The 120,760-nt window shown below is 32.6% G+C and overlaps 9 protein-coding genes across 21 annotated transcripts; 4 read left to right on the top strand and 5 right to left on the bottom strand.

The window, feature by feature from the left end:
* Nucleotides 1–1,309: 1,309 nt before the first annotated feature.
* Nucleotides 1,310–6,827, top strand: LOC133315261 (small nuclear ribonucleoprotein SmD3b-like). Of its 2 annotated transcripts, none has more exons than XM_061516853.1 (5): nt 1,310–1,563; nt 2,866–2,918; nt 6,177–6,243; nt 6,329–6,379; nt 6,528–6,827. In XM_061516853.1, the coding sequence occupies exons 1-5, from the start codon at nt 1,405–1,407 to the stop codon at nt 6,585–6,587; spliced, it is 390 nt and encodes a 129-aa protein (XP_061372837.1). In that variant the 5' UTR covers nt 1,310–1,404; the 3' UTR covers nt 6,588–6,827. The 2 variants fall into 2 exon arrangements, with proteins under 2 accessions (XP_061372837.1, XP_061372836.1); XM_061516852.1 differs by having other exon boundaries at nt 1,312–1,563; nt 6,329–6,385; nt 6,528–6,823.
* Nucleotides 6,828–13,335: 6,508 nt separating this feature from the next.
* On the top strand, nt 13,336–113,131 carry LOC133315216 (catalase isozyme 1). Of its 4 annotated transcripts, XM_061516792.1 has the most exons (9): nt 13,336–13,462; nt 14,150–14,246; nt 14,830–15,107; nt 15,303–16,079; nt 16,285–16,374; nt 16,928–16,995; nt 17,098–17,191; nt 17,303–17,371; nt 113,122–113,131. In XM_061516792.1, exons 1-8 carry the CDS (start codon nt 13,448–13,450, stop codon nt 17,360–17,362), a joined length of 1,479 nt encoding a protein of 492 aa, XP_061372776.1. In that variant the 5' UTR covers nt 13,336–13,447; the 3' UTR covers nt 17,363–17,371; nt 113,122–113,131. The 4 variants fall into 4 exon arrangements, with proteins under 4 accessions (XP_061372776.1, XP_061372777.1, XP_061372778.1 ...); XM_061516793.1 differs by lacking the exon at nt 113,122–113,131 and having other exon boundaries at nt 16,928–17,004; nt 17,095–17,191; nt 17,303–17,599; XM_061516794.1 differs by lacking the exon at nt 113,122–113,131 and having other exon boundaries at nt 17,327–17,598.
* LOC133315226 (protein NLP4-like) lies at nt 24,496–29,111 on the top strand. Of its 4 annotated transcripts, XM_061516806.1 has the most exons (6): nt 24,496–24,570; nt 24,693–24,735; nt 24,929–25,982; nt 26,403–26,450; nt 26,531–27,443; nt 28,193–29,111. In XM_061516806.1, the coding sequence occupies exons 3-6, from the start codon at nt 25,104–25,106 to the stop codon at nt 29,062–29,064; spliced, it is 2,712 nt and encodes a 903-aa protein (XP_061372790.1). In that variant the 5' UTR covers nt 24,496–24,570; nt 24,693–24,735; nt 24,929–25,103; the 3' UTR covers nt 29,065–29,111. The 4 variants fall into 4 exon arrangements, with proteins under 4 accessions (XP_061372790.1, XP_061372791.1, XP_061372792.1 ...); XM_061516807.1 differs by lacking the exon at nt 24,693–24,735 and having other exon boundaries at nt 24,556–24,570; XM_061516808.1 differs by lacking the exon at nt 24,496–24,570 and having other exon boundaries at nt 24,583–24,735; nt 26,534–27,443.
* Nucleotides 30,823–33,307, bottom strand: LOC133315255 (uncharacterized). 3 transcript variants are annotated; one of them, XM_061516847.1, is made up of 7 exons: nt 33,162–33,293; nt 32,464–32,576; nt 32,358–32,384; nt 32,180–32,242; nt 31,419–31,497; nt 31,292–31,337; nt 30,823–31,203 (listed from the first exon to the last, which is right to left on the bottom strand). In XM_061516847.1, the coding sequence occupies exons 2-7, from the start codon at nt 32,503–32,505 to the stop codon at nt 31,194–31,196; spliced, it is 267 nt and encodes an 88-aa protein (XP_061372831.1). In that variant the 5' UTR covers nt 32,506–32,576; nt 33,162–33,293; the 3' UTR covers nt 30,823–31,193. The 3 variants fall into 3 exon arrangements, with proteins under 3 accessions (XP_061372831.1, XP_061372830.1, XP_061372829.1); XM_061516846.1 differs by having other exon boundaries at nt 32,464–32,592; nt 33,162–33,273; XM_061516845.1 differs by having other exon boundaries at nt 30,824–31,203; nt 32,464–32,627; nt 33,162–33,307.
* Nucleotides 36,004–54,864, bottom strand: LOC133315219 (uncharacterized). Its single transcript, XM_061516797.1, has 39 exons — nt 54,720–54,864; nt 54,180–54,259; nt 53,855–53,954; nt 53,507–53,614; nt 53,133–53,249; nt 52,534–52,684; nt 51,477–51,724; nt 51,168–51,356; nt 50,972–51,048; nt 50,777–50,894; nt 49,284–49,367; nt 48,691–48,786; nt 48,518–48,619; nt 48,153–48,221; nt 47,403–47,498; nt 47,212–47,319; nt 46,589–46,702; nt 46,295–46,378; nt 46,015–46,143; nt 43,518–43,716; nt 43,234–43,377; nt 42,992–43,035; nt 42,444–42,527; nt 42,242–42,310; nt 42,079–42,155; nt 41,374–41,443; nt 40,986–41,135; nt 40,042–40,107; nt 39,795–39,939; nt 39,552–39,616; nt 39,409–39,474; nt 39,081–39,174; nt 38,745–38,781; nt 38,540–38,597; nt 38,265–38,375; nt 37,986–38,053; nt 37,555–37,621; nt 37,394–37,462; nt 36,004–36,329 (listed from the first exon to the last, which is right to left on the bottom strand). Exons 1-39 carry the CDS (start codon nt 54,762–54,764, stop codon nt 36,249–36,251), a joined length of 3,879 nt encoding a protein of 1,292 aa, XP_061372781.1. The 5' UTR covers nt 54,765–54,864; the 3' UTR covers nt 36,004–36,248.
* On the bottom strand, nt 75,711–79,545 carry LOC133315243 (probable serine/threonine-protein kinase PBL11). 2 transcript variants are annotated; one of them, XM_061516824.1, is made up of 6 exons: nt 79,428–79,545; nt 78,824–79,107; nt 78,023–78,158; nt 77,789–77,925; nt 77,512–77,635; nt 75,711–76,337 (listed from the first exon to the last, which is right to left on the bottom strand). In XM_061516824.1, the coding sequence occupies exons 1-6, from the start codon at nt 79,507–79,509 to the stop codon at nt 75,877–75,879; spliced, it is 1,224 nt and encodes a 407-aa protein (XP_061372808.1). In that variant the 5' UTR covers nt 79,510–79,545; the 3' UTR covers nt 75,711–75,876. The 2 variants fall into 2 exon arrangements, with proteins under 2 accessions (XP_061372808.1, XP_061372809.1); XM_061516825.1 differs by having other exon boundaries at nt 75,711–76,274.
* LOC133315264 (probable serine/threonine-protein kinase PBL21) lies at nt 95,429–100,544 on the bottom strand. Of its 3 annotated transcripts, XM_061516857.1 has the most exons (6): nt 100,182–100,544; nt 100,053–100,085; nt 99,752–99,930; nt 99,427–99,616; nt 96,178–96,569; nt 95,430–95,905 (listed from the first exon to the last, which is right to left on the bottom strand). In XM_061516857.1, exons 1-6 carry the CDS (start codon nt 100,270–100,272, stop codon nt 95,645–95,647), a joined length of 1,146 nt encoding a protein of 381 aa, XP_061372841.1. In that variant the 5' UTR covers nt 100,273–100,544; the 3' UTR covers nt 95,430–95,644. The 3 variants fall into 3 exon arrangements, with proteins under 3 accessions (XP_061372842.1, XP_061372843.1, XP_061372841.1); XM_061516858.1 differs by lacking the exon at nt 100,053–100,085 and having other exon boundaries at nt 95,429–95,905; XM_061516859.1 differs by lacking the exon at nt 100,053–100,085 and having other exon boundaries at nt 95,429–95,905; nt 100,209–100,544.
* On the top strand, nt 107,107–108,877 carry LOC133315233 (glycosyltransferase family 92 protein RCOM_0530710). The gene is made up of 2 exons (XM_061516814.1): nt 107,107–107,243; nt 107,281–108,877. The coding sequence occupies exons 1-2, from the start codon at nt 107,107–107,109 to the stop codon at nt 108,875–108,877; spliced, it is 1,734 nt and encodes a 577-aa protein (XP_061372798.1).
* On the bottom strand, nt 112,990–117,263 carry LOC133315232 (uncharacterized). The gene is made up of 9 exons (XM_061516813.1): nt 116,893–117,263; nt 116,217–116,262; nt 116,054–116,132; nt 115,898–115,943; nt 115,702–115,800; nt 114,768–114,836; nt 114,331–114,676; nt 114,057–114,208; nt 112,990–113,832 (listed from the first exon to the last, which is right to left on the bottom strand). The coding sequence occupies exons 1-9, from the start codon at nt 117,205–117,207 to the stop codon at nt 112,990–112,992; spliced, it is 1,995 nt and encodes a 664-aa protein (XP_061372797.1). The 5' UTR covers nt 117,208–117,263.
* Between the last annotated feature and the right edge of the window lie 3,497 nt (nt 117,264–120,760).

The following is a 120,760-nucleotide window of genomic DNA, read 5'->3' as shown; positions in this document are numbered from 1 at the left end:
ACGCGGCCTGTTCATGCTAATATATCTTCCTTCAAATATTATATATTAAAAGAAAAGTGTAATAAGATCTGTAATCTTCACCCATTTGTAATCATTCACCTGAAATATAAAAAACACATACATAATTATTGATAAGCTTAGGAATCTATGGATGGTTCATATATGATTTATTAGGTTTAATTTACGATCATTAGATTGATAACTTTGAGCTTGGAATATTATTTTTCTAGGAGGCTGATTCTTCAAGCTCCTCAAGAAATTTACAAATTAGTATTTGAGCTAATGGATTAGGATATAGATTAGATAAATACCTGAATATTGAACCCTCATACTTACAGGGATAATTAACCTTGTTTGGGGACTTGATTGAGGTTATTTTCTTTGCGCCTTTGACCATCGATTGATTGAACGTGACACTTTCAAGATATTAGTATTATTTTCGGAATGCGAAAATATCTTTAGTATTATCAGAGTACTAAATATGAGTACATTTCTTACTAAATTTGGTAAAAAATAAGAGAATTAATTTTTCCTATTTTATTCACCCTTTATGGTATTGATATCTTCATTTCATGCTTTTATTTTATTTTTAATGAAGAAGTACATAATCTTATAATAGCAAAGATATATTCGAGAATACCTACTTATGGATTAGTAATCGTTGGTTGTGAGGAGATTAACTTATGTCATTCAGTAATTGGCCTACTGACCTATTTTATATTGTTAACAAAGTATTTTATGTGGGATTTCATTAAGACGCAACTTACGTATTAAATTTATTTATTTTTAAACATTTTTAGTTTATTTAATAGAAAAAATACAAGTTAATAGAATTGGTATAACGATAAGGGTTTGACTAGTTTATATTAAATTACATGTTCAATTTTTACTATTTTAATAAAAAAAAATAGAGAAAATATAGGTTGCTGGACTGAAATTGAGCGATTTACATTGTGCTGTAATTTATTTTAAATTGTTGACAGTTATGGAAATACGTACATAACTTATTGTTGACATGATTAAAAAAAAAAATTATTGCCTCGCAAAAGAAAAAATAACACGAAAAACATGCGATCTGCGATCTGATTGTATATATATTTTTTAAAATTATAATGAAATAAAAATACATAAAAATAGAATGAAAGTAATTTAATATGAATTTTAAAAAAGGTTAAAATTCATGCTATTTTTGAAAAGGAAAAGGCAAGGGTATTGATAGTTAGGCGGGTTCGGGTAGCGGATATCCATTTCGTTTGGTTTCCGTTTGATTAGACGCCGTCTTTGTCGTGTGATGGGGTATAAATACAGTTGACGGAGAAAAATCGCGGTGGGAGTATTAGTGTTAGGGTTTTGCAAAAACTTTTGAGTTTTGAGTTTGAGTTTGAGTTTGAGAAAGAGGGAAGAATGAGCAGGAGCTTGGGAATACCAGTGAAGCTACTCCACGAGGCTTCGGGTCACGTGGTGACAGTGGAGCTCAAGAGTGGAGAACTCTATAGAGGGAACATGATCGAGTGCGAGGACAATTGGAACTGTCAACTCGAGAGCATTACCTACACTGCCAAGGTAACCCTCTTACCCACTTTTCCATTTCTGATCTTTCGCTAATCTCGAACCAGCTTTTTATTTTTCTTCAGCCTTTTCTTTTTAACTAACCCCAAGGACTCTGTTTGTATGTATATTTTATTTCATAAGATCAAAGAGATATTCGTTGTTAAAGCTTTAGTTTTGATTTGAGGCAAGATGTATTCATATTTAAGCCATATCAACACGATTGAACTTGTAAAATTATACCCAGACATAAAAATGCCCCAATTAATTATAATCAAGGTTAATAGGGTTGGAAAATCCAAGTTTGAATAAGGTTGCTAGGAATTGATTTGGCTATTGCGCTAAGAGACAACGGAGCTGTGTGTTTGTCATTACATAGTCAGGATAAAGTTGCATTGGGTGTAGCAAGCCGGTTGTAAAAAAGAGCTATTTATATGAGATGAACTAATTCCCAACTAGTTTGGAATAGAGGTGATGTTAATGTTGATGTGTGTCATTACACATGAGTATTCTACACTTGAATATTTTATCACTAATAACTGCTATTCTTCAGAGTTCAGACAGCATTGTATGTTCACAGGTATTTTCATTTGCAAAATTTTAGCATCAAGAACAATGTTAATGCCTAACTTCAATCCTATTCTTAACATTTTAAATAAAAGGTGGAGTGTGGAGTCTTGAAGTGGCTTCCTAATATCATACTTGGAAAATTAACTGCTGGAGAATGTAACTGGCCAACATTATGAGGGTGAAGTATAAGGACCCCTTCAGGTCGATTTGGGTTGCACCACTGCTATTTATTATATCTTTTGGTGCTGTTACAAGCGCTTAATCTAACACTAACCAGCCAGAAACTTGTATTACGGTCTTATATCTTAAGTTATTGATTTCTTTGAAATTGAGATATGACTATCCACTAATAAAGATTGGGGCATGGATGTTGAGAATAAATAATAAGAGGATCTGTTTGTAGATGCTGACACTTATGGGACCTGGGGAGGCGACAGCTGCCAAATATATTATTTTTTAGTCTCTTGCATGTACATCACGTGGTTTCAGACATATGATTAATTCGGATATTGCCTAACTGTTAACCCTCAATTTGTATGCTTGTTGTCTTTCCATTTTTCTCTATAGATTTGATGGGATATAGTGGTTCTGGATACCGGAGCCTATGGGAGTGCACTTATTACTTTTTGGATGTCATAGTCTTGTAGAGATTTTTAATATATCCAATTTCAAGTATATTTGTTAAAATGCACACTGTAATTCATTTTAATTCATTTTAGTTGCTGATATTGGCTAAACCTTCCTCAGGATGGAAAAACATCGCAACTTGAGCATGTATTTATTCGAGGAAGCAAAGTCAGGTATTAATCATATGTTACCCGGAAACTTTATAATTTTATATTCCATACAGTGTTGTATATTGCAATCATGTTACTGATAGAGACTGGGTCAGATTACATAGAATTTAAGAGAAGAAACTATAGCATTCCACTGTGACTACTGGTATTATTAGTATGATGGCTGTAGCAGTATATGGTGTTTACTTGAAAATGGAAATAAGAAAACAAGATAACATTTGAGAGGCCCTGAGCCCTTCCAATTCCCTCCCAGTTCTTTGTCCCCTTTCCACAGTACTCTCCTCCCTTTTTTATATTTTCTGTTACAACAGAGTTTTCCCTCTTGATTCCCTTATGTCCCTCTAGTTAGTTATACCCAGTCACGCCCATTTTCTTGCTTCCTAGGGCTCTGATCCCCTATGGCTCCTCCTTGTGTACACCCACAAAATAGGAGACTTCCTAACAGTACTCCCCCCTAAAAGCTTTCACCTTGGCCTCAAGGTGAAATGCAGGGAACTGATCCCGTGAGGCAGTCATGGACTCCCAAGAGTTTTTAAAGTCAGGGAGGTCCTGCCATTGAACAAGGACTTGAGGAATTCCTTCTGGAATGGTCTTGTAGTTGAGTACGTCTGATGGTTGAACTGTTAGCTCCCAATCCCCAAAATTTGCCTTAATTTATCCTAATCCTTTACTCCTTTAAGCCAATCCAGCCCTAACTCCACATCAGCATCCACTAGTACAAATAGGAAAAAATCCTGTTGCACAGGGATACCTTGCACCATTGTAGTCACCCCCTTTGATAACTTGGCTACTGATTTTCCATCACCCACCTCCATGAAATGTTGAAGTGTTTCTGTTGCCAACAGTTTCAGCTCGCACTAGTCACTACCTCCTTAGCTACACAATTGTTGGAAGCCCTGCAGTTGATGAGAACCACCACTTTCTTCCCTGCTATTTCTTTCCGTAATTTCAATGTTTGGTTGGATTTCATTCCCATCATGCTGTGAACAGACAGTTGCAAGGCTTTCTCTTCTGGATCTTGTTCTTCTATCTGTTTTTCTTCCCCTTGAGCTCCTTCCTCATCCTCCTTAGTTTCTACCACTAATAGGTATAGTTGTTTGAATTTGCACATATGGCCAGGGTTGAATTTCTATCACACCTAGAGCATAATCCCTTCTTCATCTTCTCATGCAATTTTGCCTCAGACAATCTCCTAGATCCCCCTCTCATTATTATTGGAGCTTTTCACTGACTTAGTATCAGCAAGATTTCTATTATTGTAGTTAGGCCTTGAAGTGAAGGTCCCCTTCAAAGCCTCAGTCTGAATGTTAGTTCGAGGCCCACTGTCCACCATAGTGGATCTGGATTGCTGAGCCACTCTGGCCAGGGTACCTCCCCATGAGTTTACTCCCTTTCCCAGTCTAAATGTTAGTTCGAGGCTCAATGTCCAATGTAGTGAATTTGGATATCTATGCCTCTTTGACCTGGGTACCTCCCCATGATCTCTCCCAGTTCCCCCTTTTTACAGGTCCAGTTCTTGTCTTATAGCAATTGGGCCTGGTCCATCAGTCCAACCTGTGGAGTTTCAATTCTGCCCGTATATTATCATGGAGCCCATTCAGCCATACGTCACAGAGAATCTTCTCATCAGTGTGACGAAGGGGTCTCCTGCAATCTTCTCTAACTCTTCCCAGTAGTCACTTACTGGACCCATCTGATGCAATTCTAGAAGCCCCTCACATGGTTGAGCTATGGAAGGTTGAAAACATCATATCACTGCTGTATGGAACACTGCCCAAGTCGCGCGTTGTCAGTCCGTCCTTCCCACCATTGATACTATTTTAATGCTTGACGGATCAATGCTAGAATCACTGTCGGCAACCACTCGCTTCCCTCATTGTGTTCATGCGAAAGTATCGCTTAACCCGATTCACCCACCCATATGTATCACTGCTGGAGTCTCCAGCCTCCTTCCTCAATCATTCACTGGCTTTTGGTACATTCTAGCCGAGCCTCCACCATTCTCAACTGATCTTCATTGTTGTCGGCAGGTCCTCCACTGCTCTCTTCTCCCTTTGCTGCTCTTATGTCCGATCCCATAAATCACCTCCCCAAGGGTTGTAGGATCTCCTGGACATCATCTGTCTTTGATGGACCCTTGCAACATGTATATAGGCTTAGGAAGGCTGGGAAGGGGGTCCTGGCCCATCAGGTTGGAGGGGGGATTGGTGATGAGATGGAAACTTGCAAAGGTGATAATGGAATGAGGGTTGTTAGGGAGAGAGAGAGGAGGTTGGTTGGAAAAGGTGTTAGCTGGCAGGTTCTGAATGGAGAGCAAGAATTGGGGGGGTAGTGGATTGGGTGACTGGGTTGATATAAAGAAAAGAGGAGGAAGGAAAGAGGAAAAAAAGAGAGAGAGGGGGAGGGGGATGCAGAAAGGAGGCATATGAGAATTGAGTGGAACTTTGGCAATGGAATTGGGAACTCTAGGATTGGTTGTTTCTTGTAGAGGGAGCTAATTTTCTTCTTGTAGTTTTCATCTCTGTTATCTAGTCCATCTTTTTTCTTTGATCTTTCTGTCTGAATTTAGATATTGTATCTGTGACATTTGTCTGTAATTGAGATTCTGTTTCAATGAAGTATTGCTGTTGGGGGCTGATTCCCATTTAGTTACTTAGTACAAATTCTCTGGTACCATCAGTCTTCCTTGTACGCATACCATGAAGTTATATCCATTTTTCTAACCTCTACTCTAGAAGTTCTATCCATTGGTCAAACCTCCTCTTCCAGTGCTTCCATTCTTATAGAGTACACCATGGCTCCCCTCTGATACAATTTGATAGAGACTGGATCGGATCTCACATAATTTAAGAGAAGAAAGTATAGCATTCCTATGTGGACTACTGGAATTAGTATGATAGCAGTAGCAGTATATGGTGTTTAGATGAAAACAGAAATAAGATAACAGGGCATTCTAAAGGCCATGAGCTTTCCCTATTCCCTCTCAATTACTTCTTCCCCCTTCCCCTTACTCTCCTCTCTTTTTTATATTTTGTGGTACAACAGTTTTCCCTCATATCCCGCTACTTAGTTATAGCCAGTCACACCAACTTCCTTGCTTCTTAGGGCTCTAATTTGCTATGGCTCCTCTACATGTCCACCCTTGCAATATATGGCTTCATAACAGTTACTCAGCAACTATATAATTTTATATTCCAAATATGGTTGTATATTACATTTTCTGTGTAAGTACAGTGCTTTGAAGTGATAAGAATTTGACAGGTTTATGGTCATACCAGACATGCTGAAGAATGCTCCTATGTTTAAGCGTTTGGATGCCAGAATCAAGGTACCTTCTTATTTTCACTTGATTAAGTACCCCGTATTTGTTTTGTGTGCGCTTTTGTATTTTATACTTTCTGAATCTCTTGAAGGGCAAGGGTGCATCACTTGGTGTTGGTAGAGGCAGAGCAGTTGCAATGCGAGCTAAGGTATTTACTTTTTTGTTTTTCTCAGAAAAAATTCTTAGTTGATTACTGTAGATCCAGTCTTAAAAAATTTTGTTTAACGTTCCGCTAGTTGAAGGACCTATTAATATGACATGTGGTGTAACTCCAAATGTTGGTTGTGTAGGCTCAAGCTGCTGGCCGTGGAGCTGCACCTGGAAGGGGTGTACCGCCAGTGCGGAGGTGATCACCATAGTCTCAATTTTCCGTCTGTTGGACGTGATAATTAGGTTGTTGTAGAAGTTTATGAGAAAGAAATTCAAATTGAAATTGCTTATCAAGACTTCATAGATTACTCTCTTTATGGATGGTACTGAATGCCAAATTTATTCTCATCGCCCCTAATATTTTGATCTGGTATTCTGTACGTGGCCCTTGGAATTTTGTCCAAGGGATTGTTTGGTAACTATAAAAACTGATTGCTGTAGACCACGTCTGAAGTTTTGAAGTCATAACTAAATGTAAAATTTAAATATATAGAGAGAAACAAAAGTTAGATAAAGAAGCTTTTAATTCAAATAATAAGAGAAAGTAAAGAGATAATGTAAAAAAATGAAGAGAAAAAAATCAATTTTTTATGTAGTTATGATATTGTACTAATTTCTACTTTTCACCAGACTTTGTGTAGTACAATTTTCCCCCCTCAAAAAAAAATAGTACACAGCAAAGAATTTCTTAACCCAAGTCAAGCATCTTTAATTCAACTTCTGGATCTCTGTGAATCTGTCAGTGGACAAGTCGTTGCACTTTTCTTCAGAGATTGTTCTAAATGCTGTGGGAGGATAAGTAGAGTGAGAAACTCATGGTGAAATAGGAATCTACATGGCTGTATTACGTTCACTTATCCTGCCTTCAGCATTTGTCTTTTACGGCATCCTCCGTTCAGATGGAAAACGCACAATTGAGCTGCCAAAAACTTTTCAAAAAGAAATCGAAAGGATGAAATATCTCTTATACTTTAATAAAACGATAAAAAATTAAAAATTAAAATCATGGAACCAACAAGTCTGGAGAGTGGAGAGGACCTACATTGGATTGACCAATTTTATACATAATGTTTTTAGGTCATTTTAACCCGAATAGTGTCTTATTGACTGATATGGTATATTTTTTTTCCCCTTCTGCATCTACCCTCCAATGTATAAATAAATAAAAAAAGATAAAAATGGGAATTATTTAATATTCATGTTTTCTGAGTGATGGGATCGAAACTATATAAAAATAAATTAAAATAATAATTTTAGGTTTTTATTCTTGACAACGAAATGATGAAGTCGAATATCATCAGCAAGCAAATATAAACCTTAAAAATTAGTTAAATGAAAAAATATAATTGGCAACCACATAGAGAGAAGTAACATTTGATGATGCACCAGGGCCCATTGGGCAAGAGGAGGTGAAGAAATTCGGTGTTCCCTTTCGAAAAGTGTAGGATATAGATCTTCTTTTAAATGATATAACTTATATCATCTCATTCTCACAAAGAAATTGGATCCACGTCTTTATATTTTTTTGTCCATTCTCTTTCCTCCTTTATCTATCTCTTTCTCTCACTTAAAAGGGTAAAGTGTGTGTCATTTTAAAGGATGTAAAGTTGTGTCATTTTAAGAGAGAGAAAGAGATAGATAAAGGAGAAGATAGAGTTGACAAAAAAAATAAAGGTGTGGGTCCCACTTCTTTGTGAAACTGAAAGGATATAAGTTGTGTCATTTAAAAGGATAAATATTTTTTTCCACTTAAAATGACACAACTTTACATCCTTTTAAATGATACACATCTTTTTCTAGATAAAAAAAAAAAAACACAACACTTTTCAAAAGGGTGATCCCTGGAACATTTAAATTCTTTTCGTGGAGACGAGGCTATACCTCAGGGTGCATGGAATTTCTTAAAAATAAATAAGTTTATCTAAATACTGATTTTTATGTAAATACGTTTTAAAATAAATCTGGTTCTTAAAAAATATTTTAAAGTTGGATTTTTTTTTCTAGTGCATCTTTTTTATATTCTCTCTCTTTTTTAATTAGATCTAATGGTAATTGTTGTGTAAGTTTTTTATTAATTTAAAGAAGAGATTAATGTTTATCATATTGTAGGAAATAATTTTATCTCTTTCATATACATAAAAATACGTGGAGTTCTTGTTTTCATTTTCTCTCTCTTTTCCACGTGAGTTCCACATATTTTTATGTATATGTAAGAGATAAAATTATTTCTTACAATATGAAAAATATATTCTCTTTAAATAATTAAGATGCTAATCATGTTTATATGTTATGATGAAAATGATTTGCGATTTATGATTTAAGACATAAAACATATATTTTTAGATAAACTGTACATAAATATTTACCAAGGTGATATAATTTCAAAGAAAAAGAAAGTTTAAAAATTATTTGGGCCTTACAAACATAACAGGTGTCGTCCCTCATCACCGTATATTTGTGAAGTCCACATAATCAAAATTTAATATGTTTTAAACTATATTACATTGATTAATTAATTCTGTTTCCGCGGTCCATTTTAAGTTGTTATTTAAAAAGAATGTGGTTAATACTGAAGGGTTTTAGTTTGTCCTTTAACATGATAAGAAAAAATTTCCTACACATGTAATATTTTGTGGGATCCGTACTTTTTAAAACAACAACAACAAAACTAAAGCACGCAAAATGAATCTCTATAACATTACATAATTATTTTTTCTACAACATAACTCTTATAAAATTACTTTTTCTACAACATAACTCTTATAAAATCTTAATAGTTATGTTACACTCGCTTAAGTGAGTTTCTTCATAAAAAAAAGTTCACAACAAATAATATATTATTACATTATTAAATAATTAAATAACAATAATACTTTTTACTGACCAGATATCAAAAGGGGACAATGTTATCCTTTGTTTTTTGTGCATCGGATCATCTCATACCCTGAAAATCAGTGAATTTTTATTAACAAATTATAAAAAAAATGAAAGGCTCGAGCGTTAGCATAGATATGCACACATCAGCTAAAAAAATGACACTTTGGGTGCATCTAAGGATTGTTATACCATAAAATTTTGTGGAGGGCACACGTTTCAAAGATACATTAGCTTGCGTGTCAAGTTAGCAATGGTTCACTTCATATTCTAACAAATGGCTCTGGCCAGATTTAAAAGAAAACGCCAGAAACAAGATAAGGAACCATGAGTGCATGACGTTCTCAAATATTTTAATGATTTTTCAACGTAATCCGACTCTCTTATTTATCTATCTCTTTTTATTCCAACCAGGGAATACTAAATTATATATTAATTAATATAATTTTACATTCCAGAAAATATCGGCAAGTACAAAATCGAATATAATAAAAATCAAATTTCTTGACTGTCTCAAGTTAAAATAATCGAATTTATATCATTATTCATGGTTAATTCATGGCATTACAACATAAATAATTTTTTGTAATAAGAATGTTACGTGCCAACGTTCGAATTCTGTACGACATAAACCTAACAACTATATTGACCGTTAAAAAAAAAATTGATACACCTGTCAACTCATGATTTTTATTTTTAAAAAATAAATAATAATAACAATATTTGAAGTGAATTGAATTATATAACAAGAAATTGAAAAATAATTATAATTAGAGAATAAGAATTATTTACAACCTTTTCTTTAAATTTTCTTCCCACATTTAAATCTTTAAATGATTACTAAAGTGTATTACAATCTTATTACTTTTTTTATTCCTTTTTAGTAAATTAATTGAATAATTAATTAAATATTTAAATACCAAAATGATAATTTTTCTATATATAATCAAATAGATATATGTATAAAAAAAATCAAACAGATATAAATTATATTATTATGAAATTGAAACGTGGAGTTTGGATTTCTTTAGTTTCTCACTAAATAATTCCTTATTATAATATTAAAAAACATTTTTTTTATTATAAGAATATAATAGAATTTAGAAAACTATTAAATAATTTAAAAAATTAGTTTGAAAAATGGTAAATTTCAAACTTCTAGGAGAATTAAATGCTTAGGATTTCTTACTTTTTTTAAATGTAAAAATTTACTTTTTTTCCCTTAACAGACAAGATTGATATCATTTTAATTTATTAAAAAACAAGTGACATTAATTTAAGCATTTAATTGCAAAAAGTGATATCAAAATCATTTTTTAAATCTGCCCAAAAAACCATTTTTTAATGCAAGAGCCGTGAGATTAAAGAATTAATTAAGAGTAAACACTCTTTTTGGTCCCTAGCAATATTAACGAAATTCATTTTAGTCCCTGACAATAAAAAAGTACCAAATTGGTCCCTACAGTTATGAAAAAAGGGTCACGTTAGTCTTTCTGTCAACTCCTCTGTCACGGTCAAACTAACGGTGCCCATGTGGTACATTATCTGCTGACGCGGACTCCACGGTGGACACGGTGGAAAGCTGGACAACGACGTTTTGAATCAAAAGGAGTGCAAAGCTTTCAAAAGGACCAAACGACGTCGTTTTATTCTTGAGAAATCAAGAGGCACCAACACTGCAAGTAACCGTGGAGACTCGTTTTTTTCACTAAGTTATTGCATATGATTGGAAGACCATTGTTGACCTCCACTGGAAGCTTCATTGAACGGTGAGGGTTGTCGAAGACGGTGGTTGCAGGGAAGGCAATCGAGCGTGAACTTTGAAGGTTGTCGAAAGGCTGGTCCTGTGGTGGTGAAGGGAAGTTCGAGTCTGCTGGTTTTCTTACATGCAGTAAGGTAAGTGTTTTTTTAAAAAAATCTTCAATATTTGTGGTCCCCCCTCACCTCATGTTGTCTATTCTCTGTTGGAGGATGGTCCCCCATGTGCGCTCCATTGTGAGTTATCATGGTTAGGGTTTAAAAAAAAAATACTCATTTATGTATGTGGTCCCCTTCACTACCGGTTTGTAAAGTATATTGCCATTTTTTAGTGCATTGTGGTCACCAATTTTTTAGTGCATGCATAATTTGTAAAGGTGCAATTTTTTTCCACGTTATTGGCTTGTCCCCCTCTCAGCAGTGATGAGTTTGATGTATATAGTTATTGCCATTTTTTAAATTGGTTTGTGGACCCTGATGTTCGCATGAATTTATTGTAATTTACAGCCCTGTGTTGATTTTTTTTCCAGATGGATGAATATATAGTGATAAGGTATTATCATGGGGATGTGTTGAAGAGAGATGATAAAGGGGTCCTAACCTATGTAAATGGCAAAGTGGTTGACTTACCTGAGATGGATGCTGACTTCGTCAACCTGCGTGACCTTGATACTCTGTTCAAGGGTTATGGGTATGAGACGTGTAAGCAAATGTTGTGGCTCATGCCAAACGCAACGGATTTAGACGTAGGTTTCAGGCCTTTGAATACGGACGCTGATATTGTGGAGATGGTCAAGGCTGCATTGAGTAATGGCAAGCTCATAGAAATTTATTTTGAAGATTGCATTGCAACCCCTGTCTATGTTTCACCGGAAGAAGTTATTGCACATGCACATGAGGGTGGCAGTGGTGGGAAGGAGGATGAGGGTGGCAGTGGTGGAGAGGAGGATGAGGGTGGCAGTGGTGATGGATTGGAGGATGAGGGTGGTAGTGGTGATGGGTTGGAGGATGAGGGTGACAGTGATGGTGATGAGGATGATAGTGGCAGTGGTCATGGGTTTTCTACTGACTCAGAAGATAGTGTGGAGGATGAGGCATATAAACCTCCTCCACCTATGTATGATACAGAAACAGAGAGTGAAGAGGAGTGCAAGGGGAAGGGTAAAGCTGTCGAAAAAAAGGGTGTTTACTCATTAATTAATGTTAATTTTTTGTGATTAAGGGTCACGGGCGGGTGCATTGAGTTTCGGTATTGGAGAATTTGCTAGAGACAAGATTTGAAATTTGAATCCCTTACTTAAGCAAACCCTTGAAAGCTCAGTTGACAACTGAGTTACTCTTGAAGATTATTAGAGTTAATTTTTTAATATGACCAAATTGATATATCTCACAATCTTTCAAAGAATAAATTGACCCGAGTTATCTTTCAAAGACAAAATTAATATTAAGTAAATCTTTCAAAGACCAAAATAGAAATTACTCTCTTGTCAATATATAATATGATTATTAATTTAATTTTTAAAATGAATTTAATACATTTACAAATTTTCATTTGACTTATTTATGTTGTTAGGAAGTATTTTGTTAATTAAAAGTGTTTAAATTAAAAAATAACATGCACTATTAAATTAAAGAGATAAGATATTGTAACAACTAATTAGGGTTACTACCAATCAATTCATCGTTATATGGATTATGTTGATATAATGTTAATCTCTTTCTATAATGAATGTTATATTTAATTCTATCTTTGTATGATTATGATTCCCCATATTTAATGTGAAAGCATTAAATATGAGAAATCATAATCAATGTGAAAATAATATAAAGTATTAAATATAGAGAATCATAACTATACAAAGATAGAAATAAATATAACCGTTGGATAAACATAATTTATCTAATGACAAAATTAATTGGTAATAACATTGATAATAATCCTAATTGGTTGTTACAATATTCTTTCCCCTAAATTAAGAGTACAATAATAAAAAATTAAATTACTTTCAAATGAGTATAGTCTAATTTAATAAATAGGGTTGGATAAAATATTTTTTTGAGTGTCTACTTCAACAAATAAATTTAAAATTAAAAGGTTGGTATAAATAATTAACAATGCATAAACAATGAAAGAATGTAAGATAAATTCTAATGATTTTATTTTAAAAAAATTATTCATAACTATTTTTTGGATAAGATCTTTTAGTTTGGAGATTTGTTTATGGGTAGGAATTTAATGATAATTATTTAAAAAAAATAAAAATGAAGAGGACAGCAATTAATATTTGAAATATGGAAAGAGAGAGAAAGGACGGAGCCTTTATAAAGAGCTAAAGAGTCGCGATTGCCACACGAAATAGCTTTGCTTCTCTCTGTCTCATTCATATCTCATCGTCTCCTTTCATTTCTCACACTCTCTACCGTTACCATGGATCCCTACAAGGTACCAATTCCTATTACCTTCTTTTATTGCCTTCTGTCTCCGATTTTGCAATTCCTAAATTCCATTCATCTCCTTTTTCTTTTTTCTTTTCTAAATTTTTTTAATCTAAGGGAAAAAAAAAACTGTCTCTTAATCGTTCCTGCTTTCAGCGTTTCAATTTTTCTTGGTTTGTTCAAGTCTTGATTATGTTAGCTGGGTTTCTGATGGAAACATGACAACATAAAACATGAGAACTCTATTTTTTGTTATTATTTATATCATGTCTAAGGATAATATAAACATTAAAAGGTCCGCATAGTTAAATGATTATTTACATGATATAGCATTGGTATTACGAGGGTATTACGAGTTCGATCTTGTCTCTTATTTAATTAATAATTATTCAAGTCTTTGGAGTTTTTTAGTACAGATAAATGAGACCGTGGATTGTCTATTCTTTAAATCTAGTGACCTCTAGTCTAGTACGAGGGGCGTGACAGAGTATTATAAATATAGCTTTAAGCTTTAAGTTTTGGGATTAAAATAGTTCTTTACAAATAACAGCTTTAAACTTTTGGGCTTACATAATCATCTCGTGTGTCTCATCAATCGTGTGGGTTTGAAATTTGAGCTTTGTGGAGCTACTTCTACTGTGGTGTGAATCGATTATGAAACCCTGTTTGCTGACTAGTGTTATATGTTATACAGCACCGTCCATCTAGCGCCTTCAACTCTCCCTTCTGGACTACAAATTCTGGTGCTCCTGTTTGGAACAATAACTCTTCTCTAACTGTTGGATCTAGAGGTATCAACTTACTCCCTTCCCTGTGATTAACCATCACCGACTGGGTCTTGGGTCATGCTTGTTGCGCAGGAACACATTTGCATGGCTTCTTATTTGCTGAAATTGTTCAACTTTCTCTGGGGAAGGACTTTCTTTTTAACATAATTTGATTTCATGCCAGTGAAGTAGAACCGTCGTAAATAGTTGTCAAGTAATGTTAGTGCAGGATGTGGTTTCATGTTCATATAAAACACTAACCACATGTAATTGAGTATAGCAAACTCCTCGGTAATTTTGTCTTACTGAAGATCCAGAATGCAACAACACCTAGTGGCACAGATTGATTTTTTGTTTTATTCATACCATAGAAATTATATGTGTCCATGCATACATAGTTTAATATTTTCTTTCATGTTGCAGCATGCTAGCTATAACTATGCTGAAAAAAATTAATGAGCCTTTTTCTAAATTTTTGTTGGCGGAGGAATAACTATGCTAAATTATTGTTGGTGGGGAGGGGGCTTATCTATCTGTCTGTTGTAAAGTGAATTTGGCTGAATATTATTCAATCAGAAATTTTATATTGTTTTACCCCTTTTGGCAGGTCCAATTCTCCTGGAGGATTATCATCTTGTGGAAAAGCTTGCAAATTTTGATAGGGAACGGATCCCAGAACGTGTTGTCCATGCTAGGGGAGCTAGTGCAAAGGGTTTCTTTGAAGTCACACATGACATTTCTCACCTGACATGTGCAGACTTCCTTCGAGCCCCCGGAGTTCAAACTCCTGTCATCGTCCGTTTCTCAACTGTCATTCATGAGCGTGGTAGCCCTGAAACCTTGAGGGATCCCCGAGGATTTGCTGTCAAATTTTACACCAGAGAGGTAAAGATTTATAATTATATAGCGTGATTTAAAATTATCTTCCAGTGATTGAATACAACTATTGTATTAGTTTAATTTTCTCTTTATCTCTTTTAAAGCAATTCCCACAGTAACTGAGGGAGCTAATTTAGTTGCTGAAATGCTGTTGCAGTTTTGTACTATACATGATACTTTATTCTTACCTTGTGAACGCAGGGTAACTTTGACCTCGTTGGAAACAACTTTCCTGTCTTCTTCGTACGTGATGGTATGAAGTTTCCAGATATGGTCCATGCTCTTAAACCCAATCCCAAGTCCCACATCCAGGAGAATTGGAGGATCCTTGACTTCTTCTCCCACCATCCAGAAAGCCTTCACATGTTTACCTTTTTATTTGATGATTTGGGTGTCCCACAAGATTACAGGCATATGGATGGTTCTGGAGTTAACACATATACCCTGATCAACAAGGCTGGGAAAGCACACTATGTGAAATTTCATTGGAAACCCACGTGTGGCATAAAGTGTCTATTGGAGGAAGAGGCCATTAAGGTGGGAGGATCCAACCACAGCCATGCCACTAAAGATCTTTTTGATTCAATTGCTGCTGGTAACTATCCTGAGTGGAAGCTGTACGTTCAAACAATGGATCCTGATCATGAAGACAGATTTGACTTTGACCCACTTGATGTTACTAAGACTTGGCCGGAGGACATTTTACCCCTGCAGCCCGTTGGTCGCATGGTCTTGAATAAAAATATAGATAATTTCTTTGCAGAGAATGAACAACTTGCATTTTGCCCTGCCATTGTGGTACCTGGTGTATATTACTCAGATGACAAGTTGCTTCAAACCAGGATATTCTCTTATGCTGATACACAAAGGCACAGACTTGGACCAAACTATCTGCAACTTCCTGCTAATGCTCCCAAGTGTGCTCACCACAACAATCACCATGAGGGTTTCATGAATTTCATGCACAGGGATGAGGAGGTAAATTAATGTTTTCATTCTTATATTTTCTTATTTGTTTTCTATATATGAAGCCAGTTTCCTTGATAACTACCTAGTGCTGTTAAATGATTCATAATTTCATACACGCTTTGGTTGGGTCTTAACTCTTATTGTGATATAGCAACTTCTTCTTTAGTTGTATACATTTTTTTTTATCTAGTTACTGAGTGCTGCCAAATTATAGGTCAATTACTTCCCTTCAAGGTATGATTCTGTTCGTCATGCAGAGAGATTCCCCATTCCTCCTGCTATCTGCACTGGAAGGCGTGAAAAGGTTAGTTTTGATCAATTGCTTAATAGGAAATGTGGAACATCTGTTGGTGAATGAATCCACCAGCCAGCCATGGGTTTCAGTTTAGATTGCCTTCTTAGTTCATAAGTGTTTGTTTGTCTAAGAAACCACACATTTTTGAATTCTAACCAAAATTTCTGAAAAATTTCAATTAGAAAATTAGACAAAACATATCTTTCTTTGTTATCCTTTCCTGATTTAATTAGTAAGATGAAATAATGTTGTTGAGCATATGCAAATATGCAGTATGAAAAATTGATCTGACAAGTATAAGGAAGCAAAGAAATAGACCCGCTACAGTGGTTAAGTATTTCATAGTTGTTGATAAAGTTTGACGTCAAATAATACAAAGGTTACCTAGGGTTTATTTTTAGCATTACTTTGTGGATAGAAGAGATTGATTATTAGTTCTTTTATAAAATATATAATTAAGAATATAAGATCTTAAAAAACAATAAAATAGCACTCGTAAAACTGTTGAAATGCTGCCTATATTAGTGCAAGAATCTGTGAACAACTTTACTTCTTAACGCAGTGCATAATTGAGAAGGAGAACAACTTCAAGCAACCCGGAGAGAGATACAGATCTTGGGCACCTGACAGGTTCCTGTTATAAACTACTGATATGATCAACATGAAAAATGTTTAGTGATGTCTAACGTTGGTTTTGGTTCGGTTATATCTCTGCTGTTTTCTTATTTGCAGGCAAGATAGATTTATCCGCCGATGGGTTGAGGCTTTATCTGACCCACGTGTCACCCATGAAATCCGCAGCATCTGGATATCGTACTGGTCTCAGGTGAGATTTAAACATGCTAACTTTGTAACTGTAGGAAACTATAGAGTAGAGATTAAATAAATCTGCACTGGTTTGCTCACGGTGATGTTCTCTGTGGGCATTGCTTCGCAGGCTGACCGTTCTCTTGGTCAAAAGTTAGCGTCTCATCTGAACATGAGGCCAAGCATTTAAGGTTGTTGCAAACCCTGGGATTGTTGCAGGAGTTGCAGATATGCTTAATTGTATGATAAGGATTTGGATTTGGATAATTTCAAAGGACTAATCCTTTTCTTGCAGTATTATATCGTATATCAATAATTCCATGTATGCAACTCGGTTAACTTTCTCAATAAACGCCATTTGTATGTGTTAGTATTTATTTAATGGGAAATAATACTCTCATGCCACATGAGATTACATCATTTACTTACACAAATTCGTTTTTCGTGTTAATTTTTTTTTCTTTTTTAATATAAAATATGGGATCCGCATTTAACTTCTCTCTACTTTTTTTCTCTTCTACAATTCTACAGCATAAGAAAACTTAAACCCTTATTTAATTTCTTGATCGCTGTTTCCCTGTCTTCTGGTGGTTGTTTACTTATTTATTTATTTATTTATTTTAGAGTTAGGTCCTCGTAATTATTATCCTAATAAAGTATTAAATAGGGGATCTTTTTTATTAAAATAAATTGTTTTTTTCAAAAGCTTTCTTAAACAATGGTTAATTTTTGTTTTAAAATAAATTAATTCAAACGTGTATATGACGAAAAAATATATGTATTAATATTTTGGGAATATGAAAAAATATTTATACTTTTTGTTTAGTAATTAAGAGAATTATTAAAAAGATGATTAAGAAAGATAAAGAATTATTCAAATTTCCCGTCCTCTAACATTGCACGTCCCTTAGCCTTCCATGCTGAATCTTATTAGGCATATTCAGACATAATCGGCTGGAACTTTTGTTTAGAAGCCCAATGAATATTCCAGTAGTTTAGGTCCAACGAGTTATAGACTTATAGTTAAGCTTGGTACGGTCCAGTAGGTATCTTCTTTGAAGTTTGATCTATTTATCTCAATTGTTTTCTATAACCAAGTTGATTGCATTCATCAGCATTGTCTGGTTTGTGTTTAATAATAGCCAGGAGTAATGATCTCATCAACAAAGCATTACAATAGGAGGAAAATAACGGCAACAATGATAGGAGTAACCACTTTCAATGTCGCCTCTAGAGCTGTCAAAACGGGCCAGTCTGGCTCATTTAACCTTAGCCAAAGTGGGATAGCACCAAAAAGTTCACAGGGCCAAAAAGTCCACAAAATGATAAAGATCCACACGCGCCAAAGTCCTTTGGGTTAGGGTTAGGGTTAGTCCCCGGCCTTCTAAAAAATAATATGTATTTTTTAAAAAAATATTTATAATAAAATGGTGCATAGAAATTATTAGAAAAATAAAAATAAATAGTTTTTAGAAATTGTCACTTTTTAAAAAAAGTATTGCATAGAAATTTTTTCGTAAATTTTTTTGATAGAAAACGTTTCTGTGAAAAAATTGACGAAAAAAAAAATCGTCAAAATTCTTTATAGAATCTAAATTCCGTAAACAAATTTGACGAAAAAATTTCCTTTGAAATTTTTGAAGAAAAATTTCAGTCAAAATTCTTGACGAAAAATTTTCCGTTGAAATTTTTGACGATAAAAATTTATGTTGAAATTTTTGACGAAAAAAATTTCGGTCGAAATTTTTGACGAAAAAATTTCCGTCGAAATTTTTAATGAAAAAAGTTTTTGTCGAAATTTTTGAAGAAAAAAATTTCCGTCAAATTTTTTGACGAAACACATTTTTGTCAAAAAATTTTGACGGAAAATATTTCTGACAAAATTTTCGATAAAAAATATTTCTATCAAAATTTTAAACGGAACACATTTTCGTTAAAAAGTTTTCACGAAAATTATTTCTGTAAAAAAGTTTGAAAAAATATTTCTATAAAAAATTTCAACGAAAAAAATATTTTTTCAAAAATCTTTACGAAATCTAAATTCCGTTGAAAGTTTCACAGATACATTTCCCTCAAAAATTTTGAAAAAAAATATTTTCGTTGTAATTTTTATTGGGTCACATTTTCATCGAAGATTTTGGACGGAAAATATTCCGTCAAATTTTTTGAAGGAATTCTTTCTTCCGTCAAAACTTTTGATAAAAAATTTTTCGTTATAAATTGAGTTGAATATTGTAGCCCGCGGGCCAGCTCCAACCTAACCTTATAATGAGAGGACTTTAAAAAGATGAACTTAAAATGACCCTATTACATAGAGGGCTAAAATTTTATAAGGCTGACCCTAGGGCTTGATGGGCTGGCCCTAGGGCTCGAGCCCTTTTTGGCAACTCTAGTCACCTCCAAGTTGTAATGGTCTCGTTGCGTCCTAAAAATCACCAACACTACTTGTTCAAAGCAACGAACAATTCCTTGCTTCTACCCATTTTTTTTAGTAGACAGGGAGGGGATTAAACCCCAGAGAAACAAATTAGGTACTGCAAGAGTTAGGTACCTGGGCACCTTTGAGGTCTACATTCAAAATATTCATTAGACTCATTTTAGATAAATACTCATTAGACTGTTATGGTCATAGACAACAAGTTCTAGAATTTGGGTTTATCAAAGTAAAAGGTTTAGTATTCGTTGACTAAGTTAATGCAGTAATAAATTGTTAGAGATATATATAATTATTAATATAACTTCATTCGCCAGCTTAATTTGTTGGGTTGAAATGATTTTTAACATGATATCAGAGTTGATCAAATGGTTACGATTTTGATTCTCACTGTCCCATATTCAGTTAATAAATAATTAAGCATTAGGCCGGTCACCCTTCAAGCCCAATGGGCTCTCATGTGAGGGGTGTATTAGAGAAATATAAAACCAATAATATAGCTTCACCCAACACCTTAAGCTTTTGGATTGAATTGTTTCTAAAAATAAATATTATTAAGTAATTTTTTAGATAATTGTCTTCATATATTTTAAGGGAAAAACAAGTATAATGTTGTAGAAAATAGTACCTCTATTCTATAGACACACAAAAGCACATGGGTTTCACTTTTTTATTTTCTCTCATCACTCTTTTCTCTTAAAAAGATCATATTTTTTATTCAATTGCAACTTGTTTTACCACCTCTAGCCACAAGCTTCCCCTGGACTTGCTTGACATAAACACCTGGCTAGCCGGAGCAAAACCTGGTTCTGATACCCCTTTCAGACAGGTTTCGGGGAAGCACGTGGTGGGAGACCACCATCAATGAACTAAGACTACACTATCATATCAAGTGAGTTCATCCTACTTATATGAACTTTACTTAGCCTATTACCAATCAATGTAGGATTCAATTACACTTGAATATTCCAACAATCTCCCCTTTAAGTGTGAAACTCAATATTGGTATGCACCCCCTCAATCGAGTACTCAGACTCAAAGTACTCGACTCGCCTCTTAACCAAACATCTAGCTAGCTCAAGCTCAACCTGGCTCTGTACCACTGTCAGGTGGGTCCAGGGAAAGTCCATGGTGGGGGACTAACACCAATAGGCTAAGCTAGCCAACTATAATTACCAACTATGTGGTACTCATCCCACTTGAATACCCAATAATATCGTCCTCAAATGTGAAACCCAACATTGTTATGCTCCTCCTCAACTGAGTACCTCATGACCTAAGTACTCATCCCGCCTCCAGTTAAACACTCGGTTAGCCCAAGCCCAACTTGGTTGACTCTTATACCACTATCAGGCGGGTTTAGGGGGAGCTTATGGCGAGAGATTTTCATCAATGAGCTAAGGCTACACCAACTGTTGTAGTAAGTGGGGCTGACACCATGTCACAACCCAAAATATTAAGTCGTTCGTGAGTCCTCCCACTTATATGAACTTCACTTAACCCATTACTAACCAACCAATATATGACTCATCACATTTAAATAACTCAACACAAATAATATGCAGTATTATTTCCACGTCATTTTCCAGCATACAGAAAGAGACATTGCTTTTCATTGAGGATTCGGGTTGCCGTATGTGATTTGTGGTGGATCTCCTTCGTCAATGGCCTCATCACTATGTGGGGATCTCTTTGGCGACAAACGAGTTCATCAATTAAAAACAATTAGGTTGATGGATTTTATTCTTATTTTAGTATTATAAGTTTAATCTTTAAACAATTGGATTGGGAATCTCGCGGCGAGTTTTACGATTTTCGCTTATAAAAGCAAACTCAGTAACGTAATTTTGTATATGAAATTCTGAATAAATTAATGTTGGACATGGCAAGTTGAAAATAGACCACTTTTATTTTCATTCCCATTAAAAGAGAAAAGAGTTTATTTTATTATGTAAATATTCATCATTAGATTGTAATCTGTGAATCTCAAATCTCACGTGTACTCTCATTTCCCTATGTGTACATTTCAAGGGTATTGAATATGGTACGATATATATTTCCCACATGCGAAATAGTATTTAAATGTGAGTGATCCAATGAAGTTATGTTAATTGAGAACCAGAAATTTAATGGGGTCTGAGTATGGTAGAACCCATTATAAGCATATGAGTTTGAAAGGAAAGGTATGTGTTTATGGCAATGGAGAGACAGAATATCAGCTAGATTATCTACAGATTTGATGATCCCTCCCTCATATGGAGAGATTGTTTATATAAGAAACCAAAGGGATGGAAAAAGAGAGAGTGATTTCTTCTTTTAGGGATTCTTAAATGACTTGTTAGGAATTAAAGTCATGTTCGGTGGTCCCCCCGTAACATAAGGGCGTTGTACTCGTAATGATATGAGATACGTGTGTAAAAGGTTAGAATATCTTTCTTCTTTTCTTTTTTTTTTTTTTTTTTTTTTTTTCTTTGGTACATTAGATATACCGAATTCGGTATATATATATTTTTTAATTTGAAAAAATTGTAATATGATGAGAAACAAAAAATTCGAAAATGATAATTTTTTTTTTAATTTGAAAAAAAAAAATATACCGAATTTGGTACATCTAATGCACCAAAATATTTTGGCAAGAGGCATGGTGAATCAACCAATTCAGATTAATCTTAAGGAGCAGCCGATTAGCCAAAACAAATTTTAGCAACCGGTCCAAGATACGATGTCCAAAATAGTATGAAAAGCCAATATGCACGGTAGCGTTTGAAATTCATTCAAATCTACAGATATCCTCATCAATCCACTTGAATAAGTATTTATATTGTGGTAAAAAAAATGTTTATTTAACTCAGTTCAAATGAATTTTTGTAATAAATTAAAGATTATAAATATTTTTAATAAATTTAAATTCCAACTATCAAACTAGTAGACAAATCCTAACATAATATGATGCCGTATGTATGATGTATACCATAATACCAGTACTTTCTGATATATTATTTTAAAAGAATATAAATTATAAATTAAAGATGAATTTGAATAAAAAAAAAGATTCATGGCAAATAGTTGAGATCTTTGTATCTGGCAATAAAATAGAAGAAATTCTCCTAATCACACGTCATAATCTGCAAATCAAACATTTTTTTTATTTGTCGAGTTTCGTTCGACATGTATTGCATGACTGGGTCAATGTGGAGGTGCCCTCGCGTCATTGACAATGCGAAATTGCTATTAGTTTTGATTTGTTAATGATACAAAGAAAGGAACTTAATAAATAGCTTTAGTTTATTAACACATACATATTCATATTTTTTTTCTTTAGTTTATAAGTAGCTTCTAGTTTAAAAATAAAAAGATTCAACAGGCTCTGAGTATGCAAGTCTGCTAATTTGTGTAAAAGTAAATTTATTGATAAATTTAAAAAGTATAATTTATTAACTTACGTAGAAATTAGTCTGTTCAAATTATTAGGAGTGGTCTAATGAAATGGACTTGGATATGCACAAAATTATCCGTTCAAACCTAGAAAAAGAGAGAGAAAAGAGAGAGATTTGTGTGTTTATATATTGATCTTGATGCCAAATAAACTTCTCAAACAAGTTTTTTAGCATTTTCAAATTGAGGAGGGATATTCTTACTATCAATTTTTTTACTATCAACTCACTGTCTATCTAATCACCAGTTGATCAATATTTTTTTTTTTCAAAATTTTTTTAGCATTCTCTCTCTTTGATTCAATGATGATTAGATAAATAGTAAGTTAGTAGTAGAAAATAAATTTTGGTAGTAAGAATATTTTTCTTCAAATTAGATTGAATTTTTTTTATGTCAAATAACACATCAAACTTATAACTTATATGAAAACGAGTTAGATTGAAAAATAATTATTTCAAATAACACATCAATGTTATATTTAAAAACCATATGTAACCGTTTACCAAAAAAAAAAAAAAAACCATACGTAACCTAACTCGTTTTCATTAACTTGCATAGAGTGACGACTTGCGAATAACATGCATCTGCACCGTTCATTGAGAATTCGCCTTATCCAACGATCAGTGTTGTTGTGCCTGTACCGGTCTTAGTCACGAATGATATACCAGAACAAAATTGTGAAGAGGAGTTGAGGTGTCTTTCCTAATCAAAAGTCAAAAACAAAAACCCACAGTCCCATACGAGCGTGAGCCTGACGCTTTTTTTTTTTTTTTTTAAAAATAGGTTTGGTCCTTTCGACTAAACCGCCAAAAAAAAAAAAAAGGAATTGGCAAATTGCAAAGTAAAGCGTAGATTGTGGCGAATGTGGGACGAGCAACAGCAACATTTCTTTGACCCACTGCGAAGGATTCTGATTCCAACTAATATATTATCAAAATGAAAATAGGAACGTAAAAAAAAACATATATTATAAAAAGAATGGTATATGGATATGATTTGAGAGAGCGTTATCGATTACACAGACACAGGTTTGTGTCGATGTGTGGAATGTGGATAGTTTAGCTTAGTTTGGCTTCTGCATTGACTTTACCGCGCGAGAGAGAGCGCGTCTTCCAAGGACAAATGGCGGGTTGTGTGGGGGATAAGTTAAGAGTCCACATCAGCATCTTTTTGTCCTTCTTTGCTTAGAATCTTCACCATACCATACAGAAGTAGAACTACCTAGTCCAACATAAAGAGCTGCATTCTTGTTTCTTGTGGTGGGGCACGGTTTCCATTTTCACCACCAAGGTTTTTTTTTTTTTTTTTGCTACCCGCTCAAGTTAATTTTTGCCCTTTATTATTATTTTTTAAATGTTTGGGGGAGGTGGCATGAAGTGGAACATTATAAAACAGAACATTGCAAACAAAAAAATAATAATAAAATAGTAAAAACCCATAGTTGGGTGGGTATCTACAAGAATCTTTACATGGGTGAGAGTTATTCGTGTTCCTTTTCTGCTCAGCTTTACATCATCATTATTCACTAGGTTTGGTCCCTCTCTCTCTCTCTCTCTCTCTCTCTCTCTCTTTCTCCTTACAAAAAAGATTCGTTTCATTCTCAAGGCCTGGAATATTGTTTCCTGTAAAGTGTGTTTATTTGAGTTGACAGTGTTGGCAAGAGAATCTTCCTCAGCACGGCTTCCATATTTCTGGTTCAAATCTCTTTTCTTTTTCATTTTTGCTTTATGGATTTAGACTTTTTTTTTTTTTTTTTGAAATGAAAAAAGAAGAAGAAGAAGAAAGAATCACCTAATCTAATAATCATCATTTTGTCTCTCTGTTTCTTATTCCTCCCAAACTATTCGTTGGCAAGATTTCTGACATTATTGACAACTTTGGACACAGGACAACCTTTGAAGAAGACTGAAAGACAGATATTGCCTACGCTAAATCATACCCTCTTTTGACAAGACAAGATTTTTTAGATCTGTTTGGCGGTTGAAACTTTTCCATCAAGATTCTATCGACAGCAAGTGTGGTTTTTGGGAGAAAGAAGCAGAAGCAGAAGCAGCTATCCATCATGGGAGATGATGATGCTATGACATCTTCTGGTACCATGATGGAAGCTCCACCTGATGGAACAACCTCAATGGATTTTGATTACATGGGTGAACTTTTCTTAGATGGTTGCTGGGTGGAAACCTTTGCTGATGGATCTGATATGTTGATGCAAAGTCCTTCTTTTTCAAGCCCTCTCTTTGACTCTTCATTCTCTTGGCCTCCCTTGGAGACCAACGAGCCACCCCACAATGGTGAATCTCAGGAAGAAGCTTCTTTTGGCAACCAACCAGTTTGTCAGAACATAATTGATGTTGCTGGTAGTTGTAATCAGGAGTATCGGTCTGAAATTCATTCAGTTGAAAGTGCTTCTGAAGTGGTCAGAAGGTGGTGGATTGCACCCACACATAGTCCAAGACATGGATCTTCTGTAATGGAGAAGCTAATAAGGGCCCTCAAGGGGATAAAAGATTTCAATAGGAACAAAGATATGCTTATACAAATATGGGTTCCAGATAATAATAGATGGGGTGAACAGATTCTGATAGCTAATGAACTTCTCTTCTCGCTTGAAAGCAGGTCTGCTAATCTTGCAAAGTACCGAGAAATCTCTGTGAGATATCAGTTTTCAGCAGAGGAGGACTCGAAGAGGTTGGTGCCGGGATTGCCTGGACGAGTTTTTAGGGGTAAGGTTCCTGAGTGGACTCCTGATGTTCGATTCTTTAGGAGTGATGAGTACGCACGAGTTGACCATGCTCAAGAGTATGATGTGCGTGGAACATTGGCACTTCCAATCTTTGAACAAGGTAGCAGGACTTGCTTGGGTGTTGTTGAGGTTGTGATGACTACCCAGCAGATCAACTATGGCCCTGAACTTGAGAGTGTTTGCAAAGCACTTGAGGTTTTTCTCCTTGTTTATTTGCTTAAAATTCTGTTGTGTTTTCTGTACGTAAATATCCCAAGAAAACTTGAATCAGAGAACAATGATATTCAGTTGCTTTCAGCATGCCATTTGATGTTTCTGAAGGGATAAACTGCACTTGTTCTTTATTGCTCAATTTTTTTTTTCTTTCTATATCCCTTTTGTCCAATCAATAACACCCCCAGACCCCCCCAGGAAAACATATCCTGGTCTTGTTTGCAAACCCGTATTTGATCGGTAATCTCATGTTTTCTCTCTTGTGATTGAGTTGCTCTTCTTTACATGTTTCAGTATAAATGCTTATGGCAACGAATGTTAAATTAACATGCCACATATGAAAAGCTCATCCAAACTCATTAATATTAGTTTAATGATTGGAGGAAAGTTGTTAACTTGCAGGCTGTTGATCTTAGAAGCTCGATACATTCAAGTTTTCAGAATGTGAAGGTAAATTGAAAATCATTGCCGGGAAATATTTTAATGATCTCAAGGTCTCAATTTCCTTGTTACAACTGGTTTTATTTTAGCAGGCATGCAACAAGTCCTATGAAGCTGCACTACCCGAGATTCAAAAGGCGTTGAGATCTGCATGTGAAATGCACAAGTTACCTTTAGCTCAAACATGGGTCTCATGCATCCTACAAGCAAAAGGGGGGTGTAGGCACTCTGAAGATAATTATTTACACTGTATATCTCCTGTGGAGCATGCTTGTTATGTTGGTGATCCCTCTATCAGGTTTTTTCATGAGGCTTGCACCGAGCATCACTTGTTAAAAGGTCAAGGTGTTGCTGGGGGAGCTTTTATGACAAATCAACCACGCTTCTCAACTGACATAACTTCCTTAAGCAAGATAGACTATCCACTGTCTCATCATGCAAGGTTGTTTGGATTGCGGGCTGCGGCTGCCGTACGCCTCCGAAGCATCTATAGTAGTACAGATGACTTTGTTCTAGAGTTCTTCTTGCCTGTAAATTGCAATGACAGTGAAGAACAGAAAAAGATGCTTACTTCATTGTCCAAGATTATACAAGGAGTCTGCCATAGCTTGCGGGTTATAACAGATAAGGAATTAGAGGAGGAAACTAACTTACCAGTTGATAAAGTGATAGCCCTTCCAGACAATGGCTTTGCTAGGACTGAAATTTGGTCGGAACTCCAACACAGAGTGATGGTTTCCTCATTGGATACTGAAGAAAAATCAAGTGAAACAATGGGTACAAAATTCTCTGACCTGAGACAGCAACAAGAAAATCCTATTTTAAAAGGAAACCTTGACTGTGTTAGGGAATGTTCTACTTTTGTTGAGGGTAACTTATCAAGTGTGGGAATAAGTAAAACGGAAGAGAAAAGAAGGGCCAAAGCAGAGAAAACTATCACTTTGCAAGTTCTTAGGCAACATTTTGCTGGAAGCCTAAAAGATGCTGCGAAGAATATTGGTGGTAAGCCTTGTACACAGTCTGATATATTATTAATTTTAATTAGCTCTGCCTATAAGGGAAGAAAAGAAAAAGCTTTGATTACAGTCGCATTTAGTCATAAGTGTTCGAAAATCAAGTGTGAAGGAGTTTTGCATTGATTGGGAATGGGCTGAGTTAGGACCATATAACTGTTAGGCGGTTAGGATTAAACCCAAAGTGGGTGTGTTCAAGAGCACATCTTATCTCAAAACCTTAAGACATTAAGTCTATGGTTCTTTTCACTTATATGTTTCTTGCTTATTCCATTTCTACCCAATGCGAGACTTTATCACTCACACTTGAATTTTCAACAATCTCATCCTCAAGTGTGAGTTCTAATATCTATCAACTCCCCCTCAAACGGAAGCTTATTTGAGTATTCACGGGATTGTTAACCAAGTGGGTCAAGTCAAGCAAAAACTTCTTCGAGTATTCACTGAGTTATCAATCAAGAGGGTCAAAGTCAAGACTCTACAACATGGGTTTGGCAGCTATCAAACCTAAACACCAACCACTATCTCCAAAAACTTGGTCCAGCAAGCCAATTATCTAGCACAGACCAAATCATTGGCTCTCATATAACTATTATGTGCCAAGAATGTTGGGGGACTCTTGATTTTCCAATAATAAGTGCAGAGCGGCATATGCAAGTGTCTTAGCGGTTAGTTTTTCTTGTGTGCAATCTATTAGAAGTCTTTCATTAAAACCATGTTTTGAATTAAAATTTGCAGTTTGTACCACAACTTTGAAAAGGATCTGCCGGCAACATGGGATAAAGCGTTGGCCTTCTAGAAAGATAAAAAAGGTTGGTCACTCCTTACAGAAACTTCAACTTGTCATTGACTCAGTTCAAGGCACCTCTGGTTCATTTCAAATCGATTCCTTCTATTCAAAATTCCCGGATCTGGTAGCTTCTCCAAGTTTATCAGGAACCAACCCATTCTCAACTTTGAATCATAGTGATAATAATATGAACTCATTAAGCACACAGCCAGATCCTAGCTCGTTGAGCCCAGAAGGTGGTGCTTCAAAATCACCCTCTTCTTCGTGCAGTCAACATTCCATTTCAAGCCATTCCTGTTCCATCATGTCAGAGCAACAGCATCACACAAGTAATGCTGCTGGTAACACAGATCCCATGGTTGGTGAAGATTCTACTGTTGGGGTGTTGAAGAGGATCAGAAGTGAAGCAGAGCTTAAAAGCCTGAATCAAGATAGAGAAAAGCTCTTGCCAAGATCCCAAAGCCAGGAAACACTTGGTGAACATGCTAAAGCTGAGTATCACCGACCCTTATTAAAAACTCAAAAGGAGGATGCTCAGAGAGTAAAAGTTACATATGGAGATGAGAAAACCCGGTTTAGAATGCCAAAGAATTGGGGTTACGAGGATCTTTTGCAGGAAATTGCTAAGAGATTTAACGTTAGTGACATGAGCAAATTCGATATCAAATATTTGGACGATGACTCTGAGTGGGTATTACTAACCTGTGATGCTGATTTAGAGGAGTGCATTGATGTTTGTCAATCTTCTGAGACTAGTACAATCAAACTTTGTCTACAAGCTTCTAGTCATTGTATCAGAAGTTCTTTAAAATTTAGATAGCAGTTGCCTTTTCTGATTGTAAATTATAAGTTCCTTTGTCATGTATGTGAGTCTTAAAAGTTTCTAGTTTAAACTTTAAAGGCACCGATTCTTTTTTTGAAGAAATTTATTATTTCGCCATACTACGAGGATAAACTTTTGTTTGAGGGAAATAACGTTTCTCACGTTAGAAGAGATAAAATTATGTTTTATACATACATAAAAGTGTATGGGGTGTTCATGTAGGGTTATATAAAAAGAAAGAGACAAAAAAGAATGTGGATCTTACATATTTTTATGTATGTAAAAGATGAAATTATCTCCTACAATATGAGAAACATTAATTCTTATACTCGAAGCAATAAGTTGGTTCAACTTTTGTTTTCTTAGTATAATATTAGGAAAAAATGTTTATCCTTTTAAATGACACAACTTATATCATTTCACTCTCACAAAGAGGTGGGACCCACACCTTTATTTTTTTTGTCAACTCTCTCTCTTCCTTTATCTATCTCTTTCTCTCTCTTAAAATGACACAATTTTACATCCTTTAAAATGACACACACTTTGCCCATAATATTATTAGTAAGATTTGAATCTCAGTTTGAGTTTCTCTAGTTAGGGCTTGTGTAGTGGATTACCTGGACGGCTTAACTTATATCATTGTTTAGATGAAGGTTTGTTTAGGTCCGTCGCACTTTTGGATTTCTTTTGGGAGAAATAATCCGAAGGCAAAAAAGAATATATTGACATTTTCATGCACACATCATCATTTATTCATTTATTTTAACAGAAACTCCAAAGGATTCGTTAATTGTTGTTTCCAACGCGGCAATCATGTAGCTGTCGTATCCATTACTTGTCTCCATCACATTTCCACCGGATGATCTATGTCCATGACTCACTTGCAACCTTGGTATCTTACTTAACGAATTATTAGCTGCTTTCCGATTGGAAGTCAGTAATTCATACACGTGAGAAGACAGAGAAGAAGCAAGTGACAGTTTACGGTGTTTGCAAATTTTTTGATAAATATGCTTTATTGTTGAAAAATAAGGAGCTTAACTGCAACAAACAATAGAAAGGACAAGATGATTTTTTGACACATGACTTTAGTACAAGGAGCTAATGTATAATTTAGAGAAAAAATTAACAGAAACATTCAAATATTGGAGAATGTATTTTTTTATTGTAATCTCTAAAAGATATAAGATTAACTAATACTAATGTTCAATAATCAGATGGTTAATATTTTTAGAATAACTAAATTAATTAATATTTATAGATTTTTAAAATTGTATTTATAACAAGATTTGAATTTGGGGTTTATTTTATTTTTCCCCCCATTGTTGATAGTACTTGTTGTTCTGACAGTACTTATATAGAGATTAAAAGGCATAGCTAACTGTTACCCAAAAAAAAAGGCATAGGTAACAAGCTTCAAATCTGACTAATCTAAACTATATCTTAGCACTATAATATGTCATAAACATCTATAATATGTCATAAACATAATGCATCTGAGGAATGAAGGCTTAACTTATCAAGAAAAAGACCAAAAATCAGTTATTGGCGAAAAACAAAAATCTGGGAAGACTTGACCCAAAGGAAACATCAGCCACTACCAATGAGAACACTCACATACTTTATTTCGAGTTTTAAGAATATTATATTACTGTAAAATATGTTGATTACATTCTATATCTCAAATAAGAAGGGAAAAAATACTTTGCCAAAAAAAAAAGGAAAATAAATATAACATTGAATGAGTTACAATTGTGTCCATTCAATTCTGCTTCATTTCATCATTTCTAAAAAATTCAAACAATGAAAATGAATATCATTTCAATACCCCCATTTCATTCTATTCTATCACCCCATATCATAATATAGTTAGCCTCGATGCCAGAATCTGGATATTTATGCAGAGCAAAAGGAGGCAGAATTATGCGGACCATCAAACCATGCTGCTCAGCTAAGAATTTATCTAGTGCATGAAAAATCCATACTGTCATACATCATAATGTTTCTCACACATCATATTCAAAATGTTAACAAGAGAAATAGTAATAAAACTGAAGAGGGAAAGATAAATCTGCCTCCTAGTTGAATGTGACATACAGCTTACAACTGTCCGAGAGTGTTTACCATCATTTTCCCCTGGAATTTATAAGAGGAAATTATTTCACTTAAATTTAGAAAAAGAAAACTACTAAAAAGATGAGAGTACAATTTTCATTTCACTTACGTGTTCATCATTAAAGTTATGTTGTCTCCTTTAAGAAGGATCCTCCCTAATCAAAACAATAATATCACGAAATGCATGAGTATGTAGCAAGGGCAAAAAGAACAAAAATTGAGAAACTTTAGCATACCTAATGTCTTTCTACTCTTTTTCTTGACGTTCACTTCTTCAGCATCATCTAGAACTAAATTCATGTATTCATCAAAACCCTGATTAAGAAACAATAAAATAAAATGATCCTTAACCATCTGATCAAATATTCAACTTTTTAAATGAGGGTATGCTGTGTACAATGACAACAACTAAGCTTTTTCCTCCTCGATATGAGCTCATGAACCAAAAAGTTCACATAAAATCCTGAAGTCGACAAATTTTAGATCAGACTGTTATAGATATAGCTCACATCACACAAAGCAGGAGAACAATCCTAACTACTCGTACTCTGGTCCGGCCGGATGGTCCTACCCCGCTAGCTCAAATAGCTCCTCGGGCACATGGAGCACATAACTCCCTTACACACGTCCCCTCACGCTCCCCATGCACGCATGACCCTTTACAAGTCATAGGTCACGCAGTCTCACGCCTAATAGGGCCCACATGGCTGGAAACAATTATGGCATCACGCTTTGCGCACTTGGAGGGAATATCCAACCTCCTATATAAAGGAACCCTAGCTCCCTCACTATGGATCTTCTCCATTTGCTCTTCATAGTTGTTACTCTACTGAATTCTCACCTCAGACATAACACCTCCCCCCTTAGCACCCTCAGTTAGTCTGAGGCTAGTACGGTGGAACCATGAAGAGATGAATACTTTCCATCTCTTAGAGTCGACAAAACACAATTTTGATGAGTACCCATGTAACAAACAAGCATGTAAAATAAAACTTACAATGATTCGACCCTCAATCCTCAAATCCTTTTGCTCAAAGAGCCAAATCTGAATGCGCGCTTTCTGTGAAAATTACAATTACAGAAAGAATATCAAGTTAGACAAAGAATAAGGGAAAATAGGGGAAGTCCAGAACGAATCATCAACCGAAAGGAGTGTAGTGTAGGTAAGGACTTACGCTTTGAAGGAACCTGAAAATCAAGTTCTGAGGAAACCAGGAAAACAATGACGTTAGGTTAAAGCAAAATAAAAATCGAAAGAGAAAAAATGTTTGAGAGACATACAATGGGCTGGGTCATAACCCTCTGAACTTTGGTGCTCGCCATGGCTGCCAAAGTCAATGAACGAATTGCACGGAGAGTGGTTTAGTTCGCACTTGCAGAGACGGACCTAAACCCTAAATTGCACGGAGACTGGACAATGAAATTTTTCACTACCAGGTTTGATGCTGTAATTATATCATCAGAGGTTGTATAAGAAAAACCAGACACAAGTATATTCTAAATATACACCGAGTCAGATGTACCAATTGACATTTCTAAAGATGTTATTGTTATCTAAATTATACTCCCTATTTCTTGATATGTGAAAATATGAACTAAAAAGATTGCTTGACAGTGCTCTGTTTAATACTGTACATAGGTAAATGTGAAGAAGAACACACACACACACACAAACATTGGCTATGAGTCTATCAGACTATGACATTGGTACTAGAAAAGACACATCAACTTACTCAGAACTCAATCTAAAAACAAAGATCCAATATAAATTAACCCTCGTTTTAAAATCATATAAACTAAATCAGAACTCAATCTAAAAGGAAACAGCCCAATATATGAATAATACTGCACACAATGAAAATAACCAAAGAAGGAAGCCAACCCTAATAAGTGTAACAAAAAAGCATAGACTATGAGCTTTTTTTTCGAAAAAAAAAAAAGACAAAAAAAATGGCAGAGTTGAATTGAGAGAGGCAAACCAAGTTGTGGTTGGGTGGCCGGCGACGTGTTCGTGAACAGCTCCGGCGGTGCGCACAGCAGCGGAGACGGGGGAAAAGAGTATGTGTCGGCGGGGAAGAGAATGAAAAGAAAATAAGGGTGCGTTTTGGGCTTCTTTAGGCCACTGAACCACTTTTCATTCTTTATTTTTTTTTAATTCAAAACTTAAAAAAAAAAATGAATAAAAAAATGTATGTGACGAGACAATAAACTGATGCTTTATTATTGAGTTACACAAAAAACCCAACAACTGACGCACAAGATTGAACTATTAAATTATGGGAGATTATTCTCTTATTTTATATGAGATAACTATCTTATGTTATTCTTATATAAAAGGTTGTGTTACCACTTTTTTTTTTAATGAATGGTGGATCGATCAGATCATATTTCTATGATAAGAGATACTTATATCTAATAATATAAGAAAAATAAAGCTCTTAAATTAAGATTATAATCCATTTATTAATCTAATTTTTAAATCAGCCTATACCAGACTCTTAAGTAAAAAGGTTGGTTCAGGCTAGGCCAATAAAAGGCCAAACTGCAGGCTTTGTAAGTCGATCCAGCGCAATATCACCCCTAATTATTGTTAGCGCTAGTTTGAATTGCTTTATTAAAAAGGCAATTTTTATGCCTCGCTTCTTTTAGAATTGTTTTTTATAAAAGTTAGAGTTATTTAATATTTAATTTTTTAAAAATATATTTGACTTTTGACTTCTGCTTATTTTGAAAGTTAAAAATTTTTGACTTTTTTTGTGACTTCTGTTTTTTTGTTAAAGCAGACATCCAAACAGAATTTTTGTATAAGTTCTTTTTTAAAAAATAAAAAAAAAACACACACACACAGCTCTTGGCTTAAAAAAACTCATCCAAATAGGCACTTAAACTCTTTACACTATCTAATTTCAAAATAAAACATATATGTAAAATTTTTTGCAAACACCGTTAACTGTCACTTGCTTCTTCTATGTCTTCTCCATTAACTCTAATTATACACATAAATTTAATCATGTATTTTAAAATGGGAAAGGTTATATTTACAAATTTTTTATTTTAATCAAGAGTGTATAGCCGGTCATACTTAAGTGTAATCTGTAAAAAAAATTTGTAAACGGAGATAACTTTGTTTAATGTTCACCGAAACGATGTCGTTTTGCGGCAAAAATATGATGTATTTGTAATTTTAATTTATTTCAGGGTTATATTTTTTAATTTTTCAATCCCAAAACGATGTCGTTTCACTGATCATTAGAAAAAATTATCTAAAGTAATATTAGATACTTTTTTCCCTTAGTTAAAACCAATGCTTTTTATTTAAAATTTAACTTAAAAAAACACTCATTTTCTCTTTTTCATGATTTTTATTGTATATATCTTTCTCTCACTTAAAATGACAAAAAGAACAAACATCAATCCCAATAAAACTCTTTTATTAATATTAAATATTAAATAATTTTAAAGTGAAAATGAATTAAATTAATGTATATAAATTAATTTGTCACGTCTAATTAACTTTAACTATTGTAGTGCATGATTAAAGGAGCAAATAGCATTAAAAATGAAAAAATAAACGTTTGTCATTTTAAATAACACAATTTTATGTCATTTTTAATGAAATTATGTCATTTTGGTATGTTTTTGCATTCTCTCTCCTCCCTACCCCCGGATAATTTTATAAAAAAGAAAAATGTAAAAAAAATACTAAAAACACACAAAACAACATATTTTCATTAAAAATAACATAAAGTTATCATTTAAAATGACAAACACTTAACTCTTAGAAAATATTATTAAACTTTTATTTTATGAACGCATATATCACCTGAAAATTCGTGACTGCTGACCAGTATTACTAAAACATGCTCAACTCCGCCCGTCGAACCGGTTGAACCGAGACTTGAAATCCTAACCGATTCGGTTCAGTTAATTAACTGGTCATGCATGTAACCCGGTCAAAAATCAGTGAACCGGTAAAAACCCGAGTTCAACCGATGCGTATTGATTTTTTGGTTGAACAATTTTTAGAAAATTATGGCAAAATATTCAACCATAATTGTACTCCTAATGTTCAAACTAGACACCTAAGGAAAGTAAAGCGACATGCTAACATTGAGCCAAATTACTTTGGTTATTTTATTACTTCTATTGATATATTTATTATATATCTTTACATAAATTCAATTAAGCGGTTGAATCAGTTATCCAATATCCCGATTCGGGTTTAATAACATCGCTACTTACTAGTGTTGTTAATATTTGGAGTGTTTTCTTAATACATTATAGGGGTTCTATTTTCTCATGTTGCTAAAGATATATATCTTATGCTAACACATAATATGATGGAATCTACCACAAATTAAAAAACACAATGGCAAAATTTTTAATATGAGAAAAATAAGAGATAATTTTTTTGTGTAAAATAAGAAAATAGTTTCCATACATTATATCATAGGAAAATCATTTTCTCCTATTAGAGAAGAAAATAACCCCTATTATCTTGTGTCAGACGCAGAAGAGTAATTTTCTCGGTGAAAACTAAACCCCTATATCATATTAGCTAATTAAGTCGTCTCATATGCTCTTACGTCACGGACTGCAGTGCCCCTTTCTTGCTTTCAAAAGATGGAAAATGACTAGGGATTTTGCCGCATTTATTTCTGTCAACTTTCGAGCAGTTACACTACCGAAGAGACATTGCTGTTGGAATCTTTTTTAACTGAAGATTCAAAACATTATTTATTATCGAAGCGAAAGTGATCGTACTGATAATTATTTAGGTGTGCCATACTATAAGGTGAAAATGGAGAAAATTTTCCCAAATCGTTTTAATTATTTAGCTTTTTTCTCCCACAAACTATCATTTTGATTTGATTTTCATAAACTATCACCTTAGCTTTACATACAAGAGATCATTAAATGGATATATGAGTCACGGTACAGAAGTTGAGGGGCTGATAAGTCAAAATTGGTGTACTTCCTATCTTCTTTTTCGCCTAAAACATTATGCACTTTACAGAAATACTTGTGGACGATCTATCATCCAATGCCTGTAAGTTTATAACTAGCTACGAAGAAGCTGATGAACGATTTTCCCCTTGCTCAGTGATTGTACATCTTGAGGGTGGACCAAAGATGCTTAATACCACCTGGCAGCAGACAAAAAAAGAGAGCATGAGAATATGTTTTCGATTTCAAGAACAAATTTCAAAGATAGAAACCAACATGTATTAAACGTTTATTAGTTAGTTGGCTGTGTCAAACAAATTTGACACAAATAAATATCCTTGATAGGAAAAATAAAAAGCAGAAAGATACACATTAAGACTTTATCATTAAAAAAAGCTAATAGGAAGCAAAGTAGAACCACTCAAAAATCCGGTGATTCTTGACTACTGACAAACAATAGAATTTGTTTAAACTAAGACAATTAAGTCTAGGGAATAAAGTTTCGTTATGCACATTCTATCATCGATTTGCTGAGAGAATGTACATGGTCATTTTTTTAAGTACATGTATCTTGTCAATTGTAAACATTTATTGGTTGATAATTTTCAAACTAAATGCTTGGAGTCCATCAAGTATAAACAAACAGCGATTTAGTTACAGGTCCTTACAAAAAGGATTTGGATCTTCTAGAGTTATGGTGCACTTTAAAAAGTGAACAACAACACACAAGATAAGAAAATCGATGGTTTAGAATTTTATAAAATACAAGCACTTGGATAATCATGTATATGTGCAAATCTACTCCCTCAAATTTTTTCATCAGCAGTTACTATATGTACTTTAATTTCCACAAACCACAACCTACACTTGGATCGAAATTCTTATGGGGGAAAAGTATGAAAATCGGAGTGATCCCCAATATATAATTACAAAAAGTTCTAATTGGAGGTTGGTCAGTGACAGCAGGCAAAAGCATTGGACAGCTGGCATAATGTCCCAGGGGGATCACATGAATGATTATGGTCAGAGACTTGGCTAGTTCATATTACGAGTAATGTATATGTTTTAGTCAAGGAGTCGTGATTTTGAAAAACTTCATATTTTCAGTGTTAAGACAAGTGCTTGATGAAATAGTATCCCCACTCAATACAAAAAAAGTAGCCTAATGTAGTAGTGTAACTCAGTCACAGCTTTTCTGGCGCTTTATCCTCTCAATGCATTTTCATTAATCAAAAAGACAAATTAAGAAGGAAACAACACTAACCGGCAAGAAAACAAGTCCGTGCAGAAAACCAAGAAGTACTAATGACAAGTACATCTGAAAGTAATAAATCTGCAAAACGCAAAGGTTAGTTATCACAAAGTAATATAATATACACATATATATCACAGTCCGACCATAAACTAAGTGTGAACTTATAATACCACAAAAACTTCTGTTCTTGAGAAGCAAAGAACAATAACTCCGACCAGCTTTGTTAGTGTGATACCACTGCAATTGCATAAAAAGTGGAAGCTATTCAGAAAATATATCATACATAAATTCAAGACAAAACAATATATGAATGCAGATGTAGATGTGCACAGTGACCATGAAATTGGTGTCAAAAACAGTACAAAGTCTATCATGGAAATGTATTGAAAAGCAAACTGGAGGGAATAAATTCCTGATTTTGTAAAAAGTGATCACTAAGGGTCCTTCATAGCCAGGAATCTACTATTCACTATTTCCTATACAGAATTAGTAGCTGCACCAAAGAGCAGCATGAAGAATATTGACTTTTTCCCTTTGCTGTGCGCATACACGTGTGCAAGTCAAGAAATGGAACAATAAATTTCTGCTAGCACAAAATCACCTGAAGACTGAAGCACCCATCGTGCCCAGTGCCTCCTTAGTACGTTGTTCTTTATCTCCACTTGTTACCTGTAATAAGTTACGGAATTGGTAGAAACTAGTTCATAAAGAAAAAAATGATCAAGTTATGCAGTTCAAGAATTACAGAATTAGGTGATATTGCTAATATTTTTAGTTGAAAATATGCACCAAAATACAGGTATACTATACTAAGAAAAAAATAAAATAAAATATATATATATACAAAATCACACACACACACATGCAGTGTGCTACTAACCGTGAAAGCATGAGTCATATGCACACAAAACTCAACAGCAATTCCCACTGACATGACAAGGTTGACCACCGACACAGCATTCAACTGGATATTCAGAATGGCCATCACACCCTACAAAGCATAGTCTTGTAAGTAAAGAAATTAACTAGGTGATTTGAAATTCTAAATATCAAGCACCAAAAAAATATTAAACAATATGTAAAGAGAACTATATTGCATGTTTCAATTAGCGGCAAAGGGAGAAATCAAGTAACAGTTAAAAGAAGGAAACTTACCATAAGATCAACGACAATCATAGCCATCACCAACAAAATGATTGCTGAACTCCATAAACTACATAAAGGTTGAAAGCAAAGGAGGATCAAACCAAAATTTGACTCATTCATCAGACAATAACTCGTTGATACTTCTATTTAATTCAGGAAGATGGACAGAAAAAAAAAAAGCTTAAAACATATGCTAAATTAAGCTCATTGTCACCTGGATGTGATAACCAAGCACACAATAAATACTGCACCTGTTACACATCATTGTATGATTAAGTTAATATTTTACAGGCTCAACATCAACATCCATAATAAATAAATCGTAGACTGTAATCAATACGTAAGTAATTGTATAATCTAATTCCCCTCAAAATTTTCCCAAGATCCATCACCTCCCCCCAACACAAATGTTTTTTCCATGATGATCACACATATTTTTCCCATGAAAGTAACAATTAACAGCAATATGCACAGAATTCTGACCAGACCAGGTCAATGATGACATGAGAAAATCCACAAGAAGTCTCAAATTTTAAGTCATAATACTAACCAATAGCTATAGCAAGGTTGACAAGTGCAGTCTTCCATATATTAAGGTATTGCTCAAAAAACATATAAAACACTGAATATGGGAAGATCTCAATCTGCACCAGAAAAGGAATGTTAGATTGGACATAGTAAACGTGGAAAAGAGCTTAATCTCTACTTCATTCTTTTTTACTGCAGCAATTGCAAGAGACTGATATTCTCATGTACTGCAAGAAATGAACGAGTTAAGACTTTCACTCACTTTAATTAGTATTACATTTTATTTCTACATTATATTTCTACCTGCCAAAAAAATTTGATTCAGCAAGTAGAACTGATTGATATATTACCTTTAAAGAATCAGAAACTCTTGAACTGAACTCTCGAGCAGCCCTCATGGAATTAACATAGTCAATCTAAAACAGTTTAACTGTTAAACCTGGAGCCCTTTGAATTGACAATAATCATAAAACAAATAATATAAAAATACAACCTGCTTGTTGAGGGGGGTATGATATGTACGGAAGGATGATGCTTGGATAATGCCACTGTCATAGCCTGACAACCAAAACAGTCAAATAATCCATAACATAGTCAGATATTACATTCTCTGGAACTTACACTTGTTCAGGCTTCAGGGGAACCCCATGTCAGAAGTTGACTTAAAGGAGAGAATTTGAACAAGACTTAAAAGTGAATTTGAACACAAGAAAAGAGTGTCTTTAAATCAACGAACCTTTCAGTTCAACACTGCTGGTGTAAGCCCCATGACCACCTTTTGCACAATCAGCAGATGGCAGAGCACTAAGAAACCATGGTAGTTTCTCCCTAAATTGTGTTGTAGATGGTCTATCATTATGGAGATCTGAGTGACGGAAACACTGCATAATTGTGAAGTGTTTCATTAAGGCCTCAGAACAGAAACAAGAAACTATTCAAACAGGAGCACAGTAAGGAGTCTGAAAAAAGATTTTCCCAATTACCGTTGTGCAATCTTTACATGTTCCAACCGAAACACAAGACCCTTCCCCAGGAGCACAGCAAGGAGGCTGAAATGGAAAGTAACTTTAGTTTGTCAGCCACCACAAGATTATTTTAAGCTTTCAAGTTTCAATACAGCAGAAAACTCTTATTCTCTACATTTTTCCCCTCATAATTTTTTGATAGAAAATTAAATTTATTAAAGAAGAAGAGACTTTTCTTTCATAAATTTTATTAACCAATTAAGGAAAATCTCATCCTCCTGGAATTCATCCCATTTCTTTGCTCTGATACCATAGAATGTTGAGTTTTATTTGCAAGGTATGGGACTTGGAGTCCCACATTGGTTGTATGGGCAACTAATGTGGGGTTTATAAGGCCTTGGGCATTCTCACCTTTTGAGCTAGCTTTTGGAATAGTGCATCCCAAGGTCTCATCAAATGGTATCAGAGTATCCATCACGTGGAGTTGTGCGTGGGGGCACACACTAGGGAAGCATGGTGGAATGTTGGGTTCTATTTGCAAGGAATGGGAATTGGAGTCCCACACTGGTTGTACGAGCAACTAATGTGGGGTTTATAAGGCCTTCGACACTCTCACCTTTTGAGTTAGCTTTTGAGGTGATGCATCCCAAGGTCTCATCATTAATTAAGTCGTCTTTGAAAATATTCTAGATTATGCAGCTGATAATGAAGATAAATGAAGTAACAAAATTCAAAATCTTAGGTCCAACACATTAAGTAAATGGGTAAATCCATGATCATTGATCTTCTTGTACTATTGAGCACATTCCCCCGGATCATGACAAAATTTCTATTAAGTCACTATAAAAATATTGATATGTAAGAATCCTAACACAAAACATGAAGTCATGAACAAGCATATATTTATAACAGAATTGGAATTAATCATACAAATCACTGGCTTACTAAAGTGTGCACCAGACCTGATCATCGGGAGGGCAATAACTCCCATTTGTGAACTTCCTGCAGCACCCAAATGCTTCTGGAGATACCCACACAAGAAAATCATCAAGCCATGAGGCAGCTGGCTTGGAAATATAACTTTCATCTGGTACTAGGGCCGCTCTAGCAATCTACAAGGTAAAAAGACAACATCCATTACAAGGAGTATCCAGGTTATCATGGATCTGTAGGGAATAAAACAATTACCAACTAAGATAAACAAGTAGATGGATGGCATGGACTACCAGCTCAATATAACCAAAATAATATAAAAAGAAAACCAGATGTTTCATTAAGAAATGATGGATTTGTAAAGTTAAATGTCCCACAAACAACCAGAATCAAATAAGCCAGCTGCTAATGTTTTACCTCATTTAAAAGAGAGTCTGAATTGCATTGGCTAATGGAGCAAAGCTGATCTGTATGTGTTGATTCTGAGCTGAGGTGAGGAAATAACGTTAGAACCAATCATCCTCATCATTAAAAGTACAAAGACAAGGTTAATCCTTTCCCTTCAAAAAGATATATGCCCCAAATAAAGTTTTAAACTTAAGTGGCTGGAACACAAACAGATTTTTGGTCGGGTGAAACAATTTGTGATCAATCATCAATCCCACCTCATAACAAAGGATATGTACATAGTAAGACACAAGTTACTATGTTTCATACTAATGTCAACAGTAGTTTATTTTATATCCATATATATATGCCTATGAGCAAGAAATAAACATTGCAAAAATACTATGACTGAATATGGAAGTTCAACAAATAACATTATATTATGGTTTAAGAAATTTATTCATGCTGCCACCGACCCCATTCATAGTAGGACTGGACCATGAGTGGCATAGACACCAAAAAAAACACTTTATTGTCAAAAGATATCCATATTGGAGCAAATTATGTATATGCATGACTGGGCTAATCTGAAATGTCACTAAACTTCAAGATGCACTGATATTCCTATCACTAACACATGCATGCATGTATCCCAGAAAATTAACAAAATCAGTAAAAATTTATTCTCTAAACATAAAGGTGGATGCAGAACAAAACATTATATGACAAAAATACCTGTAATTATAGTTCTTTACAACAAAATACAAAGGTGGTCCAATTCTGAGATATTCTGAAACATTATTAAAATACCCCTGCAAGAAGACATATATACAGTTTGAACACATTGTCATGGATAAACAAAAACATGAATATATGAGGCTAAGCCAAAATGTTAAACCTGGAGATATGAGTTGCGGGGAAGAACAATCTCCTGCTCTAAACCAGGTTCAATTCTAGTGCTTAATGCCTATATGGTTCAGATAAAGACAAAAAAGTGAGAGAGAGAGAGAGAGGAAGCAATAAGAAAACAATGCATTAGAAGCACAAATAGGTATGGTTTAACTAATCTCACAGCTATAGAAACAAATCCAAAGACTTACTATGCTAGCCAATGCAAATCCCGTAAAAATAGCAATGACAACTATTTTTACTCCCCAAATACTAAGAATGGGAGCATGAACCTCCTGAAAGGGAAAATAAAACACCAGGATAAGAAACCAAGTAAAACAAAGGAAATAATGAAGTCAACACCAAAAGTTGGATAAAAGAAGTTATTGAATTCCAAAAGCATGAAAAAGTGACTAAACAAACTCAAAATGTTGACAGAAACACAAATAGAAAACCTTAAACTTTAAGGATAAGTTAATTGTCTGCTGATTGCTTGACAAAGTGTTGTAGCCTTCATTATTAGAAGATTACAGAAAAAAAGAAGATCTTTACATCAATACAAGTTCGAATCCCAACAACAGTATGAAGCTTAGCATACCCAATTACTCTCTTTACAATAATAAAATTTATAATTATGGCCAGATTAAAAATTAAATACTTCATACAAGGAGCTTCACAAAATTGTAACATTATCCATTAGGCTTAGTCCTCTATTACTAACCAATGAACAATTATTGCTAATAAAGATAATGCTAAATACCTTCATATATCGAGCCAATAAACCAGGCTTTCTTTGTCCAATACCTGAGAAGTTTTGAAAAGACAAACTTCAATAGAAGTAACCTAAGTTTCCAATCTTTTTTTGATTAAATGACAATTTTGGTCATACAAAGATATAGTTATTAAAGAGGAGAGGAGAGGGAAAGCTTACAATCAAATTGAAAAAAAAGATACAATAATAAAAAGCGGAAGTTTCATCTCCGGTTTAATTTTTTGCTATACCTTTGTCGTTGTCTGCATGCAAAGAATGCACTTTTATGCAAGGAAAACAATCAACTCTCTTATCCTCTGCTCGCAAAGAGTCAAGAACTATCAGAGCTACGAAAGCAGTAACTTGCAGGAGAAAGTCCAAAAGAACAGCCAGTGCTGCAAAAGAACACGGGAAGGGAAGCTAAGGATTAGCATTTGATGATATACAAAAAAAAAAAAAAAAGGATTAGCATTTGACACAAGAAACAACTGAGACTATTGCAAAGATATAAAATTCCAAGAGGATAAAAACTTACCTGCAAACATGGAGAACACACGACACGCAGGCATGGAAATAAAGCTTCCGACTGCAAAAGCTACTACCTCTGATAAACTAGCCAATGTTATTGATGGTCCAACTTCCACAAGTGCATTGCTTATCCTCACTTCTAAAGGCAACTCCAGCTGTTGCCTTTTCACCGCATGAACTAGTATACACATATTATCCACACCAACCTAATGCACAGAGATTCAGGAAGACAAAACAGGTTCAAAAGAATGGTAAACAAAAGTTGGAATTGGTGAATTGGAATATAATGTCTGAATTGAAAGGACCAATTACTAGCTAGCTAATATATTGTTCGACTACTACATAACTGTAGATATGTTATAATCCATTTCTATAGAAAGTTAAATTATGACACAAATAGTAGCGCAGCCAGTAACATGTTGGAGAGGTAGGAGAACAATCATCTGCAGAACAATTGCAGCTTCATTGATGTTATTCATCTGGCTTGAACAGAACAATTGTATATTATAGGATAAGATGCATTATTGATTATCTATATACTAATAAAGATAACTCTTTGTAGTAATTCATAATAGTTCATATGCTTATTTTGTCACAAGAATTCCAAAAACGACATTATCATGTTTTTATATTTGTATTTAAACAAAGTAATTAAAGTAAAGGTTATAAATGTAATCAAACAAATCAAATAAAATCCAATAATTTAGCATGTTATTTTTATCCTAAACTTTTTTACTTCTCTACTTCAGTTCTCCCTAAATTTTAACTATGGTGTTGTTTCACTTTTTATTTTTTAAATTAATATTTAAGTTGCACCAACATTTTCAAAGAAGAACAAGGAAACATTCTTAAATTGGTTCAATATTTTTGGATTCTAAAAGTATCTTGAACACAGGTCACACTAGAGATGTAAATGGTATGTACCACCCATTTGCCAAACCTATTTACCCTACTGTGGGATGGTATGGGTGAGAAAAACACACTTAAATGGATATAGATGCAGGTATAGTGGAAGGCTTTTTTTTGGGATATGGGTTGGTATATTTTACCATTTTACCCAAAGATCCACTCCTATATATCAAAATTAGTCTCTTGAGAATGACTTAATCTTTTAGTCTGTTAGAAATATAATATAAAAATCATTCATGTTCCTTCACGTAACAGCTTAACCTTTTGGAAGAGTTGATTGCGACATGGTATCAGAGCCTCTATGACCCAGTGGTCTAGATTTGATCCTTGTCGCCCGTATTCTTCTAATAAATATTGTGATATTTCTTAGCATATGTTTGGTGAGACTGTGCGTTATTTACCTATCAAGATCAAAGAGCTCTTGCCTGAAGGGACGTGTTAGAAATATAATATAAATAACATTCATGTGTCTTCACCTAACAGCTCGAACTTTTGGAAGAGTTGATTGCATGACCCAGTCTACCCCTTCAAACAATGACACGTCATTCTGAAATTGTTTTCTTTTAAATTTTAAATTCAAATCTTTTGAATTAATTATGCATATCTTCTTCATATTTTTTAACATTTTATCTCTTTTAATTTATATTTTTTAGATTCTTCCTAGATTAATTATGCATGTCTTCTTTATAATTTTAAACATTTTCTCTTAAATATTTTTTCTTTTTTTACCCGAATTTAAAAATACCCTTGATTAAAGGCCTATGTCCTGACCTGCATTAGGCAATCAGGCCTAGGCCTATTTACTATGTATAAATAAAATACAACCTTTAGATCATCCAAAAAGCCTTTTATGCCTAATGGGGCAGCCTATTTAAGTAAATACAAATAAAATATCGTTATTATTATTACCATAATTTCTTGGAAGCTCATACTTGTTGGCCTATTTATAAAGTTAGGTATAAAGGTTTAAGCCTATTAGCCTATGTAGAGATAGATATGCTAGCCTATTTAAAGGCCTTAATATAAAGTATTCCATTAAAAGGACCAGGCCAGGCCTTAAAAAGGTCTATGTAAGGTAAAAGGCCAGTCTCAGACTTTATGTTTGAGAAATAGGCAGACCCGCTTCCACCCCACATGCAATGCGCAGGATACTTGCTAGTATGTATAAAAATAAGTAAATGAATATTATTTTATTTCATGTCAACATAAAAACAATATTTGGGTGTTTTATGAAGCTATGGGTATAGGTATGGCTTATGGATAATGGATATTCATTCAGGTGTGTTTTTAGAATAAAACTCTATTTTTTTCTCCATTAATTTATTGTTATGCACAAACTCCTTTACAAATTTGAAGAACGTAGGATTTGAATTTCAAAATTCAAATAAGGAAAGCTCCATAGGTTTTTGTGAATGAAGATCGTGAAACATCATACCCAGGTAAATCAAACAGATCAAATTACAAGCAGATAAAGAACAGTTTCTCAAAAATAACACAACCACCAACCCAAACACCACAAACAGCAGCAATAATGAGAAATATATGTTTCACTGATAGCTATCATCTGATAACTTTATAAGCAAAAGAATACTTACAGCTAGAACAAGAAATGGGATAACTTCCATGATGATTAATGTAGATTTTACACCAACGGCACTAAAAATTCCAACTGATCCAAGGACAGACACCATAACAAGCATCACTCCTGAAAGACCAAGCAATACCTGTAATCCAAAATTTCACAATTAGATATTTAAGTACATTAAAAAAATCTATCTCCACATGTAAACTGCTTAAAATCAGAAATTCATTCCATAGTAGTAATGACGGAAGATAAAGAAAAAAGATGGTTTGATAATGTGGTTGGTACAGCACCTTAGATGAAATATAGAAAGACGAAGGATGAGGTGTATCCCCTAAAGTAAGAGATATATAAGCAAACATCACAAGATAGCTAACCTGCAATAAATGAGGTACAATACAAGGATTAAACAATTTACCCCCACAAACAGAAAATATTGCAAGATTTTGGAAATCCATGACATATAACTCATTCACATAATTCCATAATCATGCTTCAGACTAAAAACTTTGGTTTTTGCTTTTGTTTTTAAAAAAGTATTATTTAGGGCAAGCAAGCATCAACATAAAAAGGAAGGGGAATATTACCAATATAGTAATAGCATCTGCAGTACTTTCTCTTTTCAACTCTTCCTCAATGGAGCTTTCAGATGAAAAAGCAAGTGTCAAATTTCTGGATTGCACCATTGGTAACAGCTCATCCTACCACAAAGGACACAGTAAATACAGGAAATCAAGGAAAATAAGTTGAATGATAGGGATGGCAATGGGTCAGTTCCAGGATACAGAAAATCAAGGAAAATAGGTTGAATGATAGGGATGGCAATGGGTCAGTTCCAGGATACATGACCATGTAACATCACAAAGGACAAGCACGCAATCTACCAAACATTTTATGCATCTTTTTATTGTTCTTTCTACATGCAAGGCCCTATATGGGATGGGTAAATTTGACCTAACTGTGAGTACTAAGACTCACTAGGAATCAAACCCAGCACCAAGTATTTCCTAGAGATGGATGACATGGCAGCAACCTGGACCATGTTCCTTTCTGCGGAAGCAAATTCAGCACTATAGCTTAAAATATAGTTTACTAACTATGCAGGACAAGTGTCTAAGGGGCTGTGGGTCAACTACAGGTCAAATGACAGTGAAGATATGAGTTACTCAACAGTGAGAGGAAGAGAAAAGTATAAATACATGATACAAACCTTCACCAACTGAATAAAGGTCTTCTCCCAAGCAACTGCCTTTGAGGTTTCATTACCTTCTTCATCAATAGCATTATTTACCGGATAAGTTACAATAAACGCAGATGCCTGTCTTGAATAAATCACAGTACAGTTATCATATGCCCCATAAAATACAATTCATTCACATCCTAGAAGAATAGAGAAAGTACCCCAGAAAAATCATTCCTAGAAAAACCTCCTAATACAGTGCTTGGATCTAGAGGACCTTCAAATGCACTCATACATTGATCTGCTGATGAATAATGCTGAATGAACACAACATTAGAAAATGATTAGGTCATTTTGCTATTATATTGTATGCGCATGATAGTCACTGCATATGTCATGTATAAAGTTTCATATTGATGCCAACAGATAGTAAGAACGAGAAAATCATCGATATTAGGCAAAGACGCAAAGGTTTTTCCCCATAGCTATAAATTTAAAAATATCTTCAAAAAGATTTGATGTAATGTGCAAAATGAAGTACAAGTTAGAAACTCTAGTCACTACCATCCACGCCATGTCCCCAACTTTCCCAGGATAGAGAAAATCACACAAAATTCAAGATGATTTTGATCAAAATGATATTCTCCTAAATGCATTTAACATCCATTCGTATCTATCAAACACTGGATAAGTATGCTTTAAACAGAAAATTTTTGCTTATGATATTAGAATATAAAACAAATACACCCAAAAAGGCATTCCCTGTAGTAGGCCAGGCTCTAAATCTCTGATTGATTTGCTTAAGAAATTAAAAGCATGCATAAAATGACATAACTGATCGTTGGATATAAATGTATGGTACGGAAGGATATCTTGAGAATTATTTTTCATGCGAACTTGCCAAATGACAGCAGAATTAAGAACATCTACTTCTACAATCAACTTCAAGATGTAAAGTTAACATTTGGTACCTCGAAACAATAATTGAGATGTTCAACTCCCCCATAATCATCAAAATTTTTGGGGTCCATTTTGAAGTACTGTCAACCATGAGGGGGAAAAATTGCTAATCAAAAGAAGCTAAAATCATACAAATTTATTACAAGAATGAAAATGAAACATTAAAACCTTGGCACAACGGTTGGTGTTGTCACCATGTGACTCTGACGTCACAAGCTCAATTCATGTAATCAGCCTCTTGCAAATGCAAGGTAAGGCTGCCTACAATAGAGTATAGTACAATCCTTCCCTGGATTCTACGCATAGTGGGAGCTTTACAGCACAGGGCTTCCCTTAGTGAAAATAAAACTTCAAAATTCTCTATCAATAACTATACCTGCAGGACACTTTGAGTGGCACAATCTTTGTCTAGTGGCTTCATACAGATGTCTTGGAGAGATACCATCAAGCCAGAATAATTAGCACGAATTGTATCAACCTGACAGCAATGCCTTCAATCCAACATAATCATCAAAATATTTCAGTAGTACTACTAGAGGGAACACTTACCTTTTTTTGTATTTCAAACAGAAACCTAATGTTGTCCTCTGACACAATTCTTGGTGATGTACCATTCACCTGATCCGGAACTGTTGCTAGGATGAGCTGCAAAAGAAAAAAGACTGTCACTGCTCAAATAAATTAGCAATAAATCTTGCCTGAAGATGATTACATATTGCCTCATGTTACAGAATTCAGACTAGTGTTGACTTATCAGATCAAAGTAATATCAACATTAAGCTATGACAAGATTTCTTAGTATAAATTACAATTATACTATATACAGCTTCATCACTTCATGCATTTTGGCAAAGAATGTATCCTGGTGAAGCTTTGATAAAGAAAAGAGCAGTTTTTTCCACAAACATGTTTGTCTTTTGGTACATTTTATACCCTGAATATGAATCAAGGAAGCTAAAAGCAAAAGAAATAAGAAACATGCATCTTTTTTTACAGAAGAGGAGGGAAGAAGTCACTGAATAAAATAAAATTAGAAAAACATTGCTAAGGCGGAGTCATTGCAAATTGTACTGACAATGAACTTGATAAGTTGATTTATTATTATGGGGAGAAAACAAAAGAAAATCAGCCAATATAAGAACCTGTTCAATCCTGTAAAACGGAGCAAGATGGCTGTCAAAAAACTGCTTCTCTTGTGCTGCTTTACTCCCAGGTCCTACCCAGAGCTGAAAAGTGCAGGGAGTTATTTTCACAAACTCAGAACTAACGTAAAGAAAGATATAAAAAAATAAAAAATAAATGTTCAGAAACCAAGTAGCCTAGACACTTAACTACTAAACCATAATAACAGAATCTTAAAGCTATTTCTTCCAGGCCTATGAATTTTTTTATTCCATTTGAATTCAAAATTGCAATGGTTCATTACACTTCTTGATACTCTTGCCAGAATATTTTTCAACCAACAATTTCCCCCCATTAAAAACAATTCTCAAATAGTGTCACCAACCTTATTTTCATCCATAAAATGATAAAATAAAGAACCATGGGATGATCAAAACTAAAGCAAGCTTTGTGAAAATACTTCTGTATTGACTTGCTTAATCAACAATGGGAGGTTACAATATATACAAGTAACCTAAGTAAAAAAGGAAACAAGATAATTACAATATCAATACTACATAAGAAAAAATGGAAAATAATTCTATTTGATTCCTACAAAAATCAGGGATATGATATGCTCAATATATGGAAATATTTACAATTAATTAATTCTGATTTCCTACAAACTTCACTTTCAATTTATGTCCCCAAAAAAAAAGGTCAGCCTCTTGAAAGAAATTTGACCCATCTGTAGAAACTGAAAACAGCAATAAAGTGGGAACTCAAGTGGGTGCAGGTCTCAAGAGTGAAACAGACCAGCAAAAAAGTCAAGCTACAAATACAAAGAGCATTGAAATCAATGGAAAAAAAATATACACCAAAATTTTTTAAGCCAGAGATAAAGCGCCAATTGGTTTTTAAGCTTCAGAAGTGAGATGAAAATTCATTCATCAGACATGGAAATCAGATACAGCTGTGGTTGACCAGTACAATTTGTGTACCAATGCAAAAAAAAAAAAAAAAAAAAAAAAAGGAGAAGAAAGCCAAAACCCATCAGAGCAGAGATGGGGCAAAGGATCCACAAAGCAGTAACAGCAAAGGGAAGTTAGTTACAAGGGAGTCCAACTGACAAGCTGTGAATGGAGAAGGGGAATTAGGAGGTAGCGGAATTGGGGATTGAGTTGGTTATAGGGAGGAAGAGAGAGAGGGAAGAGGCATGGATTGTGTGATTATGGAATGGGGAATTGGGACCTCTTGAGCACCTGGGTTAAGGGTTCTTGGGAGTGAACTTAGATTAGAATTGTAGTCTTCCTTCTGCATTTGTATTTTACATTCACTGTAATTAAGGGATCACATGTGTTATGTGATCATCCTTATTGGTAGTTAATTGTTGTATTTACTGTTTCATTGTTGTTGAATCTCATTGTAGGAGCTTGTCTCCATTTTTATCGATATCAATATATAGAAGCATGTTCAGAAAGAAAATAGAATTAAACAAAGCATTTTAAACAATAGAGAAGCAACTATGTGATACCTTCTCAGGTCGTGTTTCGACCTTGAATCGGATCAGACCTAGACAAAGTAGAAGAACTATAGCCAGAGATGAAGCCAAGACCATAATTGGATTTCTGGCTACATATGATCCATATTTCCTGATCATATTTGCAAACATGGGGTCAGATATCATTTTATGGAAGTTGATATGCATATTGATAGCATAGGCAATGACCTGTAAAAATTTGACATGTATCCTTGAACGGCTGAGAGCCGGACTCCATTTCTATTTTGTGGAACATCTTCAATCATCTTATAATGATAAACATCAGTAAAAACAAAGTCAGAATTGGCCAGCCATGCACAAGTAAGAAAAGGGAAGACAATTCTCAAACATGTCTATCATGAAGAAATAGCATACTATCATGAACCTGCAAAGGGGGGTTCTCATCCTTCTCCATATTAAGAGAATACGGCATATCACCACTAATGACATTAGACCCCGATTTTGTTCTATATGTCGGCTTTCTTTCCCTTATCCGATGATACAATCCCCAACCCAAGAGCACACAAATCAGTATGATGTATAAGACTGCTAAAATCAAGTCGACACACTTCACCTACAGATAAAGTCATGTTAGTTAAGAACATGCAGCAGCCTTAAAGCACATCTTATTCATCATGAAGAGCAATTAAATGCACCTGGTAAATATCAAAATCATTATTATATGCTCCCTTACCATTAAAGTACCAACTTTCACGGAGCAGGAATCCTTCTTATGGGTGGAAGTTGCTGCTGAATTAGAGCATACTGAAGCTGAAGGACAGTCACCACACGAACAACCAAGAGAAATATCACTGCATGAATAAGTTGAAACATTCATAGGTTTCATGCCAGATGACTTGGTTGCATTTGGCTGGAACGTAATCGCATATGGTGAACCAAGACTGCTAGGGGCTGCTTTTCTACCGATGAAAGCAAACCACTCTGCCAAAAGCAATCGCAGTATAAGACTTTCAAGCAATACACTAAAAGAATAATTTTATGCAAGCAACCCCTATCGATATGGACCATTACATTTGTTATGTTGCTACTGTATCACGTGTAGTTAAATTTCCACAAGGATAGTCACAATAGTTTTTTCTGCATAGACAATACTATACAAGGGTATGGGCTTCTGTTAAATAGGGAAAGGATGGTATGTCTTACACGACAAAATGTAACCTACTCGAAATAAAATGCATTGTTTGCTTCAATCATTGCACATATTCTCATTTCTCAGAGCTATTTAAGAAAAGATCATAAACCAAGAATTTCGATGCATCCATCTACTTCCCATTCTTAATACTTGAAGTATACAGAGCAGTCAGGAGAACAATTAAGGAGATGTCCTACAGATATATGTATCTTTCCAAAATATCTTTGGCACACCATATGCAGAGCATACGCAAGACGTTATACTTGCTATTTCAGTGACAGACTCTAGAAAACCACTCCCCAATTTAACCCGACTAGCGAGTGTGGGGTGAGTGCAATCCTTGTACGCAGCCTTACCCTTGCAAAAAGGTTGTTTCCCAAATTTGAACCTGTGGCCTTTCAGTCACAAAGGAACAGTTTTACTACCACTCCGATTCGCCCTCTTTTTATTTTAGTGACAGACTCTATGATCCTTAAATCAGAAAAGCTAATTTTACATCTCTGCGTCTCTATAATTCACCACTGCAACATGAAATCATATACAAAAGACATGAGTAAGAGGAAAAATATTTGGTTAAAGATTTAAAAGTACAATTTACCTTTAAAATTTTGAGCACCACCACCAACAAATTGTATAGCTCGAGAATTCACGGTGCCAAACTTTACATCCTTGCAGGACTCATATAACCCTTCACCAAAAGCATCAGTAACAAAATAATCAATTCCACCCACTGTCAAATTACCGCCAACCTGAAAATTGTAATAATATCAGTAACAATTACATTGTAAAAGTAATGCAGGTGGTAGCAACTTGTGATTTGCATCCAAAATACTGATAAAAAATAATATAAAAAAACAAGAACACAAAATAGGCGCTTTCTCAGTTGTTCAGATTTGTTAGTATTGAAACAAAGAAGAAGAGTCATCTCATAGGATGCCTATTATCAGCTTTTTTATTTTTATAAAACAAGAAATATTATAATACAAGACTAACAGTGAAGTGCAAGAACAGAGGACAAGTTATGCACCTAAATTACAGAAAACAATACATCTTGTGTTTGAGGGGGCAGCTAACACATATTTAAGATAAATTTCTTGCTGTTTTAATGAATGATAAAAACAAAACTGCATAAATGAAATTACATCATTATAGTCAAGACAATCAAATGAAAAATGAAAAGAACGTGCTGGATCTTACCTTGTCAACTGAAGTCACATTGATAAATAAACTCTGATTTGGAGAGCATGTAAGCTCACAGAACAGATTCAGAAAGTTTCTTAAGCATGCTGGACAACCTACAAGAAAAGGAATTGCCTGCCAGAATACACAACGTATTAAAGGCATATGCGCAGATTTTCAAAAAGCTGGAAATAATGAGTGAAAAGCAAGATGAACTAGAAAGATTGAGAGACATACAAAGGCAAACCATTACCATACAGTATATTAGTATCTATAATATCCATAAAATCTTTAAAAAGAAAGTAAGAGAATGAGAAGCTGTGGGATCAATTCAAAATATTATGTTCATGATGAATATGCATCAATAATATAAAATTTGATAGAAGATTTACCTGTTGGACTTGCGCCTTTAATGTGTCAAACTGAGTTTCTGTACAACAAACGTTCCCAGTAATTGTTGGACACAAACTTTGGATCTTTGATGAAAGCAAATCATCTGGCTGGGAAAAACAAGAGTTCACAAGATCATGACAAAATTTAAAGCTTTAAAAGTTCAGACTGTAAGATGTGATGCACCTATTATGCTTAAAAGAACAGAAACCAACGTTCAATATCAACTATTAGGTCACGGAATAGGAAATTAAATAGGAAAAAAGAGTTTGAAAAGATGATTATTTTATAAAGGAAAAGAAAAACAGGAAAATGAACTCAAGAATAAAGATAAATGCCCTTATATATACCTTCAAAGCTGGGGAACCATATGGACAGTTCAATACTTTACCATCACTGCGCTTTCCACAAATGTCATACATTGCACAATAATCCTCAGAATGCCTTTCCCTGTATAAAAGAAAATGGAACTGAAAATTTCTATGTTTTCCAGATCGTAACATGAAGAAATTCCAACTTCTGTCCTGTACGTAGTGCTAATGTAGGCAAGAACTAAGTACTGTAGATATACACAAACAAACAGAATTGCAAAATTGGAGCACAGCAGCACACAAGAATCAATTGGTTTTCGGCTAGAAACCCACACCATAGTTATAACATATAAAGAAGGCTTACCCCGATGTTGTGGCATTGGATGTCAAAAGAAGCCTTGCAGACAAATTTTCAGCTTCTATTAAAGATAAAATTAGACAAACCTGCAAAATATGAATCGCATAAGTTAGCAATTTAACCAAACAAAGTGACCAATGCAATTGATTTGCAATTCAAGCCAGCAAACATAGCCTGAGCCACGTAAAATGGATTATGTCGTACTCCACCAAATATCTTGTTTCCCTTATTATCTTCAACAAATAGTTAAAATATTTAAAGCATCATCCTCCATTCCCGAAATCTATGAAATCTTTAAACGTCCTACTTCAATTTTCAACTCTCCATTTTCTTTAAAAAAAAATAAAAATTCAACAAAAATATTGATAACCAAGCAACAAATTAATTGCTCTCTTTCTCTCTTGGTAACCAAACACAGCATGAATTGCATCCTCTGAATGATAAAGACATTAGGTGGCGAACGCGGGCATAGAATCAGAAAGAAAAAAAAAAAAAAAAATCAGAGGTGCAGCAGAAGAGTAAAAGGTGAAGAGAGACAGTCATTGCCTGAAACAGAGATATGAACGTGAAAAACCCTAGACGAAGGTCCATTGCGAGAACTTTTAGCTTCCGGTGCAAACAGTGATAAGTGTGCTGTGTGCGACGCGACACAGAGGCAAAAAGAGAGAGAGAGTGAGAGATAGAGCTTCAAACCGTTTGCTGTTGTACCTTTCTGAGAGTCAAAAAACGTATTTATAAGATTACACTCTGAACTACTCAAAAGTGACAGTGGCAATCTCATCTCTTCTGACGTTGCCATCTTCCCGAATTTTGAGGGAATTTACGTTAAAGTATTGAATTATTTATGACATGTAATTAATGTTTTCTATGTGTTTTTTCCTTATTTCATTGATCTTTATATATTAAATTATTATTTTTAGTATTTATTCAATTAATTTAATTGTTAAAAAATAAAAAGTATAAATATTATTATAATCTTGAACATTTTTTAATCTAAATTAATCATGCATTTATTTTTTATAATCTAAATATTGTTATATTCAATAACATTATTTAAAATTTTATTTACATTTACTAACATTTATATAGCACACAGAATAGGTAATAATATTTATGAATTTTCATATCACGTAATTGAATATAGGGCCATTTGTTGGACATGATATGATAATAATAAATAGGATAAAAAAAAATGAGATCGGTCTAATATCATATCTTATATTTGATGTGAATAGAATAAACAATGTTATAAGATAGTGTTATCGTATCCTACATTTGAAGCGAATCATACGGTGTCATTATATGATTCGAATAGACAAAAATACTTCTTTAATATAATTTTATATGAGTTTTAAAACTAATTTTTAAACTACTTTTTTTTACGTATTTACACATTAGTTCTTAATTTAAAGTATTAATAATTTCAAAAGTCTCAATTTTAAATAAATATATTAAATTATATAAATAGTTTGCAAAAATTTTAAAATAAAAAATATATCAAGACCAAATAAATTTTAAAAAATTATGTTTTGAATTAATTGTCAATATTGTAGCAAGTGGCTAGTAACAGTGGTTGGTGGTAACGACGGCTGGTGTGGCGGGTGGCTAGTTGAGGTGGTGGAGGTAATGGTTATTGGCTGGTAGTAATATGTAATGGTGATGACACCAGTAATGGCCACCGATAATTATGGCGGTTAGCTAATGGCGATGGCCAGTGGTGGTTGATGTTATTGTGGCAGGTGAAGGTAGTTGGTGAATGTGGTGGTACTGATTATGATGGTGGTAGTGGTAGCTACTAGTGGCACCGATGGTTGGTTCTTGTTGTTTGGTAATTAGGGATGGTGGTAGCTAATGATAATGGTGGCAACCAATAGCTCATGGTGATGATCTAGCTAATGGATGGTGGCAACGACAGTGGACGATAGAGGTGATCAATTGTCGATAGCATGTCAATGGCAAGGAATAATCCCCACGTGCCCAATAAAAGTTTGTAGAAGAAGAGCATATTACTTTTTTTTTGTATACTGATCCTAATTACCTCTATGAGGCGAGTCGCCTCCTAAGTATCCCACAAACTTTAACTCTTTGAGCAGGCTATAATATTAATTCTTAATCAAAATTTAATCACAGTTAAAGTTTTTCACCCCTTTCCAAAAGTATATTAGATGGGAAGATAACCTACTCATTATGTGTTATCAACCCGGCTATATCATATCATGTATATTCCTAACTCCAATCTCCACTTAAGATAAGATATATTGATGATAAAATGAGTGAATAGGATAAATATATCACATTCTATTACCACACCAAACAATGGATAAGAGGCTAATATAATAGCCTACCTTACCCTGTCTGCTTTTGGCCCTTAATATTAACTATTTAGAGGTTAGTACTTTCCTAAATTTACAAGGTGTTAAGTGTATCTCCGTTTTAGATTAGTATCATTTTTTAAGGATTTGATTGTGATTTACATTGAAAAATAAAATAAAATCTTTAAGGCGATTATATATATTTTAAAAAATAACTTAGACAAAATAATTTTAATATTTTTCACATATTAAAAATAGTAATTTCTGAAAAACTATAAGAAATTTATATTGTAAAATTATTTTTTTGAATAAATTATTTGGACACACTTTTAATTATTTATTATTAAATCATTGACATAATAATTATTATAATTACTATTTAAGAATTCTATTATTAATTCTAATAATCTTAATAATTTATTAATGCATCGTGATATTGCAAACAAATTTTTCATTGAATGATATTATCTCTACAATTTAAACTTTAATTTTCATTTAGATAACTATACGTATGAAAAGAGCATTATTCGCTTTTACGTTTTACTTAAAAATCAACCATATTAATTGTTAAATATTCAAATTTTATTAATAAATTTTAAAAACAAGCTGTATTTTAAAATATTTTACAAAGTCTCTCACACTGTTACTTATTAAACTATTTAATATAAACTTTATTTCTTATTTTTAAATATAATTTCGCTTAAACAATTTTTAACTTTTTACTATATTATTATAGTTTATTTTGAATACTTTTTCTATTATACGTTTTGCATATTAAAAGTTAGAAACGGAAACTGAAAAATAATCTCAAATCAGTTTTTTGCTATTAATTAATGTAATTTTATCCATCTATTATTTTGTTTGTTTGACTCTTTTAAACAAATCTCTTTCTTGCAACTTGTTTAAATTCCAACAGCAGAAAGATGAGGTACCTTCAACATGGGTTCCATTTGCCGAAAAGCAATAAATATGAATGTGAATGGAAAGAAATTTATTATAAGTAGGACTGACAATGATTGATATACATTCACCTTATTTATAAAAATTGCACAAAAGTTAAATCTTATCATTTATTTTTCTCTCTCTTTCTTTTTCTATGGTTGCTTTTTTAATTGAGAAAATGATGTGTGTACTTGAATGTTACGTGTATATATTATTATTCAAATAGTAGTAGATTTGAGTCATATTATGAATTAAATTTATGGGGCTAAATTTTTTAACAGTGGTGTCAAACAAAAAAAAATTGACATCACATTTTAACCGCTGATATCTATTAATTTAATTATTATAATTTATTAAAAAATTAATTAATAAATATAAATCAATAAATTATAATTGTTAGATTGAAAATCAATGGTTATATATATATATATATATAAAGTAGTCACTTAACTCATGAGTAACATTTATTTTTTAACAACTTATATGGGATTAAATAGTTAATATTAATTATTATCACTTTTCACAATAAGACTATCTTTATTTAAGTAGTTTATTGTGAGAGAAAAAATGTTGACCATTAAATATAACAACATAAATTATATGACATTTTCAAATTTTTATTTAATTTCTAAATAAATTTCATTTTTATTTATTCATATAAAATTGAACAATCAAACTTAATTAATTCTCTCCATCTCTTATATTTAGATATTATTCTCACTTAATATATCCAATGCGGAAGGCACTTAGATGTGTTGTAGGTGAACGAAAAAGACGTGTCTAGAAATGGAACCAAAAACAAAAGAGTTCAAATAAATAAATAAGAGCCAACAATTTAAGGACAGGTCCGGGGAATTTCTTCTTGTATTTTATGATTACCAGCATTTGGAGGTTTTAATAAATAAATAAGATAAGTGGGTAGCCCCAGAAGGGCAGAGGTGATTTTTTTTCCCCATGACTAGAAGGACAAGTTAAGTCTGGGAGATCTTTATCAGATTCCATATCCTTGTCTTAATTGCCACTGTTGGAGTTATAATTGAGCAAGTAATAGCTTGTGCAATACTTGAAGACTATAATTGCAAATAAGATAAATATAAGATAAATAATGAGGAGAACAATATTCTTGAATCCATAATTAGATATCTTAGTTTTTTTTTAAATTACTGTCATTTAAATTAAAAAATAGAAAATAGGAAATATAAATAAAAACTTGAAAGTTTTTTTGTTTTTTTCTCTCAAATCAAATATTGTTGAAGTAAAGATTTGAATTTTAGAGTTTTTAAATTATTGTTGTGATCCGTAAATATTTGTTAAGATAGGAATACTTAAAATAGGATTCTGTTAGTTTGTTAATAGTTTGTTTATTTGTTGAGATCCTTTGATAGTCCTGGATCAGTCCCTTTATGTATAAATATTCACCTCAAGTTGAGGTTAAGTATGAATGAATTGAAATTATCAGAGATTGACAAATATGTTATGAATTATATTTATATCTTAACATTCTCTCCAACAGAAAATAAAAGAGAATATTATAACAACTCAACCTCTAGAGTGTTAAGTGATAAAATTCCAACAATATGATAATCCTATAATTCCATCAGGAACAATTACACTCTTGTCAGGACTCTACTCTCAAGTACACATTTTTTGACTCATTTTCTGTTGTACATCATTGGATACACACACTCACATGTTGAATATATGTCTATTATTGGTGTGCAGTGATTAGTACATTGACTTTATATCTATATGATATCTCTGAACGCACACATCTATCACTTAGTGTGAATATTTATAGACTACCCGAACCAAACAAAATCCACTGTTAAATTCTATAACAGTACTTTCACATGACCTTAATATATATTAAGCACAAACCCTGCCTTCAAAGTCTTTTAAACTTTATCAACAGAATCAACTCCCATTAACATTGAACAATTTAGATATACCTAGAAAGAATATTAAAATGAAGGAAAAACTCTTCAAAATTTATCTCAAAATAAAGAATATAAGCTATTTTTGTTATTTTCTGCGTACATAATTTTTTAAAACAATTACAAATTCATTTTGAAAGGACTGATTAGAAATCTTGGAACATCGCGCGTGTTATTAAGAGTTGTATATAATTCACATCAATTATTTTGAAACTTAATAGCCCAATACTTAACGCAAGAAACAGTGCACTTTACCTATATCAATAATGGAATTTATGATATACCCAATTTGCTTGCTGGCACACCGATATTGGTTCACTTGTCCCGAGAATGTGTTGGTTAACTTAAACCGTATGCATATGCATAATGGATCTTAAAATAATTTAATGGATGTCATTATATATTACCATATGAGGGATGAGAAATGCATGGACTATGGCAGCGAGGAAAGTGTTGTTGAGGCAAGGTCGTCTTCTCATGGTACACTCTTTCTGCACAATACTATATTTTTCTTGCTTGATTTTTTATTATCGAGCAAGTGGTTAGAGTTTTTTTTTTTTTTGATATTTATACACAATAATCTTTGTGATGTAAAAGGGTAAAGGATTTTTAAAAAAAAGTAAGAATTATTACTGCAACGGTTATAAATTAAGTAAGTACAAGAAAAATGATCTTCCCGCCAAAAAGTAAAGTTAAAAAAAAAAAAACTGTTTACAATTTATAGAAAGGAAAGTCAAATATACATGATGTTGTGTTTGCTATAAGTTTTCATTTGAGTTATGGGGAAATATGGGTGGGTATTGAAAAAGATCATGTTTAGTTCAAATTTTGAAAAAAAAAAAAAAGACTAATTAAATAGGAAACCTAAGCAATTAGATTTGTGTTATTTTTTTGCTCAAACTAGCTATTCACAAATATCACTTTGGGTGTGGTATTTTAGGATAGGTGAAGAAGTGATATTTAAAGAAACCAAGTTATTGATATTGGACTCTCATTTTTAGGTAGTGGTTTGTTTAAAAAATATTGATAATAGGAGTGTTTTGGTCAATTCAACCAATTTTTCTATCACTATTTTACATTCAACCAAACATAGACTTTGCAAATTTATATAAATTTTCTGATAATATTTGGGTGAACCAAACATTTTTTTTAAACTTTTTCATCAAACTCATTTTCCTATTATTTTCTCATTAATTATGTTTTCCCAATAAAAAATATATCCTCTATCAAACACCCCAAAATCATAATATCCGTCATCATTGGTATTGTTGAGGCCATCAATATCATCATTTCGTATTGGCTTTGACTTTTCTATCCATGTTATACATGTAGAATGCCCTGTTAATTCAGTTGTAATCAATTAGGTATGCATGGATAATCGATCATTTCTTATTTTAATTCCGTTTTTGAAGGTAGACATTTAAGTTGTGAGGAAAAGGTGAATTACCCACAACACAACTTCAATTCCCCTCCACAATAAATTAATTACTAGAGTAGTAGTATGCGTTGTTAGATATATATTCCGATGATGAAGGGACCAGCTGATACCCACATCATGAGAAATCACAAGGAGGAAGTCATGAATTAGATTCGTGTAATCACAGCACAGGCCGAATATTTTACATGAGCTAATCAATGTGTTGATAGTTCTTTCCGCTTTTGCAATCACAGCTTGATCGTTTTCTCATGCGCATAGCGCATGTATCTGCATGTGTCCAAAAGTGTACATGTCAAGCAAAATGGTGTCTTAGACCGGACGCTTCTCATGTTCTCGCGGATGGTTGAATTAACTAATCATTAATTTGGACACTTTTTTTTTTCCAAATAAATATTGCAAATTAATTAGTTACTAGCAGGGTGGGTATCTACGTACATTCAATCCCAAAAATTAGTTCAAAGAATGAGAGTGTCAAAGACCTTGTAAACTTCACATTAATTGTATGGACAACCAACGTGAAACTCGTAACACGGGATCGAGTAGTAAATATATATATGAAGAAGAGAATTAAAGATGGTCAAAGCACATGGCTACACATGTCATGATGAGCTATAATGGTGTAGGCTGATGTATGAATATTCATATATGAATGAGGATTTGGACAAATTAGTAAAAGAACGGGAAGAGGGGGACTTTGAGCAGACAATTCAATCATTAAGTTGTGTAGTTAACCGTTGAGAGAGAGGAGTGAGTGGTATTAATGATGGGGGAGTGTGAAAGTGGAGCCAGACGGAGTCATTAGAGAAGCAAGAAGAGAGATTGTAGATATGTGGGTGGGACCATACACCCAAACGCAAACTACATCAATTCGCATTATGCGGCCTGTGATGAGTAAGTACTATGACTAGTGTGGTGGGATTAGTGAACTCATTTTTTCAAAGAGAGAGAGACAGAGAGAGGAGGGGGGTAATGGGTAATGGTGTTGGGTAAGGGAATTGGTGATTAATTACTGAATTGTGAATAGATTCAAGGGAAGGTGTGTGGAGTGTGAACCGGTGCGCGCTTTGTGAGTAGTTGAGCTTTACTATAATGGTAATGGGGCCAATTGCTTTTGGGTTGTTTAATGGAAATTTTGGAGGACCCATTAGGCGTCATAATTGCCTCTCATCTGACGTTATTCACGCCTCGATCATGCAAATCGCCAAACGCCGCGCCCAGAGATGCATACGCAAACAACCACGCTCTTTCAAAAGTAGATTCTCGCTTTTACACCTTTCCCACCTAATGTTCTCCCACGGCGAAGCCCCAAAAGGAGTTAGAGTTGTACCTCACCTTGTTTTGGTAGCAACTAATCAGGGGACAAGTTTGAATCCCCTCATTAAATAAGGCCAAAAGAATAGTTATAAATGTATAATCTTTGCTGTACGCGTTTGGATGGAAATTACGGAGAAATAAATGTTCATTAGTTATAGTCATATATCTTGAAATTGATGTTTCCGACTTGAGCATAAGTGCATTCCGTAAAAGATATTTATGGTCACGGGTACTAAATGAACCGCAAACCTTTCAGGGATTTTTGACTTGATTTGTGAAGATCTAAACTTACATCTTTAAAATTGATTGTTAGAATCAGGCTTATACTTATATAAAAATTTGTTTTAATAAAAAGGCCTTAGATTCTAATTCAAAAGTCTGATCTTAAAGTCTTTTAGTCTGATCTAGTATATTAACTTTTATTTTTATTTTATATTTTTTATACTGCTCATAATAGCCATTTTCTCTCCTCAACTCATTTCACTCCATTTTATTAGTTAAATAGATTTTTTTGAATGATTTTGTTCTATATTATGCTATTTGGATATACATTGAATTCTGAATCTTTGTGGAATTATTAGTGTTGTTGATCGTATATTTTGTTTCAATAAAATTTTGTTGTCTTATTATTTTTTTAACAGACTAAACCAAACTTTTATTTTTGTAAATAAGTCAGGTCACAGACTGCTAATTATATTCATAACAGGTAACAGACTAGGCTAGGCTGACATATTTAAATACAAGCTTAGCCTTTTCAGAGCAAAGCACGGCCCGACTCGGTCCATTAACACCCTTACTTGTGGTGGCTCTTTGACCATAATGGAGTTTTCTCACACTCAATACACCAGTCTGGTATTGGGCAGCAAAAATTTTACCACTGGGAGGTGTTATGTCCCACCGAGTTTGAGACATCCCCCCCTCCCCCAAAAAAAAAACACTTTTTGTTTTCTTAAACAAAGAGTTCTGCTTCCCCAACACCCCCTCCCTTACCTTGGGGAACTTGGACGACATACCACGTGGCACAATTTTAGTCGTTTGAATCCCTTTCTTCGCCTTGTAAATAACATTTCATCCATTCATAATTCATTATCTCCTTTTCCATTAATCAGTATTCATTAAGCATTATGTAAAATATTTGCATATAATTAATTACACATGCTTATGTTAGGCTATGTTACGATCATGGCAAGTATATTGATTGTTTCAAGTAATAAAGTAGTGAGAAAGATTATCGTCCCACGAGAACTGAAGTATCAAGTACTATTCGCATTAGTCACTTTAATTTGGACAATTCAATTTGGTTGTTGATAATAATTGTTGAATTAAAATAAAACGAAAAGCAATTGTAAAGATAAACAATCAAAAACATGTAAAAATGATTAAAGAACGATTTAATAATTATAATAAAGAACTGTAGTCATGGTACACTTCGCCTTTGATACCCCCTTATCGATCTGAATTAATTCTTATTATCAATTATTTCAATGGTTTAGACAATTCATCTTCTTTAAATTAATTGGTTAAACCCTAATGTCTTAGTGATTTAATCCTTTAACCCAATTAGAATTCTAATGTCTTAGTAATCCTTCTAGGATTAAGCAATAAGTTCAATGAATTAAAAAATCTGCAATTCGTACAAGCCTATGTCTACATTATGCACAAATTATTATTTTAACTTAGTCAAAATTAAAACCTCAACATGTTTATTGTGAGCTCTAACACTCAAAACCTTATAAGATTGATCAAGTCTAATAAGGATATAAAATTTTCCTTCAAGGTAAAATAAAACTGATTGAAATAAAAGAATTATAAAAACAATTCAAATACCAAAGAGTTTCACATCAGATCCGTGACCCTAACTACAAAAGAAAACTAGCAAGACATATTAATGTCTGACTTAAATAAAATAAAAAAATAGAAGAATATAATAAGATGAGGAAGAAGAAGAAGGATCAATGGTTGATCAATTTCTTCACGCTTCCTTTTCTCTGATTCATCCGCCTCAGCAAGAACTTACAAAACTCTCAATTGTTGCTCTCCAATCCTCTCTTATTCTTTTTGTCAAAAAAAAAGAAAAAATTACTAAAATAAGGTTTCTTTTTCCCTATTTATACATTGCAACAAATCTTCCCCAAATCTCTCAAGGAATCATTTTTTAAATAAAATTTCATCTCATTTAAGTGTTGCACATGACCTCCGCGCGGTTAGCGTCAGGACGGCGCGAAGAGGCAGTGAGTTGAGTAATTATCACTTTTTCATGGCACGGATCGCGCCATTCCTGTGCCAATAGCACGGAGAGGCAGTGAGTTGGGCAATCTTCAATTATCCACGCCATTCCTACTCCAATTGCGCAATTATGCAGTTTGCCAAACTTCTTTTTGTGAATTAATTTTCTTTTCTTACACTTTTCTTCTACAAAACACAGAAATTCAATGAGAATATGTCTGAGCATGGATTATCAATATCTCTAACAGATATTAATATTTATCGTTCAATTAATATCAAATCCTTACTCGTTTTAGTCTAAAAAACTATATATGTTGGAGGCATATCAGGAGAACAAAAAAGAATTAAATAAGTCACCAGGATTGGTCTAGTGGTGAAGGATTTTGGTAGTTTATATTAGGTCATGTATTCAATCCCCACCAATATAAAAAAAAAAACTGAAAAAAAATAAATTAAAAAACTATAACAACCATTCACTAACTAAAATAAACCCTAAATACCATAGTTATTAAAATCGGACCGACCCGGCCGAATCGACCCGGGAACTGGTAAATCGGTCATATAACCGGTCCGGTTGAAGCAACGGACCGGCCATGCATCAGAATCGGTGCGACCCGACCGGTTTTCATAAAAACCGGTGACCCGACCCGGTCCCAAAAAAAAAATCTAAACTTTTTGTTATTTAAAAAAAAAATAAATCATAATAGCCATATTTGAATATTTTTTTGCTTATTGACTTATATAAATTATGTACCTACAACACTGATATTATCTCAATTATGTACTATGCATAAAATTTTGAATTATTTTATAGTTAGAGATGTCGTTTTCTGAACCTAAAGCTCCATATCACGATTATTATATTTTTGTTTAATTTTTTATTTGATAATAATATGTGATTTATTATTTTTTGTATTAAAATATTTGAAATTTTTATCATTTTTTTAAATATTTGAGTATATTTATAATTTTTTAATATAAATTATAAAATTACATATAATTACCGGGTCATGCGGTTGAACCAGTGACCGGGTACCTCGACCGGGTCAAAGACCGAGCCGGTTTTAATAACATTGCTAAATACTATTCAGGAATTATTTATTCTAAATTACATTATTAAAAAACTAAACACTACTCATTATACACTAATCATTATGTATATTCTCTACATATAATTAACTACAAATGAATATATTAGGATAACACAAAACAATTAATTTCAAAACTTATAACAACTATTCACTAATTAAAAGAAGAAAAAAATATTTGTTATTTTAAATGACACAAAATTATATCATTTTTAATAAAACTACGTTATTTTAGTGTGGTTTTTCATTTTCTAAAATAACATAAATGACATTTCCCTTAAAAGAAACCCTAAATATTATTCATAAATTAATTATGGGCAGATGTTATTTATCGAGTAGATAAAGGGACTCTTACGGCTGAGATTGTGCCAGACGCTGTTTAAGTTCCCTTGGGGGGAGGGTAAAGTCTTGCTACCCAGTACCAAACCGGTGACCCTCATTTATACTTTCATAAATCGGGCAGCTTTGTACATCATAGTTTATCTTCTTGAACGATAAGTCTACATCACCAGTTAACGAAGTTGAATTATAAATCATCTAAACAGTTTCTAAAAAGCAATATAACATCTATTTTTTTGCTAAAAATTTAAGAGGATGGATATTCTTACTATCAAAATTTTCTACTATTAACTTACTACCTATCTAATCACCATTATATTAATATTTTCTCTCTCTTCAAAAACTTTTTAACATTCTCTCTCTTTGATCCAATGGTGATGTGATGGGTAATAAGTTAGTAGTAAGAATTTTTGGTAGTTAGAAATCCTCACTCAAAAATTAAAACCTATTATTTTTTACATTTTTTATTTAGTGTTTGTTTTTGTAGAGATTTAGTGTTTATTTAATTACTTACAGATTGATACTAAAATTTAAATATTTATTTTATGAGTAATATTATACTTACAACTTGTTATAACTATTTTTATTATTATTGAATCGAAATCAAATTAATAATTATAAAAAGACATTAAGTGAAAGTTGTTTAATTTGATTTTAATCTAATAATAACGAAAATAACTATAAGAAATGGTGAGACAAAATAGTTATAAGTATATTCTATTGCTTATTTTATACTCTTTCATTACAATTGTATTTTAACTCTTTCCAACTTTTTGTTATAAAAAATATATTTAAGTTTAACCATCGAAGGGCTTCTTATATAGTTATCATAATGTTCGAGGGGTTAGTCTAACAAAAATACTTGTAAGAATGTCTTAACCAAAAGTAAAAAAGAAACTTTAAACAATTATTATGATAATTACTTTCTAAATTTAATATAAATAGTACAAAAAATATGTTAGTAATATTGTTCAATATGTTACAACATCAACGTTATTTTTATTATAAATTAATTAAAATTGACAGTTGATAACCCCAAAAAATACCACTAGAGTTAGCCTACTGGTGTTTAATGTGTATTAAGTTTGCAGTTCAATTCTTATATAATGTCCAAAAAAATAACCCCAAAAAAAAAATTAACAGTTAGTGAATATCTTAATAAATAATAATATTTTATATATTTAAAATTTTAAACATGTGTATCAAAATATAAATTATAAATATTGGCAAATAACTTCTTATGCTACCGAAGAAGAGGATAGTTTTGTACTAAAAAAAAGAAGAGGATAGCTTGCAACAGATAATTCCTATACCGTGCCAAAAAATATTTTATTTTATTTTTTAAAAAATAGTGGGCCATAGGATTTTATTTCTATCGCATGAAAGGGAGAATTTTGCTGCAACACCAAATCTTTTAAATCCTATAATATTTGTTTAATGGGGAAAGATATTGTAACAATCAAATTATGTTACTACTAATCAATCTCACCGTTAGATCGCTTATATTGATTCAACGGTGATGATTACCCATATTTAAAGTGAAAGCATTAAATATGAAAAATCATAATTATACAAAGGTGGAAATAAATATAAAGTATTAAATTTGAGAAATCATGATCATACAAAGATAGAAATAAATATAACCGTTGGATCAACATAAGCAATTTAACGATGAGATTGATTGATAGTAACATAACTTAGTTGTTACAATATCCTTCCTCAATTAGGGATAAGATATTGTGACAATCAAATAATGTTACAATCAATGTTACTACTACATCTTAACCGTTGATTTCCGCCAATCAACGGTTATCATTTTTCAAATCAAACTCATTAATTAATTATTAATTCGCAATAAATGATAACTGTTGATTAGCGAAAATTAACGGTTAAGATGTGGTAGTAACATTGGTGGTAATAAAATTATATATAATATGTTGAAGTTGATCCTCACAGCAACGTGATACAGCCTGTCAATGTCGTATTTAAAATACACAGTACAATGTACCTAAAAAAATATACACAGTACAGACTCCAGGTTGTAGAAGTTTATAGTAGCATTTAAGAGGTGAGCGCCCTGAATATTTAGGCCGTTTGGATTTTTTTTTCAGAAAAAAAAAACACTTTTCATAAAAAAATTGTTTGAATACCTGTTTTTTTTTAAAAAAAAATTATAAGAAAATTGAAAAAAAAATAAAATAAAATTTGAAAGCTGAAAATTTTAGCTTCCAAAAAAATAGAAGCATTTTTTTAAATTTAAATAACTTAAAATTTTAAAAAATATTTCTAAAATAAATAAGGCATAAAAATAACTTTTCTACCCATCCAACTATCTGAAGAAAATGAATTGACTGAAGTTTCCACTTAGCCACCAACTAACTATCCCAATAACTTTGTGAAAGCAGGACAAGTAATAATATGTTGAAGGATTCAAGAAAACACAACACGAAAGAACTTTCTTATATAATGGAACACACTTTGAAAACATCGAACCGCACAGAGAGTGACACTTAGAAGGATACTGCTTTTAGCACTTAGTAAACCATAAGGTTTACCAAACTTCTGTATGGACCAGAGAATTCCTCCAACTGCAATGCCGTTAATGCTTACTGGACCCCAGATTTTGTGAGATATATCATACATTTTTTTACTTTTTTTTGTATAATATTTGGTTTGGATAAGGGATGTAACCGATAAATTCAGTTTTATTAAATCTCACTAGGCGTGGACTCGGTTGGGATACTTAATTATTGATTGAACCAATGGATTACTGGTCAGTCGGTCAGTTAACTCGGATATATATAAATATAAATATATAAATTTAATTATAATCTTCATATTTAAAATGAGTTAAATAAGGTCCACTAAATAAGCTAAAAAATATGAAACACAAATAAATGAAAATGCACACTATTATTATATCAAATTAAATTACAATTTAGAATCCCCATAAACATATTCCTCAACTAGAGGTGGCAACAGTGGCGGACCCAGGAAAAAAAATTTATGTCCGCACAATCAGTGGCGGGGTTCGGGGGCAGCGCCCCAGAATTTTTTTTTTTATATAAAAGTTTAAATCAACGCTTGAACCCGCTCATAATCTAGTTGCTTCCATAACAAGCTGCAGACAATAGTTTGACCAATTATTTTTCCCCTAAATCTTATCAATCCTTCAAAACAAATATGAGAATATACTCCAGTACATCCATACATCATCATTCTATTTTGGGATATGTTATTTTACCTAACATTTTTCTGCCTACCTTTGTCTACCACTCTCCAATACCGTTAGATCAAAATCTCAAGAAGAGAGAAAAAGATAAATGTTAGTTAAGATTCTGATCTAACGGTGTTGGAGGGTGGTAGGTAGAGGTAGGCAAAAAAATGGTAAGTAGAATAACCTATCCCTTCTATTTTATAGTGGTGAATAAAAAAGTTAACACTACCTATACAGAAGTAAAACAAAATCACAGTGAAGGTCTCGTCTCTAGATATTAACTTATTTGAGAATGTCAGACCTACAATCAATCATCTCTTTTTATAAAAATAAAAAAGGAAACAAAGGATGAAGAGAACGTGGAAATGAGTACGTGACAAGGGAGGAAGAATAAGTTTTCTTTCTAATCAATGTGCGTTGTTTTAATCATCTTCGTACGTTGTTACGTTGCTAACTAATATAAGAATAAATATCATTTTTGGTCCCTAAAAAAAATTTGGTCCTCACTTTAGTCCATTATAAAAAAAAATTAGTCACCTGATCCCTATGGACCCACTTTGGTCTTTCTGTGGGACTAGTGTAGGTCTTTTTTGAATTTGTGATGGACCACGATTTTAATTAAATTGATCTACTTTAAATTTTTTAAGGACCTCGAGACTAATTTTTTTTTGTAAAGGACTAAATTGAGAATCATGTTTTTTGTTAGGGACTTAAAAAATTATTTACTCCTAATATATATATTGAATCAAGAGACAAATAACAATCTACAAAAAAAAAAAAAAAAATTAAAATCAAAAAGTTTATGACCGCACTTGCGGGCATTTGCCCGCAAGTGGGTCCGCCAATGGGTGGCAATATGGGTTGAACCCGACGGGTCAACCCGTCAACCCGCCAAAAAGGGCGGGTTGGGTTACATATTTCAACTCACCAACTCGTCTCAACCCGCTCTGTTGGGTTGTGGGTCAAAACGGATTGGTGGCGTGTCGAGGCGGGTTGGCCCGCCGAGTCAATTTTTATTTTTTTTTTACTATTAGATAGTGTTTTATTTGTTTTTAAGCTTTTGTGATATTCAATTTTTTGTTATCTTAGTTCTCTCTAGAAAAAATATAGAAAAAAAAAATTATTTATGACAAAAGTAATTTATGTATGGAGATAAAAACAAGTTTGTAAAGAATATATGACTAAATATTAGCATACATTTAGACTTAAGATTGAAAAAATTAAGGGAAATGAGATAAGAAAATAAGTAATATTATAATATTACTAAAATATAATTTATTTTTTATTTTTTATTTTATTTTTTATTTTTTAAGCGGGTTGACCCGTCAACCCTCCATAAAACGGGGCAGGTTGGGGATTTCAACCCAAATTCAAGATGCGGGACGGGGCGGGCCAACCCACTTTTGGCAGGTTGGCGGCCGGGCGGGCCGACTCGTTTTGCCACCTCTACCCTCAACAACATTAAACTCATATTTTTCAACGGTTAGAAGGATATATATAAATATAAATATATAAATTTAATTATAATTTTCATATTTAAAATGAGTTAAACAAGGTCCACTAAATAAGCTAAAAAATATGAAACACAAATAAATGAAAATGCACACTATTATTATATCAAATTAAATTACAATTTAGAATCCCCGTAAACATACTCCTCAACTAGAGTGGTAATATGGGTTGAACCCGACGGGTCAACCTGTCAACCCGCCAAAAAGGGCGGGTTGAGTTATATATTTCAACCCACCAACCCGTCTCAACCCGTCCTGTTGGGTTGTGGGTCAAAACGGGTTGGCCCGCCGAGTCAATTTTTTTTATTTTTTTTTACAATTAGATAGTGTTTTATTTGTTTTTAAGCTTTTGTGATATTCAATTTTTTGTTATCTTAGTTCTCTCTAGAAAAAATATAGAAGAAAAACTTTATTTATGACAAAAGAAATTTATGTATGGAGATAAAAACAAGTTTGTAAAGAATATATGACTAAATATTAGCATACATTTAGACTTAAGATTGAAAAAAATTAAGGAAAATGAGATATGAAAATAAGTAATATTATAATATTACTAAAATATAATTTATTTTTTATTTTTTAAGCGGGTTGACCCGCCAACCCGTCAACCCTCCATAAAACGGGGCAGGCTGGGGATTTCAACCCAAATTCAAGATGCGGGACGGGGCGGGCCAACCCACTTTTGGCAGGTTGGCGGCGGGCGGGCCGACTCGTTTTGCCACCTCTACCCTCAACAACATTAAACTCATATTTTTCAAATCCATCTACATTGAAATGACATATGTCAGCCCCTCTCTCTGGTATTAATCTTTTGTATTTAGCTGGTATAAGTGGTTTTAGTAGAACTCGTTGTATTTCTTCCTTTTAGCCTGTGTTGGGATTTTAACCCCAACCAGGATATAAAAAAAAAATTTGACACGCATCACATTCTCTTAATTTATTATTCCCTAAATTACTTCAGCATTGGAAGCTGAAGTTTGAGGTTATTGTAGAAGAATATACTAGCAAATAAAATTACAAAAAATATTAAAATTAGTTCTACATTTTTTTCTGACAAGATGAAATAATTTTGATTTTTTATAAAAATAATAATAATGCATGACCCGATCGAGTCACCAGATTTGGCTAGGTGCGATGCATGACTAGTCCAATACTTGACCCGAATCAGTCTGATGATCGGTTCGTCGGGCCAGATTTCACAACAGTGGATAAATCAATTCCCTCAAAATTTTAAGTTGCGAAATTTTATAATATTTATCAAATAAAGGGATATCGTTTTCTTATGTTGTAGGAAAAAAATTACCTCATGTTGTAGAAATAAAAGTATAAGTTGGATCCACAGGTAAGAGGAGAGAGAAAAAATTAGTGGGACCAACCCCTTCTTGTGTGTGTAGGAGAGTTATTTTTCTCATGTAAAATGAGATAAATATACCCCTTAAATAAATAGGATAGCAAATTGAATTCTAAATAATTTTAATTATAAAAACTCTGATATGATATAATGAAATCAATTAGCTCAAAAGATGGAAAATAAATAATTTTTAATTCTCCTAAATATTATCTTTGAAAGAAATTTAAAATTTTAATTATCAACTTGCTCCAAATAAAATTATTCTCCATGTAAAATACCTGTACTTTTTAAAAAATAATAATAATAATTTTATTACGCTTTCTTTTCTTCTTTTTTGGGGTGAATTTTTATTACACATTTCTAAATTCTAACAAATAGTGCAAGCTTTTACCATTTCATGAAAGGAAGAACACGTGGTGAATGTCATAGCTGTTGTGATCCGCCAAGTCTTTACAACCTAACATTGATTTTTTATTTTTAAATAAAAATATTTTTCCCCCGCCTAAAACAAGTAGGTGTATTTCCACAATTTTTTTGGTAATTTTTTTTTAATTTAATGCAAGAAAATTGCATGCACACTCCTCATATTTCATTTGTGCAAAAATTTGCATCATATAAAATGTGTATTCTTGGTATGTACATTTAAGTTGCACACACATTTCATTCGCCTCTTACGGAAGGTGACAAGTGACAGATATATTTTAACTTTTGCATAAATTAATGGTGATGCGCAATTTAAATATGCACAATTGATATGTATGTTTCATTTGTATTAGATTAATAAATAATTTAAAAAAATTAAATCGATAAAATTTATTGAATTCTGCATCAAAATGGTTAAAAAGCTCCTCCTTAGAATAAGAGTCCTTGTGTTTGGCCTTTTCAAAAAAGTAACTTTTATTTCTTCTTTATTTTATAAGTGTTTTTTATAAAAGTCAAAGCTATTTATATTTTTATAAAAATATTTAGTTTTTTAAAAAAATAATTAACTTTTGACTTCTGCTTTTTTTAGAAGTTAAAATTTTTAGCTTTTGAAAAAAAGTAAATTTTTGGCTTTTGTTGTGACTTCTAATTTTTTTAAAAGCAGATATCAAAATAAACTAAAAACGAGAAGTGTTTTTTATTTTAAGAAAAAAAATAGTTTTTGGAGAAAAAAAATCATCCAAACATACCCCAAGTGATGCAACCTATTACGGTGAGAAAAATTTGAACGATTTCCTTGTAGGATAATAAGCCAGTGGCGGAAACTTGTACCGTATCATGAAAGGAAGAACACGTGGAGGATGTCACAGCTGCTGTGATCCGCCAACGAGCATATCTTGGTGCTAATAAAGTATGTACTCCTTTGCTAAAAGTAAAAAAAGTTGATGGTTTTGAAAAAAAATAATCATATAAGGAAAGATAAAATGATAAAAAATATATATTATATTTTCAAATTGAGTAAATGATGCATCAAATCTTCAATACTCTTGTAGTACGGAAGATATTCCCACAATTTTTTTTTCCTTTTCTTCCTCCACGTTGAAAATGAAAATAGGATAGCCGCGATGACAGATGAAATGAAACGAATAGAAGCCTTTGCCTCAACCCATTCTCCTTTTTTTTTTCTTTTTTGTTTAAATATTAAGAGTCTATATAATTTGTTAAACATAAAAGATAATAAAACATAAATAAAATTATATTTTATTTAACTGTTTAAATAATATAAACACTTGATAAAAAAATTCAAGAAAGAATACCAATTTCTAATTTTTTTATTTGTTAGTCAACTAAAATTACAAAATTTTGGCCGTAATACAAGAGAAAAAAAGATGAATAGTCTATACTTTTTACATCACAACTTTATTAAATATAAAGTAAATTGTATTATAGTAAATCTTATTTTATTTTATTCATCAATATTACAAAAAATTTAAATTTATGCATTGGTTATTAAATACATAAAAAATATTTTGTAACTTAATTACTTGTGATAAAATATTTTATTTGTTATATTTTTTTAAATGCATCAAACCGTAACTTAAAATTTGATCGGAATTAAATTTAGAAGAAGAGAGGATGCATACAGTTTTTATAATTTGTGTCAACTTAAAGTTATTTTTTTATGAGTTGAATATATTTGTATATTAAAAGAATTAATAGAAATTAAAAATCGATATAATTCAAATGTTTAGTATTTTTCCTATGATGTTTTATCTCAAATATGTTATTCTGAGATTTGGAAAAATATAGGAAATTGTGGGAAAATTCATATTGCAACATCCCAAAACGTTCTACGTTTTTTTTTTTTCTATGCCCCAAAATATTTCCATAATTCAAACTTAAATTTTTATCATATTATATTCTAAATTGAATCAGCAAAAACTCCTGGGTACAAACTTGCGAATCCGTTTTCCTTTACCTTGATCAGAAAAGCAAAGAGAAACGGACTTGATAGTTTTCCACTAAACTCTCGATACAGTGTCTATGTAGTTTGGACCTTTGACTCGATTATTTTTTAATTAAATTTTCATTTCATTGTGAAGAGAGAGAGAGACCTCTCTCTTTGCAAATGTATTTGGAGTCTACGAAGCATTGATACTTCAAAATTCCTAACGTGTCGTGTCCGACACTTCCCGATACTCCAATACTCATTGCAGAGACTCAAAAAATGTTCAAAGTTTACGTTGCGTTGCATTTTGAGTTTCAACTATTAGATTCGTTCGATTATGATTACTATTTTATTGAGTTTAATATAAATATTTGGGATATCTTATGTTTCTTTGCAAAAGGTATTATAAGTTTAATTTTATTTTTTTGTTAAATTATTGAACATTAAATATAATATACATTACATAAATTAAAATTATATAATATCAAAACGTGTCATAACGTGTCAAAATTCAACATTTTTTAGAATTAACGTGTTAAAATATCGTGTCGTGTCATATTTCGTATCCCATTGTCAATGTGGTGCAAGATAATTTGGGTTTCAGTGCCTCGTTTAATCCTTGCAAAATAAAAAGAGGCAAGAGCTGCGAGGCTGGCAGAGTCGGTTATGAGTCATGACCACTTAAGCCCAAACAGAAGGAAAAGGCCCGCTTTGATACTTTCATTAAAATACGGGGGCAGTAGTATAATAGGCCCAATCGAAAATACACAAGAGTATCCCGAACGACCACATTAGAGAGAAAACAAAGAAAAAACATAGGGTATTAATTTTTTCATTTTACATGAGAATATTTTCTCATGTTACACACACAATTCATGAGTGGAGTCTATAAAAAAAAAAATGAGAAAACAAAAAAATTAAGATGGGTCTCACTTTTTAATTGTAAGTGTAACTTGAGAAAATTTTCTCACGTAAAATGAGAAAACTATTTCCCAAAAACATATTATAGTTGAGTTATAAGATTCTAAAATTTAAATCACTTGGAAATGCTGATTGAGTTTTGTAATTGGCCACCCTTTCATCAATTTGAGGGTAATTCAAAAGCAATAGCGTCTGCTGTTAGTTTAAATAAAGGGTAATTCAAATGAATTATTAGAGGTGTGAACGAAAATATAAAACTAAATATTGTGTGTGTAATATGCTTAGGCATATATAAGTTTTAAATGTCTGAACATTTCATACGGTGAGAGATGTGATAATAAATATAAAAACTAAACAGCGTACATATTAATTACGTGCTAAAGTTTATAAAGATCTTTACATAATTTGCCGAATTTCTGAACTAATGTTCAACAATAAAAGAAAACTAACATGTTACTCAGTTGACAACTTTATCCTCGCCTTGCCTAATTGTTGTGGTTTTCAACTTTTCATTTATCAGGTGAATAAAGTATAAATTTAATAATTTGCACAAAATATGACAAAATAGGCTATTTGAAGTTTGAACATTCATTCTCGGAGAGTTTACAGCTAAAATAACAAGTATATATGCACATAATAAAGCATAGTATAGTTGAAGGGATCGAGGATATGGAATTTACCTAACTCTTAATAATATAACTGCTTAAAAAAAGACATGGTGGTGGTGGTGGATAGTGGACTACTGTTGAGAGGAATGAGATTGTGATTTGGAATAACCATTAATGTTGCAATGAATTGAAGGAGACCGACGTTGGTTATATGTGGGATCCTCGTCTGGTCGTTTTGCTGTTTGATGAACTGCGCCGGCTTTCTTCTTCCCTTTGGGTTTATATTTGATGCTTCGAACCTTTTCTAAGGTTCCCAAAACCTCCTCCATAGATGGTCGTTTTTTTGGGTCAGGTTCTAAACATTTTAGTATTAGGAGGGCTACTTGAAACGCTGCAGTTATTGAATATTCTTCGTCCATATTTGGATCGACGATCCTTTTTAGTTTCTTTTTGTTACCTAGAGATGGTTTAGCGAAATCCACCAAATTCTGCTCACCCGTAGGCCGATTTGTGTCTAGTGCTATCAAGCCTGTTAACATTTCCAGCAGAACAACACCAAATCCATAAACATCGCTTTTTACGTAGAGATGACCTGTCAATTTCAAATTTGTCATTATATGTGCAAGCTTTCCCCACCAATTATTATTATTATTATTATTGATGAATTCTTCATGAATAAATTATATTTTTTTTTAAAGTCCAACGAATTATTAAAATCCCAACTCTAATGATCTAGTGATTCAAGTCCACCAATCTATTAGGCAAAACCTATATATATATAGAATATTGTAAGTTATATTTAACTCTTTAGCTTGATATAGGTCAAATTATATACTTAATTTGACCTCCTTTTTTTTTAAAGGCCAAATTTAATTTTTTAGTTCTTCTAAACTGATCAAGAATTAGAAAAATACTTAAATTAATATTATTATAATATTTATACTTATCTAAATAGTTATTTTATTTATTACAAAAAAAAATAGTTATTTTATTTTATTTTATATACCAAACAAAAAAATATATTTTATTTTATTTCTTTTAAAATAAATAATATAATATTGGCGTGTTTATAATGTGGTCATTGGTTAGGCAATATAAAAATAGGGTTTGCTTTTTCTGCAGTTACTGCAGATAAGTTATCTGAGTAAGCCCAATACGACGTTATTTAGGGGCAAAAATCATGATATTTTTGTAATTTTAATTTATTTCAGGATTATATAATTTTTATAATTATAATTTTTTAATATGTCACTCACAAAACGACGTCGTTTTGTGAGTAAATGCAGATAATTTATCTGCAGTAACTGCAGAAATATTTTTTTGATGAAAATAAGTGTATGATCTATTTTTTAAAGGGTTTATTTTTTCTGCAGTTACTGCAGATAAGTTATCTGCAGGAAGCTCAATACGACGTCGTTTTGGAGCGAAAATCATGGTGTTTTTATAATTTTAATTTATTTCAGGGTTGTTATAATTTTTATAATTATAATTTTCTAATATTTCAATCTCAAAACAACGTCATTTTAAAAATAAATAGAGATAACTTATCTGTAGTAATATTTTTCACTTTTTTAAATTGGTTTTTTCTTATGTCTAAGTCTATTATATAAATTCTACTGTCATAGGTCCCTGAACTATTTACACATATACCGACTTCCATATTTGATTATTGCTAAGCAATATGCTCTCGTGTTATTGGTTAACGGTAGTAATTGTACTATTAGATAATAATTATGTATAAGAAAGGGGAGGAAGCATGCGTGTACCTGTGTTCATGTATTCGGGGGCAGCGTAACCATAGGTGCCCATGACCCGTGTAGTTATGTGGGATCTACCGTTGACGGGGCCAAACTTTGCCAACCCGAAGTCTGAGAGCTTCGCATTGAAATCCTAATAAAGAAAAGTCGTAGTAGCAAAAAATTGAAACACAATTAATGATGTACACTTTTGACTGGGTACTGAGTACTATAAAAAAAAATTTATATTGTTGATCGATTCAAATAATTGATCATAACAAAACACAAAGAAACTTTACAGACATACCCTATCAAGCAAAATGTTGGAGGACTTAAAGTCTCTATAGATGACAGACTTTTCCGATGTATGCAAGAAAGTAAGACCTCTGGCAGCTCCTATGGCTATCTTAAGCCTTGTATCCCAGGAAAGTGGTTCTGGGCCTCCTGCAAATGCAACAACGTCAATCATTTAAACAAACATTCTAATAACAAGTTTCACTGTCTCAAGATGTATATATAGGTTGGTTGTTGCATTTCCTACTTCTAAAGAGGTGGCTTTCCAAGCTTCCCTTTTGCACGTATTCGTATACGAGCAGGAATTGATTTTCCTCCCAGCAGTAACCAAGTAGTTTAACCAGGTTTTGATGAGAAAACTTCCCCAAAAATTGCACTTCACTCTGCAGTACCGAAACATTATAAAACCAATGTTCAATCAAACTAAAAAGTAAAGTAGTTAAGCCCAAGCAACAAATTTCAGACATGACCACTTAATTTTTTTATGACTCATGATTACGCTTAGAGTACATTACTAATTTCTATATTAAATCACCTCTCTTAATCTTCATTTTCCTCTTAGCTAGATAGATCATTGTTCATCAATCATCTATATGATATCCACTCACAAATCCAGTGTTCATGATTAAGGTTGTCCAATACGTACGAACTTTAGGAATAAGTGGAGTTACTATTGAAATCACTACATTAATTATATTACACTGGATTTGATTTCTATAAAGTCATGGGTGGTGCATTTTATAAGAAAAGATACAGAGCTATAATTTGTTGATTGAAAAATTAAGAGAGTGAATTATTATGATTCCTATAAAATCATTGATTTTTTAAGCTCTCTTTAAAGAGTAAAATTCTATAACATAGTATATACAGCATTCAGCAAGGGAATATTTGTGATCATTGTTAATAGATGTAAATCATGTAATGATATTAATTTGAAGTATATGATATTAATTTGAAGTATTTAAAAGGACATATCGATGAGATTCATGTACACTACAATTAACGACATGTTATTATGAGAGGAATGAGAAAAGTAAGAATTACAAACCTGCCACTCTTGTAGGCCTTGGAGGCTATCGGGGTTAGATTTCTTGACAGCAACGGGGATTCCAACGCCAACTTTGGAGGGCTTGAAGGTGATGGGGTCGACCCATCCTTTGAAAACACGCCCAAAACCACCCTCGCCAAGGACCGTATCTGGTCTGAAATTTCTTGTGGCACTCTTCAACTCATCCAATGTGAACTTCTTTGGATTCGGCGTCACGATCTTTCCACTTTTTGTCCTTCCTTGATTCACCACGCTCGCGCTGTTATGTGGGCCATCATCTCTTTCTGCACGTTAATCGATGATTTCAATATTTCATGTAAATTATAAGCTAAACTAATTATATGTGTCGAGCACTCATACTAATATTTGATATTATGTAAATTGAGTTCCACAAAATTAAATTCACGGTGTTGTTTGCCTATTAACTTTTCAGTTTCCGGATAATCACATCAAACATATGATCTGATAATAAGAAAACATAAAGTACTTGTGTATGGAACTTGGAAACAGAAACTAGTTAAAATTAACGGTTTATTTTATGTGGGGGACGACATATATATCCTATCATAATCATAATCATAACCATAACCATATCATACAATACCTGCACGATAAGTGGGTGATTTATTGCTGGCAGAAGTACTCATCCTACTATCATCACCTGGCTGTCCCAAACAGTTTCCCATGATTCTGATAAACTGGTGATAAGAAAACTATACTCCCGAAAAGTCTATAAAATTGGAATTGGAAGGTTGGAAACTTATATATATGTATATTATGACATGATGTGGGACGTTCCACGAAAGAGAGGAGAAAGTGTAGAGAAAGAGCCAAGGCAGAGATAGTTAAAGAAAAGAAAGAATAGTACTTGTTGACTTTTTCCCTGTATGTATATATTGTTGTTTCTTCAGTCTTAATTTGGGTCATTAAGGTACTGAAAATATTTTCCAAACTGCCGCGGCTCAAAAAGCTCCAAACTCGCGGCAAAAAAAAATAAAATTAAATATTGCTATTTTAATAAATAATTACTTAAATATAGTCATTTTGAAATTATTTACGTAGGTATATAACAGTTAAACACTCCCCACAGGAACGTGATAGGTTGGAGAGAGACACTCTCCATTTGGGCGTGACCGAGGAGAGACACACTCTCCATTGAAGCGTGACCGAGAGAGACACTCTTCTGTGGGGCGTGTTTCACTAGGTGCTGGCATGTGACACAAAAGTCAACAGTTTGACCGTAAAATTTTAGAAGTCCATAACTTTTGACTCGAATGTTCAAATTAGATAATTTTTTTTGATTCCACATAACTTTTCGAGATCTACGTAATGACATATCATTTGGCATATTTTGTCGCTCACAAAAAAATTTGAATTTACAACAATGAATAAGAACGTTTAAACCCAAATTAATAAACAGAAAACCAATGTTATAATTAGAAACATTCATAGTAAAGATCCTTATAATTATGGTAAGTTATGATAAGGTTAGGTTAGTTGCAAATATATATGTTGTCATTCCCGTTAATCGCAGCCAATGAATATGACTTGTTTTATCAAAATTAATTATGTATGTTATTGAGGTATATAGTAAAAATTTGAATGAAGAATTTTATTAAATTTATAATTTTATCCTGTTAACGTTTGTCAGTGACAGAATATCTAATAATTTATATTAAAAATTTAAGTGAGTGCTTTTCGTTTTTATTTTGATTTTTAAGTTTTTGTTCATTATTATAAAAATGTTAGATTATTTTTAGTAATAATTATAAGGTAACAATTTTATAGTTATTTTCGAAAAGAAATTATTAACCTGAAAAAAAAAATGGAGCCTAAAAGAGTAAAATTCTAGCAAAAATTAATAACACAACTATTAGTGAATGAGAGAAAGTTCTAGCCAAAAAAAAAAGTTACCATTAATAACAATTTTTTTTCCTGTCTTTGTTTTAAAATATAAACGATATTGTAATGTTATTTTTATTATTTTTTTCCTTTTCTTTCGATGAGATACCATGAATGTTTTGATAAAATTATTAAGGTGGGGATAATTTTTATTATTTTATTATTTTAAATTACCCAAAGTTATGTCATTTTTAATAAAATTATGTCGTTTTGATATATTTTTACTATAATCATAAGGATCTTTACTATTAATGTTTCTAATCATAAGAGAGGTTTTCTCTTTATTAATTTGGGTTTAAACGTTCTTATGGTATCATTGTTGTAAATTTAAATTTTTTTGTGAGAGACAAAATATGACAAATGAGGTGTCATTACGTAGATCTCGAAAAGTTATGGGAAATCAAAAAAAAAATTATCTAATTAGGACACCCGAGTCAAAAGTTATGGACTTCTAAAATTTTACTATCAAACTGTTGACTTTTGTGCCACGTGGCAGCACCTGGTGAAACACGCCTCACAAGGGAGTGTCTCTCTCCTCGGTCATGCCCCAATGGGGAGGGTCTCTCTCCAACCGGTCACGCCCCTGTGAGACGTGTTTGACTGCTCTACCTATGTAAATAGTTTCAAAACGACTACGTATAGTAATTATTTATTAAAAAAACAATATTTAAATTTTTTTTCCTCAAACTCGCTCACGGTAACTTTGGTTTGCCACGTCAAAATCATTGTTACAGCAACTTTGGTAGCCTATTGTTTTATGACATGTGGCACAATTTTTTTGAAATTTTATTGTAAAATTTTGGAAATAATAACTTTTGGCCCATTGTCCAAAGGGGAAGGATCCGTTTACAATTTTTTTTTGAAATTTTTTACAAATTACACTATGTTCTCCCAGGAGAACATAGTGTAACCAGTGTTCTCCCAAGAGAACATAGTGTAGTTTGTAAACGAAAAAATTTGTAAATATAACCTGCCCCATTTTAGGGGAAGGTTATAATTACAAATTTTTTATCTACAAACTCTTACAAATTACACTATGTCTTATCAGTAAGACACTATTGAATGAAGTCTTACTGGTCAGACATAGTGTAATTTTTAAGTTTGTAAAAATTTTTTTGTCAATATAACTCTTATCGTTATTTTATTTATATTCTTATTTTCACTTTTCAACACTAAAAATAATCATTTTAGCGCGTAAATCTCAAAAACTTATGTGGAATAAAAAAATCATCCGATTTGGATACCAGAGTAAAAAATTATGGCTTTTCGAAAATGAATTGACTTGTTCTGTCATGTGTCAGTTTATACTCGATGTCATTGATAATGAGTTTGTTTTGTTATGTAAAGTGACCGTTTAAACTCGCTACAAGTGTTAGCAAGTTTGAAGCTACGACCCTTTGACAAAAAAATTTTAGGAGAATGCTACTATCATTTTACATAGAGTAGTTCTTTCATGTTACAGCAGTCACGTGGGGCCTATCATTAAAGGATAGAAAAACAAAAAAGAGTGAGTGAGATTTTCAATATGAGATAACATAAGATAAATGACTTTATGTAAAATGAGAGTAGTATTTTCCATTTTTTTAACCCGATAATATTCAACTAATTTTTTTAAAAAAGCGTAGCATTACGGTGAATGTCGCTAATAATTTTTAGTTCCGCATGCAGTTTGTTTTTGGAAAAAAATATTTCTCCTTTAAAATGACACAATTTATGTCATTCTACTCTTACAAAAAGATGAGACCCACATCTTTATATTTTTTTGTTCACTCTCTCATCCTTTAGCTGTCTCTTTCTCTCACTTGAAATAACATAATTTTATATCCTTTAAAATGATACATACTCCTTCTTTTGTTTTTATACTAATTCGTCTTCACCTTCTTCCGATGTGTGACTCAGAATTATTGATGCAAAAAGGGTCTCAATCCCATCCTCAAATTAAACCTCACGGCAGAGAGACTCTAGGGCCGATCACAATCTGACCTGGCCCCTCCTCTCCTCTGCTATGGCTACAATAATTACAATTTGATAACAGTGTCAGAAAAAGTCAAAAAGAGATTACAAGGCAAGTATGCAACGATATAAAAGGTTAACAGCAGCATCCTTAACAGTAAAAGAATTCCTTGCGCTGACATATTCTACAAATATTTCGTTATTTTTTAATTCTTGTATAGACTCATTCACGGACTCGGGCTAAATCAGACACTTGTAATTTGTAAACGAATCAAACGCATTACGTACTTTATTTACGTCAAATGTACTCATGTGGTCCTATTGGCAGGGGTTGATAATACTTTTTTTTTTTCCATACCTTTGGATAATTTGTTTCGAGATATTAGAGTAAATATTATTTTTGGTCCTTAGCAAATTTTACTATGCCCGTTTTAGTTCCTATCAAATAAAAAGGTCAATCGTAGTCCCTAAGAAATTCAAAATAGACTCATTTTAGTTCTTTTAGGAACTAATAAGAGTCTTTTTTAAATTTGTGAGGAACCACGATTTCAACTAAATAGATTCATTTTGAATTTCTTAGGAACCACGATGGGCCTTTTTATTTGCTAAGGACTAAAACGGACATCATGAAATTTGTTGAGGACCAAAAATGATATTTACTCAAGATATTGTTATTATTATTCTTGGGTCCATCTTTCAAGTTATTATTATTATTATTTTGAAAGGGGGGTTTACATCAAAATTACTAATTCACTAGTAAATTTTTTTATAAAAATAATGTTATAGTTCTTTGCAAATTCAGGGATAAACTTATTAATAAAAAATAGATTGTGAAATTAAAATTATATATAAAATAACTCATATTTTTTTAGTATGACAAAAAAAAAAAAAAAAGTCGGAACGTTTATTAATTTTGAGTAGCTTGTCTACGAAGCGAAGAAAGTTTACAGCATGCGTTACACATCACATATGTCCTCTTACCGTCAACCCAGCCGGCAGCCAAATAATATTAAGTTTTTATTAGTAAAAAAATTAAAAAAAATCTTTATGGTAGATATAGGTTTATGAGTCAATTGGTCAAAGAACAATAGGTAATCGTCGTGCTATATGATTACGAATCATGACCGTTCTCATTTTATTAAGATTCATTTGTTACAGCCTTACAGGTTTAACCTTGTTCTTTTTGTCCTTAGCCATGTAGTCCAACTTCAATGGTGTTTCTTTTAACCGTTTAGTAATTATTTAATAAGTTGTTTGTTCCGTAGTTCTAAAAAAGAAATTTTACATCACATCTGTTTAAGGATGAATAACAATGTCTAGGTGATGCCAAAAATGTATAAAAAATTGGCTAAATAGAAAGTTAGGATACGATAAAAGACTTTCGATTCTCAATTTTTATTAAAAAATAACAAAATTCAACTCTTACATTAAGAGTTTTAAGGACCTTTTTATAAACTAATTACAAATTGATCCTAAATTCTTAAAATAAATATAAAGGTAATTAAGTTATAAAAATAAATAAATAATTACATTTAAAACACATTTCAAATAATGCCAAATGTGTTGCTTATTTTTTCTTGCTAAACAAATCATAATCATATATGTTTTTTCATTTAGACTTAATTTGATCGTAATTTACTGCTTCTTTTAACAATTAAGCTATACTTGATTATTGGACCATAATTTTGATTGACTCCGAGTTTCCTAAATCAATAATTAAGCCATATGCAATGAATAAACTGTAAGTGCATCAGTGCGTGCAGAGGCTAATAGTTCTATCAACGAAGCAAGTGGAAGGGATAACTGACAATAATAAATCCAACACCTCTAGCCAAAGTCTGATGGGTAAACAACAAAGGGGTGTGTATTTGAGAATGGTGAAGGCTCTAGGACATGGGATCGCAAGGGTGAGTGATATTTCTGGCTCTCTAGGGGTACTGTAGCGATATATATACAGCCTCTGGGGCGTTTATGGTGGTGCAGAGTGGTCCTAAAGCAGTTACCCCAAAAGTGGTGATCGCGGGTACTATTATGGAGGACTAGGTAGTAGGTGCAATCTCATGTCTCAGTTGTCGGGCTTAACCCCTGGCCAGTGTGATCCCATCAAGTGGGAAGAGCAAAGCCGCTCCTAGGATCAAAGCGGGATTGGAGATGATCTCGGAACAACATCAGTCACAGTTATTTAATTCAATGAGTACTGTTATTATTTTAAATATATTTTTGTGGGATGTGTTGTATAAAATAATGACAAATCTCCTAGAGGCAAAAAAGAAAATGACATTGTTTCGTTATGGACCAATTAAATGATTCCCACTACATGAAACATCTCAGTCTCACTCCCCCATTCTTTTCTCAATTTTCCCCAACTACATATATCACTCACTATGCAGTACATAACACCACTAAGTCATTTGCATAAGTACCCGTTATGTACACAACCTTCCCCAAGTGTTAAGTACGCTTCATCTATATATGGCCCTAGGCCACAAGTTTTTCAGTTTTCTAGGATACATTACTTCAACCATCGATACACAGCATATTACACTCATTCCTTACACTGCTGAGACCAAGGCGCTGCAGCAATTTTTGACAATCGTTCCGAAGTAGAAGCAAATTGTAAGAAAACTATAGGACGGTCAGTGCCCTTCTTAGTCCAATTTGATTTTAATAAATAACGTTGTTATAAGACTGGGAAGTGGGAAACCAGAGTATTTGCTTTTGTGGAAATTGGGAAGAAATATTATATTCCATGATAGAGGAATGTGACCCACCAGCCACATAATTCTTTATTCCGGCCAGTCCTAATGTTTATATATATCCGGGCTCTTATTTTACTGAGTTCAATGGATGCACCTGTGTTTTTGCGGAAACACCCAATTTAAGAATAAATTTTTGATGCATCTGTTACATTTAGATTCGGTACATCTCATCAATGAAAATATTATATAGCAGGGTAGAGAGAGAAAATTTGGCAAAGAAGACAGAATTTTAGCTGAAATATAATGTTTCTATTGATGAAATATACTGAGTCTTTGATGCAACAGTAGCATCAGAGATTTATTCTCTATTCTTCTCTACGAACCTTCTCATTCCAAAATGTGAAGATATACTCTTAATTTGCTCTGAATGTGTCAATGTCACCATCATTTATCAGCATATTATATACACATTAGATATTACCACAACAATATAAATGACCCATGACGAGCCAACCCTAACTAAGTCACCTAAATGTAGCGGATGCTAACTCATTAGCTGACCAGGCTCAGGTCTCACGTTTCAATTTCATGTGTGAACTGGGTAAGGTAACAACTTAGTTGTAGGCATGCTATCATTATATGCAGGTCTTATATTAGAGTAATTTCTTTTTCTTCTATTTTTTTATTTTATTTTTGATCTTTTTTAATTTCAATATTTTTTGTCAGTATTATAAATTTTCAATATATTTAATCTTATTCTTTTTATTTTCTTCAATCTATTTTCTTCTTTTTAGTTTAGAATATTTTTGTTTAATTTTAGTTTTTTCTATTTCTGGTGTAAGTTTTCAACATATATATTTGGTCTTATTTTTTCTTTTATTTGTTTGTCCTTAATTTAATTTCTTCTTCTTGATGTAGACATATTTGATGTTTTTTTCTATTTTTTTATTTTTAGTCTTTTCCATGATTGTTGTAATTTTTCAATATATTTGATCTTATTACTTTTTCTTTTTTCCATCGGTCTATTTTTTTTTCTAAAAAAGATAAATTAGACAGATTAATTTAATTTCTAAGAATATTAAGGATGAGTTTGCACGGAAAAAATCATGAGGTAATGATTAAAAAAAATAGGAGTGTAAGTGATTTAAAGTAAAATCATAGAGAGGTTTTTGAATTTTTTGCAAAAATAATAATAATAGTAATAAATTACTTTTTACGAATACGTTTAATTACGTCGAAGACCTATGTGTTTAAACATATTAATCAATCTAAGTCTTAAAATAGGTATAGAAAGAGCAATTAAATAAATATTATAAATATTAAATATAAAGTTAATATAATATATTTATATTTATATGTAGAGTAATAACAAGTATATAAGCCGACGTATTAGAGTGAGAGAGAGAGAGAGAAAAACTATATTAAAAGTGTGAAACTTCGCGGTTTTCAAAATCAGGGCTTGCTCCAGTGTAAAGTTACCAAATACTTATATTAACAATTTAAAATTCTAGGCTTCATAATTTATTATGGAAGAAATAACTTATAACTATATAAGAATAAAAACCTTATAATATTCATTATTAAACATAGTTAAATTTATAAATTGTATACTGTATTTAATCACTAAATTAATTAAGCCCTTAATGGCCCCTACATAACAGGAAAAAGGGGGGAAAATGGAGTGGGTCCCGCATCATCTTGAGTAAGCTGCAAAGTTATCTCTTCTTCTGACACATAAGACATATATTTCCCTTTCAGATTTGGTCTCTTTCGTTGTTCTTACATTTGATTTCTGACGGAGGGTTCAAGTAATAAGATCAAAAATACTACCCGCGTCATCTAACTTAATATGTAATAAACCTCATATACAAAAAAAATAAAAATAAAAAAATAAATAAACCTCGTTCTCTCTCAATTTTTTCTTTATAAAACTAAGTCTTTTTAGAAAAAGTTTATCCAATCTTTAATCTGAGGCGCGGTTGAATTCTTTTTTCCTGGATTTTGTTAGCAACATAATTTTTTTAAAAACGCGAATTTTATGAAAAAAACATTACAATAAATGTTCATTAAAACATGATATAGTTACGCTAACATTTAATGGTTTAGATTTAATTTAGGAATTGAAAGAGTTCAAAAAATACAAACCACCAAAAAAATAAAAAATACAAGTGAAAGATGATACTACAATTGACATACTCTATAATATAAAATTAAACGACTTTTTTTTCTTTTCCTGTATTATCTACTATAAAATAAGGGAAAATGGTATGTCATTTAAAATACTGTAAAATTGTGTCATTTTAAGTAAGATAAAGAGATAAATTACAGGAAAGAGAGTGGACAAAAAAAGATAAAGGTATAAGTCTCATCTCTCTGTGAGAGTGAAATGACACAAATTGTGTCATTTAAAAGGACAAACATTTTCCCCATAAAATAATGCTAACTGTTCCCATAGCTATTGCTTTGGCATAAATAAATTTACTGATTATAAAAATTTTGTTATTAACTTCGCATCTAAAAAAAGTTTTAAAAATTAAATTAAAATTTTATTTTAATTATATAAATCAAAAATCTCATATCAAAATGTGATTTAGGCCATCAACTCACTTGAGTTGCTTTTATTTTTTGAAGTTTTTGTTTGACTTAAATGTTGAATTAACCAATCCTTCAATGCGTTCGCGTTTTTTCCATGTGTAACCAATAAATCCAATCCATCATTAAGGTTGTATCACACATGAAAGGAAACAAACAAAGAAAATGAAAAAGGATTTACAAAAAAAAAAAAAAAAAATGAAAAAGGAGCCATCAGACATAGTACATTCTAAAATTTGAATCAGTACCAAATGGTGGTAGTTCAGTTGGCGCATGGGAGCTGAGCAGGTGGGGGTGAAGGCATGTGTTCGAACCTCTCCAGTACCATCTTTGGGAGGGGTTTAAAGCCTTAATCCTGGACCCGCCCCGAATCGGACTAATCGCGAAGCGATGAACCGATGGAATATTTTCAAAAAAAATAAAATAAAATTGAATCAGTTCTTTTTATTGCATATCTCATAATAACACTAACGAATATATTTCAAGAAGACAACCTGCAGTTACACATAATTAGGTAATAATATTTACGGCAACCATAAACATCTCTCGTTGATGTTTTTCAAATAATTATTACGTTACATGTTTTTTACTCTATACAAATTATCCGTCCAAAGCTACGTAAATACTAAACTTATTTCAATTTTAATTTTTCGATTATTGAGCTTATTAATAAGCCCGTCTATTTCTAAATGTAACTCTACAATTTTTTTATTTTATTTTTTGAGTTTCCTCAAAGTATCTCTAGCCGACAGTCGAAGACTAATCTTTTCGAGGTGTGGAGATCACCAATGTGGGTTTGCCTCTATCAAAAGAGTTTTTTTTCATACACACGGCTAGGAATCGAATCTCTATCAGTATACTTAGGAGAACAATGAAAAATTTATATCAATCAACCCTAACTTTTTTTTTTGAGATATTCTAATCGGTTCGTAGTTTCGCGACTAGTCTGATTCGAAGCAGATCCCAGTATTAAGACTTTAAACCCCTCTCAAAAACAGTACGGAAGGAGATTATCAAAATATCTACTTAAAGTTCATTATCATTTATTAAGAACCTTTCAAAAGAATCTTCTGAACCCAAAGCAAAGAAAGTGCCATTACTATAGCTTTAGCCAATTAGGAAAAAATAACCGTAGAAATTGGGAGAAATAAATAGAATAAAAAAGGAAAAGCTAAGGGATGCTTGGTAGAGGAATTTTTTTGAGATTTTCAAAAAAATGATAAGAATAATTCTATTTACCCATATTTGATACAAGATGTAAATTTTTTCCAAATTTTGTTTTATGTAAAATTTTCTTTCAAAATGTCAAGGACAGGGAATTTGCACAAAGAAGTTGTCAATTGTCATTATTACTTTGTTATTTACTGCTGACTTTGGTGATAATATACCAAACTTTTCTTCCAAATTTGTCGGCAGGCTTTAAATAGTCAGTGCAGTCACATTAGTATTAACCTTATCCATTTTTTGGTTTTGAATCATAACAGCTTGCTTTTCTTCACTCTTTTTTTTTTAAGTTAATTTTAATTTTCATCCATTAAATATTTAACAGAAATTGCTAATGTAATAAAGAAATAAGTTAAAAATAGGGGATTAATGTTTTTAAAACTTTCACAGAATTAAAATGTAAAACAATAGAAAGAGACACAATTTATTTATACTCCATCTTTATTACTCATGTCATTCTTATAACATAAAAAAATAATATTTAACTTTTTCCTTCTCTATATTTCTACTTTATATTTTTTTCTTTTCGAATAATCAAGCAAACACAGTTTCACTTTCGTAGCAATTGAGTCTAGAGAGTCTATATGCTGCCAAGAAAGAATTAAAACTCTATAAAAAAAAAAATACACTAGGCCAAGTTCCCCTAATCTGTCCTGAGTGTTCTCTACCTTCAATGGTCCTTGCATGCTTTCCTATAGTTGCAATTCAAGAAAAATGAGACACACGCTGTACTAAAAAAGAAAAGAAAAATGAGATACACACCCAACAGGCAACAGGAGAAAGCAAACTTCATTTATCAATAGATAAGGGCTACTGTGGGTCAATCTCCATTTCCCCAATCTCACTCAGACTTCACAATTTTATATCTCAGGTTTTTTAACCTGACAACTTTGAAAATATTCTACCGATTTAGTTTTGTGGTCAAATATTTTGCTAAATTAATACAGGAAAACGTGCTTCAGGTGTCAATGCGTCTAGTTGCACACCTGACACAAAACATGTATGGTGCGAACTAATTTTGCTATGTTGATAGCATCTGACTGAAACGCACACTTATATTAATGTGTCTCAAATGCACACCTAATACTAATATGTCTCACTTTTGTCATCACATGAAACGTGCATGTGTCAGATTTGTGGCTAGACACATAGACATCTAAAACACATTTTTCTGTATTTGTCTGGTAAAGTATTCGACCACATAATTCAACGGGTGAAATATTTCCAAAATTGCATTTGTTAGATCAAAAAGCATATATCTCAATAGCTCAAGACAAACGTTTGAAAGTCATTTTCTGCATGGCTTTGCCGTGCATTTGGTGTTTTGGTACTGAGGCTTCACATAATCGAAAAACCATCATTATAGAAATCTATCCACTTTCACACCTCGTAGACTATAGACGAGTCTTTTACCCACAACTCGTGCACCCTAATGCATAGAATCTCCGGTTACGTAATTCTGACATATATATGAGTTAGTTATGTGGTTAGCAGGTTGACGTATTATGTTATTTTCCATTTGATGTAAATGGGAAAAAATTTATTATGGGATTTGTAATATTTCGTGTATAGCCGGTTAATTATATATTTGTGTTTCAAAGTGCTACAAAACCACCCCTACGATTTTAAAGTGTTATCCATCCAAATTATAATTAATAATAATGAATTTAAAATTTATAAATTTGCAAAAATTATGCAAATCGTGTTTAAAAATTGTTTACAATGTTAATTATTATTTAATTAAAATAGTTTGTGTGTGTGTTGAACTGAACAGCCTAAAAGAAAACAAGAACTAAGGGAGTACAGGAAAAAAAAATTATCCGGTCATTATGATTATTGGAAATATGGTGGGAAAAAAAGTTTTTATGAAAATGTTATCAAAAAACTTTTTGGTAAACTAAAATATTATCAGAAATATTAACTTATTTTTTTTAGTATGTGTTTGATTGATGATAAAATATTGATGAGAATATGTGATTAATTTATGAAACTAACCCTTGCTTCTCAGTGTTTATGCCCTGTCAATTGACACACTAACAGATGAGGATAAACCTAAGAAATGCTTCAACAGGTAGAGAAAGAAACTCAGCTAAAGCTTTTGACCAAAGTGCCAGACAGATTATAACCAACCCCAAAGACTAAACAACTTCTTCATGACTCCTTTATAACTCAGCAAAAAGAAATTTGTTTGAATGTGACAGGGAACCAAGGAACAGAACTCACCGTCCACAAAACTTGAATGTGGTGTGATGCAACTTGGAATGTCTACGACTCATTTTCTGAACAGAACTCGTCGATTGTTTTTCACTTTGATTAGAAAGCTTGGGCTCAGGGTATTTTTGTCTCAAAAACCATAGACTATTTTCCTACCAAGTGAGATTTGTCAAATACCACTTGGATGGTATTTTCGATTGGGAAAATTTGGCACCAGCATGTGTAAAACAAAATGATGGGATTATAACTTTTTCACACAAATTTTTACTTTTGCTTCTACCAAATATGGAAAAATCAAAATATCTTGTTACTTTTTTCGGAAAATTTTAAATTCTCATGTACCAAACAATCTCTTAAAAAACTAAAGGCATGTTTGATAACTGTTTTAGAAAACAGTTTTTAAATTTTAAAAATAAAAATATTTATTTAACTTTTAGAACTGAAATGACAGAAGACCTTATAGGTGTTTTTATTTTTGTTTTGAGTTTCTATTCTTAAAAGAATTAAAAAATGGAGAACAAGTTGTTCTCATTAATGGCACAATTGTAAATAATGAGTCACTCCCATGTATCAGGTTTTGACACTTGTTTATCGCAATTTGTTTTGGTATATCAATCAAACATATTTTTTGTTTTTTTACGTTATAATCATATTGTTAAAATACATATAACAAACAAGTTTTTTTGTTTTATAATTTTTAAAACTCTTTTAAAAATTAATTTATCAAACAAATTTTTTCTTTTCTAGCTCTGAAAATCAACTCTTGAAAACTATTTTATAAAAGGTTTTATTAATCTCATTTAACATAAGATAGTTATCTTATGTTATAGAGAAAAAATAGGTGGATCCCACCATTACAAGAAAAAATAAAAAAGTTGGGTACGAAAATCGAAGTGAGAGAACATGAGAGAAAATATCTTATGTAAAAGGAGAGTAATATTTCCCTTTTATAAAATAGTTTTCAAAACAAAAAAATCAAAACACTTTCAACAAAGACTAAAATAACCCAGGTCTATTCCTGGTTCTGATCCAAGATCCTAACTTTCAAAATAATAATTAATTTTTTTTATGATCTTCATTATTATTTATGATGTCGATTATATTTATGAGGAGTGAGGGAAAAAATGTGATAGATAGTGAAATTTATGATGTCGTGACTGACGACATTAAACCAATATTAAATTTCAAAAGTGCACCATATCAGTAAAAAAAATTCAAACCACGATAGTATGGTCGGGAGGTTGGTGGAAGGCTGTAAATTAATAAGTTCAAGTTAAATTAAAAGTGAGCTATGTGTAAAATATTTTAAGTCTATCTTAACCTATTAGTTATTTGCTACTAAACTAATAGTAACTAAATTAAAAGTTTAGTCTGCCCAATATTTAAAAATCAAAAGGTCTAGCTTAAATCTATGAGTCTATTTAAACAAATATAAAAAATATTTAATTATTTATTTATTTTATTTTAATTAAAATAAAAAATACACAATATAAATTGATCTATAGATTTTGGACAGGCCTTACAAAAATAAATCTATTGATAATTTCTAAATAAAATTTTTTAAACCTACATTTATTCTATTTTGCTGAATATAATAAGTGAGGTATGATCTAACATAAGTCACAGCTATAGAACTCTGATAAATTTTCTAACCCATTATTTAGACCCCTAAACGGTGGGCTCACACTCACTCAACAATCCGGGGACATCAAAATGGCCGGCAAATTAGCCCAAACTTAGTATTCAAAAAATTCGCACCTGACCTATCTATTACGCGTATGACTTTGGGTAACCCCATTGTCTCCTTGTTATAGATAGTTTGAGTTCAAAATTACTAAAAATTAAAATTATTTGGTTTAAATAAATTGGTTTAAAAATTATTTTTGTATCAAAAACTACTAAAAAAATTAAATTTGATTAAGTTTCATATTTGAAACTCATGAAAGATGAAATGATTTCATATTATTAACAATAATTTATTATCCTTATTTAGAATATCTTAAATAACTGACCTAATAAGAATAAAAGAATCAATTTCAAAAATTAAAAATTTAAAACTAAAACCACATCACATCTATTCAAATCCGACTAAAATCTGAGCAAATTCTTTTATTCGTAATTAAAATTAAAAAGATTATAAATCAAGTCATTTCTTTTTTTAACCTTCGTGAGTAAAATGGGTGTAAGTGAAATTTTAACCCTGTTAGTAAGTGAAATTATTATTCATGAACATGAACATACAAAGATAAATGGGTGTAATAAACATGAACATGAAGTAACATGTTAGAATATTCATGTTATTAAATAAAAAAATTTAGTTTGATTTTATAGTTTAATTTTAGTTAATTGTTAATTAAACGTAATGCAAATTTATATAAATAAAATCGATTTGACAAGAACTAAAAGCACTATTAATTATTGAATTTTTTTAAATAATTAAATATAAAATATCAAACATAAAACGTTTTGTATATAATGCTAATATTAATTATTAAAATTAATGGATGACAATGATAATTATTAACCACTGTTTGTGGAAAAAATTACATCATAATATGTCTACGTAAATAATATATCATTTAGTTGATTGTTAGAATTTTTAAGATATTTTTATATTAATTAATTCATACATGATCTAAATATATTTATAATTTTTTAAAAATTATTCAGAATTAAAAAATTATTTAAATTTTTTTTGCTAATCAGTACTTGTGAAAATGTTAAAAATGCGAATTGAGAATTGTCTATCATTAATGAGTTTTTCTTTTTCCCCTAGATGACTCTGGTATGAAGAATTTCAATCAGAACCCAAAAAAATTGGATTTTATTTCGCATAAAAAGAAGGAAAAAGTATTTCTCCAGTTATTGGAGATACAGTTATCTCCAGTGAGCTCAAAACAATGTCGATTTGAATTTAGAAGATTAAAAAATTATAATGATAAAGACTAATATAACCCTACAATATATTAAAATTACAAAAACACATTAATTTTTGTCCAAAAATGACGTCATTTTGATTTCACCGGAAATAAATTATCCGAGAAATCCTTTACCCATAAAAAAAAAAACTAAGGAAGACAAAATTACGATAAGCAGTTACGAGTCATCACTCATGTCATTAATTGTCTTCCAAAGCCATATTTACAATCTTCCTAACTGCCCGTTTATTTGCACTTTTAAAAAAAATAACTTTTATCTCTTCTTTATTTTAGAAGTTCTTTTTACAAAAGTTAAAGCTATTTATACTTTTATAAAAATATTTAAATTTTGAAAAAAATATTTGGCTTTTGACTTCTGTATTTTTTTAGAAGTTAAAATTTTTAACTTTAGAAGAAAAAAAAAAGTAGGTTTTTGACTTTTTTTTGTGACTCTGTTTTTTTTTTAAAGCATCCATCCAAACGAACTAAAAATAATCGTAATATTAGTAGCTATATTTACGATCTCCCTAAAACTTAATCGTAATATTAGCAACATCAAAAATTAGGTTAGAGATTAACCTTTCCTACACACACAGAAGTCTGTGTGGCCCATGTGAAAAAGAGGAAAACAAAAATATGAGCTCTACATTCTATTGTAGTAATTTCTTTTTCACACACACTACCTCCCAACATTTTTATTCCTTATTTATACACTTCAATTTCTTCTAATAACTTTATATGGTAGCCAGAACAAGAAGAATCTAGAACACAAACTAAAAGATTGTAAGAATCTCTCTCCCTATCTCTCTCTCTTTTTCTCTCTCACTCTATGTTGATAATCACTGATCAGAACCCAGGATTAAAACATTGTAAGAATCATAACAAGCATTCACTATATATCAGTGCTTTGATTATCACTCAAAACTCCAGCTCCAGCCTGGCTTATTGCGAAATCGATGTTCGGAAAACCAAACACCACAAGGAACAAGCGAAAACCCCTCTTCACCCCACTTCCTTATTTGGTTGAAATGACTAGAAACATCTCATAGGTGACTTGGACTCGGAAGTTTAAAGCCTAAACAAGCATAAATTTACGTTCATTGCACTTGAGCAATCAAGAAAAACGAATGTTCACTACTGGTATAACAAGAAGTTTATCTTCACTACTGCTGTGCCAACAATAAGTTAACTAAAGTAATGTCACTTAACATTCGAAATAGGCAAGTTGGTAGCTTACACTGATCAAACTGATAAGGAAATGTGTACACAAAATCATCGGAAGAAATGAAACTCAAGCTAGAATCTGATACCTACGAAAATTAATCTCTGTCTATTTCTTGAGGTGGTTGCAGTTGTGGGCGGGGCACACCATGTCTATGGACTTCAGAGATACTCTGAGAAGCTAAGTACTCCAGTGCAACAACAATATCACCAATAAGTGGACGGAACTTTGGTTGCTCCTGGAGACACATAGCAGTTATAGCAATTGCCTGATGCAAGCAGCGCATGGGGAAGTGTCCTTGCAAAAGAGGGTCAACCATTTGTACAAACTTTCTCCGGTCACTTATAAATGGGCGAGACTGGGAAAAAAGGAAAAGTGTAAGAAAGAAGATTTATATAGATACAATCATCTAGAAAGCTAAAGACATACTGGCATGTCAAAGAATCTTAGGTAAGCGTTACTATAATTTTATGGAGAGGGCAGAAAACATCTTGTTATCAGACGTCAGTGCTTTTGTAATGATAATATATGAGGAATCTCAATATGCCAGTAAAACAAGGAATCACTTGCAAAACAATGAAAAATATAAAAGGGTTTTTTTTAAGAAACAAAAAAAAAAAAAACATTTACCCAGGAAACTAAGTTTTGCTCTCCTGGTCTTTTACCAGCATCTATTGCCCTACGTCCAGTGATCAACTCCAGCAAAACCACACCAAAGCTGTAGATATCAGACTTGAGAGTTAATTTGCCACTCATGGCATACTCTGGCGCACAGTAGCCATATGTTCCCATCACTCTGGTTGAAACATGGGTATTGTCTCCAACAGGTCCAAGTTTAGCAAGCCCAAAATCTGACAGTTTTGGGTTGAATTCGCTGTCTAATAAGATGTTCGCAGATTTCAAGTCTCTATAGATAACAGGAGGATCTGTTTTACAGTGGAGATACTCAAGGCCCCGAGCAGTTCCAACAGCAATCTTCATTCGAACACTCCAACTTAGGGGTTCTTTGTCTTGGTTAAGATCTGAAATGAGTAATGAGTTATAAACTGATTGGCATATTTAATCATATAACTAAAGTTAGTCCCTAAAAAAAATGAAATGAAGGATAAACTAATTTTGGGAAGTTGATGTGAGTCTAGCAGATGATGTTTTCTAACTTAAAAGAAACAAGGAATTAATCATAAATGTGTGAAAATAGTCATTAAATGCAAGAAATATTGATTATTCCTTCTCAATCATGCTCTCACTCAAGTTATATGTTAAATAGCAGGAAACGCCGCAAAAAGGAGCAAAAACGGAGAAACCAAATTTCCCGCTGGCGCACGACGCTCAGAAACTGGCGCACGGCGCGCGGTACCTGGCGCACGAGGCGCCAAATCAACGATTTGCTTCTGTTTCGACCGCACACGGCGCGCGGTAGGTGGCGCTCGACGCTCCAACCTGGCGCGCGGGAGTTGGCGCCCGGGGCGCCGTTGACGGATTCAGCTTCTGTTTCTCCCAAGTTTGAGGCGCCAGGCTTGGCGCCCCCGTGCGTGGGCGATATCATTTTTACTGCGAATCAGCCAAAATAAGGCCCAATTGGAGTATCAGAAACAGAAGAAGAAGGAACTTTTGGAGAATCAAGAGGAGAAAAACAACAAAGAGAGCGGAGATTCCTTGGAGCTTCTCGGAGATTCAAGGATTCGATCGATCAAGACGGAAGATCTTCATCTTCCCTTTCTCTTCTAGGTTTTAAATGCTACTTTATTTTATTGTTATTTTGTCAGACATGAACATGTCTGGCTAGTTTTATCATTGTGGTAAGGGTCACAACCCTTGATGTGAACCCCTTGTACCTTGGTTGAAATTTATGTTTATCTATTTTAATTGAGTCTATCTTTTCTTGTTCTTCATTTTATAATTCTATTGGAACTGATCAATCTAGTAGGATTGCGAGGGTTAGGGTTTTCGATGGGGATGTTGGAATTCTAATTCCTGACAAAGAATAAGATAACTGTTCATGTACGCACTAGGGATAGGCTACCTGAACAGCGAACGTTAAAGGTTCATTGATTCTAAGGGTTAACTCGAAAAGGGATTTCTAAGGGATTAGGATTCTAATAGAGTTGACAAGGTTAAGATCATTAAGGGATTAGAGCTTAACTAATCATATAAAAGATGATGAATTGTTCGATCAATTGAATAGGTAAATGTAAACGTAATCCAAGTTGCAAGGTGAGGATCGGAAAGGTGTTTGTTTCTCTTTACCGCAATATTTTCTCAAATATTTTCTCCATCCTTAATCTTTTGTTCTTGCATTCTGAAAGCACTTTTGGAATCATTTACATTTTTCCTTTAATTGTTTTAGTTTATTTTATAAACCACAATTGCTCTCAACCTATTTTGATTAATCCAACAAGAGAGGAATAATTATAACAACTTAGGTGCCTCAATCCTCGTGGAGACGATACTCTACTCACTCTTTATTACTTGGTACGATCGGTGCACTTGCCGATTTTACGCATAAGATGTATTTTAAGAAGCATCCCTAACAACGTAACCTAACCAAAACTAATATGTTACTTCTCATAAACTTGACATTTAGCCCAAGATATTTATTTTCTTAAAATTTTACTACATACCAACCTACACAAAGCAACTGTGATCTCTTTTGGTAAGTATAGAATCAGAATCATCTAAGTTCAAAACAACTCCTACTGAAAAACCATAAGCTACTTAGGGCCCCTACACTAAATAGTTAAACCATGAAAGAAGAATACAAACGGTGAAGGTGCTTTTCTCAAAAAATTTCATCTTCATTAGAGGGAGAAAAAAACCTTTTTCTTTCTTCTCAAGGCCTGTACTCATTTATATATTGCATACATATTGGCAAATCATAGGCATTGTTGTCATTGACAAAACTTAGAAATCAACGAGTGCAATTGTTTCTTGCCATACTGGAATAAGTTTATCAGCACAACATTCCTCACACAGTCAAGCCATAGACCAGGTTCCAGTCAGTTCTATTGTTCAATTTCTATTTAATCACAAATAATCTTTCATTGAAGATGAAAGTGGACAAAAGCTATTCGTTTTATATAGATATTTATATAGATATACTCCATTTGCTATACCCATTCATATATTGCATACATATTGGAATAAGTTTATCAGCACAACATTCCTCACACAGTCAAGCCATAAACCAGGTTCCAGTCAGTTCTATTGTTCAATTTCTATTTAATCACAAAGAATCTTTCATTGAAGATGAAAGTGGACAAAAGCTATTTGTTTTATATAGATATACTCCATTTGTTATACCCATTCATATATTGCATACATAATGGCAAATCAGGTACATTGTTGTCATTGACAAAACTCAGAAAGCAATGAGTGCAACAGTTTCTCGCCATACTGGACTAAGTTTATTGGCACAACACTCCTCACACAGAATAAGCCATAAAACAAGTTCCAGTCAGTTCAATTTTCCAGAAAAGATATACTCCATTTGTTAAGCTTGTGGTTAATGGGCACAGAATATCAATAGAAAACACATGATATATATCCAAATTTAAAAACAAGCTTGCAAGGCTAACACAAATGAACTATTTTATCGGCAAGTAGAAAGTCTGAAATGTGCACAGTTGCATAAGAGTCTTGATAAACTTCTTATCATAAACAAATGTTAACAAATATTGAGCCGTGCATAAATTAAAGACACTTATCCAGATAGAAGGTTCAAGTTCATAATACTTCCTCCAGCCAGAGTTGTGATTTAAGTTAAATATAAATGTATGGTTAGAAAACCACAATAAAAGATAAAGTATCAAGTCAAATTACATCATAGGTGCTACTAAACGTAAACATAAAAAAGAAAGCACACAAAAAATATGAGGTTACCGAAAAGATGATCTTCCAGGGAACCCATAGGCATATATTCATAAACCAAAAGCCTTTGATCTCCATCAGTGCAGTATCCAATTAACTTAACAAGATTAGAATGATGGTGCAGGCTTAACATAAGAACCTCCATAACAAATTCCTGAAAACCTTGATGACCATCATGACTTAATTGTTTTATGGCAACAACCTGGACATAAATGTTTTTTAGACAAACAAAAATCATAAAAATAAGACCACGGAAATATTCAAATGACCAAAATCCTACAAATCAGAATTAATTTATTTTTATTTTTTTATAAAGAAATCAATCAGTAAAACTTGCCTCGCCTGTTGGGAGACGACCCTTATAAACCCTTCCAAAACCACCTTCCCCAATCAAGTTCACTTCCTTAAAACCCTTTGTTGCCTCTGCAAGCTCTCGAAAACCAAAACTAGCTGCTGCCTTATTATTGCTTTTGCTACTGCTCCCTGACTCCGAGCATTCTTTCTTCCTTTCACCCTCTGCACACCCAATAATTAAATTTAAATTACAAAAAAAAAAAAAACATTATGTGACAATTATTTCAAATCTTAATAGAATTTAATAATAATGTATATAATAATATGCATTCGCAAACCCTTACCAGTAGAGGCAGCAGCTTTCACTCTCCCATCCCCTGCAAAATTCATAGAGAAACGTCAACATTGAAAAAAAAAAATTAAAAAAAAAAAATAGAGCATAACAATTAGCAGAAGCAAAAGGAAAAATTGACCTGTAGAAGTAGTAGTAGATCGAGAGCCATTATCAACTTCGACTCTGCTGACATCTTTCCGACCAGAAAAAAGACAAGAAAAACAGCTCATCTCTTTTCTTTTTTTTCAGAATTTAGATACCCTCAGTTCTCAGTTCTCACCCAAATCACACAAGAGAAATTTAATATTATTTAAATTAAATAAACAATTAAAAAAAATCTGTATCCCGAGTCAATCAGGGAGAGGATCTGGAATTCCCCCTCTCTAGACCCGAGAGATCAAATCAAAGAACCAATTTCCCAAAACTGCTCTGTTTTTTTATTTACGGAAAATGTAGATACCATTACCAACGTATGTAGTAAATACAAAATCACTCAAAATTAAAAAGAATGAAAATAAAATTGACAATGCACAATCTGCATTTGTGTTTGTTAGTCCACGCCTCTTCCAGCACAGCACAAACTGGATAAAATAAAACTCTAATTTAGCGGAACGGACTCGATGCGTCCAAATTAGCCCATCGATAAATATATATTTTTTATTTTTATTTTTTTTCTTTGGTTTTAAAATTTTATAAAGTTTAATAAATGAGTATTTGTGGGTCTTTTCATTTTCTTTCTTTCTTTTTATTTTTGTCAGTTTATTTTATTTTATCATTTATTCGATTTCCACTTTGGTTGCATTAAATTGTCTGTGCGTGATTGCTGCGAGTCGCTCTCCGTCCTTCCCGATCAGTCTTGTGCACATTTATAAACGTTACGGTCCCAGCTATCATAGCTCTCTTTTTGTTTTCCTGTTCTACCCTTTTCGATTTCATTTCATCGCATATTCGCATGGCCATACGAATCCAACCGTTTGCAAAAGTTAATGATTCGATCGTATTTGAACTTTCGGCAACCACTGGTCAATAAAAAGACCGTTACATCTTCTTAAAATTTGTTTCTATAATTTTTTTAGTTATTCGAAGAAAATATATATAAATGATGAGGAAGATTATACTTACAACTTCTTTTTTTACAACATCTTACAACTATATCTTAACACTGTTGATTTCTGCCAATCAACGGTTATAATTTTCGCAAATTAAATTCATTAATTAATTATTAATTCACGGTAAATGATAACTGTTGATTGACGAAAATCAATGATGTTAAGATATATTTGTAAGAGATTGTAAGAAAAAGATTGTAAGAATTTAAACCAAAAACAAAAATTGTAAGTATAACATTCGTCGTAAAATTTAGAATAATAAAATCCTATTTTAGTTCGAGTAAAAAAACAATTTAAACAAAGTATATATTTATATAATATTCTTTAAAGGTTTACAAAATAATATTTTATATATTGAATTTCTTAATAAGATGATATTAAAATATTCAGAAGACAGCTTAGATGTAAAGGAGAAAATTAATTATTAAAACAATCAGATCTAATTAATAAAATTTTAAAATGAATTATATTTATTTCCTAAAATTAAGGAATATGATATCCGTATTAAAATATAAGATTGACACAGAAAAGTATAATAAATGGGGTTTTCCTTAAGATGAAAATAATAAATCATTCGTAAATGAAAAGGGTATATTTGATAATTAACATGACAATTGAAATCTCTATTGCGATATCAATGTAATAAATGATATTTTATAATGATATTTCATGTATTCAATTTCCCAATTTAGATTAAAATATAATTGACAATTTAGCTTAAAATATATGCAATACAATTTAGATGTAAAGTATAAAACTAATAATATAATTGACAAAATATTAAAATTGATCTCATTTAATCCTAAGATTAATAGATTTGATATCTCTTTAAATATATGATTCTGGGGAAGGTTATACTTACAACCTATTTTCGTTTACAACTTCTTACAACCATATCTTAACCGTTGATTTTCGTCAATCAACGGTTAAGATTTTTTCAAATTAAATTTATTAATTAATTATTAATTCATAATAAATGACAACCTTTGATTGACGAAAATCAACGGTTAAAATATAATTGTAAGAGTTTGTAAACTACTTGAGTTGTAAATATAACCCCTCCCATGATTCTGTTTCTGTATTAATTCTGCATGAAAAGTATAACAACGGTGATAAATTTTCGCTCAAACAAAAACATGATAAATCGTATTTAAACTCAAGCTAATATATATATGAGTTTTATTAATCTCCTTTTACATAAGATAGTTATCTTATGTTGTAGAGAGAAATGGGCGGGTCCCACCAATACAAAAAAAAAAAAAAATGGGTGCGAAAATCGAAGTGAGAGAAAATGAGATAAGTTACCTTATGTAAAAGGAGAATAATATTTCCCTATATATATATAATTCTCAATATTAATTAATTATTAATTAACAATAAATATCAACCGTTAGATGCACAAAAATCAACGGTTAGGATTTGGTGTAAGACTTGTTATTCTTACACCAGTATAACAAGTCTAACGGTGGAGATTTTCGTGCATCTAACAGTTGAGATTTATTGAGAATTAATAATTAATTAATTAGTATTGAGAATTATATATTAATTAATATATATATATATATTCATATATATAGAGCCAGGGTCATTTTACATATAATAAGTCTTACTTCAAATCTTAATCATTGATTTTTGTGCATCTAACTATTCAGATTTATTGGATTCTATTAGGGTGTCAAAACGGGTTGACACGACACGAATTCGACATGACATAAATACATCAACACTAACACGACACGAATTTTTATTCGTGTCAAAATCTTCAACACTGATACGACACGAATAACACTCAAAATAGGGGTCAAAATGGTAATTGACAAAAAAAAAATAGAAAAAAAGGATCGATATTAAAAAAATTAAAAAAATAATAATAATAAAAAATAATTTTAAAAAAATACGGGTCGACACGAAGACCCGTATTTTTTTGCGGGTAAACCCGAACACGAATTTTTGTGTCATGTCGCGGGTCGACCCGCGTGTCAAAACCTATATTGACACCCCTAGATTCTACGCATTAATTAATTATTAATTTTTAATAAATCTCAACCATTAAATGCACGAAAATTAACCGTTAAAATTTAACGTAAGATTTGTTATGCTTATACCGGTGTAAGTTGATCTTATCCATATATATATGTGTGTGTATGTGTGTATGATAGGGTCATTTGATATCGGTGTCAAACTTTGAAATTTGACACTAAATCCTAATCTTTGATTTTCATTTATCAACGATTATCATTTATTGAAAATTACTAATTGATTAATAAGTTTGATTCACACTTTGGTTGGCATAAATCAACAGTTAAGATTTGGTGTCAAAATTTAAATTTTGACACCGCTGTCAAATGATTCTGTCCTTCTATATATGAGAAAAATATTTCTAAAAAAACTTGAGATATATTTATCTCCGGTCACCCAAACATTACGTCGTTTTGTTTATTTATATACTTAAATTAATTGATTCACATTTGAATGAATGGTTATGATTTATTTTTCTTTATCTTCCTTTATGACCGTTGATCTATACTTGTCCTGTTATAATTTAGTAGCCAGAGATAAAGTTATTTCAAGCAACTTAGGAAACGAGAGCCATATATATGTATATATAGTAGGGTTATATTGACAAACATTTTTTTTAGAAACTATACTGTGTCTGACCGGTAAGATATAGTATAATTTGTAAACAAATTTTTTGTAAATATAGCATTTCCCATATATGTATATGGGAAGGGATCATTTAATTCCAGCATAAGACTTTTAATTAGTCTTACCCTTTATATTAACCGTTGATTTTTGTCCATCTAAAGTTTGTTATTTATTTAAAATTAACAGTTAATTAATTAGTATGATTCAATAAACTAAATTGTTAGATGGACGAAAATTAACGGTTAAAATATAAAGTAAAATTTTTAAATCTTGTTCTGAAATCAAAAGAAATTTTTTTTATTTATTTATTTATATATGTATATATATATTAATTGTTTATAGAATTATCTCGTATAAAATGAACTAAATCGTTTTGTATGTGATGATGGCTAAGAATTTGGTAGTGATCAGCATGCTACTTAATTAGTGGTGTTTTCACACCACGGTAGTTTGTCATTGCACCTATTTTTTTATTTTTTTTTACTAGTCACGCTACTCACTATTTCGTAGCCCTGAATCCACAAAAAGCCACTAACGCCCGGTTGGTAGCAGGATATTTTTTGTTTTCCTAGAATTTTTTAGTTGGGTAAATAAGAATATATTGTTTGGTACATGATTTTTAAATTTTTTCCGAGAATGTGATTTTCTCTTGGATTTTCTTTTGTGTGTACATTTTTTTGAAAAAACAATTCAGAAATACTATTTAGAAGGTGGTATTTTAAGATTTTTATGGCATGAAAAAATTTAATACAACTAAACACATCATCAACAAAATTAATCCAATATTTTCAGAAATATGTTAGTTTACCAAACAACTTTTTGGTAACATTTCCAGAAAATTCATTTTCTCATCATTTTCTTGAAAATCGTGATTTTCGGATAAAAAAAAAAAATCTCCTGTACCAAACGCCCCCTAAGGTACCAACCACCAGTTACATAGAATATTCTTTAACATATATATGGGTTAATATTTTTTCATTTTACATAAGAAAAGATTCTTTTGTTATATATACAATTAAAATGTGGGTCTTATCTTTCTTTTTTGTCTTTTCACTTTTTTATGGAGCCCACTTATGTATTAAGTGTGTAGCATGAAAAAAATTTCTTATGTAAAATAAGAAAATTAATTCTATATATATATATATATATATATAGATATATATTTCATTTTAATATTTTTTCTATATTTTTCCAGTATTTGAAAATTTAGAATGACAAGAGATTTTTTCCTGTTCTCATTTAAACTTTTTGCATATTAATATAAGTTCTGCCATAATTAAATTATTTGCATATTTCTCTAAATACAAATATTCGTACCAGGATAATTGAATCGCCTCTGATAAATCAATTAGCAAACCAAGAAAAAATATGTTAAAAAGAGTATAAAATAATACATAACAAGCAATATAATCTAGTATCTTTATTCTCGCTATATGAGTCTACTATGGCTGATTTATTATTCAAAATGGACGATGCGAAAATAACATACCATATAATGAAATATTTAAAAAGATTTGAAATGAGGAAGGAAGTAGTGTTTATGCAATAATTTTTCCATACTAAACTGATATTCTCAATGATGCCATATTTTTCGTCACTAATAACGTTAAAGCATTCTGGTGAATAGTCGTCCGTCTCACTCACATTGATTAGTTACTTGTTTTTTTTTTTTTTGGACACCAAAAAAAAAGCGGATTTTGGATAGAAAAAAGAAAGAAAGAAAGAAAAATACACTGATTCAGGAAAATTTTAAAATTTTTATGGACAGTGTGCTTGACTTTATTCAATATAAACACAAGATATTTGAGACTACGAGACGATTGAAATTAAGGAAAGTAGCATCATCCAGTATCATTTTCTATCGCTAATAATATTTTATTAGTCCTCATATTTTAAATATATATTTTTTTAACTTTTATTTTATATTTTTAATATTTTACAACATATACACAATGTTTGGTGTGATGTATAAAGCATGATAATATAAGCTTATATTATACTTTATGACATTTTTAATTATTTGGTATATCATCGTATAGTATAAACTTATTCAGCAGGATCACTTTAAACATCAATACGATGTATAACTTTAGGAGGATATAATTAGCCCTGATAAAGGATTGATGTATTAACTAATGCAATTCTCAAGAATTAATATCTTATTTTAATATTAATATATTAAAATAAAAATGACTTTTCAATATATAAATTTTTAAAATATTAGAGATTTTTATTTTTAAGAAAATTAATATATTTTTTGGTCACATTAATCAATAGATTTATATAAAAATTAATATTGTCTAATAAATTTGGAAGAATTATATAAATTTATTATTAAAAGATATTTTTGTCAAAAATATTATTTTTATACTATCTCGTATTATATAATGCATTATCAAATATTAGATTAGATGATATTATCTTATACAATATATTATCTTATATAATACCCTACCTCAATTCAGATTTTATGTAATCAGGTGAGTCAGGTATTATATTATAAAATCTTATGCTATCATATCCTTATCACATATACATACATATATTAGGGAGTGAATCCTCTCATGTGTGATTATGTTATTTGATTACAATCACTCATTAATGATGAGATAAGAGAGAGAAAAATATATAATTTTAAAATAAGTAATTGTGATTATATAACATCATCATCAGATACCACTTTTTTCAGACGAGATGATCCATGATCCATTCCCCATATACTATGTAACAAACATTTCAAAGAATACCTTTGTGTTTGCCACAATTTGGTTGGCCATTTTCAACTCCACGTGCCATACGAAGAGATGCGTCGTGCTGAAGTTAAAGTATAAAAGTACAGACGCAGCCCAATGCAAGAATAAACGAAGATGGTGCAAGCACGTAAAGGTCGCGCGACATAACCTTACTCATGCAATGGAACCAGAAAAGTCGGCTACAAATCCTCGTCTCTGTCTATTTGATTTGTCTCTCTCTCTTTTCTCTCTCCAGATCTCGCTCATAGATCAACAGAAACACAAGATGCGCACCCACGCTCTCAATCCCACAATTAGTGTAAGGTATGTCTGTATCTTCTATTTATGAAATTCTATATCTGAAACGAACAAGAAATTCTCCAAACATTCTTTGACAAACACTTTACTATAGAATATGATCCTTAATAAGGAAAAAGCTTTAATTATTCTCCAATATCCTTTTATTTTCTCCACCACAACATTTTCTGTTTCTTCCATTCCAATTCAAATATTAATAATTTAATATTGTAACGCAATACTTTGGTTTTTTTTTTTTATCAAATTCCTCAGGAAAATCATGAGGCGGAGACCCCGCACCACCTTCCTTCTCTCCTTCTTCGCCATCCTTCTATTAGCTGCATTTTCCCTTCATCTCTCTCGCAATGCCGTTTCAAGTTGGAGACCACACTCCGACGTTGATAAAAGTCCCAGGAAGTTAAACCCAATCAACGCTGTCGCCAAGCGGCAGCAGCAACAACAACAACAACATCGTCAACGACTTCAACCGTATAAAACGGCGCGTATCCTCCATCGACTCCAAGGACTCCATACCCAGCGTTTCCGTTCTGCTACCTGATTGGGAGATTCTCGTTATTGTCTCACCAAACACGACCTTATCTTCCGATGAACAACACCATTGTTTTTTTCACAACAATGCCAAGTCTCCGGCGAAGTACTCCGGGGTCTTGCCCTTCACCAACCGGACCACGTTCAAGTGTGACATGCCGGAATCAGTTCGGCGCCGTCGCATTTTCCAGCAGCCCGTGTTGGTGACGTCGGAAAATGAATCCACGGATCCTTCGCCGGCGCCGGAACTCATGAGGTGGAACTTTCTGGTGTACGAGTCTTTCTCCACGGAGGACGACGTCGTTTTGTTCGCGAAAGGGGTGAACCATCGCCAGGGGTATGACAGGTCCCCTAAGGAGCTCCGCTGCTTGTTCGACTTGGGAGACGGCGTTCGCATCCGTAAAGCCGTCACGAGCTCCGTGCAAGAGGTTTTCCGATGCCCACACCCGGATCCGTCTGAATCGGGTTCGGATTCTGTTTACGGAATCTCCCTCGAGATAATTGGGGAAAACCTCGTAGTCCCATCCGTGGCGTATTACATTCCCAGGCCCATGACAAAGCCCAAGCCCAAGACCAATTCTATAGCCTTGGTGTCAGAGGCCCAGTCCAAACATTTCTTGTGTGCTTGCACTATGGTTTACAATGTGGCAAAATACTTGAGAGAATGGGTTATGTACCATTCGAAGGTAGGTGTGGAAAATTTCGTATTGTACGATAATGGCAGCGATGATGATTTGGAGGGCGTGATCAAGGAGCTACGTGCAGAGGGTTACAACATCAGCACTTTGTTGTGGATTTGGCCTAAGACCCAGGAAGCTGGTTTCTCTCACAGTGTTCTATACTCCAACTCCAAGGGATTATGCACGTGGATGATGTACGTTGACGTTGACGAATTCGTATTTTCACCATCTTGGGGAGACGGGAATTTACGTGATAAAAAACACGAGTTTCCTTCGTTGAAACCCATGTTGACACAACAGGAAAGTCAATTGCAACGAGGAAAAGAGAGTACTAGGATCGGACAAGTGTCGATCAGGTGCTTGGAATTCGGGCCGTCGGGTCAGCGGCAGCACCCGGTGGAAGGAGTGACGCAAGGGTACACGTGTCGGAGGAGGGTGGAGCAGAGGCACAAGTCGATAGTGTTGGTGGATGGGGTGGACCCAAGTTTGTGGAATGTGATACATCATTTTAAGGTGAATGAGAAGGAGGGGTTCAGGTCGAAGCAGTTAAACATGGAGGAGGGGTTGGTGAATCACTACAAGTACCAAGCATGGGATGAGTTCAAGGGCAAGTTCCGAAGGAGGGTGTCTGCGTATGTTGTGGATTGGACGCAGTCTGTGAACCCAAAATCTAATGATAGGACACCTGGGTTAGGATTCGAGGCAATAGAACCCAAAGATTGGACACAAAGATTCTGTGAGGTTAGAGATCAAAGGTTGAAGTCATTGACCCGAGCATGGTTCGGATCCAACGGCCACAGAATGGCTTGGCAAACCAGCTGATTTATTCATTTCTTCATTCCTTCATTGGTATGGTATTACAGTTTACATTAGCTTTTTTTGGTGGGGAAGTCCAGAGGTACAGATTCAATTTACATAGGAAAACTTGAGTAGTAACAAGTGGCTTGGGAGGATTTCATATTACTCTTTCCGTTGCGTTTGGTGGAGAGGATAAAAAAATTTTATCCGGGAATCTCGATTTTCAGAAATATAATTTTTACATTCAGTTTGTTATAATATCCGAAAATTTAAAATTTAAAAAAATTTAATTTCCCGAAAATTCCGAAAAATATCTTGTAACAAACGTCTCCTTCTATTTTCTTATTTCACTTTTTTTTTGACACGTGGAATAGAATCCTTGTTATCTTCAATCATTGTTTTGTTCCATTTTGGATCAATGTCACATTTTGCCCCTCCTATTCTTGATAATGAGGCGAATTTTCTCTCTGTATTCCACCAGATTTTGTTCTTCTCGTTAAATTTTGAGCCACGCTCTCTCCCTCTGAGTCTCAATTGGGACGTGCGTTAATTAAATAGCTTACCACCACTTCTTTTTTCCTTCGCTATTATTAATTAGTAATGGTGACTATTTTGTCATATTTATATAACGTGAAACATGCATAGATCAAGCGAATACATCACAAATAGGCAGTCTACGAAATACAATGTCAATAAGATATACTATTTAATTAGAATCAAATTTACTTCAGTTGTTGCAGGACTTTTAAGGCCCATTTGGATGAGCTTTTTTTTTTCTTCAAAAGTTGTTTTTTTTCAAAAAAAAAAACACTTCTCGTTTTTAGTTCGTTTGGATGTCTCCTTCTAAAAAAAGGAGAAGTCACATAAAAAGTCAAAAACCTACTTTTTTCAGAAGCTAAAAATTTTAACTTCTAAAAAAAGCAGAAGTCAAAAGCCAAATATTTTTTTCAAAATCAAAATATTTTTATAAAAATATAAATAGCTTTAACTTTTGTAAAAAATACTTTTGAAATAAGGAAGTGATAAAAATTACTTTTTCTAAGAGTTTAAACAAACGACCTCTTAATGGCTAAAAAAAAAAAGTAACTCGTTTCATAATCTACTTCTATTTAATTTGTCTGTTTATGAGTTTACAGTCTTTTTCAACTTAATAAATATTGCAGAATCAGACGGTGGAAGTCCACATTATTTTAAATTTCTTAATTCGTACCCTTGAAATTTTTTAGAGAAAATGTAAACCTAACGGAATTAAAAAAAAACAAAAAAACAATTATGTCCCCCACCTTAAGCACCAGGATAAAACCCTAAACCAAAGTAAAATAAATATTTTTAAGATAATGAGTAAGGTTATATTTATAAATTTTTTGTTTACAAACCTTAAAAATTATATTATGTATTCTCGGACTCGATCAAAAATGTACTTTCAGGAATATATAGTGTAATTTATAAATAGAAAAATTTATAAATGTAACATAACCTACCCCTAAGATAATACCTTAAAACAAAAGAAACTTCGTTTTGAAATAAACATTTTACTATTGTCTATTTGTATTTTGAAGTCAAGTAAAGCAACTGAGTATAAACAGTATATATGGATAAACAACGCCTATATTTCTGTTTCCCGATATTGGTATGACATTTGAATGTAGAGAAAATAGACTTACATGAAATTATTGTCACTCTACGTGGTGCTAGCACGTGACACATGCATTAGATTTATTGTTGTTTTAATGGCGGTGCAAGTCCACGTGACATAACAGTGCCATGTGCGGTGATGAAGCATCAGGGCTGTTTACATAGCATGAAAAGAAATAAAAAGGGAATAGCTAACACAGCTAATATCACCCCAAACCATTACTGTGTTTCTTGTTAATCATAATTTGAAAATTTGTTTTTGAAAAATGCGTTGTTTGGTCAAAAAGCAAGCCGACTTAGAATGTGTTTGGATGAGTTTTTTTTGAAAGAATTTATTTATTTATTTTAAAAAAAATTCCTTTTACATCATTTTATGTGTTTGGATACGAACTTCTAAAAAAAAAAAAAATTAAAATAAAATAGTACTTCTTATAGAAGTTATGACTTCTTGCTTCTGCAAAAAAACAAAAGCTAAAAGTCAAATAGTTCCTAGAGTTTCTCTCAATGCATTAAACACGAGTACCTTGCATTATTATCTCGAGAACCCATGAATTCGATAATATCAAACAAAAGATGAGGAAAAACAGATAAACAATGAATTCGGAGCAAAACAGTTCCAATAACGCATGCACTCAGAGAAGAAACATTCTGTTAATAAGAAACAATTCACTACCACAAACAACCACCTTTTACGATAATAATGAGAATCATGAATTCGCATTAAATCCAAACGAGAGAGAGAGAAGGATTCTAGAGGTTTGAAGACTTTTTTACTCTTATAACCCTTTATTATTAATTAATTACCGATTTGACCTTGATTATAAACTATTTCAAAAATTTAACCCTCTCAAAAAACATAACATCAATCTGCCCCTGTTTGACCGTTGACCACCAAGCCTACCCGGGTACACCCCTCTGTACTCGGGTATTTTTTGAAAATTTTTGTCTACCCGGGTAGGGAGGCGTGTACCCGGGTATTGTTCTTCGCACCTGAGAAATTGCTTGAATTATTTACCCAGGTAGAGAGGGGTGTACCCGGGTAAATCTTCGACCACCCGGGTATGATTACTCTTTGGATCTCCCATGCACTCTTCTTCTCCAAGCTTTGAATATGGAGGCACCCACTATCACATGCTCCGCCTCTGCAACTTTTTTGGGTCTGTAAAGCACACAAATATTTTTCAATGATTATTTTAGAAAGGGAATTCTCAGTTAACACTATAAAAGTAGACCCCATCATAATCGATACGAACAGGAACCGCTTTGATGAGCAGTAAAGTGTTGATGTATGGAAATTCCAAATCCATTCTCAAAGCTAAAAGCTCTTCAAATTGGTTAGGCATGCTTAACTTGATAATACTGATCTATCTCATTAGCTGTAAAAAAGAGAGAGAGAAAAAATTACCATGAAACAATTAATTACACATCCGCAAATATAATTAACTTGTGGTAAAATCAAATAAATCATATCTGTTCTTATATCCATCAGCTACAAGTTGCCCCAGTTATAGCAAGTACCAAATGGGTGGTCGAAGATTTACCTGGGTACACCCCTTCCTACCCGGGTAAATAATTCAAGCAATTTCTCAGGTACGAAGAACAATACCCGGGTACACTCCTCCTTACCCGGGTAGACAAAATTTTTCAAAAAATACCCGGGTACAGAGAGGTGTACCCGGGTAGGCTTGGTGGTCAACGGTCAAACAGGGGCAGATTGGTGTTATGTTTTTTGAGGGGGTTAAATTTTTGAAATAGTTTATAATCAAGGTCAAATCGGTAATTAGTTAATAATAAAGGGTTATAAGGGTCAAAAAGCCTAGCTTTGAATGTTAAAAACTACGCAAATATATATGGAACTGAAGTTGCAGTGCAACCACCACTTTGGGCAATTGCCTGTTTTCATTGTTATATTGGCTACATTGAATACGCAGAATACGGAAGTAAAAGGAGGTTGTTAGAAAAATAAAAGGTGGAGAAAAATAACTTTTAATGAAATATTCAACATTTATGTCACAATAACACAAGTCAAAAAGACTTCGCCGATCCCAATTGAACTTAAGACCTTGATGAAGTAGCCTACATTCATTATGAAATCAAAAACTATATATAAAAAAAAGGCTCTGCGTATTACAGCTTCTTAAATCAAATAAAAGAAAAGTTAGATTTAAATCCTCCTACGTTATTTACTAATTAACATGACAATATCATATTATAAGAAACAAATCTCACAAAACCTCCGACCGTGTGTATAAAAAATACTTTATTGATAGAGGCAAAATCCACTTCGGTGATCTCTAAGCCTCGAAAGAATTAGTCTTCGTCTATCAGCTGAGAAATACCTTGAGGAAACTCAAAGAAATAGACAAAAGTAATTGTAGTAAGATTTATAATTAGTTGACTAATGCTCATTAAATTATCTCTCGTGTCTTTTTTTTCTCTCTCATAACATTGTCATTTAGTAAATAACATGAGAGATTTCAAATCTGAAAAATAATATACTATCAGAGCTGCAATGCCAAATTTGGCTGCAGTTGAGAACCAGACTCCACATTGGAACTAGGTGAATTTGTTGTTCCAATGTTCCCATTTAAGTCATTAGCAAGTAAAAAGGAATTCTGTTTTGTGGGAACTTGCAATCCCTGCCAAGATGATTTTCCCGCAAGGCCTTGAGACAATCTTTGCGACTCAAATCCAGATTCCCAGGCCAATAAATTACTGGAGTCTGATTGGCTTAACTTGTTTAAGAACTGGGCCTTAAAAGGAGTATTAATATTTGTAGGTGCAACGGGGCTGGTAAGGCTGCTTAGGTGATCCATGTCAAACATTTGAGGAACATTCCCCCCACTCGGCGACCCAGTTAAGTCAGCAAGTCTTACCATCTTCATTTGAGATGAAAAATTAGAACCTAACTGACCATTTGAACCAAAATCATCAGAGTGCACCATGGGTTCCCGCTGATTCCTCAAAGGAGTCATGGATTCTATTCCACCACTAACACTGTTGACTGGATTCAAGTCATTTTGGTAATTCAATTCTCTATTTATTACCATGTCTCCACTTCGCAAGCATGATCTATTTGCAAGAGGGAACGATCCAGATGGAGAAGGAAATCTACTTTTATAATCCTCTGGTACAGTGGGGTCTGAAGTTCCCTCCTCATCATAAACTGGGAAGTGTTGCTTCTGTGACACTTCATCTTCACCTACCCATCCAGGACCAAATTCATGTCCTATTGGCAACACACTACTGATTTTCCTTGCAGCAATCTTCCAAACAATAGGACCAAGATCTGCAGCAAAATGAGCTAGGCTTCTTGCATAGCTATGCTTCGCATGTAAACCTACCTGATATTTTTTTAAAAGAAAGAAGAGAACGTAAGTTATGTAACCAATAAAAAAAAAAATCTTAGAACAGACTGAGCATGAGGAACTAAAAGCAACCTAGAGACTATAGAAGGTTTTCAAACTATTATAATTCATAAAAGACATTTGCCTAACTTGCTTTCAAGTTTTCATTCTCTCGTTGAAGAAAACAGGAAAAAGAGAAAAGGGAAAAAAGAAGTTCGTACTGCAAGAAGTTGCTTGAATTCATCTTCAACTGCGGCCAATACTGGTGGTGGTTTATTTCCTACAGCAACTGGATTTTTGTAAGTGTCACGCCTGGTCTCATCGACCATAAACTGCTTCTTTCCATACCTTAACACAGCTTTTACAACAGAAGCTGCAAGCAAAATACATAATTAAAGGAATCATTCCAATAAACAAAGGCATTTGTTTGAGCCTGGTTGAATCTAGAAGGAATTGGCAAAACACTGGGAAGGTGTACATATAGATACTACTGACCAGGAAATTCATTCTCCCATTCAGACGACCAACTAGTATAACCTCCACTGTTAAAATTGCTGTGGGATGCCCTGGCTGATGAATCTGTAGGCTGAAATTTGCTTAGTGCTTTTCTTAGATTATAACCACTGGAAGCACAAGCAATATCCCCAGCAGAAGCAAGAGTTGCATCAGAGGAAGATTCAGGACCAACACGTTCTGAAGGAGACATGCCCAGTGGCTTTCTTGTGTGCTTGCCTGGTGGCCTTCCTCTCTGCACAATTTTGGGTTGTGGTTCACTATCATCATCACTATCTTGTCTCAGATTCTCAAAGTCCTTCTGTGCCATCTCTTGCATTGCTCGGGCCTAAGAAAAGGGACTTAACTTAAAACAGACTTAACAAAAATCAAAAAAAGGGGATTAAAACAATTTACTTCAAGTTCAGACTTCACCCAACCTGTCGATAGTAAATAGTATCTGGTGAATTATATTGCATCGCATTAGAGCATATCAAGAGCATGTCCTTCTGCAAGAATGAAGCAGCAGTGTGTTTCAAAGATTAAATCAGAAGTACATAAAATCCAAACCTTCCACTAAATAGCCTGAAGTACCACAAAGGTGTTTTAAATTAATTAGTGCAAATCTTATAAAGAGGGCAACATGGCGAATAACACTCATCAATTGGGCTTACAACGATGTCAGACCAAACAATGAGACAATACGAATGACTTATTGAACCAAACAGATTACATATCAAGAATGACATTCCTCAATTAATGCAACTAGAGCACGTAAAATGTAATACGTATCAGTTTGTAATATATATTGATTTCCCACTAAACAATTTTTCTAATCTTACCTATTGCACTAGATCGCAAAAACCTCTTAATACCTACTCTGCCAACCTTCTATATAACTATCAAACACACAGCAGGAACAGTTTAGAAGTATTCTGATGCTATAGATACATTACAGGTGACCTATCAAAGGTGTCAAATAAAGGCTAAAGGGAAGGAGATAAGTTTGTTCACTTGGATGATGGAATAAGGCAATTGTTCATAAACGCTAAAGGCTGAAGTTACCAGGCAACGTGACAGTATTAGTTACTCATCAAGAATCATGAAATTGGCATTTCATGCAACATTATCTGAAAATGATAGTTCTTTTGTTTCAATGATTTTTTCATTCGTAGGAATAAAAAAAATAACTAATACAAGAAAAAGACCAGAAGAGGAAAAACAAACAAACAAACAAACAAACAAATGTAACCGTCAATTGTAGAGCAAAGAGCCATGTAAACGAACCAAAATTGTATGATATGAAGTCATCGGACTTTGACACAGAAGCAAATCAATATTTCTAGAAAGCCACGAAAAAATTGCAGCACCAACCTCAAATTGTTCTAAGTTTGTATATAGTCTCCCATCCAATTTCTTCCTCACAGTTCCAAAATCCATCGGGTGTTTAATGATATCATGATAATCTGGAAGCTGCGGCAAGAAAGTTTCTTTATCTCAATTCAAGTAACGGGAATTCAAATTCAAGCACTCAATTATAGTATAAGGCATTATAAAAAAAAAAATGCACCTCTTCTGGATCCACAGGCTCAGAGAATACCCCGTGTGTGTCCTTTCTGCAAGATGGTTGAACAGTACAAAACACAACCGATCAAATTCCCAACTAAAGAAAAGAAAAGAAAAGAAAAAAGAAAAGAAAAAAGATAGAAACAAACAAGAGACAAACTTTTGAAGTCTGTCAAGGATAAACAGCAAGAGCTTTTTGTCTGGCAAAGGTGTAGTGGGACCGGACTCCCCCTGTGAACCTGTCAACACATAATATAAAAATCGCCATTAATATTCCCCCACTACGCCCATTGCACCAGGATTTGAGAAATGATTTCACATACCCTCATTACCATGTTTACTGTCAGTCGCTTTCGGAACCTTTCCATCCTGCAAAATCATCCCATCATCAAATGCCAACAAAAATTAAACAAACCACAAAAAAAAATTTATTAAACATGTGCATGTGATTTTATGACAGAATAGTTTTTTTTTTTTTCCCAAAAGAGAATCGAAAATCAACCCCCAAAAGAAAAATTATTTAAAAAAAAAAAAAGCAGCAACCCATGAGAAGGTGCCAAGCTAGAGTACCTGTGTTGAAGGGTGGAAAAAAGGAACAGAGAGAGAGAGAGAGAGATTTGAAAAAGAAAATAAAAGAAAAGAATCCCGAGAATACTGAGAGTCAGAGATAAGACAAATTGAAGCTTTTCGACTTATCCGTGCATTTCTATGGATAAACGAAGGCTCGATCTAGTGTGCAACCAATAGGGAATACATAAATAGTGCCCCACAAAAAATTTCCCCAAAATAATTTAAATAAATATCATCAAAACCTAAACGGTCAAACACATCCACTGGTTCCCAATTAAAGAAAAAGGGGAAAAAAAAATATATCATATTTCGCGCGAAATCTCGAACAGAATTGAATTTCGTGTTTCCGGGAAGACCCCACACCACAAATCGCATCAGAAGGTTGGGGGGGAGAGAGATAAAATTGAAGAGATGAATGTTGATACGCACCGTTTCAATCTTGGGCCTCTTGTTGGTGGCATCGGGATCGCCGTGTGGGAAAGAATTGAATGGCGATAATGTTGGATGGTGACGGAGATGGGAATTCAAACCAACCAAGAGCTTGTGCTTCTTCTCTTTGCGCTCGTCTTCGTCGTCATCTTGTGGAACAGCGTGAGGATACGAATTGATTAAATTCGGGTTTTGTTGTTGTTGTTGTTGTTGATGATGTTGTTGTTGTTTTTTGAGAGATCGCTTTTGAAGATCCAAAAGAGATGGGCGTCCCTTCTTCTTCTTCTTCGTCATCGTTTCAGATACCTCGCCCATTGTTTCCTCCTCTTTTCTCGCTCCTCAAACAAACAGGTCCAAACTTCTTTCTATTCTTTTTTTTTTTTTTTTTTAATATATAAAAAAAATTGTCTATATTGTGGTCGATGCGTGCAACTCACGTGACCGCTCTGTTTGTGTCATTGCGCTGCGCTGCCACTCATCAGGGATTTCCGTTTCCCATCCAACCCATCCTTTTCTTTGAACACAAGGAAACCATGCTTCTAAAATCAGTTGCTTCCTTCTTGTTTAATATTTAATTTAAGGAAAGAGTGTTTGTGATCTTAAATGACAGAAAGTTATATTATTTTAAGAAAGATATAGATATAGAAAATTTAAATTTTAAATTAAAAAAAACTACTCATTTTCTCTCTCCTATGATTTCTGTTTTTCTGTGTCTATCTCTCTCCTAAAATGACATAACTTATATCATTTAAAATGAAAAACATCAAACTCTTAATTTAAATAATGCTTCACTATTCTTATTGCAAGTAACTTGTTTAAAGACAATGACAAATACAAGTATGATTGTTAACTAAATAAGAAAAAATTCCTTATTTTCCTATGCTTTTCTTAATCGCTTATTTTCTTATATTTTTTTATCCAAACTCATTCCTAACACTATTATAAACTTAACTAATCTGTTCATTTTATCTTTTTTTAAAGAATAAAATAAAATGAGAAAAAAATTTAAAAAAATAAGATTAGATATATTGAAAACTTACAATATTAACATAAAAGACAAAAAGTAAAAAAATAATACAAATATGTGCTAACCAAAAATAAGAAAATAACTTGAGGACAAAAAAAATAGAAGAAAAAAAATAAGACCAAAAAAGTTGAAAACTTAAAATAGTAAAAGAAAAAAATCAAAATAAAAAATAGACTGAAAATAAAAAAATTAGAATAAAAAAATAAAATTAAATATGTCTAAGTCAAAAAAGAAGAAAATGGACTAACACAATAAAATAGAAGAAAAAGTAAGACCAAATATATTAAAAACTTACTTGGGATGAAATATTATACCCACATTTTTTTTTGACACAATGGCAGGAATGAACACATAACCTAATACAAATTATTTAAACCTCTCACCATTAGATCAATCCTAATGGCTTATGCCTATTTTTTTTCATACTTATTATATTTACTCATCTTCAACATCGTTAAATCAGAATATAAACATTTTTTTCTCTTCTATTAATATTTTAATCTAACGGTGTTGAAAATAAGTACGTAGAGTAACCATAATAATCTATCCCAACTTACAAAACTAATTTTGTTCCTTCAATTTCTATTTTTTTCCCTTCATTTGACCTTAGATCTAGTTTTTAAAACAGGTAATTGGAAATGAAATAGTTTAGAAATACATTGTAGCAAGTCTAGGTTAAATATGTGCTGATATTGAAACATAAAGGTTCGCTACACTACAATGAGTCTGGTCAACCGATTAAACTGTCGTTGCATGTCTTAAAGCAATTAAGAGAAACATAATGCTAATAGGGGAAGTTACCGCATGGTCTACTTATATCCAAGATACTTAGATCAAATTCATCTCATTTTTATATTTGTCGAATTTAGGTGTTGATTAATTTGTGTTTTCTCTCATCATGTTCTACTGTTACTTTTATGTTACTAATCATTCATCTCATTTCATGGATTTCAAACTTCTTATGCAATTACTAAGAAAGCATTATTAGAATACCCGATTCAATTTTATCCGAGGGTATGATATCCCATCCTCTGTTTCTCTATTACTTTGTTTTCATACATACTTCCGCGTGAATAATAATCTGGTTTAAATTTGTATGAACACATTTGAGAACTATACAGCCATTAAGGACATTTATGTTGCATCCACACTTGTAATCCTGTATTTTACATATCCATACGATTGAGTCATTGGGTTTCTGAAATAGTGTAAAGTGCTTCGAATCATTGTTATTTGACTCGGACCTATTCTAAAAAAGTCGAGTCATTTCGAATTGTTTGTTGACACGGACAAAGTCAAAGTCAAGGAAAACCTCTGAAATTCTTTCCATATTGGACCTTGGACATATCATAGTTCTTAATCTCTTTAGAAAGAAGATCTTTTGTCTCATGGTAGCCTGCTCCGGTTCCCTTACGAAACTTTCGTTATTGGGTTAGCCATACACTTCACATGTTGGATACGGGACACGACACCTCTCACATATTAATTCTAAAAAATGTTAAATTTCAATATTTTATGACACGTTTTGATATTATATAATATTTTTAATTTATGTGGTGTATATTATATTTAGTATTCAATAATTTAACAAAAAAATAAAGTTAAACTTATAATACCCATCAATTTTGTAAAGAAACATAATATATCTCAAATGTTTATATTAAACTCAATAAAATTGTAATCGTACTCTAACGAATCTAATAGTTGGAACTCAAAATGTAACGCAACGTACTTTGAACCTTTTTTGAGTCTTTGCAACGAGTATTGAAGTGTCGGACACGACACGTCAGGATCTTTGAAGTGTCGATACTTCATAGAAGAACAATGAGCCAAGTCAACCAAGTGCATATTTGGATCCTCTTTTTTAAGTTAGAAGCTACTTATAAGCATAAGTTAGGCAAAACACGTTTTGAGAAAAGCTCTTATAATGAAAAATTCTTTTTTTTATAATGAAGAAAAATGCTAAAAACTAAAAGCTCTTTTTATGAGCTTTTTTTAAAGCTATTATCTGATTTTCTTGAATTGTGTGTTTTCTTTTAAAATGAAGAGTTACATGTGCTTTTAAACTAAAAATTTTATGTAATTATCAAATAATTTTTAATTTATTTTTTAAGGTTTTTTTTTTACTTTAACTTATAAGTAGTTTGTAGTTAAAAAAATAAATTATGCATGTGACTTCATATCTTCTCTTAGTTGGTAAGTTTTCACCTACAAACAACCAAAGAAACGACGTGATACTTTAGGACCAGCCCATTGCCAAATATTACCATATACTGTATTTCCACCATTGTTGTTTAGTTGAACTAGGGAAGCATAAGCGGATCTCATAGGAAAACCTCCGATAATTCGATCTAACCCCGAACGACCCTGTCATGATCATCACTATCATAATGGAGCATAAAAATATTTATTATAGCTTTGACCATAATGTGGGATCAAGATTTTTTTTTTTTTTAAAGCTTGAAAAATATCTTTCACCAATACAACACGATACTCGTTATTTTTTTCTTTCTATAACAAGTAGACAATACAACACTTTACGCAGAACAACATCTCCGTATGCAAATGACTGGTATTCCGTATTCGAATCTGTTATTATAGCGTTCCTAATTTTTTTGTGTTTGGTTAAAAGAAAGAGATACATAATAAAAATTATTTGAGGAAGAAAAAAAGTATTTTTTTTAATTTAAATTTTAAATATTTTAACTAAAATGATAATCATTCATAAGGATAAATATTTTTTTCAATTTTTTTATTCATTTTCATTTACAAAGAGGGATTTTTTTATTGAAGTTCTTATCCTCTTTACTCTTTTTTTTTTTATAAATAAAGGGCTAAAAG

This window comes from Gastrolobium bilobum, unplaced genomic scaffold (genome assembly GCF_033153095.1).
Source record: "Gastrolobium bilobum isolate Gb01-03AN ecotype WA unplaced genomic scaffold, APGP_CSIRO_Gbil_v1 utg5152, whole genome shotgun sequence".
Taxonomy (NCBI): domain Eukaryota; kingdom Viridiplantae; phylum Streptophyta; class Magnoliopsida; order Fabales; family Fabaceae; genus Gastrolobium; species Gastrolobium bilobum.
The sequence above is the reverse complement of the archived record's forward strand: the minus strand, read 5'-3'. Positions and strand labels throughout refer to the sequence as shown.

Coding starts and splice junctions, on each gene's coding strand:
- LOC133315261 (XM_061516852.1), top strand. CDS start 1,405: ATGAGCAGGAGCTTGGGAATACCAGTGAAGCTACTCCACGAGGCTTCG. Junction 1,564..2,865: donor GCATTACCTACACTGCCAAG/GTAACCCTCTTA, acceptor AACCTTCCTCAG/GATGGAAAAACATCGCAACT. Junction 2,919..6,176: donor ATTCGAGGAAGCAAAGTCAG/GTATTAATCATA, acceptor AGAATTTGACAG/GTTTATGGTCATACCAGACA.
- LOC133315243 (XM_061516824.1), bottom strand. CDS start 79,509: ATGGGAAACTGTTTGGGACAGCCAGGTGATGATAGTAGGATGAGTACT. Junction 78,159..78,823: donor AAGGCCTACAAGAGTGGCAG/GTTTGTAATTCT, acceptor TCGGTACTGCAG/AGTGAAGTGCAATTTTTGGG. Junction 77,636..77,788: donor CCAACATTTTGCTTGATAGG/GTATGTCTGTAA, acceptor TTTCTTTATTAG/GATTTCAATGCGAAGCTCTC.
- LOC133315264 (XM_061516857.1), bottom strand. CDS start 100,272: ATGAGCTGTTTTTCTTGTCTTTTTTCTGGTCGGAAAGATGTCAGCAGA. Junction 99,931..100,052: donor GAAAGCTGCTGCCTCTACTG/GTAAGGGTTTGC, acceptor TTGGGTGTGCAG/AGGGTGAAAGGAAGAAAGAA. Junction 96,570..99,426: donor CCTGGAAGATCATCTTTTCG/GTAACCTCATAT, acceptor TACTCATTTCAG/ATCTTAACCAAGACAAAGAA.
- LOC133315226 (XM_061516806.1), top strand. CDS start 25,104: ATGGGAGATGATGATGCTATGACATCTTCTGGTACCATGATGGAAGCT. Junction 25,983..26,402: donor GTGTTTGCAAAGCACTTGAG/GTTTTTCTCCTT, acceptor GTTAACTTGCAG/GCTGTTGATCTTAGAAGCTC. Junction 26,451..26,530: donor CAAGTTTTCAGAATGTGAAG/GTAAATTGAAAA, acceptor GTTTTATTTTAG/CAGGCATGCAACAAGTCCTA.
- LOC133315219 (XM_061516797.1), bottom strand. CDS start 54,764: ATGGACCTTCGTCTAGGGTTTTTCACGTTCATATCTCTGTTTCAG. Junction 51,725..52,533: donor TGGTGCTCAAAATTTTAAAG/GTAAATTGTACT, acceptor TGCTTTTGGCAG/AGTGGTTTGCTTTCATCGGT. Junction 46,703..47,211: donor CCTTTATTCAGTTGGTGAAG/GTTTGTATCATG, acceptor CCTTTGTGGTAG/GATGAGCTGTTACCAATGGT.
- LOC133315232 (XM_061516813.1), bottom strand. CDS start 117,207: ATGGGCGAGGTATCTGAAACGATGACGAAGAAGAAGAAGAAGGGACGC. Junction 116,263..116,892: donor AGAGGCCCAAGATTGAAACG/GTGCGTATCAAC, acceptor ATGATTTTGCAG/GATGGAAAGGTTCCGAAAGC. Junction 114,677..114,767: donor ATACTATTTACTATCGACAG/GTTGGGTGAAGT, acceptor CCCTTTTCTTAG/GCCCGAGCAATGCAAGAGAT.
- LOC133315216 (XM_061516793.1), top strand. Junction 15,108..15,302: donor TCAAATTTTACACCAGAGAG/GTAAAGATTTAT, acceptor TTGTGAACGCAG/GGTAACTTTGACCTCGTTGG. Junction 17,192..17,302: donor GGATATCGTACTGGTCTCAG/GTGAGATTTAAA, acceptor ATTGCTTCGCAG/GCTGACCGTTCTCTTGGTCA.
- LOC133315233 (XM_061516814.1), top strand. CDS start 107,107: ATGAGGCGGAGACCCCGCACCACCTTCCTTCTCTCCTTCTTCGCCATC. Junction 107,244..107,280: donor GTTGATAAAAGTCCCAGGAA/GTTAAACCCAAT, acceptor AAGCGGCAGCAG/CAACAACAACAACAACATCG.
- LOC133315255 (XM_061516845.1), bottom strand. CDS start 32,505: ATGGCGAGCACCAAAGTTCAGAGGGTTATGACCCAGCCCATT. Junction 31,498..32,179: donor GGATTGAGGGTCGAATCATT/GTAAGTTTTATT, acceptor TTTCTTAATCAG/GGTTTTGATGAATACATGAA. Junction 31,338..31,418: donor AAAGAGTAGAAAGACATTAG/GTATGCTAAAGT, acceptor TGTTTTGATTAG/GGAGGATCCTTCTTAAAGGA.